Source organism: Salvia splendens, chromosome 9 (genome assembly GCF_004379255.2).
Source record: "Salvia splendens isolate huo1 chromosome 9, SspV2, whole genome shotgun sequence".
In the NCBI taxonomy this organism is placed as follows: Eukaryota; Viridiplantae; Streptophyta; class Magnoliopsida; order Lamiales; family Lamiaceae; genus Salvia; species Salvia splendens.
In genome coordinates this window covers 11,318,129-11,441,650 of record NC_056040.1, presented here as the reverse complement: position 1 = coordinate 11,441,650, position 123,522 = coordinate 11,318,129, and the positions used below count along the sequence as shown (strand labels likewise).

The following is a 123,522-nucleotide window of genomic DNA, read 5'->3' as shown; positions in this document are numbered from 1 at the left end:
AATCAAACATAAAAATCTGAATAATAAAAATAAAAAAATCTATAAAAACAATGAGTACTTAATAGAAGAAATACACAAAAACAAAGTTTTAAAAATAATCTGAATAATAACAAATCAACAAAAAAATCAGAAAGTAATCTGAAATATTGAAAAATCAACAAAAACAAAATTAAAAAAAAAACCGAATAATAAAGAATCTATACAAAACAATGAATTGCTATAAAAGAAATAGTATACAAAAACACAATAAAAAAGTCCAAATCCAAAAAAAACTACAAAAACAATTAGTAGCTATAGAATAATCTACAAAAACAAAATCAAAATAAAATATGAATAATAAAGAATCAACAAAAAAAAATCGAAAATAAAAATCTGAATAATAAAAAATCTATTAGAACAATGAGTAGCTATAGAAGAAATCCACATAAACAAAATTTAAAAAAAATCTGAATAATAAAATACAACAAAAACAAAATCTAAAAGTAATCTGAAATATTGAAAATCAACAAAAAATAAATAAATAAATAAAACCTGAATAATACAAAAATCTATAAAAACAATGAATTGCTGTAAAAGTAATATACAAAAACACAATAAAAAATCCAAATCCAAAAAAAAACTACAAAAACAATTAGTAGCTATAGAATAAATCTACAAAAATAAAATGGAAAAAAATCTGAATAATAAGGAATCTAAAAAACAAAATCGAACATAAAAATCTGAATAATAAAAAATCAAAAAAAAAGTAGCTATGAAAGAAATCCAAAAAAATCTGAATAATAAAACATCAACAAATAATCTGAAATAATAAAAAATGAACAAAAACAAAATTAAAAAAAAAACTGAATAATAAAGAATCTAACAAAACAATGAATTGCTATGAATTGTATTAAAAAACACAATAAAAAAGTCTAAATGCAAAATAAAACTACAAAAACAATGAGAAGCTATAGAAGAAATCTACAAAAACAAAATAAAAAATAATCTGAACAATAGTAAAAAAATCAACAACAAAAAAACCGCACAATGACTATAGCACCATCTACTACTACTAAAGTCAATAATGCAGTGACTACCACACATTCGCAATAGCTCAAGTAAGAAAAATTAGACAAAATTTATAATTGTGATGTTATATCAATTCAGATCTATCATTGTTTCACTTATTTCTTATTCAAATAAGAAAACTCGATGAACACAAGAAGTAAAAAAATCAGTGAGGCAATCCAAATATAATTTGTTCAAAAGAAAGCTACAGAGGATTGTAAAGACACCAGACAAACCAAAATGAAGTGAGTTTTTGTGAAGTTTATAATAAAGTGAAGTTAAATTTTTGAAATCAACATTTATAACCAACCAAATTCTGCAGTGAAACATGAATAAAGACAATAGAAGAAAAATAAGCAGACGAAGATAGAAAATTGTGAGAAGTGCTTACCTTCAAAACACCCAACTGCAGCTGCAAGCAAGTAGAATAACTTCTTAGTCACATATTACATCTGTTTTCAAAGAAACAATAAATAAAGAGAAATAGATGAATATGTAATTCGTTTTGATTTTTAAGTTTGCAAAGTTTAAATTAAAAAATAGTAATTGTTATTTTAGTCATTCTGTCATGTAAAAGTGGAGCTTCTGTCATCTGGAAGAAATTTGAAAATAAAGTAGGAAAAGAGGGAAAGAAATCACAGATTGCATCTCTTTGAACAAAATATCGAGAAAAATACAAAGATATTCAAAATTCATAGATTAAACTTCAAGATTCCACGAGCAGAACGGTGGGGCATAGGAAACCGACATCCAAATAAAAAGCAGAGAAAACATAAGAAAGGAGGCGGCAAAGAGAGTTAAAAAGATGTTGTGTATAGTTTCTTCTCTTGACTGGTTTAGAAGAGGGGAAGCAGACAATTTGAGATTGAGAGGAACTACCTATTTCCAGAGAAAATAACGCTATTTGGAGGCGATCGGTCCCGGGACAGAGCAGTGGTGTAGACTCCGATGGCAGAGAAGGGAGACAGAGACGTTAGGGTTGCTCAATTGGAAGATGAGAGATAGAGAAGGGAGAGAGAGAGGTTGCTCAATTTGAAGATGAGAGATAGGGAAGGGAGAGAGACCAGACCGTTAGGGTTGCTCAATTTGAAGATGAGATATATATAAGGCAGAGAGACGTTGAGTTGCTTAAATGTAACGCGTAATTAAATGAAATACGGATTTGTTTGGATATCCCGATTCTAATCATTTGGGTATACGCGTAAAATAAGAACAAATTAAAATATTTATTGTTATCATATGAAGTCCTTCATTGCCTGAGGAAGTTTTGCACTATACTTTTATTCAAAATTTATTCTTTGTACCTACTTTATTAAGATATGTATAAACAGAAACGCCCTTTTAAAAGGAAGTAATAATTCGAGCACATCAATCATTCAAATCTTACACTTACATATCTAAAAATTGAGGGACACACACACTATATAAGTGTGTGATAATAATCTCCTTTATTTAAGTTGGTACAATAAATTATCTACAATGATGCAACATTTTAAAGAGGGTTATATGAAACCAAGAATCTAAGACTGAGAGTATCCACATCCGTGCTCTTTGATGTGAGCCCGGCCCCACGTTTACTCTATGCTCTTAGGCAAGAGCACAATACCCACATCCGTACTCTTCCGCAAGGACGAACACAAGGGTCCCATCATCCCATTATTCAATATAAATAAAAACATTTCCACAAAATTAAAATACATTAAAAATACCCGAAATAATATTATAAATTACAAAAAAATTAAAAATTACATAATTAAACTCCTAAAAATTAAAAATTACATAATTTAAGCATAAAAATGCCCTCGGGGAAGATTATTCATCATCCAGCACTACCCTCAACGTTCTTTGGAGACCCCGTATCATCGCCACATGCGATCGAAGTTGCTCGGGGGTCATAGTTGACCTATCGGCCAAATTGAGTTGGGCCAAAATCCCCCACAAAATGTGGAAGTTGGGGTATTTATAGATGAAAATGTGTATTTTTGGGGAAAAAAATTTGAAAAATAAATTAAAAGTGGATAGAAAACGGATATAATTTTTTGGGAAGTGGGAAAATAATTTTTTTATTTTTAATCGGATTTTTTAATTAAAATCTGATTTTTTTTAAAAAAAAAATTTAATTGCCAACGGCTATGCCGTTGGCCAACATGAAGCTGCCACATTCGCTGCTTGCTGGCACGGACGTGCTCGATGCATCGAGCAGCGTCGTGCCGCGCCGTTGAGACGGACGGAGTTGTGCTCGCCGCCGTGGATGCTATGAGAGTCTTGTTATATTCGTACTTCTATTCAAACCAAGTATAGATATACTTGGTCACTAAATAAATAAGGAAACTGTAGATAGAATCAATTTCAAAGTGTGAAACTATAACAAAATTTACATTATTGGACAGAGAATTTCCAGATTTGAGGGGGGAAAATTATACCCCACATCCATGTTGACTAAATCTCAGGTTTCCAGAAAGAAGCAAAATTATTTGTATTGTTCCAACAAAGTGTTGCCAAAAAATAAAACCAAGGCAATCGCTGCAGAATCTACAATAGAAAATTCAAACCTGAAAACTCACTTTTTATTAGCAGTTGCCTAGGCTTTAACATCAGGGAGACCAAGCTTCGAGAGAACAAGGCAGTACGAGTCCCGTCTGAGATATTTCAACAGCTTCTCCTTTGAACCAATGCTAGAAGGCCCCGTGTAGAATGCTTATCCTAGAACACGTGATCATATTCCAGGAAACATCAGACCACCATACTAGAACCGTGATGCTAACCTTTTTATGTAAAACAGTTGACAGATGTTTAATCTTTGTTGTCAATTGAGCCACTGAAAAAGAACGAGGGTCGTTTTAGTTTTAGGAGTATAATTCTTTCAATAAAAATGAAGCAGTAAATGTTACAAGAAGATTCTAATACAAGGAATAATTAAGGACTTGAGCAAGTCATCACCTCCACCTTAGAGCCTTATAACTATGAAAAGTAACTTTCAATCATTTCGTGAAATGGAATTTTTTGATTGAGAAAACAAATAAGTGTTGCATGAAATATGAAGCATATTCCATGCAGTGATGGTTTGGCGAATTTTTGATGGTGATGAATGCAGGAAAATGCAGATTACGACACAGAGATTTACGTGGTTCGATTTACTGAGGTAAATCTACGTCCACGGGAAGAAATGAGTGCAGAGTTGTATTGCTTGATCTGTTTTCTACAGCTTACAATACAAACTTGCTATATGATCTTTTATGTCTAGAGAGCTTAACCTCTGTCTATCAGATCTAAGTTCTATTTATATATTGAACTAAGATCGTGGCTTGCATCACCACCCTAAGTCGTGGATGTCGTGTAGGTCATGGCCTAAGATCGTGGATGTAGCGTAGGTCATGGCCTACGATCGTGGCCTGAGTTGACACCACGTGGTAGTGGGTGTGTTGGAAGTTGTGGAAATCCTGTATGGGTCCACTAACTCCTTGTTCGGTCGAATACTGAGACCGAACTGCTTTGGTTGCCGATCTGAGAGTAGAGCTTGACGCCGACCTGAGAGCAGAGCTTGATTGGTTGGCTTTTACCGAGCTGTAGGCTGAGGCCGAACTCTTTGGTAATGAATGCAGAACTCACTCTTCCTTGGGCTTTGGGCTGATGGGCCGAACTGCTGAACTATTGCCGAGCAGCTTTAGCCGATCTGAGAGTAGAGCTTGACTGGTCGGCTTTTACCGAGCTGTAGGCTGGGGCCGAACTCTTTGGTAATGCCGAACTGATACTCTTCCTTGGGCTTTGGGCTGATGGGCCGTCACTGCTGTTGGGCTTGTTTAGTTCGTACTCCATCACTACCCCCCCCGAAAAGCGAAGTGAATCACTTCGGCGAAGCGAGTCACTTCGGCATTCTGGATAAAGGTACGGGGGAGGCTGACGTCAGGGGACGTGCCTTGCGCGTGACTGCATTAAATGCGACAGTAAAATCCGGCCGTTGAATCCTGAAAAGGTAGGATTCGAAACGGTGCGATGATTTTGAAATCTTCTCCGAATCTGATAAATACGTCCTTTCTTCATCAGTTGAACACTTTTTGCTATTGCTTCTTCTGCAATCTCTCTCTTTTGCGTAAAAAATTTCCTTCCGCTTTCAAGAATTTCTTCAGAATTTCTTCAGATTTTGCAAAGAGTAAGAACCATGTCTTCTTCTTCTTCTTCTTCTGAGTTAGGTAGCGGTAGGAAAGGGGGCAAGGGGTCTTCTAGCCGGAAAAAGTCCGGGGAGAAGACTGTAGAATACTTTCACAGCGTCTTGAGTAAGGACACCGTGATATCTCTACACGAAAAATATCTTCTTCCCGGGGGGAAGGCGGTGGTTCCCGACGATGATCATAGGGCTAACGACCCGCCGGAGGGTTATGCCACCGTTTACGAAGCCTGCTTAGAATGCGGGCTTCGTTTCCCTCTTCCCCCACCTTTTGTAGAGCTTCTTGATTTTTTTCAACTCCCTTTAGGTCAGGTGACTCCGAATTCTTGGAGGCACTTGTCGGCTTTTGCTGCCGAACTGCGTAGGCTAGATAAGGATCTGTCTCTGAGGGCAATCCTTAATTTTTTCCAGTTTAAGAGGAAGGGATCTTGGTTTTACCTGATCCCTTTACAGCCTTTTAGGGCCTTCTGCAAAACCAAATGGCCGAAATGGCAAAACCGCTTCTTTTTTTATAATAGGACAGCGGCTCCGGGCTTTCCCTGGAGAGGGCCGAAGTCCGTGATTCCTCATCCTCGGTTAGAACCGTTGGCCGAGCTCGAGGGCGAGCTCAATAAGATTCCTATGATTAGGAAACAGTACTCGGAAACTGAGCTCGTCAAGGGCGACCTCGTGTTCAATATCTCGTCTTCGGACGAAGAAACTGAGGGTGAGGATTTCTTTTTTATGCTTTACTGCTTTAGCGGCGAAAACTAACCTTGCTTTCTTGCTTTTTGGCAGTGTACATGCTGAATAAGATGAGCCGCAAATCCTCCGAGCTTAAGGAGCCGGAGAAAGAGAAGGCTACCAGCTCGGCGCCTGATGCCGAGAAGAATCCGAAGAGGCAAAAGACCTCTTCGGATCCAAAGAAGCCGGAGTCGACTTCGGCAAGTAGGAAGGGGAAGACCCAGAAGCCCCCGAGAGCGCCAGAGAAAGACGTGGTCTTGGCGCCTCCTTCGGAACATATCTGTGAGCCCTTTTTATGGCCCACGGACTTCGCCGAGGTGAACTCTCTTCTTGATTTTCTGGCCTTGCTTTTTTCCTGTATTTTTTGTGGCCCCTCTGTTGACTTTTTGTTTTTTTCCATTTTCAGAGGAACGATATGCTCTCCAAGCTCGTCGCCGTCGAACTCTCCAAAGCGTCCAACGACTATGCTGAGATGCAGAGGAAGTTGGCGGCTGCTTGTCACCGGGCCGAGCAGGCTGAGGCAAACTTTGAGAAGGCCAGAGCTGCTAGGATTTCGGCCCAGGATGAAGCTCAGTTTGCCAAAAACCAGCTCGTCATCCAGCGAGAGCAGACGAAACGGAGGGATGCTGCTGCCGTGGTTGCCCAAGGGGAGGTTCTCCGTGCTTTCGCGGAGAAACTCTTTCTGAGCAACCAATTTTCAGCCTTTGTCGGTGATCTGCTGAAACTGATGACCGATAAAGCCGAGCAGGGTCCCGAAGTCATCCTGCCGCTGTACGGCCGAGAGATAGCAGCTCGGCTTCAGAGTCTTCCGGTGCTTGAGGAGCTTGCTTCGTCCTCGGTCCTGCTTTCTGCAGACCAAGTTCGTAGTTGCCGAGCTGACCGCGATGAGAACATGGAGGCTATCTTTGCCTCCATAGGGTCAGTTTCACCCGCTCCAATTTTCCATGGAGAGGGTGAGACCGAGCAGCATGAGCGGCAGACCGGCGATGAGCAGGCCGAGCAGGAGGCGCAGCAGATCGGCTACGGTGGCGCCGAGCAGGCTGGGGAGAGCAGGGAGGCCGAGGCTGAAGCTGAAGCAGACAAGGAGAAGGAAGCTGAACCTCACCGAGAAGGCGGAGACGAAGCTAGCGGAGTATGATTTCATCTTCCTTCTCTTAGTTTAGTTTCTTCCTTCTTGTAAAACGGCCTTGAAGCCCTTGTGTAGAAAAATTTTTTTCTTATGAATGAAAAAATTCTTCTTTCTGCTCTTGTGTCTTCGTATAGCCTTTCGTACTCTCTTACTCCTGTTGTGGTTTACTACCTGCTCGATAAGCTGAAATGCCGAACTGACGTAGCTGCTTTGTATTCTTAACTCTCAAGGAGCTGGAGGTACTTCACTGGAAGCGGCTGTACTCTTCGGCTTTAGACGAAGCTGAGAAAAGAGCTATAGCTGACCAGATGAAGAATGACGAACTCTTGGCTCGTTCAATGAAGCTGGAGGCCGATAATAAGGACTTAGAGTCCGAAAAGAAGGATCTGGAGGCCGAGCTGAACACTGCCGTCGCTGAGAGGACTGCGTATGAGGATTTCATCTGCAGGCGTGGGGGAATGACCATCTCTGAAGTTCAGGAACGAGTTGACGAACTGTGGGAGGAATATCATGTACTCCGGAGGAACAATGCGCTGGAGAGCTCGGCTTGCCAACAAGTCGTGAAGTCATTGCGGCGCTGGGCTTCTCGGTACGACATCATTCTTTCCCGGCGTCCCTCAATCGAGAGATTCCTTAGGCATTTCCCGTCAACAGATGGTCACACTCCAGCTCAAACCCCTGATTCACTTGCTCAAAACCTTACTCCAAGTCAGCAACGAACTCAGGAACAGCCGGAAACGTCAAGACAAGGACGGACTGAAGTTCGTAGAGGAGCTGTGATTATGAGTGAGCAAGATCAACAAATGCTTCGTGAAGAGACTCTTCGCCGCCGAGGTGCTAGAGCTTCCCGGGCTCAGGGAAGAGGTGGTAGGTCGATTAGAGCATCTCGTCGACCTGCTTATTCTTCAGCTGCCGAGAACGCCCGAACTCGGCTTCACGAGGATTTTGTGAATAGGTGGCTCAACTTTAGCAACCCCGGACAGTAGAATAGTCCTTTGTAATAGCGTAACGCCATTTTGTAGGGTAGCGGAGTTGTATGCCGAACAAGATTTGAAAAATGAAATTTTGTTTTCGCTTCTAACACTGTATTTACAGCTTAGCGAAAAAATTTCATCGTACTTGTCCTCGGTCTTATGAAGTAAACTTCTTTGACCGGACTTGGTCCTTGGTCTTATGAAGTAAACTTCTTTGACCGGACTTGGTCCTTGGTCTGATGAAATAAACATCTTTGACCGGATTCGTCTTTGGTCTGATGAAATAAACATCTTTGACCGGACTCGTCTTTGGTCTGATGAAATAAACATCTTTGACCGGACTCGTCTTTGGTCTGATGAAATAAACATCTTTGACCGGACTCGTCTTTGGTCTGATGAAATAAACATCTTTGACCGGACTCGTCTTTGGTCTGATGAAATAAACATCTTTGACCGGACTCGTCTTTGGTCTGATGAAATAAACATCTTTGACCGGACTAAGCTTGTGTCCTAATTTGGCGAGTTTTATCGCTCGGATCGGACTTTCCGTTGTCCTAATTTGGGGATCGGACTTTCCCTTGTCCTAATTCGGCGAGTTTTATCGCGTGGATCGGACTTTCCCTTGTCCTAATTCAGGCAAGTTTTATCGCGTGAATCGGACTTTTGTTGCAGTTCGTTTCAGACGAAGTGCTTGATTCTTAAGCTGAATTGTGGTCTTGTATCCTCTTTAGAAGCTTGGACTTCACAATCGTTGGCTTATTGCAGTTCGTTTCAGACGAACTGCTTGTTTAAGCTGAATTGTGGTCTTGTATCCTCTTTAGAAGCTTTGACTCACAATCGTTGGCTTGTATATGTTCTAAGAAGGGGATCAGCCTTCGAAGAACAAGATACCTCAGTAACATTTGTAAGAGACGACACGCACAGAGACAGACAAAACACACAGACAAAACGCACAGAGACAAACAAAGACCAAGCAAACCAAAGAAAGCACATAGAGACAAAAACGCACATAGCCTTAGGACCGAACTAGACACAAGACTGACAGACCGGACTGTCTCTTACAAATGGAACTTTTTGAGGTTGGAAACGTACCATGTTCGGGGTACTTGTGCTCCTGACACGTGAGTCAATTTGTAAGACCCTTTGCCGAGGACTTCTGACACCCGATATGGACCTTCCCATGTGGGTTCGAGTTCGCCCAGCTTTTCTGCTCGGCTTACTTCGTTGTTTCTCAAGACGAGATCTCCCACTTGAAATTGCAGCTTTTTCACCCTTTGGTTATAATACCGGGCTACTTGCTCCTTGTACTTGGCTGCTTTTATGCAGGCCAATTCTCTTCTTTCTTCGGCCAGATCTAGTTCGGCTCTCAGTCCGTCCTCATTCAGTTCTGCTGAGAAATTAAGAGTTCGGGGACTGGGTATGCCGATTTCAACCGGAATCACGGCTTCAGTGCCGTACACCATCGAGTTCGGCTCCGGTGTGACTTCGGTCATTTCGCCTGCCTCTGACTCCGGCTGCTGTGATTGCTACGCTTGATGGTGCCGAGCTGATTGCTCGGCACTTTTAAGCGCAATCTGCAAACTCTTGCTCTTTTTTGATCACCTCGGATGACCGCTATCCCTCCTTTAGTGGAGAAGGTGTTCGGCGAGGATGCCTCTGATCGCTATGACCGGGCTTCTTTTTGTCTTCTCTAGATGAGCTGTCTAAAGACCGTTTTCGACGGTCTGCCTCATCGGCACGAGAAAACTGGTCCGCAATGTCCCACATCTGTTGAGCTGTTTGCGGACTGCATTCCACGAGCTTTCTGTAGAGAGCTCCGGGCAGGATTCCATTTTGGAATGCCGAAATGACAAGTAGATCATTGAGATCATCTACTTGTAGGCATTCCTTGTGGAATCTCGTCATGAAGTCGCTGATCTTTTCGTCGCGACCTTGACGTATAGAAAGCAGCTGAGCCGAAGTGATTCGGGCTTCCGCTTTCTGAAAGAACCTCCTGTGGAAAGCATCCATTAGATCTCGGTAAGATCTAATGCTGCCTTGGGGGAGGCTATCGAACCACCTTCTTGCGTTCCCGATAAGCAGCTCGGGAAACAGCTTGCACATGTGGACCTCATTGAGACCCTGGTTCGCCATGTTATACTGATAGCGTCCCAGGAAGTCATGAGGATTCACCGACCCGTCATAAGTCATCGACGGAGTTCGGTAGTTCTGTGGAAGGGGAGTTCGGGTGATATCGTCCGAGAACGGAGTCTTCAATGCTCCGTACATGGCAAACCCGACATCTCTTCGGTATGGAGGAGATGGAGATCTCCTGTGATTCCGGTACCGAGGAGGAACAGGAACATGTCGGGGTTGAGGATTCTTCTTCCTGGAAGACACGGCACTACTGCGGTAGTGACTTTCATGTCTGGATGAGGAAGGAGAATCCACCGTTTTCGTCTTCGGCTCTTGGCTCTTTTGCAGGAAGGCTAAGAACTCATCCTGCTTCTCAGCCAAGAACAGCTTGACAGCCTCATTCAAATCAGGCTGCTGGGAAGACTCGGTGTGTGGACCTTTTGAGCGGCTGGTTCCTTCATCATGAAAACTGGAAGGAGATGTCTCCCGAGGCTGTTTTCCGGACCTGCGGGCTGGACTAGCTTCCTCATGGTTTTCACGAACGGTATTACGGGTAGTATGTGATCTGGTATGCATTTTTTTTTTTTTGGGTGGAAAAAGGGTCAAAAATTCGCTTTATCACAAATTTGGTTCTCTGTTTCCCACAGACGGCGCCAGTGATGGTTTGGCGAATTTTTGATGGTGATGAATGCAGGAAAATGCAGATTACGACACAGAGATTTACGTGGTTCGATTTACTGAGGTAAATCTACGTCCACGGGAAGAAATGAGTGCAGAGTTGTATTGCTTGATCTGTTTTCTACAGCTTACAATACAAACTTGCTATATGATCTTTTATGTCTAGAGAGCTTAACCTCTGTCTATCAGATCTAAGTTCTATTTATATATTGAACTAAGATCGTGGCTTGCATCACCACCCTAAGTCGTGGATGTCGTGTAGGTCATGGCCTAAGATCGTGGATGTAGCGTAGGTCATGGCCTACGATCGTGGCCTGAGTTGACACCACGTGGTAGTGGGTGTGTTGGAAGTTGTGGAAATCCTGTATGGGTCCACTAACTCCTTGTTCGGTCGAATACTGAGACCGAACTGCTTTGGTTGCCGATCTGAGAGTAGAGCTTGACGCCGACCTGAGAGCAGAGCTTGATTGGTTGGCTTTTACCGAGCTGTAGGCTGAGGCCGAACTCTTTGGTAATGAATGCAGAACTCACTCTTCCTTGGGCTTTGGGCTGATGGGCCGAACTGCTGAACTATTGCCGAGCAGCTTTAGCCGATCTGAGAGTAGAGCTTGACTGGTCGGCTTTTACCGAGCTGTAGGCTGGGGCCGAACTCTTTGGTAATGCCGAACTGATACTCTTCCTTGGGCTTTGGGCTGATGGGCCGTCACTGCTGTTGGGCTTGTTTAGTTCGTACTCCATCACATGCGAATAAGAGTTCAAACAGCTTTACCTTGAACACGATTCATCTCTTACTTTTTCAATCTCCAACTTCAGTTTCTCAGCAGATGACATGTTGTCAGGATGAAAATACTGTGCGTCCCATGAAAAAATTAGTATTAGTATCACACAGCTTAGACGAGGCAGTGCTAAAACTTACGCCCAAACTGGAAGAGTGATTACAAAGAGTAACCTTGCAATTGTGAGCATATCTTTCTTTAAGGAGACTATAGGTTTAAGGGACAACAAGCATATGGTTGCAACCATGCAAAACATTATACTCCATCCGTCCCAAGATAAGCGACTCAAATTCCTTTTTGGGACGTCCTAAGATAAGTGAGCCATTTCTTTTTTTGGCATTCTCTCTTACCTTTTCTCCCTCTTACTTTATTCACTTTCCACTTTACTAACAAAACCCCATTTTCTTAAAAATATAAGAAAAGTTTTAGCTTCTTATCTTGGGACGGAGGGAGTATAAGAAAATTGATCATTGATCGAATGCTTATTAAAAATCTACTTTTTGTAAAGCCATTCTCATTGTAGCCCATGATGCTAGGCATTTATGACAAACACTTGTTTAAATTCCAATACATAATTTGAAGTGACAAACTACTATGCGATAGTGGTCATTGTCATTTTCAATAAAATAACCTCTTTGTGAAATACATGCACTTGTGTAACTGAATAAAATGCCAGACACCAAAATATAGTAATGACAACAAGCAGAATAAGAGTATTAAATAAATTACACTCGTGCTAGGACTAAAATATTTTGAAACATTGATTTAATATTATAATTAAATTAAATTAAATTAAAAATAATATTATTTTATGAAAATTATAAATAAAAAATATATATAATAAATACAAATCAATATTGAAATATTATAAACATGAAACTATTAGTCATAAAATATAATGTTGTAATGTTAAATCACCATAGATAAAAATCTAACACAATAACGAATAAAACAAAAGAGTAACAATCAAACAAATCATTTTTGTATTCCTTCACTTATGATAGATTTTATAGCAATTATATGACATTTTTGTTAATTTTCCCCAAAAACTCTTTTTTTATATAGAGTGAACTACATAAAAAGTCACCGACGTTTCCAAAAGTTTCGCTCTAGACCCCTAACAAAAAAAAATATCCCCAGAAGTGCCTAACCTTCAACCTAATCACGAATGAGATATTTGTAGTCATTTTTCGGACCAAAAGGCCCTTTTGCCTTGAAGGGCATTTAAGACAATTCCATTCCCTGTCGCAGCAGTTATGCTCTGCGTTGATAATTTACTTTTGCAGACAACAGTGGTCAACTCAATGTTGATGTGCACAGACTACCGTGTCCTTTGTCTATAGTTAAGAGTGTAGTGTGAAATAATTTCTCATCTTCCTTCTCTCTCTTCACTTCCTTCTCGCAAAAAGGGTTCAACAAGGGATTCATTCGTCGTTTGAACTTTACCATATAACCATCAGTTGTAAGAGCCCAATTTATGTAATTTATTCTGCCGCACTGAAATTCCTCCGTGGGTTGGTGATTTTTATTGGGTTGTTATTGCAACGAAATTTGGGTGTATTCAAATTAGGGTTTATGGTTGTTTGGCTGGGTGGAGGTTTGTTTTTGGGATTTTATTTGTCTGTGAGATGGCGATGTTTGTTGTAGTCCGATCAATTTTGGCTTATTTTGTTGCTGAATGTGGCTGGATTTCGTAGCTGACGCTGTGCGTTTTTAATTTAGGGGTTATGTGTGGGGTTATGTTTGGTCGGCTGGCTGTGGGGTCCATTTTTATTTGTGAAATTACTTTCATAAATAATGACATATAAATTAACTTGAATATGTTTGGGTTTGAATTTCCAATTCAGGTCGCTCTTGCAATGTCTTCTTCAAGTACAGAATCGTTCGGTTCAAGTTTCAATTGGGATTTGCCTAGTCTACCGGTTGTTCTCTGTAGTCACGATGTCGCGGCCGAGCTGGTAACGTCTAGGACGTCGGCTAATCCAGGTCGACGTTACTATCGGTGTCCATTCTGGAAGGAAAACGATTGCAGATTCTTCCGTTGGTTTGATGCTGGTCTATCGCCAAGCCAAGACACTTACTTTCAACGAATGAAGCTCGAACGAGACAGGTTTGAAGAAAATCTCCGATCGAAGAGTATTGTGCATGGTGATCTTGAAGCCAAATTTCGCATCAAAAGTGATGAATGTGCAGATCTGAAGGCAAAATTGACCATGAAGACTGACGAGTGTGCAGGTCTTACTTCAGAACTTCTTAGAACAAAAAAAACGTCCCGAATGCTGAAAATTGTAATCTTATTTTTGTGCTTTGTAATTTTTTTCTTAATTTAATGGTACCACTTTTTTTTCAAGCGATGAGGGGGAATTTTGGTAATAAGAATTTGAAGTTCCGCTGGCGAAATCTGGTTCGAGAATATGGTTTTTGGAACACTGTCGTATGAACGAACACCTTGCAGTTTTTAGTTTATAATCACTTCCGAAGTACGCATCTTCTGTTGAAATAACACCCGACTTACAGAACTTTGTGTGATGTAGGTTATGGGCACTTGTGATACAGAATACACCAAAGTCATACCAAAAGTTTTCCAAAAAAACAGGCATTGAGTTTGACAAAAGCATAGTTAAAATACGCTATTGTTTACGACACACAAAATGCATAGTTAATACAAGTGTCTTCTAATGATGATCCCTACCGATCACCGAAGGTTATATCCGAATAATGTTTGACAAAAAGGGTTCGCATTCACCATTGTCTACGAGACACAAAAAATAAACCAACACAATTGCCTCCTGGCTAAGTCCCATACTACGCAAGCGCGGGTATTCAATCACGATCCCCTCGACGGCCACAACGTTGAGGATGCGTCCTGGTCCGACGAGTGCTAGTGCTTGGAGGAAGATTGTTATTTTCCTACAAATATCACAAAAAATTGTGATTGTTAACTGGATTTTATGGAAAGTAAAAGTGCAACAAGGGTGTTGAAAACTACCTGGCTCGACCGTGTAGACCGACGAGTGCTGGGACGTGAATCAGTGGGATTAGTCTACAAAAAACAACCCCGGTCAAATTGAGTTTCAATGTTTATCAAAACGAAAGGTGATGGTGGTCATTACCTCCTGGCTTGACCGCGTAGCCCGACGAGTGTTGGGCCTTGGAACAGTGGGTGGCTCACTAGGATCACTGGGCTGTGAACTTGAACTCTGTCCAACTTCGGTCCGGGCATCTATACGAGGATCATTAGTGCATGTTCTTCTGTTATGCCCATCTTGTCCACACCGACGACACCTGAGTATAAAGGTTCGGCGCAAAGACTCAGAACCATTTGCATGCTGACGAACCTGTGGATCTTCACGCCTCAATTTTTTTGGCCTTCCACGTTGCCACTTTGTTCTAGGAGGTGCCAGTTCAAATCCAACTTCTGAGTTCTTCGACCAATTATCCATCCCGTTGATTGGGTAGAGGACATTCTCGTACAATAGCGTCATGGTGGACCGCAAATAATAGCGGTAGACATAGTCAGATACATCCTTACCATTCTTGTTGATTGTAGCGATGGCGTGAGTGCATGAGATTCCATTCAGCTGCCAAAGTCTGCAAGAACAAGTAAATTCCCGCATGTTTACTACGTACTGACCTGACGGTCCAGAGAGTTGGTAAGAATCTTGTCCGTTCCATGTGGGTCTCCATGAAGAAGCCCTCGCCAAATACTTATCAACAATCTCTTTGATAACAGGCGGCAGGGCATGATCATACGTCTTGATCCACTGGCCCCTGATCTGTATCCTCTCCATTTGACTTGTCCTGATCTCATCCAACATGGTGACAATGTCCAACTCACGAGCAATTGCTATCTTCGAATTAAAGGTCTCGCAGATATTATTGAGGATAACATCACAGCAAACATGCGGAGAGAAATAAGCCTTCACCCATTTTTCCTTGGGAGCTACGCCGAGTAGGTATTGAGGTGCTTGTGGATATATAATCCGCAGTGCATTCATCCTCTCAACATATTCCGCCAGCTCCCACAAAATCTCCTTAAAATTCTCTCCGATGAAACGCTTCTTAAAGTTGTTGTATATGTGCTGCACACAGAAGCGATGCTCGCTCTGTGGAAACTCCTCAAGGATTACCTTTGCAAGACCCTATTAAATTCACCACAAATTATTACATGTACACAACAACTGACACAGAATACAACAATATTATAATCACACTCCGAATACAACAATATTTTAAAAATCACAATTGAAGTATGTCAAAAGAAATCACAAACAACATATACACCTTTTAATAAAATCACATTACACATACCTTTTGCTGGTCAGACATGAAGACAAATCTGGGGGCATTTTCATGTATGAGGAGGTCCTCTACCAGATAGCCTAAAAACCATTTCCACTGTTCGTAGCTTTCGGCCTCAGTCACCGCCCATGCAATAGGCCACCAACCATTATTTGGATCAATTCCTATGGCCGTCATAAGTTGGCCTCTGTACATACCACGCAAGAAACATGAATCCAAGAAGATAATCGGACGACAAAAACGCATCAACGGCCCGAGACAAGTATAAAACCTCAAGAATCACGGGCCCACAACTTCGGGATCCCTGAAGTTCTCGTAGTGAATGTGCACACTAGAGTCAGCGTGTGTCCATTCCAGTTCAGCTTTGTAATCGAAAAGTCTATGATACTGGAGTCCCGCCTTGCCAAAAATACCTTCCAATGCACTGTCTCTTGCTCGGTACGCCTTCATCCTGCCAACTCGGAGTCCGAACTCCTCATCCACACACTGCCTTATGGCTGCCAATGGGATATGGGGATTCAATTTTATCTTCTCCATGTATCGCTCAGCTAGCCATTTTGACGTCAGCCATCTCTGATCCAACACTTGAGAGCATGTGTGTGCATGGTCTCTATGCATATTCAGTACAACAAAATCGGTATCGTTGTGGGCTTCGACCCGTCTTGCATATACATACCATTCACAAGACTTTCCTCTACAAATAGCACGAAGTCTTTTGCCATCATTTTGCTTCACATGTACAGGGCGTCTCGTCATTATTGCGTACTGTCGAATAACCTTGAAAAAAAATTCTCTATCCTTAAAAAAATCACCAGTCTTCCAATTTGGTAAATCATTTGTCAGCTTAAATGGGGTGTACTTGATACCCTTTCTACTTAAACCTTCCAAATCCTCTAGGTCCTCGAGATCTTGCAGCTCATCGACCGTCTCTTGCTCGAACAGAGGGTTTGAGTCTGCCGAGTTCCTTTTCTCAACAACAGGGGAGTACTTTCGCCTTTTCTTGGACCCGCCGCTGCCTTGGCCAGACCCTTCTGCTTCACCCGATGGCTCCTCAATCCCGTCTTGTCCCGCCACCTCCTCCGGCTGTTGTTCCCGACGTAACGACTCGTAATACGAGGTAAACATTTGTTCATTACGACACATGTTGGCCAACGAGATAAAGTGGTCGACATCATTATCATCATCTTCGTCGTTACTGCCCTCGTTATGAAGATGGCATCCGTCGGGAACATAATCGGCTGACGGACAAAAAACACCTTCATCAGCCTATTGGGGTACATCTCCCACCACCGGTACGGGTTCTGCACACGCTGCTTCAGCTGGAGCTGGCTCTTTCACTTGGGTGTGAGCTTCGTGCATGAACAATTCATGAGTAATGTCCTCAATGATCGGAAAGAAATCATTATCTACCCGTATGTCTGGCTGTGGCTGACTACCATCATCCAATACCGGTCGGTACACATCTTCTTGTACAAATGCTCCTTGCCCGACCGAAGATGGTTGGTGAACTACAGATTCAGACTCAGTCGCCTGTTCAGCGACATCGACAATCGGATTGGAATGGTCAACGGATGAAGCTGTAGCTACATCCTGCAAAATGCAGTACCACAAATGCAAGACTAAATTACAAACAAGAACTAAATCACAAATTAGGTACTAAATCAATATGAAAATCACACCAATTCATTACCTCTGCTACTTGTGCATGGGAATCGACAATCGGATTGGAATGGTCAACAGATGAAGCTGTAGCTACATCCTACAAAATGCAGTACCACAAATGCAGGACTGAATTACAAACAAGAACTAAATCACAAATAATGTACTAAATCAATATGTAAATCACACAAGTCGTTACCTCTTGTACGTGTGCATGAGAGTCTCCACCTCCAGCTTCTGCTTCTCCAACATAGTCAACTACACATATTTTTTCTGCTACAAATTCCACGTCATGTATTGATACTTCTCCAAAGTCAGAGACCGGAGCTTCAGGGGACACGGCTTCAAATGCTTTCGCCAAATTTTGCCTGGCTACCACCTCAGCCCTCTTCATCTGAGCACGATCATCTTCTAAACTTTTCGTAAGATATTCCTCGAACTCAACATCCCTATCATACCAGCCAATCATTAAAGGCTCCTGTCGTTGCCCTTCAAACTGAGACCATTGCTTCCTCTTCGGTCTAGGCTTTTGCCTTGGCACATTCGGCGTGGCTTCTTCAATCTCTTCAATAATGACTCCTGGGGGTTTAGACGCCTTGAAACTAAGAAGCTATTGCGCTTCTTCCTTCATTTTTTTCAGTATGGCTTGAGCCCGGGTTATCTCCACAACGTAGATGTGAACTAACTTTGTCGTTGTAGACGCTACTTTGAGGAAATCCTTCGGATGTGTTTCCTCAACAATGGGCAACAACGGGCCTCCGATTAAAACCCCTGCGCAGTCATGACTGTACTTTGGATCACAGTAGTAGAACTCACATATCATCTTCCTATCATACTTCAACCTTAATATCATGCTCGATAGGTCTATAAGCTGGAATTTGTCTATGTTACAGAAATCGAAGTATGTCAAATGCCCACCAACATACTTTTTCGCATCATTCGTAGAGAAGAATGAACCTCCATGATGGAAAGCAACTGAAAACTGTCCAGGTGCATCCCCTAGGAAGGAAGACAATAAACGCACATTTAAAACTCAAACCAAACAGTAAACCAAAATTCACAACAAAATCAATTTATGGAGCCTCAATCACAAAATCAATATCCGGCTGATCAAATATATATTCACAAAAAATTAATTTCGTACACCCTAAATCACAAACCGAGGATTAAAGGTTAACTTACTATATTCATCCTCTGGGACGAAAAAATCGAGCTCGGGATCTCGGATATCCCAGGTTTCTTCTTTCACATCAATGACCACAGGTGGATGTCTCGGTGGTGGTCGGTGTGGTGGCGATCGCGGGGGTATTGGTTCCCTTTTACGGCGAGAGTTTCGTGATGTAGAAGCACCTGAGGACCCAGCTCGCTTCCTCTTAGGAGCCATTCATGCAATGGAGAGCAGGGAGAATGAAGAAATGAAAACAATGGTTTGCAGTTTTAAGGCGGTAAACTCCCCTTTTTGTTATAACTTTAGGCGGGAGTGAAAATAAGCCGGAAATAATGCTGATTAGAGCCGGAAACTGTATGCAATTTTTGAAACTTGTTTTGTTAAATCACGTAGGAAGTCTTTAACACGTGTTGCAATTGTATGGGTAGTCCACTGACGCAGACATCATTGCAGAGCGGCCACTGCAGATTGATTGCGCTTTGACTGAAATGCCCTTTTAGGGCTGAAGGGTATTTTCGTCTGAAAAAACCCCATTCGTGATTAGGTTGAAGGTTAGGCACTTCTGGGGATATTTTTTTTTGTTAGGGGTCTAGAGCGAAACTTTTGGAAACGCCAGGGACTTTTTATGTAGTTCACTCTTTTAAATATGTATATCTGTAAAACACGTGCGATACACATATATCATAATCTCAATATAGAGTAATGTAAGTAAAATGTTAAAACCAATTAAGCAATTCAAGTTCAAACGATTAGTACCGTATTCAAAATTATACTCCCTCTGGCCCGGACTACTTGCACTTATTTCCTTTCTGGGCGTCCCAAGTTATTTGCACTCTTTCCATTTTTAGTAAAAATTATCACCTACAGCCGCAATTGTTGACTTTGCTATACACTCATTCCTTAATCTCCGTGCCGAAAAGGAAAGGTGCGAGTAGTCCGGGACGGAGGGAGTATTAAAAAAAGCAAAAACACATGATTAAACATTTTGGATAAAAAGGACATTCATATTTTAACAATGCATAAGTAAAATTTAATGCCTACATAACATCGATATGAAATAATTGATATACAATTTATATTGTTCAAAATATTGAAGCAAAGATCATAGAAAAATAAATAATAAGCTTCCCAATAAATAAAAAATTAATATAATCTACCTTTATATTTTATCAAATTTCAAAAATCTAATCTACTAAATTAAACAAATAAAATTCATCCCATAAATCCACAAAAAAATGTTATATAATATACGTCTCATTAAAAAAATATAATCATGTAAACTCTTATCATAAATAATTAGGGCAAGTAATTAGAAAGTGTATTACTAATAAACAATTTATTAGGTATAGTTTAGAATTTATTTAGGTTAAAACGTTCGTCTGGCTTCTCTTCTCATTTGCCCTTCATCTTTACCGGTTATCATCTTTTGCACTTTTCTCATTCTGCGCCGGCGCCATCTTTTCCATCAACCAATTTGCCTCCATCTACATGTGACAATTTCAAACAAAAGTCAACTACATAGCCTATATTGCAATTTCCAAAAGTATTTAGTATTAAAGGCTTAATTTCTAACAAAAATCAATTATATAACCTTGGAGATGCTTTTAGCCATCAGAAAAAATCACTCGTCGTGCCTTTTCTTATGAACTGAAGAAAATCTCCGTTTGTCGTTGTCAATCGCCATCATATCTTATTCTTTCCTTTCTCACTACCTGTCTGCTCTCTCGATGTAGCTGCCACACACATACCAAACACAAACAAAAAATATACATTTTGATTAATGATGTATCAGCTACATATAATTCATCTTTTCAATTAATAAAATACTCCATCAATTACACATAAATCATCCCTAGCACAAAAAACAGCACTTTGAATCCAAATTTGAGCAAGCCCAACATAAAAGATTTCAATCTTTACAACAAAATCAAGAAAATACCAAGAGCCACAAATTATTAAAAAACAAAAGTTTGCACCCAATTTAGCAATCCTACCTAAAAAAGATTCAACTAAGCAGCCTCATCAGCAACACAAAAAAGCACAGCAGCTGCGCTCTCACAAACGTGCGTCTTTGGCGTCCTCATACTTCATTACTCCCACCAAACTACAACAATTAAAATCCCTCAACACACACACACAAATCAAGAATGATGATATATATTTATAGAATATTTTGTAACCTTTGACATTCTTTTCTGAATAACCTTTAATGAGCAATGTCATTTATGCAAAATTAAAATAAATGGATCATAATTTATTTAACCTTTCAAATAATTATATTTTATAACGGCAACTTTTAGAGGTAAGCACTAAGCACTAACTAAAGCGTTATATATTCCAAATTAAAATTAGGCAGCACAATTGAATGCAAAACCTAACAAAAACTTTTGGACATTTCAACAATTAACATTGAACAATAAAGTCAACATTATTCCCAAAGTAGTAAAAACCCATCATCCAAAACTCACAAATATTAAAAATTTAACCCAAAACTCATGAATATTCAAAATATGGCCAAAACTCGTCTTTTATATATGTATAGATTTTTGGAACTACGGTAAATATTAGAGCATCCACAACCGTGCTCTTGCCAGCGAGCACGCGAGCACGGTTGTGGGCCCGGCGCCACTATTCCTGTCTGCTCTCTGGCAAGAGCACAACACCCACAGCTGTGCTCTTCCACAAGGACGAGCACAATTCAATTAAACAAAAACATTTCCATAATATTAAAATTCATTAAAAAAACACAATAAATATTACAAATTACAAATAAAATAAAAAAGACATAATTAAAATCCTAAAAATTAAAATTACATAATTAAAATACTAAAAATTAAAAATTACATAATTAAACTCCTAAAAATAAAAAATTACATAATTAAACTCCTAAAAATTAAAAATTACATAATTATTGGCTAATATTACCCGTGGAAGACTACTGATCCGGTGGCACTAACCCCAATTGTTTTTGGAGACCCAATATCATGGCCTCGTGCGTTTGAAGTTGCGTGGGGGTCATAGTTGACCTATCGGCCATATTGAGTTGGCCTAAGAGCATCCACAGCGAGTTGTTCGGGGGTGGAAGTGGCGCATAGGGAGCGGGTTCGGGAGCGGGTTCTGCGCGACGGCGGTTGGCCGCCGCCTTCTTCCTTCCTTGCGGTCGGTGTTGGGAACCGCTCGGTCCGGCGTCGGGGCTACCCATGTTAGCTCCGGCGAGTTGGCTAGCCACTTCTTCGGAGCCGGCGTCGGATAGGGATACCGACCTTGACCGTTTGGAGGAGCCGCTAGAGGAGGATGTTACGCCTCCCATATACTTCGGGTGCGTCCGCGTATCCTGCCAAACATTGAGGTACTTGAACGACTTGCAGTTCATGGATTGATAGGTGCTCAGCGCGGCAGTGATGATGTCGACCTCGCTCCGGCCGCTCCCGACATTCCGTTGTTCTTGGAGGAAATAGCCATTGAACTTGCCAATTTCATCGTTGGCTCGGCCGATGGCGTTCCGCACCATACTCTCATTGCGCTCGATCGTTCCTGGCGGTCGGTTTTCATTGTACCGGCGAGTGACGCGCCACCAAAAGTGCTCGCCAGATTGGTTCGTGCCAACCACCGCATCTTCGGAGATTTCCAAGTACGCCTTGAACAATTTATCCATCTCCGCCGGAGTGTCCACCCGTTTCGCCCTTCGGAGGCACCTTGATCGTCGATTGGGTATGGCCGGTAGCCACCCGGAATGCCCGAACTTTGGGTTTGAGGAGGGGCCGAATATTCCGTTTCTGGACTAGGAAACGGTTGTGAACCGAACCATTCGGGATTCCAACCGTGAGAGGGCGGGTGGTCATCACCTTGGCCGGACATTGTTATGTTGTAGGGTGGAAGAAAGATTGAGAATGGATATGAGAGAATGAAGATGAGAATGGATATGGGAGAATGAATATGAGAATTGTGTAGTTTGATGTGAATTTTTTGGTGTGAAAGTGGGGGGTATTTAGAGCATCCACAATGGCGCCTAGCGCACCGCCTAGCCGAGCGCCGGCGCTAGGCGAACCATTGGAGGATTCGAAAACCGCCGAGCTGTTTTCCGGAAATCAATTTCACCTAACGCTAGGCGGTCAAAAACCGCTGGGCTATGCGATGGGCGATCCGCTCGGCTCCATTGCAGCGCCCGGATCGCCCAGCGCATAGCCCATCGGATTTTTTATTTTTTATTTTTAATTTTCGAAACACTATATATACGCGATTTGCACTTCATTTTCATTCGCACCACTTGTATTAACGAGTACTCTCTCTATCTTAATTTCTGTACAAGATCAACACCGAGAAATGGATCTGAACAACGAGCCTAGTTCAGGGACGAGCGGTTCTCAAACTCCCCCAATCCCCGTTGGAGGCGGATGGAATCAGATGCCCGGGTACTACAACATGTACCCGTGGCAGCAGATGCTATCCGGGATGCCGACCGGAGGGAGCCCGCCGGGGGGGTTCCCGGCGATGCGGGGTTGGGCACCCAATATGCCGATGATGCCGGGGTGGGCACCCAATATGCAGATGATACCCGGGGGAGGTTCGGCGACGCAGGGGATGCCGGGGGCGTATCGGCGACGCAGGTGACGCGGGGGGACGTCTATCTCCCCAGTTTTGATTTTTTGACTGCTTCATCGCACACATCGACCCCAACGGATGCGCAGTTCACGCCGAGCGGTTTTGATGATTTTGCGTTGTCGGATTTGGGGTTTGATAGTCTCTGAGTTCCGGAAACTCCCGTTCAAACGGGGGGAGCAGTGCAGGGTAGTGGCGCCCCAAAGAAGAAGGGCAAGGGAAAGAAGGTCGGGGAGTCGTCGCAGCCGGGTGGGGATGACCCCACGGTACGGAGAAGGTGGACGGACGAGGAGAATGTTGCGCTGTCAAAGGCGTGTGTGAGTGTTTGCGACGATCCTCTTGTTTCTAATAACCAGAGGATCGTCAACGTGTGGGGCAAGGTAGCAGCAGCATACCAGCTATTTTGCCCGGAGGGGAGGCCACACAACGGGGAGGATTGCCGGAAGGCGTGGAACCGAATCAGGGCTGCCGTCTCCCGATTTTGGGGTTTGTACGCCAACGCCCTCCGCATGCAGAGTAGAGGCGTGGAACCGAATCAGGGCTGCCGTTTCCAGTATATGTCTCGTAAATTAAAATTCCGTATATTGTGTTATTAGTGATGTGGCTATTGATGTGGCTGGGTTATTTATGATATGGCTAAACTATGGCTGGGCTATTTCTGATGTGGCAGGAGGATTTTTAGTATTGATGATGTGGCAGGAGGAGTTTGTGGCTAGGCTATGGATGAGCTATTGCTGGGCTATAACCACTGTGGATGCTCTTATAGATGAAAGTGTGTATTTTTGGGGGGAAAAAAATAAAAAAAAAAAATAAAAAGTGGTAAAAAGCGGTAATAAACGGATATATTTTTTTTTGTAAGTGAATTTTTTTAATTGATTTTTTTAATTAAAAACCGATTTTTAATAAAAAAAATATTCAAAGGCAACGGCTATGCCGTTGCCCAATCGCCGTTCGCCACGTGTCCTGCTCGCTGGCACGGCGCGAGCGCAGCGGCGGCGAGCCTCGTCCTTGCCTGCGGCGCGGACGGACGCGGGCGCCACCGTTGTGCATGCTCTTAAGCCCAAATGTCCTATCAACCCGACCAGTATAATTAAAACTAGGAGAAACTGTTGTTACTAGTACACTGGTCAACCCTGAGATTAAATGTCCTGAGTTCGAGTTAAGATTTTGACGTCATCTTTAAATTTATGTTAATTTATCAATAAAAAATGGAGCATCTAAAAACACACCTACACTACTTATCTGTACTTAATCTTATTCAATGTTATACAGTTATTCCACATTCTGGTGTGATCAATTATTCAAGATAGGAATAACTTTGGATTTACTATAGATTGTAGACATCAGTCCACATTTTTAAAAGAAAGGATTTGTTTCTTCGATTTATATATTATTTTCTATATAATTTAGTAATCGATAATAATAAAAGTGAAATAAAAAAAAATTATTGTCACAATTGGAAAATAATGATTTCAAGCTAGACCTCACGCGACGGCCACCCTCCACATCTGGATCCATTGTGGTCACCCACGATGATATTTTGACTGATTAGGAGTGTTGATAGGGTAATTATTTATCATTGTGTATGGATCCACCTCTATATCCATGGACCATGATTAGGATAAAGTGTGGGAAACTAATTGGTGGTGATTATAGAAAAGTTGTGAAAATAGCAATGTTTTGAATTAATTAATTTTGTGGATGAAAATTCGTTCAGCAAGGGAAGTGGAAAGATTGTTCAGTTCTAAGTTGGCCATTATCTTTGTGAGGTTGAGTATTTGCTTTTATTTTTCCTACCTAATAGTTGCATGCATTTGTGGATGATAAGTTTTGACGTTGCTACTAGTGTGGACAGATTATTTCTTTATTTATTTTTAGTCAGCCAACAAAAAATAATGGCTATCTGATTAATCAAAGCTGTACTGCATATCAGTTATACATTAATTTATTAGATGCCAATAACCAGCCCCATTTAGATGTGAGTGTCGATCGGTGGATTGCGATATTATTATTATTATTATTATTATTATTATTATTATTATTATTATTATTATTATTATTATTATTATTATTATTATTATTATTATTATTATTATTATTATTATTATTATTATTATTATTATTATTATTATTATTATTATTATTATTATTATTATTATTATTATTATTATTATTATTATTATTATTATACATCCTATGCAAGTTTTGATGTATGCCAACAGAAAATTGATCTTATACCATCAATAGATTATCTATGACTTTATCTAAACAAATATAAATATGCATAACCATGATTTTTTTAAATAATTTCACTCTTGTATGATGAATTAAAATATCTGGAAATCGCGGAGTGGAAATGCGGTCGGGATCCTTTTTCCCACTGTTTTATATCTCACACGGCGCCACATTAATTAGTAATTTTCATATTTTAATGGAGTAATATTTATCTTATAATTTAATATGATTAACTTTTTTAAAAATCATATAGCGTATTTTCAAAATAAAACCAACATAATCATACTATTTTTTTTATCAAAGCGTTCGAAAACTATGGTATATGATTTTGTAAATATCATTATTATTATAAATATTAATCCCGGTGTATTATATAACTATCAATTTTTATTTTATAAATATTATTAAAAGAATGAAATTATTAATAGGACATTAATTGCAGGATTCTAAATTTGTAAAATATAGATTATTCGATGGAAATGATGATTGAAATCTAAATTGTGCATATCCAATTTTTACATTGAAGAGGTGAATCCCTCACCAGTACTGTTACATTTATTAGGTGCTAAAGGTGTTTTTTTTAGTAAAACCATTCTTAGTGTATTGTTTTTTTAGTAAAATCATTCCTAGTGTTAGTCAATAAATTAATAAGATGAAGTGCAACTGATAAGTTAGTAAAACGCTTCCTTTTTAATTAATAGTTTAAAGTTTCAAATTACCACATAGATAAGATAGAATGTCATTATTGATCCTCTTCAAAAAAAAATAGCAAATAAAATTAATAACTCTTGTTCTTTTATATCCTTCCATCCTTCTCACAACTCATTTTAATTCGTTTTAACTTTTAACAGTTGGTAGGTTTTCAACTAAGAGCTATTAATCTTACCAAAAGAAAATAATACTTACTAATACATTGAAAATCAAGGTTACATCTCTTACAATCATACGTAACACATTATTGGAGTCCATTTTGACCATATTACAACAAGCACCAATAAACACGAGTAAAATATAAAAACAACAACATTAACACAAACCATGTATGATACCACGATCATTACTAGCTTATTATTTTACTTTACTTTTTCACACACACACATCTTATGGTTAATTATAACCTAATTTTTCCATATATGCTCCAATTTTAACGAACAATGGAATTATTCATGCAAAACCCTTATCCATGGTTGCCACCCGACCCGGCCCGTGATCCAGCCCTTGACCCGGCAGACGAGCCTGCTTCCGAACCAGCACCACCTGAACCCGATCCAGCTCGTGACCCGGCAGATGAGCCGGCTTCCGAGCCCGCACCTCCACCACCACCTCCACTCGAGCTGGAGCTCGATGAACTCGAGCTCGAACTCGAGCTAGAGCTTCCACCCCCACCGGAGCCAGCCCCGGCTCCGGAGCCACTACCACCGCCTCCCAAACCAATGCCGACCCCAACTCCGAGGCCAACTCCCAAGCCCCCGCCGCCTATGCCCCCCAAGTCCAAGCCGAGATTTTTCCTCGCGACTCGGCTTTGGGAGACCGTTGCGAGTGTCGATATAAGGAGCAAAGCAAGAAGAGCACACGGCTTCAACTTTGCCATACTATTGGTAATTAATTTGAATAACCCAAGATTTAATTTCTAAATTAGAGTGGTTTTAATTTGGGGATGTGTATGAGCCCTTGAGATGCATGTCTATTTATAGATGGAGTTACGTGAATATAGCAAGAAGATTGAGAAGTGGGAAATGAATAAAGAATTGGTTGGGTGGAATTATTGGGAAATAAAGAAGAAGTTGGAATGAAGCAATGGCAAGAATATAAAGTTGGGAGGCATGCAGTGGAATGTTTGTAGGCTGATAGTCATGTGATGGGATAGTCATCAATTTTTAATTAGGACATATTGACATGTGCACTCACCACTATAGATTCCACTAAGGGATAGCTAGAGGTGGAGAGACTATGGGAGTGGAGTTTGATTGCATAATGAGAGAAGAACTATTAGATGGAAGCTTCTGGATTTGAGATAGGTTGATTTCTCTCTTCTATTCTTTTTGTTTATCTTTGTTGCAAGTAAAGTTAGGATGGAAGGTAAGGTGTTAATTAACATATGTAGTAGTAGTAGTAGTATGTTTTAGTTGCAAGTAGAGTTATTGTTAAGATGGAAGGTAGAATGTTTTATTTGCAAGTAGAGTTAAGATGGAAGGTAAGATGTTAATATAAATGATGAACAGTAAAATTTGATGAATTAAGCATAACTAAAATACTTATTTTTACAAAAGTATATTAGTAGCATCATCTTATAATGCGCACCACAGTTGGCGAGTATTCATATTATGAAAATAACTTAAACAATCTTTATTTCTAGATGTATAATATCATCAACTATCAAGCTGTCAATTAAGGTAGATTTAAAGACCTAACTAAATAAAATTGAAACTTAAAGCAATCTTACCGTTCTTAAATATTTAGATTTATGAAAAAGGTTTTAGGATGTGGATGGAGTTCAGGGCATCCCCTTAATAAATCTGCCACAATCACTAAAATACATATCGAATAGCGTCTGTGAGTTCATTCTATTTTTAAAAAAAGATGGCATTCACATAAACATAGGAGTATAATCTTGCAGCACTTAAACAATGCTGGTACTAGTATTATTTTTGGACTTCAAATGAATAATTTCATATGTTTTATGTTAAAATATAAAAATAAAATGTAATTAGTTAGCTTTTAATTAGTTAGTTTAGCATTTTATTAGGCTTTTTATTAGTTAGTTTCAGCTTATATATAAGGCTTTTTAGTGTAAAGTGTAGTTAACTTTTCCAAAATGTAGTCCATTAATGAAAAACTCTCCTTTTCTCTCCTTTCCATCTGTCGACGGTTTCCATCTTCATTTTGCCTTCATTTCTTTCATTCTCCTTCAATGGAGATTTATCAATTTCATTCTCCATTTTTCACATGGTATCAGAGCGCAAATCCACTGCGCGCCTCTGATTACCTCTATCTCTTCCATTTTTTTGAATCTCCACTTCGTTTTCCTTGGAGCTAAGGTTTTTTTTTAGTTTTTTCTATATTCTGAAAATGTAGAATCCAGCAACGATCGAGCGCGAACTTTATACGCGAGTTGCGATGACGAATTTTGTGTACTGATCTAAGCATCGTCCGCCCTCGCCACCACCGATGCTTCGCCGGTGTGTTTCTCTCGGAGTAATCCGTTACTATCATATCAACTCCGAGGCCTCCATTTACTCCTCGTTGTTTCAGAATTACACAATCCGCAAGTCTATGGAGATTTCGCACCGCCGATGTACTCCAGATCGGTGATTTCTATATCCTCTGATCTCAATTGATTTTTTTTAATTCCGATTGTTCATGTTTGGTGTTGTATATTGAAGTATGGAGTTGTATGCTCCGATTTTCTCTATCATTTGTTCATTGGATTTGTATGATCCAGGTTTGTATCTCTCCGATTGTATTCGGTTGAGTGTTTTCGTTTTGAGAATATGTTTTCTCAAATTTGTTGTTGAATCTGAATATGTTTTCAGATTTGTCTCTAGTTTTCCGATTGTATGTCGGATGTTTGTTTTGTTGTTCACCGATTGTTCGGTTGGATTTGTATGTTGGATTGTTCGGTTCGGTTCGTGGATGTTTGGGTGAGGAGGAAAGGATATTTGGTGTTGGTGTGTGTGTTGTTGAATTGGAGATCCTTGTGGAGTGGATTTGGTGGATGATTAGTGATGCTTTGTTCACAAATATGGTTGCAACTGCAAGACCTTTGTGGCTGTTGATGGTTTTGCGTTGGGTGGGGGATTGGAAGTTGCAATTGGTGATTGCAACAATTGGTGAATATTTGGTTGTTGTTATTGTTGAATATTTGGTGACAATTGGTGAATATTTGGTTGGTAATCAAATTTGTTGTTGAGATGATGATTGTTGATGAAGTGATGAAGTTGTTTTCCAAGATGCTTTGGCTGCTACTGAGGCCTATTTCCTCGTCCATAAGTATCAAGTGCTTGTCTAGGAGGTTGATGTTGTTGCAGTTTGGGAGTTGTTGGCTTCTTTTAGCAGAGGGGACTCGCTTCCATTTTGGTTGCCCATATTAAAGGAAGTTCCTATTGTAGTTGGGTTGTGCTCTTTAGAGAGTGGAACAACAATTTACTGCGCAAGTGGCTGGGCTAGAAAGAATTCTATTTCAAGCTTCCCCAGATAAAGATACACTCAATGTTTCCAAGAGATCAGAGGAATAATTGTCTATCCACTTTTGGTAAGGATGAACACCTTCATTGGGATCAACAAGTGTCCGCAACTAAGCTGCTATTTTTGTTTTCTCAAAAGGAGTAGCAAGTTTACCAGGAGCTTTTATCCCATCAACCTTTCCCGAGGCTGTTGCCAACCTGAACAAGGAGATCAATCTCGTGGTTTGCAAATGCTCAAGATGTTTTTCTCTTGACTTGGAGTTAGAATATATAGTAGTTGTTCGTAGTTTTCTTCTTAGTTTGATGTTTTTTTTTCAAGATGGTAGCATTTGTTTGTGCTTCCTTCTTGAGGGGGTGTGTTGAAATATAAAAATAAAATGTAATTAGTTAGCTTTTAATTAGTTAGTTTAGCATTTTATTAGGCTTTTTATTAGTTAGTTTCAACCCCTATATAAGGCTTTTTAGTGTAAAGTGTAGTTAACTTTTCCAAAATGTAGTCCATTAATGAAAAACTCTCATTTTCTCTCCTTTTCATCTGTCGACGGTTTCCATCTTCATTTTGCCTTCATTTCTTTCATTCTCCTTCAACGGAGATTTATCAATTTCATTCTCTATTTTTCACATTTTATGCTAATTGAAAGTTAAAATGAAGTTCTTCAATGTTTACTATATATTGATCGAGTGTAGCATTTGGAAAATAGCAAAATTGAATCATCACACCATCATATACAAGAGCATCTCTTTTTTGTGGTGCCATGCAATAGATTTTTAAGGGCTCGTACGAATAGTATGTTTTTCCGACCATAAATGTATATGAACTATTTTAGTGGATCATCGGATAATATAATAGTACTAATAAATTTATAAGTTTAATATTTATTTATATTGTAAAATCCTCTTTTTACATTAGTTATTTTTAGATACCCTTCATTGGAAATTAACCTTAAACCTAAACTACGCCACGTGCAGATTCGTGATAGGTGTACACAGACCTAAGCAAATTTACCCTTCAATTATATCCATTTTTGTTTCGCTGGTCAAATAAGCCCAATATAAACACGATCGTTTTCTACTTTTTATTCGCTTCATCTAAAAAAACCTTTTATTTCTTCGATTCGTTGTCGATCTGCATCAACGCCTTGAAAATGGATGAGGTAAATCTCTATGCCAATGTATTCGTGTTAGAATGCTCGTTATTTTCTTTAGTTTAAGATAGAATTTGGGGACATGGTTTTGAATCGATCTAGTATGTGTGTAGAATATTCAGATTTCATACCTCCATATTCCTTTGTTCGATTATAATCCATGTTTCGATGAACAATTTCTTCGTGATTGATTTTTAATTTTGTTTTGATTTATGGTTAATTAGAATAATTTGATTATTCCTCATTCATTTGCGCTTTTTTCCCCGTTTTCTGTTTGGTGGTTGTGGTAGATATGTAAAACCTTCTAATACTTTTTTTTTCGCTGAATTTTGGTGTTTGAATTGATTTTGTCAGATTGAACTAAAAACTGCACCTGCTGATTTTCGGTTCCCGACGACCAACCAAACGCGGCATTGTTTCACTCGCTACATTGAGTTCCACAGGTTAAATTACTACTACTATATTATTGTTCAAATGCAATTATCATTTCATTTCTCTCTGTTATGTTTGTGTGATATCGTGATGAGCTTGGCAAGCTGAGTAGTATTCTTAAATGATTAAATCTGTTGCTTGAAAACTAGTAGGCAGATAACATGATAAGCATTGCTACTTTTAATTGTATGTGATATATCTATGTTGGTAGGGAAGGTCAGGATTGCCATGCCTCCATCTATTGCTTTGGTCTGATGTGTACATCTTTTTATAGTAGTATATTTTTATTTTTAGTGTTTCGTTTGGTGGAATCTTACACAACTGGTCGAGTCTTAGAAGCAATTTCCTTCTCTAATCCATTTTTGTTTGTTGCATAAACACTAGAACATGAAACTTTTCAGAATTGTGTTTGAGAATGGTTAAATCAGCTTGCTACATCAATCCGTTAGAGACAAAAGGGAAAGTATAATTTTATTTCATAACTGAAGTAGGACGCTGCAGTTCCCTCATGTTATCAAATGATATATTCTGGACTCACACTCACTATTTCAGGTGTTTTTTAGCACAAATGCCAACTTTTATACCAGTATGTGAGGCCAATGTAGTTTAAAGTTGATCCTAATTTCTTCCTACAATGATACCAAATGGGCAAACCTTCCCCTCAAACTAGTTTGGATAAACTACTAAACCTTGATCAATTCTAGTTTATGAAACAAAACTAGAGCTCTTTTTAGTTGGGGTTTTTGACAGGTATGGATGCCCTGAGTTTAAATATTCTAATCTTGCAAGTTTACTACATGGCTATACGTACAAAATTATGGAATTGAAAACGAATGACCCACTGACTACATGGTTGGGCTAATTAAGTTCATATGATGAAGCTATTGGTTTATAATGTAATTCGTTCAAGGAACTTATTTCATTATCCGTGGCTAGTCTAGTTAATTTTTTATATTTTATCATCAGGTGTGTGGCTGCTAAGGGCGAAGAAGATGGTGATTGTAACAAATTTGCCAAATACTATCGCTCCCTTTGCCCTGGTGAATGGGTGAGATGATATGCTATCTCTTTCATTGGGATCACTTTATTTTTGATACAGGCTTAAATGACACATGTTTCTCTCATCAGTATATGGAGTTAATATATGAGTTTAAATCATAGAACACTACTATTTCCCTTTGGTGCATATGTTTTTTAATTTAATGATATCATGTTTAGGGTACCTGGTAGTCTAATTCTCCTTGGATGTAGGATGAGGTGATATTTCCAGTCTTGTTGCATCTTGACCTGAAATGTCATATGTAGATTTGTCAATAAATAGTATGACCATGGGCATACATTTTACTTATATATGATTGAATTCACCTACCATACACAACCTGCTTTCTTTAACCATATAAATCTTTACTTCTCTTATGATATGTTGAGGCTGCAGATATGATCTTTTATAAGTTTATTCAGAGTGTGTCTTATGTATTAATCTTTGATTTTTGTTTATATGGCAGGTCGACAAGTGGAACGAGCAGAGGGATAATGGGACATTCCCCGGACCTCTATAATTCAAATACCTTGTTAGCGTTTCTGGCGTATTCTCTTTGAATTTTTTGTTATCCTGCATCGGTTGGAAGCTAGTAATCTAGATATTTCGAAAACAGAGAATAATTCATTTGCAAAAAATCTTCAGCTTTACCATTCAAAATAAGAAGTTACTGAACGTAAGTGATACTTTCTGATTGTTCAGTTGAGCAATTTTTATATGCGTTGCGTATTGATATGAAGACATTTATTTCCCCAGTTCTCTGCAAATCAAATCTCATTTTCAATCGCAGTCCAAAATTGATATGGTATTGATATTTTTTGAAGCAAGATATTAATATTAATTTAAAATCATGGAATCATACAGTATTGTATAATCTAATTTAAATAAGTATTAAAACAATTGATTCCCAATGTGCTTTCAATCGTAAAAGTAAATCATCGCTTTCTCAAGTCTTATTTCCCAACAACAATATCTCAAGTCTTTCATTCCAATTTCACTGCAAACATTAACTTTCTAAAATAATTACCCAGAAACCACGCAAACAATATTGTCTAACTAAACCAAACATCTAATTAAACCAATAAATATAGTACTCCTCTCCTCTCAAAATCGAAGAATAATTCCTCAATTATGAGACAAAAGGGGCTGCTCCAAGTCGACACTAGTGATGGCCTCATATTGCCCATTAACATTATTTTGGTGCTTTTTAGTAGTAGTGTCTTCTTCCTTGATTTCTTCATAGTCTTTTGCTTTGCCCCCCATAGCACCACCACATACAATCCAATTTATCACCGCCAATCCACCAGTCAGGCTGTGTCACCAAGGAAACAAAAATAAGTTCAAACAAATGCAAAAAGTAATTAAAAATATAGTGAAGCTGTACCTTCCGATGTACAAACTCTTCATGCATGAAAATGAAGGCAAAGACTGTACTGTACAAAGAGGATTGAACATGGCTGAAAAAAGAGGCCCTCTCATGCCTATGCACCATGCTTGACCTAAGAATGTCAATGCCGACGCCACACCCTGTATAAGTATATGTATAACTATAACACTTACAGACAGAAATGACTAATTACTGCGTAGTTCAAATCAGGCTCGACGATGAATGTCAAGATGGCGGATTGGACGGCTGCGATTAAGCACATCCATGCCGTTAATGAGAGATTATCTGGATAGTGAGCTGTTACATACACCTGCAAGATAACCCATAGTTGTGCTTGCAAGAACAGATCAACCATCTGTTTTCTTCTCCAATTGAATTTTTTTGGCAACAACTCCATGTTTATTAATTTTGGACCTTTTAGCACTGCCATTACAACAGCGCCACTTACACATAGACCTGTTGTTCCCAAATTCTTACACAAACTTCTCACGTTTCGAAGATTCACTTTTTCCATCCCATATATAATATATACATGTAAATATAATCGTCAATATACTAGTAAGATTTAACATGGATTAAATAAGTGGAAATGATGATACCCTAAGAAATAAGCTATAGTAAAGGTAATGGCAGGAACCGCATTGCCCAAAGCGCTAGCGGCTGAGGATGAGGATAAGTACAATCCCTCGTAGTATAGGTTCTGGCTAAATGTTACACTGCCAAATAACAAATGGAATGAATTAGTGCTTTGGATTTCAAGTTTCTTGAGATTTTTTATGTGAGCTAACCCAATGAAAGACAGCAAGGATATCAAGAAGAAGCTCTTCCAGGTCATAGCACACGCATTTGTTCCAACCAAATTCAAATTGTTCAATAATAGTAGCTATGTAATAAGAAGAAAGATAAAATTGATGATGCATACCTTGAGAAAAAAGCAAAAGGAGCAATAAGCAAGAAAACAGTAAATTGTCTGTAAACAACAAAAACTCTTGAGCTAAAATTTTGCAAAAGAGCTTCTCTTCCGGTTAGAGCAACTCCTGCATGTCAAGAGGAAATGGGAAACGGCTAGTTAACTAGCCAAATACCAAATACCAAGTACCAACTACTTAGTAATTGCTACTACATTTAATAGGTAGTATTTACCTAGACACAATTAATTAGTGGGAGTTCCTAAGAGTTGTAATATCCCTATAAAAGGGAATGTTCTACATCAAACATAATACAACAAAAAGGAAATAACAACATCTTCCTCTTCTCTACAAATTCCAGCCACCATGAATCTTCTATCCCTCGCCTTTCTCGATTACCATATTTAAGATGGTATCAGAGCAGGTTGTGAGAGTGTGGGACTCAGAAAAATCTCATCACCGTCCCTAGAATACCTTCCCCGACCTTTTGTTTTAAACCTGCAAAATCAAAGAAGAAACCATGTCAGAATCTGACACAGAAGCCACAAATACAAACCAACCAATTATGAATTTCCCATGAGAGTTTGCTGCCCAGCTCGCCGAGTTTCTTAGGCAGATCAATTCACCACCTAGAAACCAAGAACAACCACCACCTCCTCCCTCAAACCAACCAGAATCATTGGGGGAGGTCCATGTCCAAAGTAAACTCAATGGGGACAATTATCCTCTGTGGAAAACGCTGATGGAACGAGCCATAGGAGGAAGGGGTCTATTGTCTCACATAAATGGAGTAACCGACCCCACTCCAGCCACTCATCCTAGTTATCCAAAATGGCAGCAAAGAGACCGTTGTTGCTTCAACTGGATAATTAACAACATTGAAGCCAGCCTCATCAATGAAGTATCGCAATACGCGACGGCCCGAGACCTGTGGGAGGGTCTGGCCATCACGTATGAAAGTGGAGCCGATCCATTTCGAGTCTCGGATCTGCACAGACAAGCATACAACATGAAGCAAGGAAACATGAGCCTCGAATCTCTGTGGAATAAATTTCAAAGTCTCTGGATCTCTATAGACGAGAGAGATCCGAACCCAATGGATACACCACAGCAATAGAGAAATACAACAAGATCATACAGAGACATAGACTATATCAGTTTCTATGGGCTCTAGATGACAGATACGATACCATAAAAAGAGAAATCTTAAACAAAGATCCAATACCCACAGTGAGGAATGCATATGGGATGGTGAGACGTGAATCTGCAAATGAACGAGTTCTCAAACCCGCAGGCGACCCACAGGAGACACGAATCGGCGTCGGACTAGCAGCAATCGACCAGAGCAGACCACCGCCGCCGCCCAAATTCCACCAAAACATTGATAAAAGTAAATTAACATGCAGCCACTGTGGTGGGAAGAAACATACCGCCGAAACGTGCTTCCATCTCCATGGATTTCCCGATTGGTGGGAAGACATGAAGAAATCGCGACAGAACCGAAATTGGAATGGTGGAGGCAGGGCGACGGCGGCAGCAGCGATTGGCGACCGAGCTAACAACGCTGTCAACACGGCGGGCAGCACCGACAAGCCAAAACCGACGGGGAACAATCGTCCAACAAGCAGCGACGGCGAAAACGAATCAAGGGCAACCGCATCCGTCTCCCTCGCCAGGGCGTGGTCAAAAGGTAACCAAGTACCAGTGACCATCGTCGGCGATGCATCGGCCGGAGAGGAATCGAAAAAGGATCTGGCAGAGTCTAGGGTTGGAAAGGGAGTGGAGGCGGCGGAATTTAGGGTTCTTAAGGGAATTTATACCCCTGATTTCCCAAAATTCGAAACCCCCCATCACTCTTCTAAACTCCAACCCCCCATCACTCTTCTAAATCCCACTGGAGATCCCATCCCTCAAAACCTACCTAAAAGTATCCCAGAATGAACTTCTGATATTTCTGAAAACCACCCCAAAACTTACATAAAATACCAACATAGCCCCAACAGCCTCAAACACTTACAAATGAGCCCCAACTCTTTTCCAAAGTCCAAAATTGACCCAACAAAATCCTACGATCCACTTTTTTTTATCCCGATATACCGTGTCACAATTCCTTTATAGCCTTAGCCTTTACCTCATCCACCACTGTTGAAAAGAAAGAGAATCAATGGATTTTTGATTGTGGTGCTACCGATACAATCTCTTTCGATCCAACAGATTTCATTCACATATCTAAACCTACCAAAACTTATGTCCAAAAGGCCGGAGGGGATTTGGCTCGAGTAGAGGGGGCGGGCACTATTGACATTTCTCCAACCCTCTGACTCTCTAATTGCCTCCTCGTTCCAACTTTCTCCAATAAACTATTGTCCGCCAGTCACGTGACAAAAGAGTTAAACTGCAAGTTACTGATTCAACCTCGTTTTTGTATGCTACAGGATACCAAGACGGGGACAATAGTTGGGCGTGGCACTGAACGAAGTGGACTGTACTATGTGGATGAGATAGCTCAACAAAGCACGACATTACTGATACAAGGAGCAACTTCAAGGAAGACTTGGCTTTTAGATCATCGGTTAGGATACCCTTCTATAGGATATATGAAAATGATGTTTCCTAAGCTAGCATCTAGTATGCACTCTTTTGATTACGAAACCTGTCACCTGGCCAAGAGCCATCGTCACTTCTTTAAGCTCAATAATACCCGTGTGTCTACCCCGTTTTCCTTAATTCATTCTGATGTGTGGGATCCTGCTCCAATCAATGGGGGTCAGGGCCTCCGATATTTTCTCCTATTTATTGATGATTTTTCCCGTATGACTTGGTATATTTCTTAAAACATAAATTTGAGGTTTTCAACAAATTCATCCAATTCTACAGTGTGGTCCAAACTCAATATAAACAAAATATCCAGGTTTTACGTTCTGACAATGGGGGAGAATATATAAATGGCAACATAAAAAATTTCTTTGTGTAAAAAGGCCTTATTCATCAAACTTCTTGTGCCTATACACCTGAGCAGAATGGGGTAGCGGATCGGAAAAATAGTTATATCCTCGAATTCACCAGAGCCCTCCTCATCGAATCCAAAATACCCACACTTTTTTGGCCAGAAGCTATAGCCACATCTGTGTATCTTATGAACCGTCTCCCAACAGGAATTCTCAATTTTAAAACTCCCATAGATACCTTTATCAACCATAAAGCCATAGAAAAACCAACCCATCTCACCCTTGAACCCAAAGTCTTTGGTTGCACGGTGTCTGTCCACATTCCCAAACATGAACGTACCAAATTCTCTCCTTGTGCCGTTAAATGTGTTTTCCTTGGGTATGGGGTTAATCAGAAAGGGTACCGGTGTTACGACCCTGTGTCTAAGCATATGTTTACAACCATGAACTGTGACTTTGTGGAAACCGAATACTACTACAGCCAATCTAGCGGTCAGGGGGAGAGTCAAACGCATAATCCGAATAGTGACCTACTAAATTGGCTGTATATCCCAACAGAATCAACCTATCAGCCTGAAACTTTACAAGGGGGAGACGAATCAAGTGCAGAATCCAATCCGGTCACAGAAACAACAGAAGGAGAAACTCATACCAACGAGCTATCACAATCCACTAGTCAGACCATGGAGTTCGAGGACATCGCCCAACCATCAACCTCGCCTGCAAATCCTGAGGTAAACGATTCTGAAACCAACACAGTTCCATTGGAAATCACTAACATTGACAGGATAAGCCGGGAAGAAGATACCAGGAGCAGAAACGATAGTAACAAGCAGTATGAACTACCACACAGAAGTAAAAGGGGAATTCCTCCCAAGAGATACTCTTCGGACTGGAAAGGGAGAAAAACAAAATATTCAGTAGCAAACATCGCCCAAGGACACCTCATAGAAATGGCCCGAGCATTCGAGGTAGCCCTATATGAAGAAGAAGAAATCCCCCAGTCTTTCCAAGAAGCAGTCAAGCACAAACATTGGAGGGAAGCCATGAAGAAGGAGGTTGATGCTCTGATCAAGAATGGAACATGGGAAAAGTGTACTCTTCCAGAAGGAAAAAACTCGGATGTAGGTGGGGTTTCACCATCAAAAGACGAGCAGATGGATCAATCGAGAGATACAAGGCGCGATTGATGGCTAAAGGATACACTCAAGTATATGGGATAGACTACGATGAAACTTTCTTCCCAGTTGCCAAGCTTGACACCATCCGAGCATTGTTGTCAGTTACAGCTTGTAAGGATTGGTCACTACATCAGTTTAATGTGACTAATGCCTTCTTCCATGGAGAATTAGAAAAGGACAAGGAAGTCTATATGACAGTTCCACCAGGAATTGATGGCGAGTTTGGTCCTGGACATGTGTGCAGACTGAAGAAGACTTTATACGGCTTAAAACAATCCTCGAGGATATGATTTGGAAGGTTTTGCCAAGCAATGATCAAGCATGGATTCAAACAGAGTCTTTCTGATCATACACTCTTCACAAAAAGGAGAGGGGATAAGATAACCTGCCTTATCATCTATGTTGACGATATGATTATCACAGGAGATGATACAGAAGGAATCAATAACCTCAAGACCAATCTGTTCAAAGAATTTGACATGAAAGATCTCGGCCCTCTGAAGTACTTCTTGGGAATCGAAGTATTGAGATCAAGGCATGAAATATTTTTAAGACAGAGAAAATCTACTGGCAGAAACTGGCCTTTTAGACTGCAAGCCGGCCGATACACCAATGATACCAAACCATGGTATTAAAATTGTTGAAGGAGCTGAATCTGCAGATCGAGAGAAATATCAAAGGCTGGTAGGAAAATTGCTTTATCTCTCACATACCAGACCAGACATTGTTTATGCAGTTGGAGTTGTTAGTCAATTCATGCACCAACCCCAAGAAGAACATATGAATGCAGCCTTACGAATTGTAAGGTACCTCAAGGGCACATCAAACTTTGGAATATTCTTAAAGAGAAGGAAGGACCTCGAAGTAGATGGTTATACAGATGCTGATTGGGCAAGTAATCCAGTCGATAGAAAATTTTGCAAAAGAGCTTCTCTTCCGGTTAGAGCAACTCCTGCATAGAGAAATTGACATCCTACCATAACTATGATGGGCTTATAATTCTCCAAACCCATTTTTGTTATGTCCTAAGTCCTAACTGATAATGCAACTCACCACCATCATTCATTGACCATGAAGGAGGAGCAACCGATCCAGCATTCCAGCTATTATATACTTACGAGTATTACTAATAAATTCAACTAATTAATTAATTAAGAGACACAGAATTAACCTTTAGTATATATCATCCTGGGTAAGGAATTCAGGAATAAGTAGTATATTCTACTATGCTAACCAACACAACACCTGGTGATGTGATGTTTTGCAGTTAGTACATTTAATTATAAAATGAAAGTATTTACAATTTCAAAAATGATTGACAAAAAATGGAACCTTCGTCGTCTTGGTAGCTGACATTTGTATATAGGAGTATCATTTTTGGTGAGGAATTAGTACTATATTTCAGTTACAACTCTTTATAACACGTTCACACCCAATTTTTTTAGTGTGAATTGTATTGAAAAATAAAAAAGTTGAGATTGTTTTCTTTTTTTCTTGTACTCTGACACATTTTTTTAGGATGTTTTATTTGATACATTTCTTAAATAAAAATATAAAACAACACTATGTCAACAATAAAATAATACTATATAAAATCTCATGCTGAATAAAAAATATTCTATTTAAAATGGAATGAAAGAGTAGATACTTAATTTTGATGAACATACCAAAATGAGAATATAAGAGCATTTTGTTTGAGTAATGATAAATTTTAGTTACTCCATAAAATATCAATAATTTAGGTGTACTTATACTTCTTATGAAAATCTTATTTTATCATCCACTAATATATACTCCATCCATAAAAAATAGTTCTATTTTACCATTTTGAGATACCCACAAATATATTACCATTTCTAAAAACAAAAAGTTTTTCTCTCATATTTTTCCAACTTTTTCTCCTTCTCACCCCCAACGCTTAATTAGTACTACTAAAAACAGTCCTAATAAAGTAACAAAATGAACTTTGATTAAATTGAATTCGTCTTTATTTTTAAATACTACAGTTACTGAGCTGGCAAGTTAATCGTTTCTGCCTAACACAGACACTATTAGTGACGACTACGCATTGTTTTGTCGTCTCTAATCTAATGAGCTTCTAATTACTTCAATTTTATGACTAAATATATTAATTAAGTGATTAACTTTTTTTTTGCGAGCAAGCGGCGCGGCAAGATCAAAAACGAATAACATAGATACCGGCCTACTACTAATCTTGAAGAATGTTAGTGATTACTATGTTCCAATTTCAAGCCTTTCATCCCAATTTCACTGCATAATAACTTTGTAAAATAATTAATCAGAACCACGCAAACAAATTTGTCGTCTAACTATGAAAGTATTGTCCATTTATTAGTTATTATGTTCCAATTAGAACATATTGAAAAAAGTAATAGTATTAAAAAAATAACACGAGTACACTAGTGATCATCACTATCTTTCTTGTGTATAATAATTTTGTCTAGATATCATTCTAGAATGAATTGGTATTATTATCACAGAGCATCTAATTATTAAAACCAATAAAATTATAGTAGCAAGATTTACTCAATTATCAGACAAAAGGGGCTGTTCCAAGTCAACACTAGTGATGGCCTCATTTTGACCATTGGCATGATTTTGGTGCTTTTTAGTATCTTCTTCCTTGATTAGTTCATGGTCTTTTGCTTTGCCCCATAGCACCACATATAATCCAATTATCACCGCCAATCCACCAGTCAGGCTGTGTCACCAAGGAAACAAATGAATCCAATAAGCACAAGCAAAAATTAATAATTAAAAAAAAGTAAATAAAATAGTATAGTGAAGTTGTACCTTCCCATGTACAACTCTTCATGCATGAAAATGCAGGCAAAGATTGTGACTATGAGTGTACAAAGAGGATTGAACATGGCTGAAAAAAGGGGCCCTCTCCTGCCTATGCACCATGCTTGACCAAAAAATGTCAATGCTGACACCACACCCTATATAGTAGTACATCCAAAATTAGATGGATTATTAATTACTACTTTCAATTGCTAAATAAAAATACTATACACTTACTGCGTAGAAGCAGGTAAAGAGTTGGAAAGAGGAGGTGAGTTTCCACGTGTTCAAATCAGGCTCGATGATGAATGTGAAGATGGCGGATTGGACGGCTGCGATTAAGCACATCCATGCCGTTAATGAGAGATTATCTGGATAGTAAGATGTTACATGCACCTGCAAGATGAGCCAAAGGGACCAGCAAGTTGTGCTTGCAAGAAGAAATAGGCAGCCTATCAACCATCTGTCTTCTTCTCCAATTAGGTGTAACACAATTGAATTTCTTGGCAACAATTCCATGTTCAATAATTTTGAACCTTTTAATACTGCCATTATAACAGCGCCACTTACACATAGACATGCTCCCATAATCTTCCCCAAACTTCTCACGTTTCCAAGATCTACTTTTTCCAACCTATATATACATATAAATAATATGCTAAGATTTAAGATTAAAAAAGTTTAAATTGTATTTTTGTTTATTATTATTATTATTATTATATGCATACCCCAAGAAATAAGCTATAGTAAAGGTTATGGCAGGAACCAAATTGCCCAAAGCGCTAGCTGCTGAGGATGAAGCTAAGTACAATCCCTCGAAATATACATTCTGGTTAATTGTCACACTGCCAAATACCAAAAGAAGGAAAAAATGAATTAGTCGTATTGATTTGTAGTTTCTTGAATCAAAATATAAGTATTTTATACTACAACATTGAAAGATAATACTAGTATACAAACTTGTTAATGGTGAGGTACTAACCTGATGGCTGGGCGAATTTTTGATGGTAGTAAATGCAGGTAATAAATATAGATCACGACACAAGGAATTACGTGGTTCGATTTACTGAGGTAAATCTACGTCCACGGGAAGAAAGGAGGGCAAGATTGTATTGCTTGATCTGGTTTACCAGCTTACAAATACAGACTTGCTATATGATATTTGATGTCTAGCGAGCTCTCTTTCTTCTTCCTCCTAGTCTATCTGATCTAAGTTCTATTTATACATTGAACTAAGATCGTGGCTTGCATCACCACTAACTAGGTCGTGGCTTACATCATCACTAATTAGGTCGTGGCTTACATCATCACTAATTAGATCGTGGATGTCGTGGAGGTCATGAGATCCTACATGGGTCCACCACTAAATAGATCGTGGATGTCGTGGAGGTCATGAGATCCTACATGGGTCCACCACTAAATAGATCGTGTAGTGGAGGTCGTGGAGGTTCTGCATGAGTCCACTATCTCCCAGTTCGGTTGAAAACTGAGACCGAACTGCTGAACTATTGCCGAGCAGCTATTGCCGATCTGAGAGTAGAGCTTGATTGGTCGGCTTTTACCGAGCTGTAGGCTGGGGCCGAACTCTTTGGTAATGCCGAACTGATACTCTTCCTTGGGCTTTGGGCTGATGGGCCGATCTGAGAGTAGAGCTTGATTGGTCGGCTTTTACCGAGCTGTAGGCTGGGGCCGAACTCTTTGGTAATGCCGAACTGATACTCTTCCTTGGGCTTGTTTAGTACGTACCCCATCACTACCCCCCCCCGAAAAGCGAAGTGAATCACTTCGGCGAAGCGAGTCACTTCGGCATTCTGGATAAAGGTACGGGGAAGGCTGACGTCAGGGGACGTGCCTTGCGCGTGACTGCATTAAATGCGACAGTAAAATCCGGCCGTTGAATCCTGAAAAGGTGGGATTCGAAACGGTGCGATGATTTTGAAATCTTCTCCGAATCTGATAAATACGTCCTTTCTTCATCATTTGAACACTTTTGCTATTGCTTCTTCTGCATTCTCTCTCTTTCGCGTAAAAATTTCCTTCCGCTTTCAAGAATTTCTTCAGAATTTCTTCAGACTTTCAAAGAGTAAGAACTATGTCTTCTTCTTCTTCTTCTGAGTCAGGTAGCGGTAGGAAAGGGGATAAGGGGTCTTCTAGCCGGAAAGAATCCGGGGAGAAGACCGTAGAGTATTTTCACAGCATCTTGAGTAAGGATACTGTGATATCCCTACACGAAAAATATTTTTTTCCTGGGGGGAAGGTTGCGATTCCCGACGACCTTCATAGGGCTGACTCGCCGCCGGAGGGTTATGCCACCGTTTATGAAGCCGGCTTGGAATGCGGGCTTCGTTTCCCTCTTCTCCCTGCCTTTGTAGAGCTGCTTGATTTTTTTCAACTCCCTTTAGGTCAGGTGACTCCGAACTCTTGGAGGCACTTATCGGCCTTTGCTGCCGAACTGCGTAGGCTAGATAAGGATCTGTCTCTGAGGGCAATCCTTAATTTCTTCCAGTTTAAGAGAAAAGGATCTTGGTTTTACTTGATCCATTTACAGCCTTTTAGGGCCTTCTGCAAAACCAAGTGGCCAAAGTGGCAACATCGCTTCTTTTTTTATAATAGGACAGCGGCTCCGGGCTTTCCCTGGAGAGGGCCGAAGTCCGTGATTCCTCATCCTCGGTTAGAACCGTTGAACGAGCTCGAGGGCGAGCTCAATAAGATTCCTATGATTAGGAAGCAGTACCTGGAGTCTGAGCTCGTCAAGGGCGACTTCGTGTTCGACTCCTCGTCTTCGGACGAAGAGACTGAGGGTGAGGACTTCTTTTTTGTGCCTTACTGCTTTTGTGGCGAAAACTAACCTTGCTTTCTTGCTTTTTGGCAGTGAACTTGCTAAATAAGATTAGCCGCAAATCCTCCGAGCTTAAGGAGCCGGAGAAAGAGAAGGCTACCAGCTCGGCGCCTGATGCCGAGAAGAATCCGAAGAGGCAAAAGACCTCTTCTTCGGATCCAAAAAAGCCGGAGTCGACTTCGGCAAATAGGAAGGGGAAGACCCAGAAGCCCCCAAGAGCGCCGGAGAGAGACATCGTCTTGGCGCCCCCTTCGGAGCATGTCTGTGAGCCTTTTGCATGGCCAACGGACTTTGCCGAGGTAACTTCTCTTCTTGATTCTTTGGCTTTGCTTCTTTCCTATGCTTTTTTTGGTGGCCCCTGTTGACTCTTTCCTTTTTCCATTTTCAGAGGAATAGCATGCTCAGCAAGCTCGTCGCAGTCGAACTCTCTAAAGCGTCCAGCGACTATGCTGAGATGCAGAGGAAGTTGGCGGCTGCTCGTCACCAGGCCGAACAGGCTAAGGCAGACTTTGAGAAGGCCAGAGCTGCTAGGATCTCGGCCCAGGATGAAGCCCAGTTTGCCAAAAACCAGCTCGTCATCCAGCGAGAGCAGACGAAACGGAGGGATGCTGCCGCCGTGGTTGCCCAAGGGGAGGTTCTCCGTGCTTTCGCGGAGAAACTCTTTCTGAGCAATCAATTTTCGGCCTTTGTCGGTGATCTGCTGAAACTGATGACCGATAATGCCGAGCAGGGGCCCGAAGTCGTCCTGCCGCTGTACGGCCGAGAGATAGCAGCTCGTCTCCAGAGTCTGCCGCTCCTTGAGGAGCTTGCTTCGTCCTCGGTCCTGCTTTCTGCTGACCGAGTTCGTAGTTGCCGAGCTGACCGGGACGAGAATATGGAGGCTATCTTTGCCTCCTTAGGGCAAGTTTCACCCGCTCCAATTTTCCACGGAGAGGGTGAAACCGAGCAGCTTGATCAGCAGACCGGAGACAGGCAGGCCGAGCAAGAGGTGCTGCTGATCGGTGATGGGGGCACCGAGCAGGCTGGAGGGAGCAGGGAGGCCGAGGCTGAAGCTGAGGCAGACAAGGAGAAGGAAGCTGAACTTCACCGAGGAGCCGGAGACGAAGCTGGCGGAGTATGATTTCGTCTCCCTTCTCTTAGTTTAGTTTCTTCCTTGTTGTAAAATGGCCTTGAAGCCCTCCTTGTGTAAAAAAATTTTTTTTTCTTATGAATGAAAAAATTCTTCTTTCTGCACTTGTGTCTTCGTATAGCTTTTCGTACTCTCTTTTACTCCTGTTGTGGTTTACTACCTGCTCAGTAAAATGAAATGCCGAACTGACATAGCGGCTTTGTATTCTTAACTCTTAAGGAGCTGGAGGTACTTCACTGGAAACGGCTGTACTCTTCCGCTTTAGACGAAGCTGAGAAAAAAGCCATAGCTGACCAGATGAAGAATGACGAACTCTTGGCTTGTTTAGTGAAGCTGGAGGCCGACAATAAGGACTTAGAGTCCGAAAAGAAAGGTCTGGAGGCCGAACTGAATACTGCCGTCGCTGAGAGGACTGCGTATGAGGATTTCATCTGCAGGCGCGGGGGAATGACCATCTCTGAAGTTCAGGAACGAGTTGATGAACTGTGGGAGGAATATCATGTACTCCGGAGGAACAATGCGCTGGAGAGCTCGGCTTGCCAACAAGTCGTGAAATCATTGCGGCGCTGGGCTTCTCGGTACGACATCATTCTTTCCCGGCGTCCCTCAATCGAGAGATTCCTTAGGCATTTCCCGCCAACAGATGGTCGCACTCCAGCTCAAACCCCTGATTCACTTGCTCAAAACCCTACTCCAAGTCAGCAACGAACTCAGGAACAGCCGGAAACGTCAAGACGAGAACGGACTCAGGAGCAACCGGAAACGTCAAGACAAGGACGGACTGAAGTTCGTAGAGGAGCTGTGATTATGAGTGAGCAAGATCAACAAATGCTTCGTGAAGAGACTCTTCGCCGCCGAGGTGCTAGAGCTTCCCGGGCTCAGGGAAGAGGCGGTAGGTCGATTAGAGCATCTCGTCGACCTGCTTATTCTTCAGCTGCCGAGAACGCCCGAACTCGGCCTCACGAGGATTTTTTGAATAGGTGGCTCAACTTTAGCAACCGTGGACAGTAGAATAGTCCTTTGTAATAGCGTAACGCCTTCTCGTAGGGCAGCGGAGTTGTATGCCGAACAAGATTTGATAAATGAAATTTTCATTTCGCTTCTATCACTGCGTATTTACAGCTCAGCGAAAAAATTTCATCGTGCTTGTCCTCGGTCTTATGAAGTAAAGTTCTTTGACCGGACTCGTCCTCGGTCTTATGAAGTAAGCTTCTTTGACCGGACTCGTCTTTGGTCTTATGAAGTAAGCTTCTTTGACCGGACTCGTCTTTGGTCTTATGAAGTAAACTGGTCCTCGGTCTTATGAAATAAACTTCTTTGACCGGACTCGTCTTTGGTCTTATGAAGTAAACTTCTTTGACCGGACTCGTCTTTGGTCTTATGAAGTAAATTTCTTTGACCGGACTAAGCTTGTGTCCTAATTTGGCGAGTTTTATCGCTCGGATCGGACTTTCCCTTGTCCTAATTTGGGGATCGGACTTTCCCTTGTCCTAATTCGGCGAGTTTTATCGCGTGGATCGGACTTTCCTTTGTCCTAATTCGGCGAGTTTTATCGCGTGGATCGGACTTTCCCTTTGTTGCAGTTCGTTTCAGACGAACTGCTTGTTTCTTAAGCTGAATTGTGGTCTTGTATCCTCCTTAGAAGCTTGGACACACAATCGTTGGCTTATATATGTTCTAAAAAGGGGATCAGCCTTCGAAGAACAAGATACCTCAGTAACATTTGTAAGAGACGACACGCACATAGACAGACAAAACGCACATAGACAAACAAAACGCACATAGACAAACATGAAAAACAAGTAAAAAACAAAGAAAACACATACCCCTAGGACCGAACTAGACACAAGACTGACTGACCGGACTGTCTCTTACAAATGGAACTTCTTGAGGTTGGAAATGTACCATGTTCGGGGTACTTGTTCTCCTGACATGTGAGTCAATTTGTAAGACCCTTTGCCGAGGACTTCTGACACCCGATATGGACCTTCCCATGTGGGTTCGAGTTTGCCCAGCTTTTCTGCTCGGCTTACTTCGTTGTTTCTCAAGACGAGATCTCCCACTTGAAATTGTAGCTTTTTCACCCTTTGGTTATAATACCGGGCTACTTGCTCCTTGTACTTGGCTGCTTTTATGCAGGCCAATTCTCTTCTTTCTTCGGCCAGATCTAGTTCGGCTCTCAGTCCGTCATCATTCATTTCTGAGGAGAAATTTAGAGTTCGGGGACTGGGTACGCCGATCTCAACCGGAATCACGGCTTCAGTGCCGTACACCATCGAGTTCGGCTCCGGTGTGACTTCGGTCATTTCGCCTGCCTCTGACTCCGGCTGCTGTGATTGCTATGCTTGATGGTGCCGATCTGTTTGCTCGGCACTTTTAAGCGCAATCTGCAAACACTCGCTCTTTTTTGATCACCTCGGATGACCGCTATCCCTCCTTTAGTGGGGAAGGAGTTCGGCGAGGAAGCCTCTGATCGCTATGATCGGGCTTCTTTTTGTCTTCTCTAGATGAGCTGTCTAAAGACCGTTTTCGACGGTCTGCCTCATCGGCACGAGAAAACTGGTCCGTAATGTCCCACATCTCTTGAGCTGTTTGCGGACTGCATTCCACGAGCTTTCTGTAGAGAGCTCCGGGCAGGATTCCATTTTGGAATGCCGAAATGACAAGTAGATCATTGAGATCATCTACTTGTAGGCATTCCTTGTGGAACCTCGTCATAAAGTCGCTGATCTTTTCGTCGCGACCTTGACGTGTAGAAAGCAGCTGAGCCGAAGTGATTCGGGCTTCCGCTTTCTGAAAGAACCTCCTGTGGAAAGCATCCATTAGATCTCGGTAAGATCTAATGCTGCCTTTGGGGAGGCTATCGAACCACCTTCTTGCGTTCCCGATAAGCAGCTCGGGAAACAGCTTGCACATATGGACCTCATTGAGACCCTGGTTCGCCATGTTATACTGATAGCGTCCCAGGAAGTCATGAGGATTCACTAACCCGTCATAAGTCATCGACGGAGTTCGGTAGTTCTGTGGCAAGGGAGTTCGGGTGATATCGTCCGAGAACGGAGTCTTCAATGCTCCGTACATGGCGAACCCGACATCTCTTCGGTATGGAGGAGATGGAGTTCTCCTGTGATTCCGGTACCGAGGAGGAACAGGAACATGTCGGGGTTGAGGATTCTTCTTCCTGGAAGACACGGCACTACTGCGGTAGTGACTTTCATGTCTGGATGAGGAGGGAGAATCCACCGTTTTCGTCTCCGGCTTTTGGCCCTTTTGCAGGAAAATTAAGAACTCTTCCTGCTTCTCGGCCAAAAACAACTTGACAGCCTCGTTCAAATCGGGCTGCTGGGAAGACTCGGGGCGATGAGTCTTTGAGCGGCTTGTTCCTTCTCCGTGAGAACTGGAAGTAGATTTCTCCCGAGGCTGTTTTCCAGACCTGCGGGCTGGACTAGCTTCCTCAGGGTTATCACGAACGGTATTATGGGTGTTATGTGATCTGGTATGCATTTTTTTTTTTTTTTTTGGGGTGGAAAAAGGGTCAAAAATTCGCTTTATCACAAATTTGGTTCTCTGTTTCCCACAGACGGCGCCAGTGATGGCTGGGCGAATTTTTGATGGTAGTAAATGCAGGTAATAAATATAGATCACGACACAAGGAATTACGTGGTTCGATTTACTGAGGTAAATCTACGTCCACGGGAAGAAAGGAGGGCAAGATTGTATTGCTTGATCTGGTTTACCAGCTTACAAATACAGACTTGCTATATGATATTTGATGTCTAGCGAGCTCTCTTTCTTCTTCCTCCTAGTCTATCTGATCTAAGTTCTATTTATACATTGAACTAAGATCGTGGCTTGCATCACCACTAACTAGGTCGTGGCTTACATCATCACTAATTAGGTCGTGGCTTACATCATCACTAATTAGATCGTGGATGTCGTGGAGGTCATGAGATCCTACATGGGTCCACCACTAAATAGATCGTGGATGTCGTGGAGGTCATGAGATCCTACATGGGTCCACCACTAAATAGATCGTGTAGTGGAGGTCGTGGAGGTTCTGCATGAGTCCACTATCTCCCAGTTCGGTTGAAAACTGAGACCGAACTGCTGAACTATTGCCGAGCAGCTATTGCCGATCTGAGAGTAGAGCTTGATTGGTCGGCTTTTACCGAGCTGTAGGCTGGGGCCGAACTCTTTGGTAATGCCGAACTGATACTCTTCCTTGGGCTTTGGGCTGATGGGCCGATCTGAGAGTAGAGCTTGATTGGTCGGCTTTTACCGAGCTGTAGGCTGGGGCCGAACTCTTTGGTAATGCCGAACTGATACTCTTCCTTGGGCTTGTTTAGTACGTACCCCATCATAACCCAATCAAAGACAGCAAAGATATCAAGAAGAAGCTCTTCCAGTTCATAGCACGCGCATTTGTTCCTCGCCTGTGCGCCAACGAAATTCAAATGAATTTATATTTTTCAATAATTAAGAAAATTGATGATAGCATAGCATACCTTGAGAAAAAGGCAAAAGGAGCAATTAGCAAGAAAGCAGTGAATTGTCTGTAAACAACAAAAACTCGAGAGCTAAAATCCTGCAAAAGAGCTGCTCTTCCACTAAGAGTAACTCCTGCATACAGAAATTGACATCCTACCATAACTATTATGGGCTTATAATTCTCCAAACCCATTTTTGTTATGTCCTATATTTTCCTAATAATATCAACCACTCACCATCATTTATATATAGTAGAGGAGCAATGGATCCATCCAGCTATATAAATATTAATAAATTTATTTATTTAATTAATTAAGAGAGACAGAACCGTGGTCGTCTTGGTCTCTGACATTTGTATGATTGCATATATATAATCCTAGGTGAGAGTAATTGAGGATCTTCTACAATGCAAATCAACACAACACCTCCTGATGTGCTGTTTTTGTACAATTTTTTTTTTGTAAAATTATACTCCATGTAGTTAGTAAATTTATTTATAAACTGAAAGCATTCATAAATTAAGAATGATTGACAAAAAAGCTAAAAATTCAAACAAATAGAACATAGTAGTAGTAGTAGTAGGGAGTATATCTTAATTACTTCATTTGCCAATGAAAAATATATAGTGTTGCTATAAATAGAATTGAATAGAAAAGAAGTAAAAGACAAGGTGTGTGGGATGCATCATAGAGGCTGACTCGATTTCATGTGCATCCATAGATATTCAAGGAAAAGCTCCATCACAATCGCCGCTGTGACAGATATTTGTGACTCATCTCTCAATTATACTATTTTTACATACATCTACATATAAAAGGATGATAAGTTTAATTATAATTGAGTGTCAAAAGCAGGTCCAAGTTCATAAGAATTAAACGTGACAAGGCCGGATGAAGTCTTATTTTTCCCACATAAAAGATGGAATAAGAAAGTAATATTGTGAAATTTTTATATCTGTGAATTTTTATATCTTAGATTAAACAATATAGTAGTACATGTCTTCTTCTAATGCTTATAGCAACATAATCCAAAACTAAGACTAAATCTACATCCTTAAATTTTGAAATGAGTGGATAAGATTAAAGCTCATAAATTTCAATAAATAGTAGAAAAAATATCAACAAAAGGATAATATCGTCATTATGTTATCATATGATAATTTTCGTGAGTATTTTTTTTATATCAACATAGTATATTACAAATATCAATAACATGACATGAGAATATCAACACAAGTACAAGAAAATATCAACACAGTTTTATTGATATTTTACCTACACTATATTAAGATTTTGCATACACATTGAGATTTTTTTTTGCATTTGTTGATAAAATCTGCTTATCAACATGTACGAAAATCGAAATATAATTTATCAAATTTCATCACCGAACATCATCGGAACATATGCAATTGAAATCTTGTTGGAATCCTTATAAAATTATCTTTAATTTGATATATTTTTTGTGAAAAAATAATTTAAATCGAGAGAGTTACGTAAATTTAAAGTTTTGAGATGAATTTGATGAGAGAAAATTGATATTAATACCCTTTAAATTTATTTAATATTTTTTTTAATTTAAAATATAATCCATGTGATATTATTTTAACCAGTAGACCTTCTAATCTAATAGTTAAGATTTAGTCTTAATTTATGATTGTTAATTAGTTAGCAATGGATCACTCTCCATATTACAATATACGGGTTTTATTTCCTTTGTCAAATCAAATTAAATTTTGACGTCGAACTCATATGGTTGCAAGTTGCAACTAGTAATCTTGTTTCTTTTCTTTACATCTGCGAGTTGAATTGGCTGAAACAATTTTCTGGCTGTCATCCACATTGAATACATAATAGTAGTAGTAGATCTAGGATTTTTTTAGGTATAATAAAATACTAATTGAAATATTACTAGGAGTACCATTTAGAACACTAAGTTAATTGACATTGACAATTCAACAATATTCCATGATTTTTAGGAATGTTATTTTCTAATATTAATACTCCTTAATTTGTCCATAATAATTTGCACAAGATTCTATCTGCAGGTAATTTAAAATGATTAATTTCCATGGATATTTATTCATTATACTGCACAATACCAAGCTAGGCTGGATTACGGATAAGAAGCATGGAGAGTTGAAGACTTCATTAATGGCAAAACCCAATAACTGACTACATATAACTTTCTTTCCCACAATGGCAGACAAGGAGCGGCCATGGCGGGCCGGGGTAGGTACTGGCTCCCGCACTGCCGAGCCCCTGCTGGAGCGGTGGCTTAGCTTGTGCTAGATCAGTCACCGGCGTAGGCAATAGAGACGCGTGCATCAAAAAAAATTAACATATTATTGGAATTCAAAATAATTAGAAAAACCATTCATTGCGTCAACAAACAAATTATTTTAATTACTTCAATATTTTCTCATGTTGTATTTCAACATAAGCACCATTTATAAGTGAATGGTACATTTTGTATATTGTTGTGTTTTAGTTACTTTGATGCTTGGACCACATGATTTGGTATGAATCAATATTTGATTGCAGTAGCAAAGTCAACCAAAAATAACTATATGCCTCGTTCAATGTGGTAATTATGATAGGTGACAAGTCATATAAAAAAAATGCTTTATTGATCTTGTTATGTTTAGCATTTAAGGTAAATGAAAAAGAACGGTAAGGAACAATGGTTTTTCTTCATCCTTTATTAAGTACGCTTTGTATTATATTAAGTTACTTTATTTACTACTTCCTTCATCCGCGAATAGAAATCTCATTTCTATCCGTCACGAGTTTTAAGAAATGTTAAGAAAAGTTGATAGAAGAAAGTTAGTGGAATATGGGTTCCACTTTTATATATACTATATATATATAGGGGTGCATTATAATGATAACCCTAATTTCCGTAATAACCCTATAACCAAATCTGGACCACACATTTTTAAAATCACGCGGTTGATATTCAAACTTAAATTTACTTCATAAAAAAAAGCGCGGGGTAAATATGTCATTTCACTCATGATAAAATTTACGTATCCAAATTTCGCTCATTTAATTTCTGAATTTCGCTCATTTTATCATTTTATCAGTCAGTCAAAAGTGTCATTTTATCAACTCAGAGTATCATTCTATCCGGGAAAACTATCATTCTATGCAATAAACCTAACATATATCATTTTATCAGTCAGTCAAGAGTATCATTTTATCAACTCAGAGTATCATTCAATCCGGCAAAACTATTATTTTTTCAGTTTTATGTCATTTTGTCACGTTAAAGTATCATTTTATCAGCTTATATGCAATTTCATCAGCTAAACTATCATTTTTATAAGGTTACTGTCATTTTATCCGCTTAGATTATCATTTTATCAGGTAAAAGTATCATTTTATTAAATAAAAATGTCATTTTATACACCAAAAATACCTATCATTCTATCTGCTGAAAGTATCATTCTACCCGGCAAAACTATCATTCTATCGGCTGAAAGTATCATTCTAACCGGTAAAACTATCATTTTATCAGTTTTTTATGTCATTTTGTCACGTTAAAGTATCATTTTATCAGCTTATATGCAATTTCTTCAGCTAAACTATCATTTTTATAAGGTTACTGTCATTTTATCCGCTTAGATTATCATTTTATCAGGTAAAAGTATCATTTTATTAAACAAAAATGTCATTTTATACACCAAAAATACCTATCATTCTATCGGCTGAAAGTATCATTCTACCCAGCTAAACTATCATTCTATCGGCTGAAAGTATCATTCTAACCGGCAAAACTATCATTTTATGCAGTAAACCTAACATTTATAAGCTAAAAGTATCATTTTATCAACTCAGAGTATCATTCTATCTGGAAAAACTATCATTTTTATAAGGTTTCTGTAATTTTATCCGCTTAGATTATCCATTTATCAGGTAAAAGTATCATTTTATTAAAAAAAATGTCATTTTATACACCAAAAATACCTATCATTCTATCGGCTGAAAGTATCATTCTACCCGGCAAAACTATCATTCTATCGGCTGAAAGTATCATTCTATCCGGCAAAACTATCATTTTATGCAGTAAACCTAACATTTATAAGCTAAAAGTATCATTTTATCAACTCAGAGTATCATTCTATCCGGCAAAACTATCATTCTATGCAATAAACCTATCATTTTATCATTTTATCAGTCAGTCAAAAGTATCATTTTATCAACTCAGAGTATCATTCTATCCTGCAAAACTATCATTCTATGCAATAAACCTATCATTTTATCATTTTATCAGTCAGTCAAAAGTATCATTTTATCAACTCAGAGTATCATTCTATCCGGCAAAACTATCATTCTATGCAATAAACCTATCATTTTATCATTTTATCAGTCAGTCAAAAGTATCATTTTATCAACTCAGAGTATCATTCTATCCGGCAAAACTATCATTCTATGCAATAAACCTATCATTTTATCATTTTATCAATCAGTTAAAAGTATCATTTTATCAACTCAGAGTATCATTCTATCCGGCAAAACTATCATTCTATGCAATAAACCTATCATTTTATCATTTTACGTGATATTTGGCGAAATTCAGAAATTAAATGAGGGAAATGACAGTTTTACCCCGTGCTTTTTTTATGAAGTAAATCTAAGTTTGAATCTCAAAACTATCATTCTATGCAATAAACCTATCATTTTATCATTTTACGTGATATTTGGCAAAATTCAGAAATTAAATGAGAGAAATGACAGTTTTACCCCCGCGCTTTTTTTTATGAAGTAAATCTAAGTTTGAATCTCAACCGCATGATTAGAAATATGTGTGATCCAGATTTGGTTATAGGGTTATTACGATATTTAGGGGTTATCATATGATCACGACTCTATATATATATATATATATATATATATATATATATATATATATATATAAGTTTTAAATGATTTGTGAGTGGAGTGAGTTAGTGGAATGTGAAACTTCTTTACCATTTATAGTAATTATAAACCGGGACTCCTATTCGCGGACGAACCAAAATAGAAAAATGAGACTCCTATTCGCGGACCGAGGGAATAAAACATTAGCATAGCACATGTGCAATACACCAATAAAATAGTTCAATTATTAAAGTACTAATAAAGAATTGAACTTTGCTCTAAAAAGAAACAAAAGTCAGAGAAGATCTCACCTAAAGTAAACTTATTTTACTAGTAAGTATAAAGTTATGGTCATAAATTAAACACTAATTATCAAGTTTTAATTATGACATAGACCGCGTTTGAGCATTAAATGTATTCTTACCGAAAGCTGGAACATTTGGGGCTGCACATGAGTTTGTAATTTAATATCTCATTTAATATTTGAGGGAACATCATTTTAGGTCCATGAACTTTGCCAAAGTATCATTTTAGGTCCGTAAACTTTGAAAATCTTATTTTAGGTCCGTGAACTTTGAGTTAGTATCATTTTAGGTCCTTTTTACTATTTCCAAGTTTTTTTGGACGAAAATACCCTCAATACCTTAAAATATATATATTTTTAATAAATTTATCATATACTCATATTTTTTATAAATATCTTTACAATATATTTTTATCAAATTTTCTAAATATAATTTGACCTTAAATATTATCACTTAATTTTGTGACATGCAAGTAAAATTGCTTCTTCAATTTTTTATATTAATTTTTTTAAAAATTGAATAAAGTACTTTTCTTTAATAATAAAAAAATTGAATAAAGATCTTTTTATAAATATATTTACAATATATTTTTGACAAATTTTCTAAATATAATTTGACCTTCAATATTATAATTTAATTTTGTGACATGCAAGAAAAGATCTTTATTCAATTTTTTATTATTAGAGAAAAGTTATTTATTCGATTTTAAAAAAATTAATATAAAAAATTGAAGAAGCAATTTTACTTGCATGTCACAAAATTAAGTGATAATATTTAAGGTCAAATTATATTTAGAAAATTTGACAAAAATATATTGTAAAGATATTTATAAAAAAATATGAGTATATGATAAATTTATTAAAAATATATATATTTTAAGGTATTGAGGGTATTTTCGTCCAAAAAACTTGGAAATAGTAAAAAGGACCTAAAATGAAACTAACTCAAAGTTCACGGACCTAAAATAAGATTTTCAAAGTTCACGGACCTAAAATGATACTTTGGCAAAGTTCATAGACTTAAAATGATGTTCCCTCTTAATATTTTCATCATACAGTACATTTGTTAAAAGGACACATCTTGGTCATCCTTACGCGTTTATTTTTAAAAATCGGATCATTTATTATTTAATACTCTGTATAGTATAATATAATTAGCAGTAGGAAAAAGTTATTACATAAAATATTTTTATTACTACATTGAACTATATTAATTTTAAGTATATATATTGTGGACAACCATTTTTCTCATATAAGGAGAGAGAAAACAACCCATGGACTAGCTGTCTGACTACTGTTGAGAAATTAAATGTTCAAGAAAAAGCAAAAAAAAAAAATCTTAGAAAAATGAATATATAGTATAATCAAATTACTCCGGTATAATAGGGCAGTGGGCCGCTCACACAACTTTTTTTTAATACTATGAATTTAACGTACTTTAACTCTCAAATATAGTAAAAGTTTATTAAGTTATACAAGTAATATTGTTAAATAAATCTAGCATATTTCACATTTTAAATTTTATTTTATTCAAAAAAATTACCTTATGTAAACCACCATATTATTACTACTAGTACTATTTAGCATCACTCATATTATCATATACTACCGTGGAGGGAAATGCTCAAACAAGATGTTCAAAAATCATAGCCCAACCAACATATCAAATCTCTATAGGTATAAAAATAGTTATAATGTAGTCGTTTACATAAGATTTATTTGGTTAACTATTTCGATAAAAACCATTTAAGAATAATAGCGTGAGACTAATGCAATGATTTTAAATACTTGCATAAAATAGTTTATGATGATAGTATATAATATAAGGGCTGTTTTAGTAAATTCATTTACCGCCGAATGTTTCTCTCCTTCTCACCTCACCCAACCTATCTTAGACTCTCACTATATCTCTTTCGAAAATGAATTAGCGTCATCAACTATTTGAAATGTATTTTAGCGCAACTATTAGTATATTTTAACACAAATGAAACATGAATATGGTAGTTATTTTGAAGTTTGATTCATTGTGTGCTGAAAGTATGCTCAGATATTTACATATTCCATTTTCTATGTAAATTTATTGGTGCGAAAGTATACAATTAAGATTAAATTTGAATACTAAAAATGCCCTATAATTTGATAGTATTTTTTTTATATAGAATCAAAATGCTCAAATTATCGAGACTAGTGAGCAAAGGTTCAACACAACACCAAACAAGACTCTTTAATTTGATATATAGCAAAAGAATATTATAATTCAAAGAATGATACTACTATTTACTAAAGTGTTGAGATATTTTATGTGAGATGAACTAGACACATTCAAATTTCACAGGGCTGGCAATTTTTGACACGACACGAACCGGCACGAAAATAATGGGTTTGGGTCAGAGCTTATTGGGTTCGTGTCCTTATCGGGTCGACCCGTTAAGGACACGAAAATTTCGTGTCGTGTTCGTGTCGTCTTCGTGTCGGGTTCGTGTTATCCGTTAACAATACGTGTTCGTGTCGTGTCCATGTCGTGTTCGTGTTATCCGTTAACAAATAATATTTTAATATTATTAATTCTTATTATTTTCATTTTTAATAGGTTTAACCGTTATCAGGTCGTGTTGTTATCGAGTCGTTATCATGTCATCTCGTGTACGTGTTGTTATCGTGACGTGTTGACCCGAATTGGTTCGTGTCGTTAATGGGTTCGTGTCGTGTTCGTGTCGTGTTCGTGTCTGAGGGTTTCGTGTCGTGTTCGTGTTCGTGTTTGAGGTTTTCTTAACGGGTCGTGTTCGTGTTTGTTGTTATCGTGTTCGTGTCGTTATCGTGTCGACACGATAACGACCCGACACGCACGATTTGCCACCCCTAAAATTTCATATTAAAAATCGAACCAAACCATCAGTACGATATATTTCAACATAATAATAAATCATACTTGGGCACAACACAAATTTCATAAATGCGCTCAACCTCTCTAAGAGCATCTCCAATGCCGGCGTCAAAATCGCGACGCCGATTTTTCGCCGACGCCGGTTCTGACGCCGAACCATTGGAACCGGCGTCGGCGAAATCGGCGTCAAAATCGGCGTGGCCATGCCGATTCGCACGATGACGCCTGTTCCGACGCCGATCCTCACGGTGCCATTGTAGGCCCCCTATTCGGCGTCAAACCGGCGTCAGGTTTTAAAAATTTTTTATTTTTTTTTTCGAAAACACCTACTGGAACTGCTACGTTGTGCTCAACGAGTCGGAGAAATTCCGGGCAGGCGTCGACGCTGGCTGGCCGAAGAGGCAGAAACTGAACTATACCGGAGATTATAGCGGCAGCAGCGGTGGTTCGACAGACCTCCCCGAGACAGCCCAGGAGGTCCCGACTCCTCGTTCGTTCGGTCGCCGACCTCGCCCGGTTGGCCAAAGGCGGGCGCATCAGGTTGCGAGGGGGGGCACCCCGAGTTCCCAGGGGGTCCATTCGACATCCCCCCTCGGCAGGTTTACCGAGGAGCTCAAATTCTTCGCGCGCCAACAAACACGCGCTCAAATGGTGAAGACCTTAGCCGACTTTCAAGCGGCGGTGGACCCCGAGGTGAAGGATTTTATTCGTGTATTGCTCCAGAGCCAGCGTGAAGAATTTGAGGCGATGAGGAGGGACACCGGCGGGAATAGCCGCGGCGTAGGTGGCGACGGAGGCGGCGGCGACGACGGTGAAGAAGCGCTGGGCGACGACGGAGACGAGGACGGCGGCGAGGAGTGATTTTGTTTTACTTTTTTAAATTAATGTACTTTTTAATTTTTGTACTCTTTTTAAAACTATTGTACTTTTTTTTAAAAATTAATGTACTTTTTAAGTTTTAATATTATTATTCGAATTTTCCGTATTTGTCTCGTAAATTAAATTCCGTATGTTGATACGAGTGTAAATTAAATTATATAATTGTTATTAGTGATGTGGATAGGTAGTGTGAAGGCTATGTGAGGGCTATTTGATGTCCAGCTGATGTGGCAGGAGAATTGTAGTGCTGATGATGTGGCAGTGTGAAGACTATGTGAGGGCTATTTGACGTCCAGTCTTACCGGAGATGCTCTAAGATAAGTAGTAGAAAAAAAGCTAGATTTCGACTAGAGCGTTGCTATAACCAGATTTAAGACAATACGCAGCAGGACCATGTGCCGTGTTTGGGCTATGATCAAATCAAGCTAGTGTGCTAGGTAGCTCAATACATATATTTCAGTCCAACTGTGTAATAAATAGCCACACACATGACATAGATATATAATAATTTAAATTGGTATTAAATGTATTGATACATGTCCATCTATATTTTTCATATAAATCACCAAGCACTAGACAGCCAAACCTAACTCTCCTCAACTACCTACCCATTCTTACCCTAGTTAGTAAAGTAGTCCATAAATTCACTGCAACATCAAGAATTTCTTTGCGTGTTGAAATTCTTGATCTCTAATCAAGATTGATAACCGCTAAGGACAATGATTGATAGAGACAAATAATTAGGAGTCCTTTTAACTCTAACGAATAGTGATTGTCTTAATTAATTACTTATTTAATTCCCTAATCCTCAGCTGCAAAAAAATCTTTATATAACTTGCTCACTGTAGAGGAATAAATGCTTCTCTATATACATACTATTTCTCCTCTCCACTTTCAAAAATTCTTCTTTCTTTTCTCAAAGCATTCTTTAAAGATTTTATGTTAGTTTTTTAGACAACATTCTTAAAGAGATGGCTGCACCTTTCTATGCTTGGCCATGGGAGTTCTTGGGCAGTTACAAGGTAGGGAGTAGTACTAATTTTCTTTGGATTTTTCTGCTGGGATTTCATGATAAACTATTAAGCACTCATTTGTCCTCTTTTGGGGTGTTTTTTGTAACTGCAGTATGCTCTTTATGTGATTTTTGTTGCAAAAGACATGTACACAAGATTCCAACAAGATAGGATCAAAGATTCTTGGATTCTTGATACCTTAAAAGATTCTTGGATTCTTCACATCCTCATCTTGTCCATGCTTAGGCTTATTATGTACCAATCATGGACTTCTTACAGCAACATGCTGTTTCTGACTCGAAATAGCCGTATTATAAAGAAGGGAGTTGATTTCAAGCAGATTGACAAAGAATGGCACTGGTCAGCCCCCCTCTTCAAGATACCTCTTTTTTTGTTTCAAGATGCCTCTTTTCTATATCAAGATACCTCTTTTTTACCCAAGTTTTAATTTTTTGTATTAACCAGGGATAATTTTATTTTACTACAAGCTATGGTAGCAAATTTGGTGCTATCCATGTTTCCAACAATAGGAGAACATCATGTTAGTAACAAAAGTGGGTTCATAACAACCACACTATTTCACATAGCAATTTCAGAGCCAGTTTTCTACACCATACACAAATGCTTCCATGGAGACTATCTCTTCTCTCACTACCACTCTCTCCACCACTCTTCTGCTGTGCCACAAGCCTACACTGGTAAATCTTTGTGGTAAAATGTAGATTTTTTTAACCCAAATTTGTTCATTTCAAGAATTGTATAATACTACTTACTAATTAACATGATGTTTGTTATAGCTGGACATGCCACATTCTTGGAGCATCTGCTGCTGATGACGGTGATCGGGATACCGATAATCGGGACATTCTTGGTTGGATATGGATCTCTGAGTTTGATATATTGCTATGTTTTAACTTTTGATTTGCTGAGATGTTTAGGCCATTCAAATGTGGAAATCATTCCTTATCAGATCTTTGAAGCCATCCCATTTCTCAAATATATCATCCTTACTCCAACGTAAGACTATACTTCCAATTTAATTCCTCCAGTTTGAATTTTGTTTTAGAGGACAATTTGCATACTATTCTCTTTTGGTTTTATCTTCTAATCTAGAGGTTAAGGCTTTGGTGTTAAGATAACAGAGTTTAGTGTCATTTTCTTGTTGGGGCAAGTGGTTAAATGCATTTAATGAAGGAGCCTCAGCTAATCTTTTTGTAGAAACCAATGTCAGTGATTCCCTTTTGCTCTCATTTTCAATTGGTTAGACTCCAATAAATGTCATAAAGTTTCCACACTTTTTCAATAATATAGGGAGGGTAGATGTATTTACTTATTTTGGTGTTTTCCCTTTTCAATTTACATGTAAAATTTTAACAACAAACTGCAGGTATCACAGCCTCCATCATGCTGAGATGGACACAAACTATTGCCTCTTCATGCCACTATTTGATGCATTAGGCAACACCTTGAACAGAAAATCATGGAAAATGCACAAGAGAAACTGTCTGAATTCAGGGAAAAATGGGAGGGTGCCCGATTTCGTGTTCCTAGCACACGTAGTGGACGTGTCTTCCTCTCTGCACGCCCCCTTCGTGAACAGATCAGCAGCATCCATGCCTTACTACACAAGATTCTATACAATCCCATTCCTGCCTGTAGCATTCTTGGTGATGCTTGCAATGTGGGTCAAGTCTAGAACATTCTTGATCTCCTTCTACAACATCCGCGGCCGCCTCCACCAGACCTGGGCTGTACCGCGCTTTGGCTTCCAGGTTTACTCTCCAAACAATATGATCAACTTATGTAATGTGTTTGATTTTGATCCAATTGTTATGGATGCAGTATTTCTTACCGTTTGCTGCGAAAGGGATCAATAAGCACATCGAAGAGGCGATTCTCAGAGCAGACAGATTGGGAGTTAAAGTGATAAGCCTTGCTGCCTTGAATAAGGTCCTCAAAATCTCAACTAGTTCCATGATGTAATAGCGGTAAGGTAACATTGATTAGAATTTAATATGCAGAATGAGGCTTTGAATGGGGGCGGGACATTGTTTGTGAACAAGCATCCGAACCTCAGGGTGCGAGTGGTTCATGGGAATACGCTAACAGCAGGCGTGATCCTGAATGAGATCCCCGAGCATGTGTGTGAGGTTTTCTTGACAGGAGCCACTTCTAAGCTGGGGAGAGCCATTGCTCTTTACCTCTGCAGGAAGAAGGTCCGAGTTCTGGTAAGGGCGTTCCATTACAATTTACAAATATAGATTCATAACATAACATTAACATTTCCTTGCTAGATGCTAACTCTATCGACCGAGAGATTCAAGAACATTCAGGAAGAGGCGCCGGCCGACTGCACAAAATTCCTAGTCCAGATCACAAAGTACCAAGCTGCACAGAACTGCAAGGTTACATAAAATGATTTTATGATTAGGAATGGGATTTAGGAGATAAATAATTGTATAAATGCAGACATGGATAGTAGGGAAGTGGATAACGCCAAGGGAGCAAATGTTCGCGCCGAGTGGGACCCACTTCCATCAGTTTGTGGTCCCACCGATCCTCCAGTTCCGGAGAGACTGCACCTACGGTGATCTGGCGGCCATGAAGATGCCCGACGACGTGCAAGGCTTTGGATCATGCGAGGTACTACTACTAATAGTTCAAACAATTTTTTTAAAGTGGCGGCGGAATTTGACTGACTGACTGAGTGTAGTATACGATGGAGAGAGGAGTGGTTCATGCTTGTCATGCGGGCGGAGTGGTGCATGCGTTGGAAGGGTGGGCCCACCATGAGGTTGGAGCCATCGATGTCAACAGAATTGATTTGGTGTGGAAAACTGCCATCAAACACGGACTCAAGCCTGTTTCAGCTCTTTCAGTTTAGGACCCACCCACCACACTATCTTATCTATTTTTATTTTTATTTTTATTTTTATTTTTATTTTTATTTTTATTTTGTATTACTTCCATCGCAATTACGTTCAACTGTATTCACCCATTCATATTCATATATTGGATTGGAATATTATCTTGCTCAATCATCCAGGAATTAGGTTTATTTACTGGATTGTAGGTTGTTGCAACCCAATAAGTACTTTTTATTACTACTACACTAGACTTTTACAATCATTCGAAAATCTAATCAGGATCTCTGGATTTCTGATTGAAATCCAGTTTTTTATATTTCTAATAATTCAAACATACTAGTATCACATTTCATAATTTCATCAATTCAAGATTTCAATCTACATGTATCTTTAAACATTAATGCGATATTAGTTTTAACATGCTTTAACATCATTTCGTCACAATTCTCAGTAACAAAATTGTCTATATATCAGTTTAAATCAATACTGCCGTTTTCGTTTTCCGTTTTGAACCGCAACCGTCATCTCAAGCTAGCATTATTCAATTGAATTTCACAAATATCATTGATTTTTTTAGTTCACTATCACTATGTATTTGTCTATGCATGTGAAGTTGTATATTCTTATTTCTTGGAAAGCCATGCCATGATTTTGCCATGAGGTGTTGATATTGTGCAAAATATATAACACTGGAAATAATGATACCAGTAAATTTTACTATCAAAAAAGAAGTTGGAAAGGAAGGAATCATTGAAATATATGTCAAGCTTTCAGATTTGAGTAGTACATGTTTGCTTGTGCACAATAAGTTAAATATACCAAACCTTTCCATATTTGTCAGGCCGATTGACCACCATTTTTTTCAAAAATAATTTGTTACAAGATAATTAAAATTACTGAGGACTTTGTTCGTGCGTTATATTATAAATTATAGTAGTATTATTATACTTCATTCGCTTTTAAAAACAGAGACTTTTGGGACAACGCGAGTTTTTATGCTAAACTAGTAAAATACTATGAGAGAAAAAAAGAAAAGAATAATGAAATAGTGTCAGTGGATAGTGAACCTAAATCTAACTGTTTAGATCCGGTCTTAGTTAAATTCTACGCAAAGGTAATTCCACATTTCCACTAGTATAAAGAGCTCCTATATATGTCCAAGTCCAACACTCTGTGTGTCTCTAACGCACATTAGTTTGACAATCACAGCTCACTAGGCCTAATAGAATTTCAAAATGTGCATGTGATTACTTCTCAAAATCAATGCCCTTATAAATTATAATATACCTATATTTATATATGTGGGGCCGCTATTTCATCCTCCTGTTCTTCCCCATGTTTCACGTATCCTGCCATTTTACGTAAAATTATTAATTATTTTGTGGCAATCCTTAATTTGACTCATTCTACGTAATAAAAGTCTAAAAAGTGGTTGGATTAGTACATCGTCAATATCTAATTTCATGATTTCATCCCATCCGTACGACGTTTCATTTAATTCGTTACTAATGGCCACTGGTGATTTATTAGTACATGTATATATATTGATAAACTAAAAATAAGAGAGGATAATAACCATATCACAAGAGGGTTACATACTTACACTTAGATCATTGAAATTAATCACAAGATATTCATGATCCATTCTTCAGTCCACTGTCACTTCAACGGAACTGTACCTTTTAACGAGTTTAAATATTTTTAAACTTGTGTCATGAAGTTAATGAATTAATCAATCTGTTTAGTTAAAATATTAACTACTAATCTTCACGCTGTGCAATAGTATTATTGAACTTTAACGCTTGATTTTGTTGTTGCTGTTTCTGCAGCTCCTAATCTCTATCTAGCTAGATTTATAGTACTATTATTCTTTAGATCATCCACAAATTCCGATCCATTCCAAAGGGACGTGCACGAGGTGTTGCAAACGTTTCGTCCCCCGCCCTCCTCCTCGACCAATTAGAATCCAGCGTGAAGCCCACTCGTGGGTGTCGTCTTGCGATTACTCCACCCACAAACGCACTCAATCTAATCGAACACATTTGTTTTGAGTTAATTGCTAACCAAAGAAAGTATAAGCATATTCCACCAAATTCTTGTTCCACTATAATATCATGCATTTTCATTTACATGTTGCCATAATTTGTTGCAGACATTTTGGTAGTTATTGGCGCTTTCAATATCTACCCTATCTCATAGGTAAGCTGTAAATACAGTCATGACGATCGGCTTTGATAAGCTTACAAAATTTTGTTCTCTTTTATATATATTCCAGTCGTATCACAAACATTTGTTAGGTTCACATTGCATCATGGGATGAATAGACTTATTAATAATCGCTGTCCTATAATAAATCCCAAATATAATTTGAATATATATTTCCTTTTTAGGGTTTTTGATAGGCGGGCCATCAACTTCCATGTGCTTCCATGTGCTGTGTCTTTCTCGCTCTGCCCCACCACCACCTCTTCTTTCTTCACATAAATAGGCTTCATGCAAGTTCTCCTCCTTCTCATTCCTCTCTTTAACTGGTTTCTAGTCAACAAAAGCAAGGTTGGTGATTCATATTTCTTTCCCATCATCATGTACAAAATGTTCATCATTTTTTCATTTTTCTCAGATTTGAGCATAGACCATTAGCTACGTTTTTTATTTTCTTGAAACCCGTTAAGCAAATCTCCCATTTTATAATCCAATCTTGATTCGAGGAAGTGAAGAACATTAGCTGCGTTAAACTAAATTTTCTTGAAACCCTTTATGCGAATTTCCCATTTTCTTGAAACAAATATCAATCTTGATTTATGCATGGTTTTTTTAGTGGGAGTATTTTTTATTTCTTGAAACCCTATAAGCAAATCTCCCATTTCCTTGAATAAAAATTCAATCTTGATGTGAGCAAGTGAATAGCGTTGGCCACTTTTCAAAATTTTCTTGAAATCAAATCTCCCATTTTCTTGAAGATAAATAAAAATTCAATCTTTTTGTACGCAGAATGCAGAAGTCATTGTCATCATCATTAATGGTGAAGCAAGAATTCTTCACCAAATGGAAAAAGGGACTGAAAATATACAGCGCCTTCAACAAGGAGATGACGATCATGGAAAGGAAGAGGGCGATCAAGCTCTCCGCTGACGTGGCGATAGCCGCCACCCGAAGCTCCACCACGCAGTGGAGCAGGGCCGTCGTGGCCGACGTCTCTTCTTTCGCCGCCGGCGCCGCAAGAATCGCGGCGGAGGAGATCCTGGGGCGGAAACTGTCGACGGAGAGGAGGACGGCCCTCTCCAGCAAGAAGATCATGAGGAGGAGGAGGCGCAAGGCAGCGGCGCGGGGAGCTGTGAGTTCCAGCGCCGCCGCGGTTGCAAAGAAAGTGGCTTGGAATCGGAGGCGCGTGCTTAAAAGGCTGATACCTGGTTGGAAGAAATTGGATGAGATTTCTTTGATTAAAGAAACCCTAGATTATATTGCTTCTTTGCAAGTGCAGGTTGATGTAATGAGACATCTTGCAAATGCTGCTGAGACCTTGCATCATCAACAAATCTTGTTCTAATAATAATAAAATATATAGTACTGTTTGTTATCTATTTCCAGTTTCTTGTTTTTTTAGAATAGATTATGACGAAGAAAAGATCATGTAACTCTTTGGAAAGAGAGCAATATTTAGTTTATAGAATTAAGTTCAGAAGTTGGGGTGTAGAGTCGAGTTCTATTTCAAAATTTTAGTGTATGAGATTTCTTGAGCAAGGGTACAGCACGACTTACTATAATTGGTAGTTAAAATGCACTATTTCATATAATCTGAGAAAAATGCTCCACGTCAAAAAATATACTTGTTAGGTATCGGTGGTGCACACCTGAACTCCACACTAGTATGATATTGTCTAAGCCCTCACGGTTTTACTTCTGGGATACTCCCCAAAAAGCCTCATACTAATGGAGTTGGAGTAGCCCATTTATATGCTTGCAACTCTTGTTCATTCTCCAATGGGGGAATTGTTTGCCCTCACAATACTAGTATGAAAATTAAAGTAAAGGAAATGTCAATTATTGTATGAAATGTAGAAATTCAAGAAAATCTACGAGAAATATGTGGAAAGGTGTGACTAAAAGAGGTATTTGATGATGCATCTGTCCTTTCGGTTGCTGTAACCACCAACGAGTTCATGAAGCATGCTGATGATGAGATTGAGGACATGTTCTTTAGTCTTTCGTCTGCCAAGACCGAACCTTTGGCCTTTTGGTTGTTCGTAATCGTTATTGGCTTATATATAGACGTGAGCTTTGAAAGAGAAAAATAGATTCCAAAAAAGCAGTCTCTCTCTCTCAAAAACGCTTGTCTCTCGTGTTCACACGTCACTTAGCATTTTTAGGAGCATAGTTTGCTTGATTCTTGGAATTCCGTCAAGTTATAGTTAGAGTACTACTTGTATGAGATTTTTTTCATATTTCCAACCAAATATTCGTGAGAAGTCATCACGAAAGTACCTATGAAGGTGTATAAGTGAGAAGTATCTGTAAGAGCGATTCCAATAGAAGAAAGAGAAAAAATTGGAAAAGAACAATTGAGGACAAGAGTATTTTAAACAATTTGACAAAAGAAACATATTTTACTAAAGATACAACTTACAAGCTAGGTAATTTTAAATTTTCACACGATACAAGATAGGGCATTATAAATTTTAACATACAACTTGTACGGTTTGTTTTACCATAAGCCCATATTTTTTTTCATGCTTTAGGCAATCTCCAACAATTTACACCAAGCTCAAACCCATTTTTCCAGTTCCGTCACATCAAACAGTAATTCTACTCCAACCATTTATACCAAACTCAAAACTCAAAAGAATATTCCATATTCACCTACTTTTTTACTTTTTCAATTTTAACTACATATTTATTTAAATTACACATTCACCCCATAACATTTTGTCAATAATTTTCCAAATATAATTAAATAATTTGATATAATTATTTATAATATATATATATATATATATATTAAATATATTATGCATTCAATAAAATATACACTAACTTCAAATTATAATACATCAAACGTACTATAATAACATTCAAGCATAAACCAAAATACATTCAAAGACATCATGATTATACATAACTTAAAATACATTCAAAGAAATCATGATTATATAAAACATAGGACAACACATAAAAAGTAGCTAAAATTCAAGATTGCGTATTTGAGAAATTTTCCCACAAATGATCAACTAATGCATTTCGAAGTTCTCTTGAAATCGAACATCTTCATTTGTCGTCATCTCAACTTCTGGTTGTGGTGCGTGTCTAGCAACTTCGATTGGAGAACTCAGGTCACGCTCATCTTCAACTATCATGTTATGCAAAATTATACATGCAATCATTATGTCACGCAACACTTCTTTATCCCAATACCGCACTGGTCCTGCTACAATTGAGCAACGTGATTGGAGAACACCAAATGCACGTTCTACATCTTTTCTACATGCCTCTTGCCTCATAGCAAAATATTTTGTCTTTGGGGTACGAGGCTCATGAATTGTTTGCACAATAGTAGACCATTTTGGGTATATTCCATCAGCTAGGTAAACTGAAGAAAAAGCAGCCTGATAACTCGGAATCAATTATTGCTACTCTAGAAAAACAAAATGAGCTATATACTGCAGGCATGAAACAAGCAAACGATAATATGTTTATGTTTTTGAAACAACAATAGAATAGCCATGATCTCAAAACTGTGAAGGAAGAAAATAAAATCATGGCTATGGACTTGAGCTCCATAGTCGATCCTGATAGTCGTGCTTATTTTCAAGCCGAGAGAAGACGCATTTTACAAAAAAGAGCTCAGCAACAAGAACAACCAAATGACTATGCAACTAGAACATATCCTCCGTACTTCGATAATATAGGAGGTTCTGGTTCTGGTTTACCGGATTATTAGATTATGTTTTTCATTTTGTTATTGTAATATGTTTTTTTTTTTCTTTTCTTTTTTTTTTTTTTTTTTTTTTAAAAAGGAGGATCGACGATGGTTCCCCATCTACCCTCCGATGTGACTCGGACCCCCGACCTAACAGTTGGAGGTGAAGCGTCTTACCCCGTAGGTGCGCTTCGTTGTCATTCTGGGCCCACAGGCCCAAGGAGAAATTAATCCCCAAATCTGCACTTCCTAGGATTCGAACCTGCGACCTCCTAGGAAGTGAAAGCTCCCTGATATCAACTCCCAAGCCACTAGAGCAGCTTGGTTGGATTTGTTATTGTAATATGTTGTTTGTCTTTATTTTAGTTTTATGCCGTTGTAACATAATTTCCATTTGTAGGACGTGTTATGTAATATGAGTACTTTTATTACTAAATATTGTACTATTATTTAATTTGTTATATTATAATATTAAATACTAATATTACAATTCATACTCAATAAAATAACTAATACTCAATAAATTATTCAATAAATTATATTAAACATAATTTCACAAATCACACAAAAAAATAATTAATGCTAATAATTTGTATAAAATAAACTAAATATCAATTAACCTTTTCAACTAAATATTGATAAAACCGTATTAAAACATATAAATACTATGCACCATTACATTGATACATATAATAGTAATTAATTAGCCTAATTCTCAAATAAATACTCCACATATGTTTAATTGGAGGTGGTTTAATTAGCCCATGTCATTAAATATAATCTATACCTAATTTTCTCTCTCTCTGTCTCTCTCTCTCCCAGCGCCGCATCGTCTTCTTCCCCTTCTCTGGTTTTTCATTTCTCTTCTCTGCATCTCTGCTTTTCCTTCACATCTTCTTCAACCATCTACAACTCTCCACAATTGTTGCTTCCATTCGAAAATACAAAGGATGAGGGAGCTAATTGCAAATTTCAGGTACTTCAAAAAGTGAGATGCAGTAGCTACAGTGCTACTGCATCTTTGGAGTGATACTGTTCAAAAACGCAAAAATGGGACGATTTGAGATGCGTTTTAGAGTATGATTGGAGGTGTTTTTCACTGGAAATTTGCATTTTGCAGCATGGTTGGAGATGGCCTTACACCGATTAAAAAATCTAAATCCAGCATCCTATATAGTAAAATATGCAGAAAATTATGAATACATAAAAGAAATAAGTTGCGAGTCTCTAGTAGTACTAGGATAACATCACACTATCACACCAAATAAAATAGCACACTTGGGAGATGGCACGAGAATTTAGAAGATGTTGTTTTGTTTGTTAATTGATGAGAAAAAATATAATTTTATAATTAATATGAGAGGAAACTTTTTTTAAAAGAGAAAATATGACATCTTTTATAGGACAAATTAAAAAAGAAAGTGCGCCATCTACTATGAGACGGAGGTAGTATTTGACTGTTTGCTGGCAGGTTTGGTTTAGGGTTATGTTTTAAACCAAATCGCGTCTACTTCAGAGTACCAACTGGACTAGACTAAGTGAAAGGAGATGTCGGTTTTGAAACAAATAAACATAACAATACAAGATGATTAACCAGACTTTAGAAAAGGTACGCTATTTCTAATTGAAACAATGTCAAATAGCATTAGTACAAGATAAAATGATTTGAGCTCAAAATAAAAATCAGCTAACAAAAGCAATCGAATATATGGAAGCAACGGAGAGTAAAGAAGCAACAATGTGCTTTTCAACGTTTGCCGCCACCACCTCCGATCTTGGGTCCCTTGGGAGCTGCTCCCTTGGGTACGCTGGTCTTGCCCGAAGCCTTTTGCTTCGACAAAATTTCAGACTTCTTCGCCTTTTTCTCATCTTTGGTTTTCTTAATCCTCTCCTTGATTTCACTGATAACCAAAAACATTCAATTACAAACCATCTTAACCTGCTCCTACTCAGTAATACTATAAACTATCCTTATTTAGAAATTAAGGTTGCATACCGTAGAGCAGCTTCACGGGCAGCATCACGAACTTCTGGCTTCTCAGAACGTTTCTTCTGAATGACTTCTAAGGTAGCACCAACAATGGACCTTGAGTAAGGCTTCTTGGTGGCACGGCGCCTCTTCTTGACAGCTTCAGCAGCGGCGTCCTGTGTCAATCATGGAACCATTTAAAACTCTAATGTGTTGAATGACAGATAAATAACAAAATAAACCAGTGTCATCAAGTGTTGCTTACCTTCTTGTGTTGCTTACGGTACATAGCAGTCCATGTAAGCTTAGCAGGCCTCAGGCGGTTGTGGAAGTACCTCTTGCATTTAGAGTTAACGAATAGAAAAACCTACAACACCAACAAACTCATTAGTTTAACCACGCATCAGCACAGAATTAAAAGGCAACTGCTGGCAATGCAGATAACCCACCTGAGAATCAGAGCGGATGAACCTGATACCCCTTCCAGGATAGATCTTGGCACCACTAAAACGGCAAAGCTCGGTCCTGATCAATACAACAGGATTACCACATGAACATATAGCAAATTCAATATTTGCAATACAGTAAAAACGTACATAGAAATGACAAACCAAATTAGAGAATCAAACACAAGCCAGGTGTTGTCAAAGTTATAATCAAATCCATATATGCCAATTGAGTGAAAATTTTCAATCACATTTGAAAATCAGAGGTAAATTCTAGAACAGATGGGGACTAAAATAAAACAAATACAGAAAATCCAACCCAGCAATCGGCTTCCTGGAGTATTTACAGTGCTAATCAAATCGAAACAACGTACTGATGGATAGAACAAACAAATCGACCAGGATAAAAGGGGATTTTTCCTAATACGAGTAAGATCTAGAACAGAAAATCAACGGAAATGAAAATATAAATCGCACAGATCCTAAACCGCGAACCTTCAAATCTACATCGCAAATTGATACTGAAACATAACTAACAGAAAAATCCAAGCGCAACAAATATCTACAGGTTCAATACTTCTCAGATATAATAATCAATGCTAAGAGATTCCGACTTACTTGAGAACCATGGCTGCAGAATAACGGTGAGCTAGAGCCGCGCAGTGATGTTGTTTTCTGGAGTTGCAGAAACCCTAACTCGTTATAAGGAGCTGCATCAACTGAAAGCCAAAGGCGTGGGGTTTTTAAGCCCATTTCATATTCATCATAATTAAGCCCAATAACCTATACACAATATCACTATGTTTTTTTACTCTGATAAATTAGTAGTAGTATAATAATTACTATAGCTATAAAAATAATTACTATGAATTTCATGCGCGGGAATTCATCTATGTCTAAAATTCCAAATCTTTTACATAACTATATTAATGAGTGCGCATGATATAGATTTTGTAAATAACTCTGAAAGTGTGTCGCAATAACAAATCATGATTATAATAGATAAAAATTATTATAATTGTAAATTTTGTTATAATGATATTAAGACTAGCTTAGGTGTATAAAACTTGTGGGTTTGAAAAGTTCATGCTTGGAAATGAATTTTAAATATCTAACAGACACATTCGTAATGAATTTAAAGTTCATGCTTGTTTTCATTGTATATTGTTAATATAGTAACTACTCAAAGGGATTAAGTTTTTAAAAAACTATTCCCTCCGTTCCATATTAATAGAATCATTTTTTTTATTTTGAAAAAATTCCAACATAATTGAGTCATTTTCATTTTTGACAAAAAGTAATCATCTCTCTTACTTTATTCTCTCTTAATCTTTCTTACTTTATGTTGAGAAATAAACACATGCAATCACGAATATGAAAGAGAATGAACACAATAAATTGTTTACCCAGTTCGATACAATGTGTATCTACGTCTGGGGGCGATGCCAAGCCAGGGATTTCACTATAAAATTTCAGAATAAGCATAATTTAACAATGAGGGAGCACCTCTATTTATAAGCAACTAAAGAGCCCTAATTCTAGTCAAACTAGGAAACATATATCACAAGGAAAAAATACTTCAAGGAAACAAATCCTAAACATGGTAGGAGATAAATTAGGCTCCATAATTAACAATCTCCCACTTGGAGACTAACAACTCCTAAACAACCATTTCCTCGTGATCTCATCCCTTCATCCGCTTAGCATCGCCTAACTTTCTCTTCAAGTTCCAAGGCCAATTGAAGCTATGCATAGCTTCAATTTCTCTAAGGTCACCACCTTAGTAAACATGTCTGCAGGATTCTCACTCCCAAGTATCTTCACAAGTTGCAGGATTTTCATCTCCACTAGGTGTCGGATGTAATGATACTTCAACTCCACATGCTTTGTCCTAGAATGAAACGCCGGATTCTTCGCCAAGAAAATAGCACTCTGACTATCACTGTAGAGTATGCTACTCTTGTTCTCTTTCCCAAGTTCATCTAAGAAACTCTGCAACCACACCATCTCCTTGCTTGCCTCTGTCGCAGCTACATATTCAGCCTCCGTAGTAGACAAAGCAACGGTCTTCTGCAACTTAGAAGTCCATGAAATAGCAGTACCACCATAAGTAAATACATACCCGGTTCTGCTTTTCTCCCATCAAGATCATTGGACGCCAAGTCTGCATCCACATAACCTGCCAGCTCGACATTCTTGCCATTGAAACATAAGACAATTTCTGTAGTACCTCTCAAGTATCGAAGGATCCATTTAACTGCTTCCCAATGTTGCTTGCCCGGATCACCCATGAACCGGCTCACTACTCCCACTGCTTGTGCAATATCAGGCCTCGTACACACCATTGCATACATAATACTGCCAATTGCTGAAGCATAAGGAACTTTCTTCATTTCAGCACGTTCGTCTTTTGTACTCGGCGACTCCTTCTTTGACAGCTTAAGGTGACTGCCTAAAGGCACACTTACTGGCTTCGAATTATCCATGTTGAATCTTTCTAAAACCTTACCAATGTAAGTAGCTTGCGAAAGATACAATTTTCCTGCCGCCTTGTCACGCTCGATTCTCATGCCCAAAATTTGATTAGCCTCTCCAAGATCTTTCATGGAGAATCGTTCAGACAATTGCCTTTTCAACTTATCCATCTCCTTTTGATCACCTCCTCCGATCAACATATCATCAACATATAATAACAGGATAAGATAGCTCTTGTCAAACCTCTTGTAGTAACAACAATGGTCAGCGTAGCATCTTTTATAGCCAATCTCCATCATGAATCCATCAAACTTCTTGTACCACTGCTTTGGAGCTTGCTTTAAACCATACAAGCTCTTCTTCAACTTGCACACAAGATTTTCCATTTCTTTTACTACGAATCCTTCAGGCTGTGTCATGTACAACTCATCCTCCAAATCACCATGAAGGAATGTCGTCTTTACATCCATCTGATGTAACAATAGATTTTCTGCAACTACCATACTCAACACTAAACGAATAGTAGTTAGTTTCACAACATGAGTGAACACATCTGTATAATCAATACCGTATCGTTGCTCAAATCCCTTGACAACCAGCCTAGCAGTAGTATTTACATAGTAGTATTTACATACAAACTGCAGTAGCAGTTTCAGCAAAAGACACAAAAAGAGACATGCATTAATAAAGCATACTAATTCCCAAACACACCTGTCCTGTAAACCTTCCTTACGGTATTCATCAATGAGGCATAGAACATAGCCAAGTCGAGCATTGGCTGGCATCCCCATAAACACTTCGAGGCGCTGAGGTTTGTCGCCTAAAATGTTGCACCAAAGGTAGCGCTGGGGAAAAGTTAGGCCCTCCACCGTCCCAAGCTTTTCAAAGACGTCCTGCCTTGCTTTCCCTATGTCAAAGTCATAGCCAATTCGTGCAGAAATCATCTCCAGACGCGCGTTTGTTTCGGCATGAAGGTTCCCCAGGAACTCCATGAGAACTACATCACTTGACTCCTTCTTGCGGCTGCCAGAACTTGTTTTGTTGATCGACGCTTCTTTGCCGCCATTGCCCGAGCTAGTATCGTTCACATCAGTGTTACCAGCCACGGGACTATTTGGATCAATAAAGTCTTCAAACGAAGGGTAGTAATCGTTCTCATTGCATTGACTACCACCGGCCAGTTGGGAACGCATTTGAGTTGCGGCAGCCTCTAAATCCTCTGACCCTCTTCCAGATGCTCGGTCTTTGCCGAAGATTAACTTCCAGGTTTCCCAAAGAGGCCACGACTTCGAGCGCATATGCTTGGCGTCTTTATCAGCCTAGGTGGTTGACAATTAAATTAGTAGCAGAAGTAGAGGATGTGGGATATATATGAAAGAAATAGCAATGACAGATGCCTAAAAAATCTCCATATCGAAACAATTTGGTCCCATTGATCATCGGTGCAATCTATCTTATAATCACCATCTAGACTAAACCCAACCCCACTTCTCGCCAAAATGTTTCGCAAACATCCGTAACTCTTCTTCCAAGATGAGATTTTAGATGTTATGTGAGGGGTACCTTTCAAGTCGCTATTGGGAAACTCTGCACGGATTACATCTTCATATTTAGTTTGATACCCAGCCCGGAAACCATTGTCGGATTTCCAGCCCCGTGCCACAAGTTCGAGCAACGTTGCCGCGAGTATTTCTTCTTCCCTTTGGGTCCACATTCGACGAGAACGGTCCCCTTTGCGAAACTTCTGTCGGGAGGAGCCAACAAGCACTGATAAAAACCAACAAAACACACAAAATTCAGACATTGGAATACATATTCTACTCGAATGCCTTGCAAAACAGCTGATTCAATGTCTGTAAACTGTAAAACCGACTGTCAGATCCCAGACTACTTGAACGATTGCTCCATGGTCGTTTCCCTTTTGCCTTATCACCTACAATTCGCACACGTAGAGGAAGTCAGTTTTTGCATACTTTTGAAAGCTGGACATCACAAAGAAAGTTGTATACATTATGGAACTCTCGATAAATAATGTAGTATATCATATACTCCCTCCGTCCCGCACTACTAGCACATTTCCTTTTGGGCACGGAGATTAAGGAATGAGTGATAGACAAAGTCAACAATTACGGCTATAGGTATAAATTGTTACTAAAAATGGAAAGAGTGCAAATAACTTGGGAAGCCCAGAAATGAAATAAGTGCAAGTAGTGCGGGCCGGAGGGAGTACAAAATAGATAGATACACAAAATCTCATCGTTTAACCAAAAATAAACATCGAGCTCTCGATAAATCACCACGTCGCCCAAATATGTATCAATCGAACCTAATGCTAAAAGAAGATTTGTGGGTTTTAGGAATCAGACCCAAATGCACACAACAATCATCAACCAAAACATGAGCCAATACAACGATTCAATTGAAGACCTTTTCAATAATATGGTCAAGCGCTGGATTGTGTGGTTCCTACCTCTGTTCAGCAAGAGGCTCGGTTCCATGTCTTCTTCTGGGTGAATGAATTCGTGACTATCTTCAAATGGGTGAGTGAATAAGCGTCTGCATTCCCCAATTTTATTTCATCCGAAATAATTCAAATCAGTACAATTGCCTCGCGGTAATACTTGGCGGGATGTGTCGTAATTGCCAAAAATTTTGAAAGGGCATTTTTGTCTATTTGTAAATCTGCATTATTCAACTAATTAATAAAAATCCGAAATATGGAGTGGACGGCCGAATTCTTGGAACTAAAACACATGAAATGACTCTCTCATCCCTAGGCCCCACAGTTTTTAGTCATTTAAAATTATGGATCAGAATTTATCATGCTCTTCCCATATCTAGGACCTTGAACATGCCCTAAAACTTGTCATAGTAATTTGTGTGTACAATTATTTACAAATCGACACAGGTCAGGTCAAGTAGCAGTTTTGGAAAATCCAAATCGCCAACTGCTCGAGATTAACTTTATTTGAATTAGGAAACTTAGTTGCACATTGGCGCTGATGAAGTTCGATTCTTCCAAAGTCAACTAAAAATAATTAATTTCCTGAATAGTTAAATAACCATCATTAACTCCTGATTGCAATTCCACATTTCGTAGTAATTTCAATTTAAAATCTTGAAGATTCAGCTTTCTCTCAACAAAAAAGTATGAAAAAATGGGTGTTGAAATCAAAGAAAGCAGAATCAGCCCCGGAATTCTGCTAACCATCATAGTAATCGCAGTCATCTTCTTCATCTCCGGATTGCTCCACCTCCTCGTGAGATTCTTGCTGCGGAGAAACTCCGGCGAATCCGAGAGCTTTACCGCGGTTGAAGGCCAGCTCCAGCAGCTCTTCCACCTCCACGACTCCGGCCTCGATCAATCCTTCATCGACACTCTCCCCGTTTTCAATTACAACGCGATCATCGGCGTGAGGGATCCGTTTGACTGCGCCGTCTGCTTGTCGGAATTCGAGGCTGAAGACACGCTGAGGCTGCTCCCGAAATGCAGCCACGCTTTTCACGTGGACTGTATTGGCACGTGGCTGCTGTCTCACTCGACCTGCCCTATTTGCAGGGCGAGTTTGGAACAGGAATTTGGCATCTGCTGCTCTCCTGTGGTTAGGGTTCTTGAATCGGAGAATGTTGGTTTCTGGGGTACAAGATAGCAAAACCAGACGTAATACAACCCAAAAGAAGGAATACAAAAGAGGAAACTGAACTAGAATGAGATTACAAATGCAAAAACGAAACAGTAACCGTGAATAATGTTTAAGCCGAGTCGAGGAGGCCTCTTCCCGCAAGACGAGATACGCCCCGGTAGTGCTCTTCAGTTTGGCGTGTCGTCCCCAAAGGTAAAACGACTACGTCTCTTTTGATGCAGCACCGCAATCAGCAGAGCTCCGGCGAACTGGATGGAGGAGAGAGCAGAGCTTCGACAGAAAGACAATGCAGAGAGGGAGAGAGCTTATGCTGTAATGCTTGTGAATGATGTAGTCGCTAATGCAGTGGAATGACTAGCCTATTTATAGGCCGAGCCACCATGCAGGGTCAACCAAGCCATGAAGGCTCATCATGGCAGATCCGTAACCGCCGACGGTTACGAGCGTGTGGCAGGAGTGTGCCATCCGTGTGTGGAGCGTGTGGATTTCTCACGTGGCAGCCGTGACTGTGCCTCGCTTGACGACGTGTCAAGCCACTTGGATTGCTGACTCGGCGGTGGTCTAAAAAGAATAGTTTGGGCCAAGCACCAAGCCCAAAGACCACCCAAAGACCAATTGCCAAGATCGAGATCGGGCCCGGGCCCGAGGCCCGCGACCGCGACCGCGACAGCGGGCTCGGGCGGGCGGGCGGCGGCGGTGCGCGCGTGTGCGCGCGTGTGGGCTCTTTCACCCATCTTGATCCACTATAATTATTAAGTAACATAAAGTCACTTAATTTATACACATTAAAAGATGTGTTAATCCTCCAATGTGGGATAATTAACACTAGTTAATTATTCCCTAAGCTCCAACTCCAAGCTTTAATTAAAAGCTAATTATGTCCAACTTTAATCCACTATTTCTCACTAACCGGAAATCGGATTTGAGAAAGTGAATATACTACATTTATCTACGTAAAATGTAGATCGATGGTATGTCATTTAATTTCACAAAATTAAATGTCTCGTCACATTTATTATTTGGTCAAAATCCATTGACCGGGCATATTTTAATCCATGATTTTTTACAATCCCCCACATGAGTGGAAATAGCCGAATGCATATGCATGCAGACACAAGCTCAACCCTCACGAGGTATATAAGCATAAGGATAGGTAGTCGTTGGCTTTGAACCCTCCATAGTCGACACCATCGGATACACAGGCGGCTTAGTAGCGTGATGCTTTGAACTAATCCCCCACGGCGTGCACCGAGACAATGGTGTTAACGCTTAAACACCTCAACCTCATCCGTTCTCACGTTTTGTGTCCATTGCGGTCTTGGACACCACTTTGGATTCATAAGTGCGTTTTATGAAGCGACCACACTTCGCACTTATATAGGTGACTCTTACTCAAGTACCTTGCCATACTTGGTCTCTTTGAGAACTCCATCTCTTTGAGATTCTTAAGAACCATTAGAAGTCATAGACTTGGCCTTTACCACTATGCAAGTTCTCCAACACTCTATTGCTCTCTAGGGAATAGATATAGTTGAGTGTTTCTCATGAACTCTCATAGCTTAGTTGTCCCTTTGAACCAAGTTCTTGGGATCTCCAGTCATCATGGTTGGGTTACCACTATGATAATTCTTTAGTTTGTGGATTTCAAACCCATTCCCTCTAGCAACTTATTCATTTGATCAGGTTTAACCCTTTGGTTAGCGGATCCGCTAGATTATCTATTGACTTCACATAGTCAATTGTAATCACGCCAGTTGTGATCAAATGTCTCACGGTGTTATGTCGTCGACGTATATGTCGAGACTTACCGTTATAGAAACCATTGTTTGCCCTTCCAATAGCCGCTTGGCTATCGCAGTGGATTAGCACTGGTGGCACTGGCTTAGACCAACATAGAATATCTTCAAGGAAGTTCTTAAGCCACTCGGCTTCCTCACCCGCCTTATCTAAGGCAATGAACTCCGATTCCATTGTTGATCGGGCTATACATGTCTGTTTTGTGGATTTCCACGATACAGCACCACCCCCAATAGTAAAGACGTATCCACTTATTGAAAGTGAGACTCTATTATCGGATATCCAATTGGCATCACAGTACCCTTCAAGTACCGGAGGTATCTCGAGAAGTGTAGCCCAAGATTTTGAGTATGTTTTAAATATCTCAAAACCCTCACAAGAGCTCTCCAATGCTCTTTGCTTGGATTGCTCGTGTAACGACTCAACTTGTTCACGACACAAGCAATGTCGGGTCGAGTGCAATTAGTTAAATACATAATGCACCCGATGACCTGTGCATACTCTTCTTGTGCAACGGGCTCGCCTTTGTTTTTGCTCAAGTGAACGTCGAGTTCAATTGGAGTCTTAACCGGCGCGCCATCATAGGCTTTGAATTTATTCAATATCTTCTCAACATAATGTGATTGTGTTAAGATGATTCCATCATTCGTCCTTAGAATCTTCATTCCAAGAATTACATCGGCTAGACCCATGTCTTTCATGTCAAGTTTCTCTTTAACATGGCCTTTGTATCGTTAATTACTTGAGTGTTGCTACCCAAGATTAACATATCATCAACGTATAGACACACTATAACATGACCGTTATTAGTGCTCTTGATGTAGACACATTTGTCGCACTCGTTGATTTTAAACCCGTTTGATAACATCACATTATCAAACTTCAAGTGCCATTGCAATGGCGCTTGTTTCAATCCATATAGGGACTTTACGAGCTTGCATACCTTTTTCTCTTGTCCAGGTACTACAAACTCTTCGGGTTGTTTCATATAGATTTCATCTTCTAGTTCACCATTTAGAAACGCGGTCTTTACATCCATTTGATGAATCTCAAGATTGTGCAATGCAGCAATAGCGAGAAGCACTCGTATAGATGTAATCCTTGTTACAGGTGAATAGGTATCGAAGAAGTCATGTCCTTCCTTTTGTTTAAAACCCTTTACTACTAGTCGGGCTTTAAATTTATCCACTGTTCTATCGGCCTTAAATTTCCTTTTAAGTACCCATTTGCAACCTAGAAGTTTCGCACCTTCAGGTAGATCTACCAACACCCAAGTGTGGCTACATATTCGCCTCCTCTATCGCTTCGAATCATTTTGATTTTACAACCAAGTTGATTCTCAACCTCGTTCTTATAATTTTTGAACGCTTCTATTGCTTCATCTTTACTTCTTAAAAGATAAATGTAGCAATACCTTGTGCAATCATCTATGAAAGTGATAAAGTACTTTTTACCACCTCTAGTTTGCACCATCTTTAAATCACATACATCCGTGTGAATTAATTCAAGGGGTTTTGTGCTTCGTTCAAAAACGGCAACTTAGTCATTTTTGCTTCAAGACAAATTTCACATTTATCTTGATTATCTACTTCATTAGCCTTTAGTAAATCTAAATTCACTAATCTTTTAATGGCTTTTGAATTTACATGTCCCAATCTACAATGCCACAAATTTGAAGACTCGGTCAAATAAGAGGAAGTAGATGCTTTATTATTATTAGCCAATGGCTTTGGAACACGCAGTGTTGCTACACTAAGCCTGAAAAGTCCGTCGGTTACATAACCTTTTCCGAGGGACTTCCCAAACTTATACAATGCAAACCTATCGGATTCAAATACAATTTTAAAACTCTTATTCACTAGTATTGATCCTGAAACTAGGTTCTTCCGGATGTCCGGAACGTGCAGCGCATCCTTCAAGGTGATTGAGACGCCAGACGTCATCTTGAGGATTACATCACCAACTCCGAGGACTTCAGACGAGGCTTGATTCTCCATGTTTATCTTTCTCCCTTCAACGTTGTTGTAGGTGGAGAACATACTCCTATCTGCGCAAACATGTGCAGTAGCGCCGGTATCAATATACCAGCCACCCTTGTTGTTGTTAACAAGGTTGACCTCTTCAGTGACCACAGCAATGAGGTCGTTTTTATCCCAGTCCTTGAACTCCTTCTCAACGACGTGGGCAGCCGGCTTCTTCTTCTTGCTGCGGCAGTCCTTTGCAAAGTGGCCTTGTTTGCCACATTTGTAGCAGTCGCCTTCAAACTTCTTTGAAGGCTGTTTTCCCTTCCCTTTGTCACTTGGACGGTTTGGGCGAGGGCGTTTGTTGGAGGGACCGCCCCGCTTCAACAGATTGGCTTTGGCTTCAAGTGGGGTGAAGCCCTTAGCCTTTTGATCACTTTTGCGCACATCGGCCTCAATGCGCAACTTCACGATCAAGTCTTCAAGGGTCATCTGCTTTCGTTTGTGCTTGAGATAACTCTTGAAGTCCTTCCAACTGGGAGGAAGTTTGTCAATGATCGTGCACCTTAGGAACTTATCGGGCAAGGTCATCCCTTCAGCCACTAAGGAGTGGATGATCATTTGGAGCTCTTGGACTTGCTCCATGTTGGGTCGAGAGTCGACCATCTTGTAGTCCATAAACTTGGACGCTACAACCTGTTCAGTCCCTGCAGCATTATCTATGCTATATTTCTTTTCTAGGCTTTCCCACATTTGTTTAGATGTGGTTACATTGGAGTATACATTGTACAAACTATCATCTAAAGCACTTAGAATGAAATTTTTACAAAGGTAATCTCCTTTCCTCCAAGCTTCATAATCTGCCATGACTTCGAGCCTAGTCTCTTGGTCGCTTGGTGCGGGCGGCTCGTTTTCAGTGAGAAAGTTGGCGACGCCCAATGTTGTCAAGTAGAACAACATCTTTTGATACCACCTCTTGAAGTCTGACCCTCCAAACTTGGGTGGTTTCTCGGCAGGTGGCATCATTCTTGGTGCCAAAGGTGCCGCAGTTGGTCCTTGGAAGGAACCAATTCTGTTGCCCCCGAAGGAGCCAACAACGTGGTTGGGCATAGGGCCCCCACCATTCATGTTAGGCATAGAGCCCGCCATGAACGTACTATCCCCGAAGGGACTAGCACTCGCATGAGACCCGAAGGCCCCAGCATTCGTGTGAGGCCCGAATGCCCCAACACTCGATCCATTAAAGGATCCGAAGGAACCACTAAAAGTGGAACCAACCGATCCACTCGAGGTGGATCCACCAGTGAGCCCAAGGGGGTTAACGAACTCCCAAGGGGTTGTTGATGAAGAGGGATAGCGTCCGGGAGTGGGCATCATCGTCGGAATCGACGACGTATTGACCGGTCCAGTGGTCGCCATGGTGGAAGGAATGGCGGCGGTGGTGGCGGCAGCAGTGGTGTTAGATTCCGTCGACATCTCCAGCAAAGGTGTTTTAAGTTTCGAAATTATTAAGTTTAGTTTAAAAGGTCCAAATCCCTTCAAAGGCAAGTTATCTCGTCATGCGATTGTTGGTTTGTGGGGTACAAGATAGCAAAACCGGGCGTAATACAACCCAAAAGAAGGAATATAAAAGAGGAAATTGAACTAGAATGAGATTACAAATGCAAAAACGAAATAGTAACCGTGAATAATGTTTAAGCCGAGTCGAGGAGGCCTCTTCCCGCAAGACGAGATGCGCCCCGGTAGTGCTCTTCGGTTTGGCGTGTCGTCCCCAAAGGTAAAACAGCTACGTCTCTTTTGATGCAGCACCGCAATCAGCAGAGCTCCGGCGAACTGGATGGAGGAGAGGGCAGAGCTTCAACAGAAAGACAATGCAGAGAGGGAGAGAGCTTATGTTGTAATGCTTGTGAATGATGTAGTCGCTAATGCAGTGGAATGGCTAGCCTATTTATAGGCCGAGCCACCATGCAGGGTCAACCAAGCCATGAAGGCTCATCATGGCAGATCCGTAACCGCCGACGGTTACGAGCGTGTGGCAGGAGTGTGCCATCCGTGTGTGGAGCGTGTGGATTTCTCACGTGGCAGCCGTGACTGTGCCTCGCTTGACGACGTGTCAAGCCACTTGGATTGCTGACTCGGCGGTGGTCTAAAAAGAATAGTTTGGGCCAAACACCAAGCCCAAAGACCACCCAAAGACCAATTGCCAAGATCGAGATCGGGCCCGGGCCCGAGGCCCGCGACCGCGACCGCGGGCTCGGGCGGGCGGGCGGCGGCGCGCGCGTGTGGGCTCTTTCACCCATCTTGGTCCACTATAATTATTAAGTAACATAAAGTCACTTAATTTATACACATTAAAAGATGTGTTAATCCTCCAATGTGGGATAATTAACACTAGTTAATTATTCCCTAAGCTCCAACTCCAAGCTTTAATTAAAAGCTAATTATGCCCAACTTTAATCCACTATTTCTCACTCACCGGAAATCGGATTTGAGAAAGTGAATATACTACATTTATCTACGTAAAATGAAGATCGACGATATGTCATTTAATTTCACAAAATTAAATGTCTCGTCACATTTATTATTTGGTCAAAATCCATTGACCGGGCATATTTTAATCCATGATTTTTTACAGAGAATTCGGTGGAAATTGATTTAGAGAGACAGGTTGATGATGATGGTGAGAAGACTGGGGAAAATGGGGAGAGAGTTGATGGCGGCGGCGGTGAGGGAGGGAGGGGCGGAGGCGAGGAGGTGCTTCTCGATGGGGTCGATTTCTTATGTGATGAAAGAGGATTCGTTGCTTAAAGTTGCTATTTCGAGTCATGGGAATAAGCGGGATTTGAAGAAGCGTGGTTTGGGTCATTATTCAAGGAGAGAGTTTAACGGTTTTGATGCGTTTAAGGTTGTTGGAGCTCAGAGCGGCGGCAATGGCAATGGCAATGGCAATGGCGATGGCGGCAGCTTGTGTAAAAGAGAGAGTTTTTCTTTGTCGAAGATTTGGTTGAGAGAAAAGGGTGGTGATGCCGCGATGGATGATACGAGAAGGGCGTTTTCGTTCCGGTGGCTGAGCCACCGGAGCGCGGCGGTTGAAGGAGGAGCGGACGCTGAGAATGGCGGCGGCGGAGGGGTGGATTTTGATGAGGAAATTGGGATGCAAAGAGATTGAAAATTTACTATTTTTAAATTTTGTTATGCATTTTCTTTGGAGTAGAAGAAAATAAGATATTCATAATTAGAGATATACAGAGATATTTTACTCTTTTTTTTTGCCTTCATAAGGCTATCCACAATGGCGCCTAGCGCACCGCCTAGCCGAGCGCCGGCGCTAGGCGAACCATTGCAGCTTCCGAAAACCGCCGAGCGGTTTTTCGGAATTAAAAATCGACTAGCGCTAGGCGGTCGACGGGCGCTGGGCGATCCGCTCGGCGCCATTGCAGCGTCGGGATCGCCCAGCGCATCGCCCAGCGGTTTTTTGTTTTTTTTTTTAAATTTTCGAGACACTATATATACGCGATTTGCACTTCATTTTCATTCGCACCACTTGTATTAACGAGTACTCTCTCTATCTTAATTTCTATACAAGATCAACACCGAGAAATGAGTAAAGCGGGTGATGGTAGTGGAGGTAGTGGGGGGGACGCTGAGGAGTACGAACGTCGAATGGCCGAAGCGTTTGAGGCATATACCAACCGCGAGATAGACCAATGGATGCAAAGAGCCTTGCAGCCGGCGGTACCTCGGCCAGTTGTCCATCGCCGACAAGCGATTGATCGTGATCACGTAGCTGCACATCAGCGCCTATACGAAGACTACTTCGCAGAGGAGCCGCGGTTCAACGCCAACATTTTCAGGCGACGTTTTAGGATGAGCAGAGCCATGTCTATGCGTATTGTTAACGCCTTGGAGCAGCGATATCTGTATTTCCGCTTCAGGCACGATGCTGCTGGTAAACCCGGCCACACACCAATTCAAAAGTGCACTGCGGCAATCCGGCAGTTGGCTTACGGAGGAGCGGCAGACATGTGGGACGAGTACCTCCACATCGGTGAGACGACTTCCCTGGAATGTTTGAAGTATTTCTGTCAAGCCGTGATTGAAGTATTCGGTGATCAGTATCTCCGAAAGCCTACCCGCGAAGATTGCCGGGATCTGCTGAGGATGCATGGGGAGCAACATGGGTTCCCGGGAATGTTAGGCAGCATAGATTGTATGCATTGGGAGTGGAGGAACTGTCCCGTTGCCTGGAAGGGGTTCTACACGACCGGCTACAAGGGAAAGAATCCCACGATGATCCTCGAGGCCGTAGCTGATTACCGGCTGTGGATTTGGCATGCGTATTTTGGGATAGCCGGTTCAAACAACGACCTAAACGTCCTCAACTTGTCGCCCCTATTCAACGAGCAGTGCCAGGGCGTCGGTCCGGCCATTAGTTTTGTCGCCAACGGCAACCGGCATGATATGGGCTACTACTTGGCGGATGGGATATACCCTAGGTGGCCCATCTTTGTGAAGACGATCCGATGCCCGGAGATGAGAAGAAGGCCTACTTTGCGGCACGGCAGGAGTCCGCGCGCAAGGACGTGGAGCGCGCATTTGGTGTGCTCCTGGCTCGATGGGCGGCGGTTAGGGGTCCAACGCGTTTGTGGCACGTCGACTGCATTGCTGATATAATGTACGCCTGTATTATCATGCACAACATGATTGTCGAAGATGAAGGTGTACAACTGACGGATTGGGCCAACGACGATAATGAAGCCGGTCCAAGCCACAGCGTGGCCGTCCCCAACGCACGGAGTGGGGTACCTCACGATGAAGCCGGCCTCCTCCAAGCACATGCCGACATGCGCCAAACGGAAGCTCATATTCGACTCCAAAAGGATTTAATTGAAGAGTTATGGGCACGGAGGACTGCTCGGAGTTAGTTTTTTTTATTTATATAATTTTGTAAAATGTACTTTTTTTTAATGTAATTTTTATTATTAATGTACTTTTTTAAAATTTTAGTACTTTTTTAAATTTATTGTACTTTTTTTTAAATTAAAATAGTATTATTAATGTTTCCCGTATATGTCTCGTAAATTAAATTCCGTATATTGTGTTATTAGTGATGTGGCTATTGATGTGGTTGGGCTATTTATGATATGACTAGGCTATGGCTGAGCTATTTCTGATGTGGCAGGAGGATTTTTAGTATTGATGATGTGGCAGGAGGAGTTTGTGGCTGGATATGACTGGGCTATTGCTGGGCTATCACCACTGTGGATACCCTAATTACTCCATTTGTTTACCTAGTGAAGCAAAGGAATTCGAACGAAAATGGAGTACAAGTTAATTTCACTGAATTTTGGGACGATTCACTTTAATTAATATTTGTGTAACAATTTTGATGTTTTCCGGTGTTAAATTAAATGAATTTTCAAGCCTCGCATTACTTGCGGCGATTTAATTTTTATTAAATAAGTGGAGTTGTTGCGACTTGCGAGTGAGCTTAGATTGCTATATAGGCTTAATTTAGTTTTTTCAGCAAACCAAAGGCTTAATTTAGTTGGTTTCAAATCAAAATTTTGAGTAGAAAATCAAGGGTGTACATAACTGGTTTATTATATAATTGGAGACAAATATTAATTTTTGGATCGTTTAGTATTTATGTACTTTATGAATAATTAGACTCATTAAATAGAGTGTCTCCTAGGGAAGAAGTAAATAGAGGTATTACACAATTTTCACATTTTTTCTCATTTTGAAGAGGTATTGATGGAGAGATAAAATCTTATAAGTACCATATTTGTCTTCTTTTCATGAAAATTCATTCTTCAAGGGGAGGTATTTAAGAAGGTATATTGCACTTTATATTTTTAATGCATTTTGTACTATTATTTTATTTTTTAAAAATGATTTATCTTTCTATGTACCTTTTTCCGTTGTAATGTATTATTGTTTGGAAGGGTATATTTCACTTTTTGAGAAGGTAAATAGATGATATATCTCTTTTATTTACCTTGCCCCTCCTCCCTCTAGCCGCCTTCGCCGCATTTCTCCCTTGCGGCCGACGGCGCCCACGGGAGGACCCCCCGGCATCGTCTGCTGGGGCCTCAATCTCCTGCGAGGCAAACTCTTGTGGGGCGCTGCCCGAACCGCCCTCACTAGACGAGTATTGGCCACCCGCCGTGTGCTTCGTGCACTTCGAGGTTGAGCCCGAGCTGGACCAGACACCGCCGGCCCACCTTTCCTCGTCTTTGACGACCTCCCAAACATCGACATATTTGAATTGTTTGCCGGTGTTGTCGAACTAGACTCGCAAAGCCGACCTCATAAAGTCGGCTCCCGTGGCTCCGCTTTGGTAATGAGCCGCTTCATTTTTGTGGATGGCGCAGAATCTTTTGACATCTCTGTCGACTCGGTCAAAGTGAGCCCGGAGCATCTTATATGTGCGGCGGCGGGACCCCTTCGACTTAATCTCGTGGTAGGCCTCGGTGACCTTTTCTCAGAAGCACTTCCAGGGTTGTTGATTCCCGACGATGGGATCGTACGAGATGTTGATCTAGGCGTTGTACACCGCCAGCGTTTTTTGGGGCCGTGCGGATGCCGGCCTAGATCCTCCTTCTCCTCGTCCGCCTCCACCTTCGCACTAGAGCTTCCACCGCCTCAGCCTCCTCCACTGCATCGGCCTTTTTCCTGAGTGGGATCAACGGAATAATCCTCCCGAATCTGGGATAATCCCTGCGAATACCTCGGGGCGGAGGAACGGGCGTATGCATCTACATCAAAATGGGGTGGTTGGTACCCCCGGCGTCGACGAACCATGTGCCTGGCGTCGACGAACCGGAACCACCACTGAGGACATTGTACATGCCCCCAGTCGCCGAACGCATTGATGTCGAACCCGCATGAGCCGCCACCGCCAGAGTTTACGTCGCCGGATATTTTGTGATGAGAGGTTAGATGAAAATTGGAGAGGAAATGAAGATGATTTGGGAAGAATAGATGTGTATTTGTATGTGAAATGAGGATGAATTAACAGTATTTATAGAGTAAAAAAAATTGAAAAACGGTAATATTACCGTTTTTCAATTTTTTTTTATTTTTTTAATTTAATTCGAATTTTTTTTAAAAAATGAATTATTGCGTCAACGTGACGATGCCACTCGCGGGCCGGCGAGTGGGCGTCACGCATGGTGCTGGAGCGCGCCACGTTGCCTCGGCGCGTGGCGAGACGTCTCGCCATTCGTCACGGCGGAACGGAACGCGGAACAGGCTGGGGATGAGACGGGGCGCTGCAACACGTCACGCCGCCGTCTCGTCTGACGGAATACGGGCCACCCATGTGACGCGTTGCGAGTGGCTTAATTATATAACCATAGGAATAATACTATGGAATCACCAAAAAATTCTTTCCTAGTGACGTGAGATAACAAAATTGAGATAAATTGGTGGCGCAAATTGTCCTCTCCCTCTCTCTGCCAAATCCAAATCACTTTTCCCCAAAAGAATTGTAAAAAAAAAGAATATCACATCGTTCACCCCTTCATCTCAAAATCACCACTACATCCGATTCAAAGAACAAAATCACCAAAGGAAATTTACACGATGCCCCAACCAAACCAGCCGCCGCCTCGTGTGCTGAGCCGGAGCCAGAGGAAGCTCCTCCTCTTCTTCCTCAAATGCGTAATCATGGCAGTCGTCATGTCCCTCTTCCTCTTCTTCCTGGGTTTCGCGGCAATCGTCCTCCTCAACTTCCTCTTCATGTCCAACACCTTCACCCGCCGCCGCTGCACCCGCCTCCTCCGCCCCGCCCCCGCCGACCCCGAGCCCTTGCCCGATTTCGACGCGTTTCTCCCCGGCGTCGCGTATCGCGTCGCCGATTCGCCGAATTCGTCGGATTGCGCGATTTGTTTGGAGTCATTCCTGGAAGGGGAGAGCTGCAGGGAAATCCCAATTTGCAGGCACTTGTTTCATTCGAATTGCGTGGATAGGTGGATTGGGAGGAAACCGAATTGCCCCGTGTGCCGGACCCGGGTCGACTTGGATCCGCCTGGCGGAGACCGGTGGAAGAATGTTTGGGCGGTTAATTTAGAGGAGGGCGCTTCTTATTGATGAATTAGAATGTGTGTAAGTTTTTTGCAAGGTGGTAACTTTTTTGTTTCTTTTGAGCTTAATGTATATATTACCTATCTTTGAAGATGATCTGATGTGGTTGAAGTTTTTTTTTTGTACATTTCTTTTCTGGTTTTTGGTGGTTATATATATGTCTATGAGCATAGTCACATTGATGTGAAGAATTGTGAGTTTGTTAGAAGGGTTGCATTAGAGCAGTGAAGAATGTAATATTGGCTTGTTAGAGTTGATATTCTTGAAATTTACTGCTAGTTAGGACTTTAAAATATTGGCTGATTAAGCTTTCTTTAAAATATTTGTTAGAGCAGTATGTGGCTGCTGGCCTTCATATAATTTTGGGTGGGTATGAAGTCGTGTATTTATCGTAGGAGAAAAACTCCCAAAGCCCGAGCCGAAGGAGATAAATAGAATTAGAGACTGTTTGCTTTGGAGGATAGTTTGAGTTTAGTATTCCATTTCAAGGATCCAAGTTTTATAACTTATCAAAGTTTGTGGTGGATTAGCCTGGATCATTTCTATTTTACGATTAGACATTGGAAATGATCTGACTTGGTTCTTGCAAAGCAAGTTTTCTTGGTTTCTGCCTTTTGCTCATCACTTTCTATGTAGTGCCAGGAACATAGATCTAAACAAGTTTTGTTGATATAGAGAAATGGACAGGGCTCTTATTGCTAGCTTTGAACGGCTGCTGTTTTTGTTGTTCATCGATCTTCATCATCTTCCCATCTGTTGTCCATTTTCATCTTGTATGGAAGTATCTGTAGGTTGTGCATTTTGGTAAATTTTCTATGGTTTTTACTTTTTAGTTGGTGCAAGTGGTAATATTCCTATGCAGATAATCATATATAGTTGAAGATGTTTGGTCCTTTTATTTGACATTTGCTTATGGGAATTCTTTTATACTAGGGTGAATTTGTCAATATGAACTGTCTTGTAAATTGGCTGCCATTTTCTTCAGTGTTAAACTACTGTAGACAAATGAAGCAAAGGGAAATCAAACAATACGGAGTAGAGTACTACTCTTTGCTCGGCTTCCAACACAAATAGTAACAGATAAATGTTGATATTTATAATTGAGCTCATTGTAATTTGTAATTACATTCCCATATTTGGACTTTCAATTATTTTCAATAATTTTTTTGGTTAACAGAAAAAAGGGTCGAGCCGGCATGCCGCGAGAATAAGTTTCAATAATATCCAAACCCTTCGATTTGGAGTAAATTCATCACTTCTATACTTTTTTTTGCTGTAGTTTGGAGCCAGAAAATCATTTATGTCGAAACTCAGAATTGACTTTGAAGCTTACTGTTTTATCCTCTCACATTTTCAATTGGTAGAAGAAGGTCAATGATTAGATTGGTGGTGGAAAGGGAGGAAAACATACAATGGACTTTAAAGCATTCAATTAATCTTGGATTTAGCATCGAAAAGTGAAAACATGTCAAATTCTTTCCTCCAAACAAAAGTTTAAATATCGGCAAAAAATTGGAAGATCTCTTTCTAAATTACTACTACTACTACTCGTTCCTTTCTTTAAAAATAAAAAAAATTATTAATTTTTGTTTTAGTATGTTGCTTAAAATTTAAAACTTTTTATTTTGGCAATTTTTTTATCCACCACTCTCTCTCTCTCTCTCTCTCCAATCGTGCACCAAAATTCAAAAGTTTCTATTTCTAAATTATGGAATAGTACTTTATTTTACTAAAAAAATGGATAATGTACTACTAAAATAATGGATAATGTATCCCTAAAAAGAATCGAATGCAAAAGAGAAATGTGCCCAAAAAAGAGAAGAAATTTGATGGAAAAGCGTTTGGGTGGACAGAAGATCCCAACGTCGTCATCTCATTCAATTCATTAACACAATCCTTCAACTCCACACACACACACACCGAAAATCGAATCCAACGATGTTACTTGCAACGACGCCGTTTGCCAATGGGAGCCTCCCCTTCTCAGCACGCCGATCATCTTCCGCTAATTCTCATTCCTCTACTGCTTTCGAGTACGTCCAAGCTCTCCTACCTTTTACTCTTCCTTTCCCGCTCTGAATCTCTGTTCTATTCGATGCCCATGAGAGGATTCGTATATCTTCTGTAGATTGTGGAGAATTACATCTTCAAGGTTTCCAATTTTTGTATGTGGATTATGATTTTTACGGAGTATAATTTATCACTTATTTGCATAACTGAATCTACTTCGCCAGTTAATTAGTCAATGTGTGGTTGTTTTATTAGTTGATTGGTAACCCCCAAATCTCCAATTTCTTGGAATTATATATTAGTACTACTTGATTGGTATCCCCTTATCCTCAATTTCACTTGCTTTGCATGATTTGATGGGGTAGTAGTCTGCCATTTGAACTTTTGTTTTTTTATCATCGTCAAAGATTCATTAAAAATAAAATTGTATAGAGGGTTTTAAGCTTTTGTAGAGTGTTCCTTTTTCTGAGGATAGGCGATTCGAGTAGTGATATTTAGGTGTTTTAATTAGCTAACTTCTCTCTTCTAGGTGGGAACTGCAAAGAAAGCAAAATGAGGGATTGTTTCCTCGAAGAATAACGGGGCAAGCTATCCGTGTCTTGGCAAATCCAAATGTATGCACCACACCAGGCTTTTGCATTTTTGGTTTGAATTTGCTCTAAGATGTTTTGAGGTATGTTATTAGTGATGCGACCAATGTATAAGTCTCGCAGTTGCACTCAATTCATGACTACCCGTTGCTTGTTGTCTCATGCTTACCTTATCCTTGTTTTAGCACACATGTAATTTTATAGTATATCCTTTATAGACCTGATACCGAGCAAGTATAATGTTCTCGGTAGGTAAGAAACTAAGCGTGGAAAGCAGCCTAAGTTAACTAAAATTCGAACACAAATCCTAGTTAAATATATACATCAATATGTAGAACTCAAGAAACATGAAGTGATACTAATATATTGATTTACATAAGATTACAAAATGATTCATAATCACCTGATATCACACTCAATTAATTTTGGATGTCTAGTATTACACCGAATTTGGTATAGCTCGATTCATTACTTGAAATTTAGTGCAAAAGTGGAGTAAGGTTGGAGGAGAAATGTTGGTGAAGTTTTCAAAAAAAAGTGTATTGATATGTGTTGGAGTCGCACTCAACGCATTAGCAACAGTTTATACTTCTTTTCATTCCATATTTGTGATTTTCATCTTAATTATTTCTAAAATATAGAATTGAGGCGTTTTGTGGCTGCCCATAGTTTTACTATCTTACAAGAGCTGATTGACTGCCAAGGTTTAATTTTTTTTCTTACTACTATATATTTTCATGTGCATGAAAGCAAGGCACATTATAGATATTTGGATAACAGATGTGCTGGAATTATAAGTTTATGGTAATGAAAATTGGTTTAGAACACACCTTTGAATGAAATAGCTATGTTGATTCCACACCGTAGTATTGTCTAGTCCATTGAGTTGCCATCTAGCATCTTTGTGACCGCCCTTTCAGTTGATGCTTTCTTTATTAACAAAATCATCTTCCACTTTTGGCTGATATACAGGCATCTTCAGAGAAAGGAAAATCTAAAAAAAGAAGTAATAATGGTCGATCCTTCAGAAGCAAAGAGATTAGCAGCCAAACAGATGGAACTAATCAAAGCAAAAGAAGAATTCAAAGTGAGTAAAATTCTAGTATTTTAATAGAAATTTCTTGTTCCTTGCAATTATCGAGTGATGAAAAGTGGGCATGGCCCTGAAAGTTCTTTTGAGCATTCTTAAATTCAAGATTCCTTTCAATTCAAATCTATGATCGATAAACATGTGAGTTATAGTTGTTTTAAATTTTCAGTAAATTCTAGAAATTCTACTTTGTTCTTGCTGATTGAATATTAGTGGAATACCATCTTCTAAACATTTAAGGAACACATAAAGACACGAATCATTTCAACTAATTTCTACCTATGAATGTATGAGTCACAAGAACTTGTTTAGAAGATTCGTTTTGGAATTTATTGCATGCTAGACTTTATTTTAAACATACCAATATTAGTTCTAAAAAATCAGGTAATTAATCTAATTTATAAAGTACTGCTTTCACAGAGAAGGCGACAAATTGAAGCTATTAATGGTGCATGGGCAATGATTGGTCTTACGGTAGGATTAGTCATCGAAGGTCAGACGGGGAAAAGCATTCTAGCTCAGGTAACTCTTTTACTGGTATTGCTATCCAATTTTAGTTGAAAATAGTTGTCTACTTTCTGTTGTCTGCTTTGTCACTGGACTTCGATTTTGATTACAGTTAGCCGGATACTGGGACGCTATCGTTGGGTTCATTGTCAGATAGGTTTCAGTAACAAGATTTTTTTTACTGCTGATACATTACCCTCGTGGATCGTTTCATTGGAATTATGCAGATTTATACACCAAGCTTTTCTGCTCCCACTTTTTATAGTTGCTCTGAATTAGATGAAATGATTGTTTCAGATCCTTGAAGAGTTGATAAATTCTGGAAATGGATGCAAACTTTTGAGAAAAGATTGAATAAATCTTTTTGTTGTTTTGAGTTAAAAGATTGAAATAAAAATAACCATTATCAATTGTTTAAGTGAGCCTTATTGTAGCTCACTAGTAACTTGTAGTACAACTATATGGATTAATATTGCACTCTCGGTTCATTGCCGCCAAATTATGAATAATTCGAGCAACTTTATAATTAGCTATTTCCTTGTGTTCAAAATATCTAATATTCATTAATGAATTAAACTTATTAGTATACTAGAATTAAATTCCTACTAGTTAGAGTTTACTTACAATGACACTTTTGTCTTAAACCTCTTTAAGGGATATAATCGACTTCAACTTCGATCTCTCTCTTACTTTATCCTTTCATCTATTTTTTTCTCAATCATACTTTATTCTTTCTTCATTTTACTAAAAATTACTACCTAAAAGTTTGTGTCCAAAAGAAATATGTCGCATGTAATTGGACGGAGGGAGTATAATACTTCTAGACATTAATCATCATTGTCCAATATGTCAGATTTTTTTGGATTAGAAAAGATCTTATTTGTTGACAAGTTAAAAGTATATATGTTCACCGTAATACACAAATATAAAAAATGATCATTTTCGAAATCTCATCTACAAGAATGACTCGTCTCATTTTGATCATTTAAGTAGTATATCATGATAGGTCATTCATCATTCCAAGATGAGAAGACTTTATGCAATTTTTTTAGTTAAAAGAGGATCAGATCCCTCGTTTACTCATGTGATGACTCGAACCCTCGATCTATTGGTTAAAGAAAAAATGTCTTACCAACTGAGCTACGTTTCATTGTCATGAGAAGACTTTATGCATGACACTGCAACTGTCATGATAGTTAGTGTTCTTTCCATTTATGTTGTGAAAGTACTACTTATCATTTCTGGAAGGAGGTTGGATAAGGGAACCTTAATTATTGACTTAATCACCATTTACCCTATAATGCTGAACAATTGAGCTGTTTTTTTCAATTATAATAATAGACTGTATTTGCTCGCAACATAATCTTTAAATTAGCAAAGACAAACCATGAGATAATAATATTTCATTCTTAAATAATCCATTCTCTCTGTCCATGAAAATAATCATATTTTGCATTTTAGAATATATGTCCATAAAAAATAATCTCATTTCAATGAAAACTTTTTATTATACTTTATCCAATTTTTCTCCTCTGTACATTTTTTCTTTCTCTCTCCTACTTTATTTACTTTTACTTTCATCTCTTTTACTTTACCAATTTCTCGTTAAACACGTGTGTCATCCACAAATATGCCTATTTTTTTGGTGGATGGAGTATTAAAATAGTCTTTTATGTATACAACTCCAACAATATTTCTATGATCTTATGTAGCGTTAATATAACATTTAGTGTATTAAGCTTTTAGGTATTGGAGATATTGTTTGGGGGTAAATTGAATGTTTATGGGTATTATATGGGATTAAATTGGGTGTGTTTATGGGTATTAGAAGTTGTTATTCATTTTGGGCTTGAAAATATCAAGAACTCAAATCTGATGTGTTAAAGCCTAAGTGCCTAACCGTGATGCCATGTATGAATTGAAATAAAATGAAATCGAAACAAGAAATAAATAAAATCATGACTGCCATATAAAGGGAATTAAATAGTTCTTTATTCCTTTTCTATAGTCGTCACTTTCAAATATTCTTTATTCCCATTTGAATACTCATCCGCAGGAATTTGTTTCTCAATTTTCAAGGAGATAATGATAAGCTTCAAATGAATAAGTTGGAGGGGATAAATATTTAAGAATAAAGAACTATTTTGGTCCTGAACATGCGGTCGGAATACGAAATTGATCAAAAACATTCTTTTTGAAAATTGAGTCCTAAACAAAGGAAATCGTCGTCGGATCGATCCTTTTTTTACGGTTCTGACAAAAACTAACAATCAACGGACGATTAGTGAAATTTTGACTAAATTAGAATATTAATCCATAACTAATTAAAATAAAATATAAAATAAGAGATGAGAGAGAGATGGGATGGGAGAGAAGAAGAGAGATACATGTGAATTTTATTTTATTTTATTTTTTTATTTTCTATTTTATTTTATTTAATTTAATCATGAATTAATATTCTAATTTAGTCAAAATTTCACTAATCGTTCATTCGTTGACCTTTAGTTTTTGACGGAACCGTAAAAAAGGACCAATGCGACGACGATTTCATTTGTTTAGGACTCAATTTTTAAAAAGTAAATATTTTAGCCGAACTTCATATTTAAGTCATATGTTTAGGACCAAAATAATACTTAACTCAATATTTAACACAGCCCAAATCTCAATTTTCTCACATTTTGAAAACACCCACTTAACATGACCTACAAGCGAAGAAAATTATGGCGTTTGCATACATATAAATAGTCTTCAAATTTATCTACTTATAATAGTAGTAGTATTAAAAACTGAACAATAGTAGTAGTAAATTTAGTATTGATACTAGTAGTATTTTACAAAAAATTCTGAAATTAAACACTTATGTTAGAATAAAGCCTTTTCAAATTAAAATAGTCAGTTATTCTGAGATAGGAGCATACAACTTTGGATATGTATATGACCAACGAAATTAAATCTATTGTTCCGATATATACTAGTACTTAGCTAAATTATACTCCATGTAATTATATATAGAATCATAGCATATCTATAAAGCCAAAAGTGGTGGATATGCATTGAAATGAATGTTAGGCCACTAAATCAATTTACTTCCAAGAGATGACTAATAAAGAGATTTTTTTGCCCTTTTCGGTTGTTACTTTATTATTAAAACGTCTACTAATTTTCACGTCTCTTCCAACTCTATGAAACTAGAAATGATTAATCTTTCAATCATAATCTATCTATAGTGGGAAATGTTTTCAACTTTAGGACTTCAAGTATATGAATGATGTTTAAATTTAGTATAGTAACTAAATTGAGTCTAGGTGTTGCAAAGTAATTCAAATATTAAGCCTTCCAAATATGAATGGCAGCAGATATAATTAAAGATCTAAACCTAATTAATAATCATCACCAACTAAATTAATTCAAATAACCAATTTTCATTTTTGGTGAAGTGAAGTATATAATCCTTTTATTTTTCTCATATGTTTAGGGTTCATAGGCAGAAATTTAGTGTAACAAAATTAGTTGAAATTTCAACGGTTAGATATTAAATAAATGGATGTATAAACGTTTTAAATATCACAAATGTTGGTGGTTTTATTAGTAAACAAAATGAAAATAAAAACAAAAAGAAATTGCAGAAAATATCTGCGTGGCTAAGTCCAAATCCACAAAAAGATATGTGTAGGGGTCAAGAGTCGCTTTCGAAAGTAGATTAGGTTTATCCACAGCAGTATGAAAGGACAATATATCGTTGTCGTTGTAAAGTGTATTTGATGCCGATGCTCTAGATTATGCCATTTTGTGTCTTCCATTTCCTTTTATTTAATGACAACTTCTTGTAAATTTCCTTTTCTAATTTTTATCCTCCTCACCAAAAAAAAATAGTATTCCCTTTATAGTCATTTCCATTTAAATCATAACTCTTACCCATTGCTATTAAACGTCACACTTTGATCTGGCATGAATTTTAGGAATTATCATAAAAAGTGAGTTGAAAAAGTTAGTTTTATAATAAAATGCGAATGTGAATGAATTAGTTTAGTGTGAGATTTATTATTAAAAGTAGTAAAATGTAAATGTGACAAGTAACGACGGGCGGAAACAGTATATCAGAATTTACTTTTATAGCACGACGAAACGTCAGCATTCTACTCAAATCTCATATTATACCACATCATCTTTAGTTTATATCACAATTTTTTATTTTATTTCATCTTTGTTTGATTATTCCTAGTTTTTATTTTCTTTTAATTTTTATTAATTTGTAAAATAATTAATAAATAACTAAAATTATACTACTATTATTAAAGATAAAATAAACTGCAATGATAGATGTGCTATTGCATGACAATTTCTAAATGAGATCTAACTGGAGGCCACCATGAATGTAAATGCACTAATGTGTTTCTTTATTATAGAAAATCAGATACAGTAATTCTCACAAAAACTTGCGGAAGGTCACATAATAGTAAGATGAATTAAAATCGAGATCTGCAAACTCATTTTAATGGTGAATTGCTACTTCCTTAGTCTAAAAAAATAGATAAACTTATATATAGCATGATTTTAATTTACAATGGTGAAATAAGAGTGAGATTGAAAAAAGTAACAAAGAGAAAATGGAAAAGGTAGTGGAAGTAGTGATAGTGGATTGTGGCGTCACATTATTAGTAGTGTGTAATGGGTTAAAAACTTTTCATATTTAGACTTTCTCTAATTTTAAGGGACGATCCAAAATAGCAAAACTAGTCAATTTTTTTGGGGACAAATGAAGTATGAAACTTGGAATATAGAGCTTGTGAGTTTCTATGAAAAAAAATTGTGCAATGTCATCTGATGTTGAGATGAGTTAAGGTTAATTTGAATTCAAATTCGTATACAAATTATAATATGATCTTAATTTGTAATTACAAAGGTATGGGTGTATAGGGTTCCACACCTCCTTAGTATAAAACACAACACAAATCATTGTTTTTGGATCTTTAGACTGAATGATTGTAATAAGATACATTATTAGACTAAGATGCTATATTATTAGCTAAGTTACATTATTAGATGACACGTGACATTAATTTAACTGTTAGATTTCAAGATTTAATAGACTAATAAGTGTTTTGTTTTTGAATAATATTTACCACATGAAAATGAATACATCCAAGGTACTATATTCAAATATGATCCCCAAATATTCATGATATGATTAAATATTTCAAAAGATTTTGAAACTGGTATTATGACATACATGTGGTTTTGGAATGACGAATGGCCAAGTTAGATCAATTTGAAGGTGAAAAGTAATTATCCAAGTTGGGTAAGGGACCATGTGTTAAGATCATATCTATGGTAGCTACCAATTCCAATAAAAATGAAACACCAAAAGTTACACATTTCCTTTTCCCATTTCTCTCTTACTCCATATATATAAATACTACTACAACTAAAAAGCAACCCCAAAAAACCATTACAACGACTCATCTGTCTCGGCTCTTTTAAATAGATCTCCATTCAATGACTCTAGCTGCAATATAATTGGTCGAATTGTGTGTTGTAGTTTTCAATTTCCATAAAAGAACATTACATCGAATATGTCATATAGTATATGTATTTTAATAAAATATCACATCCAGACTTAGTGTTCCAATTTATTGGCGGACGACAATAAATCAGAAAAGAAAACACGGAATACTTATTTGTTGGGTCATGTTAGGTTGAGATTTTTTAGCTTAATTGAGAATTGAGATACATTTTCAGCCACTCATCCACAACATTTTCGAAATGTCAACTGTAAGTAGATTATGTCTACTCGGGGGTATTATCGTCAATAGCCTGCACATCAAATGTCAATAGCATTCAGATCAAATATCAACAACTTATAGTTGACATGAATTGTATATGTAGTTGACATTATATGTGTAGTTGACAAAAAAAAATTAAAAAATTTTAAGAAAAAATTTTAATTAAAAAAATATTTATTGAATAGAATGTACCATGAAATTACCATTCTGCCCTTTCATAATTAATTAATCTAAAAATATTTTCCATGTGACAAATTCCAGATCACTCATTTAATAAAAAAGAGTGGCTAATAATGCATCTCAATTCTCAATTAGGCTAGTTTTTAGAATTTTAAGTTATTTGTTTGTTACCAATTTTGCAGTCAACTCGGGTGGGGCCAAATAATGCATTCTGTGAGGAGTAGTTCAAAATATACGTATTTGTAATGGTTTGGGTTCACATAATCCATTTTGCTTCCACATATAAAACAGTAAATTTCATCTTATCCGAATGAAAAATAAAATTAAAAGCGTTAACAATCATTACAAAGTAAACAATTCAGGTCACGGTACATACACGTATAGTACAAATTTTAATAATATTAGAGGTAATAATAATACTCCTGAAAAATATGAACTCTTTTCTTTTTTGCCCGTCTCTAAAAAGTATAAATTTTTTAATTTTAAAAATTCATTTATATGTAACTCATTCTCCATCACTAACAATAATTTATAAACTTTTTCTTTCTATATTTCTCTTACTTTATGTATTAAAATCTGTGTAAAATAAAAATAATTATAATTATCGTTATTTGGTTGAACCACACAGGATACTAGTACTACTACTACATCGATCTTAATTTGTAATGGTTATTATTATTATTATCGAGTAAATTAAGTGTATTTGATTTAATACTATTGCACGGGAATATGAAAAGGCTAATTATTATACTCCCTTAGTTCGGCATTAGGAGTCCCGGTTGACCATTTTCATCTGTCCGGCATTAGGAGTTCCGGTTAGACATTTCCATAAAAAGTGAAATAAAAATATTATAAAATAAAACACTAAAAAACACAAGTAAAAACACATCCAAATAATAATGCAAATGGGTCCCACACTCCAGTTATTACACACTCAAACATTTCTTAAAACTCGCACCTAACTCAACCGGGACTAGAGGTCCCCAAACCGAACCGAACCGGCCGAACCGGCCCGGAACCGTCACCGGAGGTTCCGAACCGGAACCGGAACCGTCGGCGACGGTTCGAACCGTGACCGGAACCGCCGGTTCCCCCGGGCCGGTTCAGGTTCCAAATTTTGGCAAACCGTAACCGGCGGTTCCGAACCGCCGGTTTCGTCGGGACCGCCGGTTCCGAACCGGCGGTTCGGCGGTTCCGGCAACTTTTATAAACATTACTTATTCTTTATATATATATTTTATAATAAATTAATATTGAATAGTTTAATGATTTTAAATTCTAGTTGTCATTTTATTTTATTTTTGTCTAAAATAATATTTATTTGTACAATTTTATTAAATACAAATCAGTCTATTTACACAAAAAAATAACTATAACTTATCATTTAATGTTTTACTTTTTGTTGATATTGACTATGAAAATGTCTATTTTTCATTATTGTCACAAAATTTAAGATTCTTCTATTACATAAAATGATTCCAATGGCATTCAAAATCAAAATAAAAATAATTATGATATAATTTTAAAATAGTTCTAACATCACCAAATTATTTCTCACATACTTTAACCTTAAAATGGTCTTAGATGTACAACGTTTTTGCAAGTTTGGGTACATAACATTGCAAGTATTAAATACATATGGCGGTATGATATATAAAACTATACTTTGCAAGTTTGGGTACATAAAATACTTTTAGTAGATTGGGACAATCAAGTAGTACAACCCGACCAAGACTACTTCCCCAGCGAAGAAGAGTAGGCCAATTCCTCTTATCAAGCCAAATAGGTAAGCAAGGTAAGAGAACTACTTGGACTTTGATTCCAAAATGCAATTGAGCATTGAGGATACGTAGGCATCTCAACTTAAATTTTAAATTTAAGTTGTGCTCGAGTCATTTTCATTTATTTCTTTTTTCTCCCATTTGTTTCGAATATGTAATTTGTAAATTGTGATCAAGACTTTAAATCTTTTGTAATTTTTAATCTTTAAATTGTAATTTGTAAATTTTAAGTTGTAATTTGTATCAATAAAATTGCATTTGTACATCGCATCATTATAATTTTATTTATGCAAGTATATTTACATTTTTTACTTAAATTACATTTACAATGTTAATAAAAAAAATAAAAATTCTATGAACCGCCGAACCGGACGAACAGGCCCGGAACCGGCCCGGAACCGGATAGGAACCGGCGGTTCCGGCGGTTGAGATGAACCGCCGGTTCACGGTTCAGGAACCGGAACCGTCGGACCTAGGACGGGCCGGTTCAGGTTCACGATTTTTTTGAACCGAAACCGGCGGTTCCGAACCGTGAACCGCCGGTTCCCGAACCGTGGTGACGTCTAACCGGGACTTCTAATACCGGACGGAGGGGTATTGAAAAGAGCATGTTCCCCCATCATAAGTAAAAAATTAATTTTGTGGATAAACTGGGCTCCACTTTTCCCATCTACTAATATAAGCTGTGGGTTCCACGTGACAGTTTAACAAGTCTAATCCGTCCAGCAACCACTAATTCTTTTCTAAAACGGTCAACTCCACGCCTCTAAGTGACGTGGCACATTTTAATTGGTTGGATGTTTTTTGACAGATTTAATTTCTTCTATACAACTATAGTCTTACCTACTTATTAAGGATAATTGTTAAAATTGTACTCCCTCCGTCCCCGAATAAGAGTCGCTAATTTCCTTTTTGGGCCGCCCCCCATTAAGAGTCGCTCTTCATTTTTACCATAAATGGTACTATGTCCCACATTCCACTAACCCACTCCACTCACATTTTATTATAAAACCAATATAAAAAAGTGAGTCTCACATTCCATTAACTTTTTCAACCAATTTTTCTTTACATTTCTTAAAACTCGTGCCCGGTCAAACAACGACTCCTATTAGGGGACGGAGGGAGTATCTATCTGGAAATCTGGGGTGTTTGCTTAAAATAGGGGAATAAGCCAAGATGTCAAGGATAAGAGTTGTTATGAACTTAAGATAATATGGGAGATAAGGTACAAAATCCAAAATACTCCTCCATCTCATTAAAACAAGAGTATAAACCCATAATATGCTTAAAAATAACATAAAATGCTTTGGTTTTAACTCAAACAAAATTCTATTAAATTGCTCAAAAATAATATTGCTGAACTACGGAGACAATTTTTGTTCTAAAAAGTGAACCAACTCAACAATAATGAAATAATTCAAAAAGAATACGACTCAGCTATAAAGGAATAGAGGGGGAGTATATAATAAAAAAACAGGAAACTTATAATGCATAGTGTGATATTTTATTCTATTGAAATTTTAGTTTTCCATTGATACTTTTAGATATTACTAGGAGTAGTATATAAAGAATAGGATTTGTTTTCTAACTGGTCAATTCAAACTTGAATAAGAAGAAAATGTGTACTACAATTTTATGCATGATTTCCATTATTTTTGTTATTCTATATTGTGTTAAGGTTTTTTATGTAACTTATTTTTAACGTGAATTGTGTGTTTCTACTTTTACTACAATTTTATACTACTACTCCTACAGTCCTACTTACTACTAAAGAAATAAAATGTTTCCGAAAAATATCGTAACTCAAAGTCTCAAATACTCAATATTTATGATAAATATATACTACTATACAATACGAAGTTCCCATAGAATTAAGAAATTTGAACTTGTGCTTTACAAATTTTTTTTGAAATGTTATAAAATACACGTAAATATTACTTTTTCCTTTCACAACTGAACATTATTTTATTTTATTCTATCTTAAATAATTTAGTAATTATAATCTTCATTATATGCGGTCATACTAATTACTCCCTCACTCCTACAATCATTGTCACTCTTTTCTATTTCGGTTCGTCTCACAATAATTATTGTGGAACGGAGGGAGTATTATAAAACTTAATTAAGAGTTTGTCGCTCAAATTTAAATGGTGGAGAAAATTAATTCCGAGACGTAAATGAGTTATCGCGCCACCCAAATCATGACTGTCAATCACGAGAGGATATTTGTCGACATAGTAAAGGAGATATCCACGGCTCCACATGCGCCACGTTTATCATTTACATATCAGCAGATGGGGAGGTATAATAGGGCCCACAACTATTAATTATTTTCCGATAATTCTTCCATTTATTTGGGTGATGAAAAATGATGAAACATATAGTCATGATTTGGAAATGATTATACGAAGAAGACTCTTTTCAAAGATGGGGATACACAATTTGTCGTAAATTAAACCATATTTTGAAATCAAGATTTTGTGAAACAAAGAGTATGTATTTCATTGCAACAAAAATTTTTATTCTGATATGGCTTAGGGTTTCATTTTTCTGGAGAAACTCGTAAATTTTAATTTAATATACGTATGTACTAATCAACCAAATGATGACAATTTATTCATGGGTATTGAATGGCATTTTTACACCGTTGGAACTTATATATATAATTCTCAATTAATTTGTCTATCAATGCTATTGAATTTATTATTTATTATTAAATACTCTAATGGAACTATATAATTGTGATTTTGAAAATAACTTCAACATAATTTCCGATAGATCTTGTTAAACAATAATATCCTGAGCACAATTTTGTGATGCACAAGTCACAATACATATATATCTATTTAATACAAAATTTAGCAATATCCATCCTCTCGAAAAAATGAGAAGCTTAAAGGCCGATGTACAAAATTCGATTTGTACACAGAATACTATGTGTATTTATATGTATTATAACGCTTTACGATAAAAGGGGATAAAAAACTAACGAAAATGGGATAAGGATAGAGAAAAAAATATATTCTTCCTTTTAAACAAAAATGTATAGTAATTAAATATATTGTGGCTACCTTGAAAACCTAGCTTAAATTGGCTAAATTAGTGATCATACATTTGACAAAATACTGCGAAATAGTACTATTTAGGTTAATGAAAAGAAATTGTAAGTTTTAAAATACATTATAGCTTAATTGGAGCTTTGGTCAAATCTCGATTGATTCCATATTAACAAGTGAAACACTAAATCACCATTTAAAATCATCCCTTTTAAAATTTTCCAATGACCTGCTACTTAAATAAATTTCATTGACATAGCATACACGTGTATCAATTAAGATGATATGTGTGTACCAGCTATTAATTATTTAATTCACTAAATATGATCCCTTTCTTAAAGAATTTAAAAATGAAATACTATAAAATAAAAAAATTTCAATTTATCTTAATTATTTCATCTATTCCAACCAACAATATCAACATAAAAGGTGAACTGAAAAAATAGAAATAAAATGGAAAACAAAGAAAAAACTTGTTTTAATAATGCAACGTTGTATTTTAATGTAACCATAAGACGTTGTTTTGTCCATGTGAATATTTTAAACTCACACATCACTGTCGATTTCATTAAAATTAAGGAATATGGGTGTTTGCAAAGAAAAAATTGTAATTTATTTTTTTATTCTAAAAAAAAGTAAGTGATTAATTAAAATTGGATTGAAATTTGTGATTTATTTAGCAAATTTATATAATAATCAATGATAGATTATGATTTATGGATGATAGATTGGCAGAATATCTCCATGAAATATGACCGTGGATAAGAATTACAAAAATATAGTACTCCGTACTCCATAATTTGATATTATGAATATTAATTAATACTGGTTTCCATAAACATTTTGCAGAAGCTACTTTAATACAATAAAAGTTTAATTCTAATTTCATGATAATATAGCTGTTGTACATCCCAATATATGATATAGAATAAAACGTTATTCATACGTCTACAATTGAAATATTATATCATTAATAAGCACACCTAATTTGTTTGAATAATTAAGCTTGCCAAACTAAAATATAGGCTCGTGTAAATAATGAGCTCTTTATATTACTATCATGTGATTCATTTTCCTATTCCAATTTCAGATTTTTTTTTTGGTGTGATTAATAAGTGTGGTAATTTATTAATACATTAATTATAATATGCTTGATGTTTCACGTTTTCAATTTATTTAACCCTTAGAGTTATTATTATTATTATTATTATTATTATTATTATTATTATTATTATTATTATCTAATAACATTCGCAATAACTCTTGGATATCTCACATTAATTCTCTAGTGATCCATTGACATAATCTATTCCATTTCTTTTATTATTTCCCGAAGTAACTATATAAATAATTATATACGCATTAAGTATTAAATAATCAACAATGATATTGAATAATTAACTAATTAAAAACTGATTTAAATCTTGATTAAGGAATATCGGTAAACTTGATTGGATATAATTAACCCTCATTTCATGAACTTATAGATAATATATTGCTTGTTCATATATGGTATAGTTAACCCATGACATTTTTAATACATATACATTTGATCGTATTATATGTCAGATCAGGGACCAACAATATTAATGTATATCACCTCTAATTAAGAACTTAAAAACAACTTATAACTGTTGATTTTTTTGTGGTCTATTAATAAACTAACAGGAGTACTATTATAAAAATATACTGTAGTACATTCTTACAGTGAGAAAATTAATTATTGATTATCTATTTAGAGCATCCGCAATGGCGGACTTCCGCGCGGAATTCCCACGGACGTCCCGGAATTCCATCGCTGACGTCTACCATTAGGCATACCCGCCACGGATACGGAATTCGCCTGAGGACGTCGTAGGTCCGCGGCGTTAAGCGGAATTCCGCGAGGACGTCCGCTATTGCGTCGACTCCCGCAGAATTCCGCTCGGACGTCCGCTTTATTTCATTTTTTTTGTAATGTCTATATATACCGCTCGTTGAACTTCATTTCATTTCGCACCACTTGTTTTAATAAGTTTCTCTCTCTACATTTCTTTTATATAATAGTAATGGTTTGTGTAATGTACTTTTCTTTTTATTGAAATGTAGTTTTTAATTATTGAAATGTATTTTTTTTAATTTGGTGTAATGTACTTTTTTAATGGAATTTCCCCCTATTTTCGTCGAAATTTTAATTACGTAAATTGTTTAATTCCGAAATTGTTTAATTTGTGAATTTGTGATTTTTTTTTATTGTGGGAAGTCCGTCGGGAATTCCGCAGGGGAAGTCGGCCGCTGTGCAATGGGAAGTCCGTATGATATGGCAGTACAGTGGGAAGTCTTTATGACGTGGCAGAAGGTGTTTTTGGGAAGTCCGCGGGGAAGTCCGCCGGGACATCCGCACCACTGCGGATGCCCTTAGTCAAAATATATATGAACCAAATTGATTTATACTCCCGTACTACATTTTCTAATTTCTGCAGTATGGCGAAGGTTCGGGTTCTTACTATAATTATCAATATATAAGCATTTAATTACACAGATACGATCCGATTAATTTTCTTTAAACATTCAATAGCCACCTTATCCATTCACTAATTAGTCATTAAAGCTTAATTATCAATATATAAGCATTTAATTATACAGATACGATCCGATTAATTTTCTTTAAACATTCAATAGCCACCTTATCCATTCACTAATTAGTCATTAAAGCTACCCCAGCCATAATTCTTATCATTAATACCCACTATTTCAACTGTGATTTTTCACTAACCCTATTTATTGAACTTGACATCTTCCAGCTACCCCATTGTCCAAGTATATTATTCGACATAATGAAAATAAGTGCATTGATTTTCTACAAATAATATAAAAAAAAATCACCTAAAACAACATCACAATTCACAGATTCACAATACTACTAAAAATTGAATCCAATTGTTGTTTGTAAATTATATTAGGAGTACTAAATAGCAGCGTAGAAATGATGTTTTTGTTTAAAACATCATATTCTCTTTAAAACGACATTAATTATTGTATGCGAGTACATTCAATAATTTCAATATCATATTTTTACAAAATATTAATAAAAGACGCACATTGCACATGTGACGAAATAAGTAGACAATAAAATCAAACCTAAAATTGGACCCATAGACTAGTTCTATAATTTTTTATTAAAAATTGATCAACTCCCTTTATTTCTCGAAATAAAAATATACACATATGTCAATCGCTCCAAATTTCAAGATTTATTTAACCATCTGTCAAAGACGCTCAGTTTGAACAACACAAATTCTTTGATTAGATAGGAAAGGAGATATACATAGAGAAAATCATGGAAAGAAAAGTTCATATGATTTGACTAATGACCAAAATATTCAATTAATTATAATGCATCATATGGTTTATGACCATATAAACCAAAAACAAAACCCAAAATAATTGTGTTTTACGGTAACACCATAGGTATCTGCACGCCTCCATAAAAATATTTTTCAAATTAATTTCAACAATGAAGCAATATACTTATAAATTAAAATCTGAATCTATTTAAAAGGTGATTAATAACTTCGTAGCCGTTTAATAGCGAATCGCGACCTTTTAATATTTACTCCATCTTTATAAAAAAATTGATTAATAAGGAAGAAATCGAGTGGAAATGACCAAACTACCCCATCACCATAATACTACTATATCGACAAGTCGGTCGGTCGTTCGTTCTTATCCTAAATCCTAAATATACATACCATTCCACCTTCCTTATGCGATATACTAATAAATAAATAACATAACCATAATAATTTCTACTTTCCGCATTTGAAAATTTCCTTGCAAATCCGCAATCCTTAGCCGCATCCAACACCATTAACAATGTCGCAATTCACGTTTCTGTATCCGTGAAAACTCCCACCTGTAACGTAACGCACACACAACGCACAGTGGTGATCTTCTTCAACTGAATCGCACTGTTCTGTTTCCGTTTCTTTTTTTTCCTCTCCAAAGCTTCCTTTTTTTTTATTTCTGTTTCTGCTGATCCAAGAAAGCCCAAGATTCGATTTTTAATTGTATCTGGTTAGCGTTGAAGGAAATTTGTCATTATGCTGTCGAGATCCTGCTTCAATCTGTTGAATCTCGACGATTTCTCGAGCGATCGCACCCGAATCCCGAGAGTCATCTCCGTGCCCGGAATCATCTCCGATTTCGAGGATGCCAGCAATGCCGAGATCGCAGAATCCGATGTCGTTTCATCCGTCACTCAAGAGAGGCGAATAGTGGTCTCCAACCAGCTCCCTTTAAATGCCTACAGAGATTCATCATCGAAGAAATGGCGCTTCGATTGGGACAGCGACGCCCTCGTCTCGCAGCTCATCGACGGATTCCCGCCCGAAACCGACGTCGTTTTCGTGGGGTGTTTGGGGGTGGATGTGGATCCGTTGGAGCAGGATGAGGTGGCCCAGTTCTTGCTAGAGAACTTCAAATGCGTGCCCACTTTCTTGAGCTCGGATTTGATCAACAAATTCTACCATGGTTTCTGCAAGCACTATCTCTGGCCGTTGTTCCATTACATGCTGCCTATGACGCTCAATCATGGGGTGAGGTTTGATAAGGACACGTGGCAGGCTTATGTTTCTGCTAACAAGGTTTTCGCTGACAGGATCATGGAGGTTATCAATCCTGACGAGGATTATGTGTGGATACATGATTACCATCTCATGATTCTACCTACTTTCTTGAGGAAGAGGTATCATAGAGTCAAGCTTGGGTTTTTCTTGCATAGTCCGTTTCCTTCTTCCGAGATATATAGGACATTGCCTGTGAGGGAGGAGATTCTGAGGGCCCTTTTGAATTGTGATCTTATTGGCTTTCATACGTTTGATTATGCTAGGCATTTCTTGTCTTGTTGTAGTAGGATGTTGGGGTTGGATTATCAGTCCAAGAGGGGTTACATTGGGTTGGATTACTATGGTAGAACTGTCACTATCAAGATTTTGCCAGTTGGGATTCATATGGGGCAGATTAGGTCTTTAATGGCATTGCCGGATACAGCTGAGAAGGTGAGGGAGTTGAGGAGGGAATACGAGGGAAAGACAGTGTTGTTAGGCGTGGATGATTTGGACATGTTTAAAGGTATTGGTTTGAAGTTTATGGCCTTTGGTTTGCTGCTAGGGGAGAATCCTCATTATAGAGGGAATGTGGTGTTGGTGCAGATTGTGAATTCACCTAGGAGCCGTGGGAGCGATATTCAAGAAGTAAGTGATGAGATTACTAAAGTTGCAAGTGAGATCAATGGGAGGTATGGTAGCAAAGGGTATGATCCAATTGTTTGTGTGAATGGTCCCGTCTCTTTCCAAGACAAGGTGGCATACTATGCGATTTCTGAGTGTGTCGTGGTAAATGCCGTGAGAGATGGGATGAATTTGGTGCCTTACAAGTACACAGTGGCCAGACAGAGCTGCCCTGATCTGGACAAGGCATTAGGGCTACAAGATTGCACTAAACCGAAGAAGAGTGTGATCATTGTGTCTGAATTCATAGGATGCTCGCCTTCTCTCAGTGGGGCAATCCGTGTGAACCCTTGGGATGTTAATAGCGTGGCTGAAGCAATGGTGTTGGGGTTGACGATGAAGGATGGTGAGAAGGAGCTTCGCCACGAGAAGCATTATAAGTACGTTGCATCCCATGATGTTGCGTATTGGGCCAGAAGCTTTGATCAGGATCTTGAGAGAGCTTGTGCTGAGCATTATAGGAAGAGGTGTTGGGGCATTGGGTTTGGGTTGAACTCGAGAGTTGTGGCGCTGGGGCCTCATTTTAGGAAGCTGTCATTGGAGCACATTGTGTCGGCTTACAACAATACAAAAAGCAGCAGGCTCATCCTGCTGGACTACGACGGGACAATGATGCCACAGGATAGAGTTGACAAATCCCCAAGCCCAGAGGTTATATCAGTCTTGAATAGTTTGTGTAATGATCCTAAAAACATAGTGTTCATTGTTAGTGGGAGAGGGAGAGATTCTTTAGGGAAGTGGTTTTCACAATGTGAGAATCTCGGGCTGTCTGCTGAGCATGGTTACTTCACCAGGTAAGATTCTCCTCTCGTTTATGATGTGGCCTTGTTGGTATAAGTATAACTCCTCTTGAATAACATTGCACCCGTGTGTGGTGGTAGGTGGAAGAGGAATTCCCCGTGGGAATCCTGCGGGATTGCAGCTGACTTGAGCTGGAAAAACATAGCCCTTCCTGTGATGGAGCACTACACAGAGGCAACAGATGGTTCATCCATAGAGCAGAAGGAGAGCGCGTTGGTTTGGCATCATCAAGAAGCTGATCCTGACTTTGGATTGTGGCAAGCTAAAGAGCTCCACGATCACTTAGAGAGTGTGCTTGCTAATGATCCCGTCCTTGTCAAAAGTGGCCAGCAGATTATAGAGGTCAAACCGCAGGTATATGGATGATCGATCTAGTGTTTGTTGTGTGTTCAATGCTTGAATTCCCTAATGCACTTTAGCTTTTGTTGTGTATAGGTAAGGTCAGCATTGCTTGCAGCCTCTTTAGTGTGTGTATTTCTTGAATTTCCTATTTCTGAGAGAGAGTGTGTGTGTGTGTGTGGTGGTGCAGGGGGTGAGCAAAGGTGTGGTGGTGAAGAATCTGATGGAGACCATGAGAAATAGAGGGAAGGCAGCCGAGTTTGTTCTGTGCATAGGCGATGACAGATCGGATGAGGACATGTTTGAGGCCATCGCGGCCGGGCAGTCCATGCCTGATGCAAGCGAGGTCTTCGCCTGCACTGTTGGGCAGAAACCCAGCATGGCCAAGTACTATCTAGACGACACGTTCCAAGTCATCAAGATGCTGCAGGGCCTCTCGGCTGCCTCTGCGTCTCACCATCCCTCCTCCGCAAAATCAAGCCTTGGAACAGCGCCATGAACCCGAGCACAGACTCAACATTCATCCTTGTACAGATGGTTATAGCACATGTAGTTAGTACGACGTCGCTCTTCTCATTTACATATACACACTTGAAATGTGACAAAAGAGTAGATGTTGGTTGATCCACATGTTTTTATTTAGACCTCAGTTGATAATACCAAGTTCCCTTCAATTCTTTTCCACATTTTTAGTGCTTCTCCCTCTTCTTTCTTGCATTTTGCTTGTCGTTTTGGCTTACATTAACAACTTACGAGTTTATAAAATTAAAATATCTTTACAATTCATGTCACTACAATAAACAAAATCAAATGCTCAAGTAACAAAATAACGACAGAGCTCAAAGAAAGATACATATGATATGAAGAAAGAAAAATGTATTTCTGTACGATGCAATTTTAATCTTAAAAATTACTAGTCGCAGAGCTCAAAGAAAGATACACATGATATAAAGAATGAAAAATGTATTTCTGTGCGATGCAATTTTAATCAACATTCGCAATTATTTTAAAAATTACTAGTACTACTAGTATAATTTTATTAAGGTACTAGTATTAGTGTCTCATGAGATGTACGTTACATTGTATTTTCTTTGAAAATATTTATAATATTACATTATTATGTATTAAACAATAGAACAAAATACTCCCTATTTATTAAAATTAGCATACGGTGGAATTAAGGAGGGAGTAGCATCAAATCTTTGTTAATATTGTGATGATACGTTGATGAATTTGCAATGATATTGTGATTCTGTGTAGATGAAATTGTGTTATATATTGTGAATTGATGACATTATTTTTACATATACAATTGATTATATTGCGATATTGTATTGTTGCATTGACATTGATTATATTATAAAATATGGTTGATAATATTGTATTTTATTTTGATAACACTGTGTTGTTGTGTAGATAATATCGTCAATATGCAAAATAAGTATTATTACTAAGATAAGGTTTCTCCTAATCTATCAGATAGACGGAACTGTTGTCACTATTTGTTGTTTGTTATAGATGTTTTATATCTACTATACTATAACTATAGAATATGAGACTTGATCATTTGTTCATTTTATTTTAAACCCATCTCTATATTAACATAGTGGTAGAAAAAAGTACTACTATAATCCGACAATCCTAGAACACCCGCTTTGGTGGTTGCTATTTGCGTAACACTTTTCTAAATTTGTGTACCACTTGATTATGGATTTACAGACGTAGTAAAATTTAAATATCGAAATTATTGTAGTAAAATTTAAATATTGCGCAGTTATTGTAAACTTCAGTTTGGGCCGTAGTGAGAAATTCTGCTAAATTTGGACTAAAAAAAAGGCCCACAAATCATTTTAGTAAACCGCCCAAGAAATGAACAGCTCAGCCTGTCTAAAGCTCACAGCCGCGTGACTGTATCAGATTTCTTCTCCTTTGTTTGTGACCTGGTTTTTAACTCTTCCTAAAACCCTTGCCTTTCCCTCTCCTCTCTCCCTCTGAAGCTCACACAGATTCCATCGCAATCGGCGTCGCCGCATCTGGTCGCTCCTAGTCGGCGATCCAGTCTTCCACTGTGAGAAGCTTTTTCTATTGATTTCATCGGCGCTTCTTCTATGTTAATTAATCCCTTACTTTGCGCTACTGAAAATATCGGAAAATCTGAAATGTCAATTTTTGTTTCTCTCCATTTGTCGTTTTTAAAAGCAATTGACATGCGATATCTGAAATATGGCTTGCCTGCTCTCGTTCCTGTCGACTTTTTTTTATGATTCTGTGACTCTGTTTATTGAGCATTGATGTATATATATGGAAGGACTATGTGTTCATAAATAACTTTTTTTTGGTATTTGTATGAAATGTTTTGCAGAATTGCACTTGAGCATTTGGTTTGTGTGAGGAAGAGGCAATGGGCAACGGTCCAGCTCCCTTTCAGAAATTGGCAAACATGGACTTTTGAAAGATACAAAATTTCGGATATTTTATGCTTTAGCTGTTGCGTTAGAGTAAAACTGTTTGATGCTTTAACTGTTGCGTTAATCTTAGGATAGTATTGAGATCTATTTTGAGTCCATGTGTATTTAATGCCATTTTCTTGAATGTTTAGTTGGGTATGTGCTTTACGGCGAAAGGTCTCTCTCCTTTATATTTGTTGTGTGATGAGTGGACCGAGTGATTGAATTCTGCAGTGGCTTAAGTATATGTTAGCGTTAACTAGTTGTATGTTTTTGCTCCTGTAAAATCCAGAATAACAGGCGATATAATGGATTCTGAGCCAATCTTTAGCTTGTCTATAGAATTAAGCATATTTGCATTCCATTCTACCTATTGTAGTTACTAAAGGAAGTCCTCTTTGCAGTCCATTTTCAATAGAGGTCAAGCTGTGATAACTTTCGAATCAGATTTATATTACAAGCCCACGAAAGCTGATTCAGTAGCAACTAAAAAAACCCTGAGACATATTTTGCAACAAGAATTTAAAGTTTATAACAATCGTTCGTTGCAAGGTGCTTCGTTGCGAGGTGCTATTGTAGCAATTTCAGTCGTGATCACGTGGCTGCACATCAGCGCCTATACGAAGACTACTTCGCACAGGAGTCGCGGTTCAACGCTAACCTTTTCATTGAATTAAATATATTAATTAGTAAATTATTCTCATCCAACAGTTTTAATTTTAAAAGTAATCTCAATTAAATTAGTGTTTGATTAAATAAATTTTAATTGTGGTTAAGATCTATGTTACAGAATAGATAGATCAAGATGAATGATGTGCTTACATATTTTATATGAGCTCTCTATGTGAGCACCATTCTCGTTTGATGTATGTGTTAGTGTTTTAATTTATATATTTTGTTTGATTCTAGTATATTAAGGGAGCTTCTACAAAATGTTTATGGAAACCAGTATTAATTAATATTCATAATATCAAATTATGGAGTACGGAGTACTATATTTTTGTAATTCTTATCCACGGTCATATTTCATGGAGATATTCTGCCAATCTATCATCCATAAATCATAATCTATCATTGATTATAATACTATATAAATTTGCTAAATGAATCACAAATTTCAATCCAATTTTAATTAATCACTTACTTTTTTTAGAATAAAAAAATAAATTACAAATTTTTTCTTTGCAAAACACCCATATTCCTTAATTTAAATGAAATCGACAGTGATGTGTGAGTTTAAAATATTCACATCGACAAAACGACGTCTTATGGTTACATTAAAATACAACGTTGCATTATTAAAATAATTTTTTCTTTGTTTTCCATTTTATTTCTATTTTTTCAGTTCACCTTTTATGTTGATATTGTTGGTTGGAATAGATGAAATAATTAAGATAAATTGAAATTTTTTTATTTTATAGTATTTCATTTTTAAATTCTTTAAGAAAGGGATCATATTTAGTGAAATAAATAATTAATAGCTGGTACACACATATCATCTTAATTGATACACGTGTATGCTATGTCAATGAAATTTATTCCAGTAGCAGGTCATTGGAAAATTTTAAAAGGGATGATTTTAAACGGTGATTTAGTGTTTCACTTGTTAATATGGAATCAATCGAGATTTGACCAAAGCTCCAATCCCTCTTCATTAAGCTATAATGTATTTTAAAACTTACAATCTCTTTTCATTAACCTAAATAGTACTATTTCGCAGTATTTTGTCAAATGTATGATCACTAATTTAACCAATTTAAGCGAGGTTTTCAAGGTAGCCACAATATATTTAATTACTATACATTTTTGTTTAGAAGGAAGAATATATTTTTTTTCTCTATCCTTATCCCATTTTCGTTAGCTTTTTATCCCCTTTTATCGTAAAGCGTTATAATACAGATAAATACACATAGTATTTTGTGTACGAATCGAATTTCATACATCGGCCTTTAAGCTTCTCATTTTTTCGAGAGGATGGATATTGCTAAATTTTGGTATTAAATAGATATATATGTATTGTGACTTGTGCATCACAAAATTGTGCTCAGGATATTATTGTTTAACAAGATCTATCGGAAATTATGTTGAACTTATATTGAAAATCACAATTATATAGTTCCATTAGAGTATTTAATAATAAATAATAAATTCACTAGCATTGATAGACAAATTAGTTGAGAATTATATATATAAGTTCCAACGGTTTAAAAATGTCATTCAATACCCATGAATAAAGTGTCATCATTTGGTTGATTAGTACATACGTATATTAAATTAAAATTTACGAGTTTCTCCAGAAAAATGAAACCCTAAACCCTATCAGAATAAAAAATTTTGTTGCAATGAAATACATACTCTTTGTTTCACAAAATCTTGATTTCAAATTTACGACAAATTGTGTATCCCCATCTTTGAAAAGAGTCTTCTTCGTAGAATCATTTCCAAATCATGACCATATGTTTCATCATTTTTCATCACCCAAATAAATGGAAGAATTATCGGAAAATAATTAATAGTTGTGGGCCCTATTATACCTCGCCATCTGCTGATATGTAAATGATAAACGTGGCGCACGTGGAACCGTGGATATCTCCATTACTATGTCGACAAATATCCTCTCGTGATTGACGGTCATGATTTGGGTGGCGCGATAACTCATTTACGTCTCGGAATTAATTTTCTCCTCCATTTAAATTTGAGCGACAAACTCTTAATTAAGTTTTATAATACTCCCTCCATCCCACAATAATTATTGTGAGACGGACTGAAATGAAAAAAAGAGGGACAATTATTGAGGGACGAAAAGAGTAATTAGTATGCCCGCATATAATGAAGATTATAATTACTAAATTATTTAAGATAGAATAAAATAAAATAATGTTCAGTTGTGAAAGGAAAAAGTAATATTTACGTGTATTTTATAACATTTCAAAATTTATTATTATTTTTTTTGGGTAAAGCACAGATTCAAATTTCTTAATTCTATGGGAACTTCGTATCGTATAGTAGTATATTTTTATCATAAATATTGAGTATTTGAGACTTTGAGTTACGATATTTTTCGGAAACATTTTATTTCTTTAGTAGTAAGTAGGACTGTAGAAATAGTAGTATAAAATTGTAGTAAAAGTAGAAACACTCAATTCACGTTAAAAATAAGTTACATAAAAAACGTTTAACTCAATATAGAATAACAAAAATACACTACGGCATTTAAAATAAGTTACATAAAATGATGCTTGGCATTTAAAGATAAAAGAATTTTTAAAATTAGAAACTTTAAGTATTCTTATTAGTAGTAATATAAATTAAGAGGCGGATCATTTAGCGCCACAAATAAACTACCAAATCGAGAATCCCGTAATTAAATCAGCTCAGAAGGAAATCGATACCGGAGCGGTTACGGCGGCGCAGCCATTGGCGATGTAGGCGTTCTTTTCTTTTTCTGTAGTTACGGCGGCGCAGCCATTGTGATTTAGATGCTTTACTTATTCATTTTTCTTTTTCTTTGTGGAATTATTCGAATCTCGTCGCCGGAGTTTCTCCATTTCACTCCCTGCGGCTTCCCGGTCTTCTCATCCATCGTGAGACCACTCCGCAGCCCTCTGCGCCGCCGCGTCGCAGCCATTTTCTTGAGCGCCATGCCGTCGGGATTCGACGCGAAGCTTGGCTTCTCCGGCTCGGACGGGATTTGGATTTGACGGCGGCGGAGGGATTGAACATGGAGCCGCGGGGGTCTGTATGAAGCTGCCAATGGAATTATGTTTTTTCTTTTTTCTGATTTTATTTTTTCATAATGCAGTTTCTACTTGATCGTTACCCCGGCCGCGCAGCTATCGGCGAGGTAAGAATCAAATCGACCTTTCTTTTCATTTTCTTTTTTTCCTTTTCTGTAGTTAATCAATCGTTAGATGCTCATAATGATTTAAATGCTTTTTTATTAATTTTTTCTTTTTATTGCAGCCATCTTTTCATTTTCATTTTTCTGTGGTTACCGTAGTTAACAACTTCGCATTGTTATTTAGATGTTTCGATTAATCCTTGGACATGATTTAGGTGCCTTCATTAATTGCTCGAAATGATTTCCATGCTTTTTATTAATTTTATCTTCATCTTTTCATTTTCATTTTTCTGTGGTTACCGGAGTTAACTACTTCGCATTGTTATTTAGATGTTTAGATGCTCAAAATGATTTTATCTTTTCTTCTTATAGGTTGAAACGATGGACCTCGTTCAACTGGCTCAGAAGTATAGAGAAGCTGAGGAGCAAGTAAATCAATGCAGCCGAATTATCAATGACCACGAAAGGGGACTTGCTGAGGCGAAAATGACTTACAAATTTTCAGTAACGGCACAGCTGGCTGCAATGAAAAACTTGACGAAAAAGCGCAGGCAGATTACTGAATCAGGTAGGGTGTCCGTTACGAATCAAGATGAAGTAGATCAGGTATTCATTAGCATTAGAGACCATGGGATGAGATGCAGAGTTGTGTGCGACTCGCAAGATCTGAAGGTGTACACAACAAATAAGGGACTTAACTGCAGAACACTCAATGAAGAAGCGGCTGAAATTGCTACAATAGCACCTGACAACGAAGCACCTCGCAACGAACGATTGTTATAAAATTTAAATTCTTGTTGCAAAATATGTCTCAGGGTTTTTTTTGTTGCTACTGAATCAGCTTTCGTGGGCTTGTAATATAAATCTGATTCGAAAGTTATCACAGCTTGACCTCTATTGAAAATGGACCGCAAAGAGGACTTCCTTTAGTAACTACAATAGGTAGAATGGAATGCAAATATGCTTAATTCTATATACAAGCTAAAGATTGGCTCAGAATCCAGTATATCGCCTGTTATTCTGGATTTTACAGGAGCAAAAACCTACAACTTCAAGATTGAAACTAGTTAACGCTAACATATACTTAAGCCAATGCAGAATTCAATCACTCGGTCCACTCATCACACAACAAATATAAAGGAGAGAGATATGTATTAATCAGACAACTACGGCTACACATAAACAAACATATCTTAGAACATATCTTATACTCCCTCCGTCCCGCACTACTCGCACTTATTTCCTTTTTGGGCGTCCCAAGTTACTTGCACTCTTTCCATTTTTAGTAAAAAAATTTACCTACAGTCGTCATTTTTGACTTTCCTATACACTCATTCCTTAATCTCCGAGCCAAAAAGGAAATGAGCGAGTAGCCCGGGACGGAGGGAGTACTATCGTAAGTAAAATGGTGTTCCTAAAAGTTCACACTTTTATGAATTGAGAAACCCTCCTGAACCTTGATTGGTCTTGTCAGTGTAAGGATGTTAAATATACCTTTTAGGATTTCTTGAACGAATTTTTGTCATTCACATTAGTGGATGTTAGTGTAGTCAATGTAGAGCCTGCTGATTGTATAGACTTGTTGTCCAATCCCTCGACAGAAAGCTTCAGATTCACTCTGTTGCCTCCAAAGTTCACAACCTGAACAAGGTCCCATGTGCAAGGCGAATAAAATAGGAGATGAAATATTGTTGCACAATTTTGAGTAGGGGAAATTGCTCTTACCTTTACTCTGACGTAGCTCCTGCCGCTGTCTGCATCAGTCCACGAAATGGCAGATGCGGTGAGGGAGGAGGAAGGCGATTGCAGCTGGAATCAAGAAGGGTGGCGCCATTTGAAGCCTTGAACAAGTGCTGCATCCAGTAGGTAGGCGTGCCATAGACCTTTGAAGAGTCGAAAACTATTGCATCTGGATTGAACCTCTGATCGTTGACATTCACAAACAACGTCACTGCAAGAGAAAGACAGTTGCACGAGTCTTAATCAGTTGAGACCAGCAGGCAGAGGCGGGTGAAGAAGAGTTGTGTCAGTACCTGTTTCTCTCTAGTCCTATGAGAAAACCGGCCTCAGCTAGTGCTTTCAGCAGATTTCCCCTGCCAGCCTCACCTCCTGCGACAGCGTACTCGCTCACAAAAGCCTGAAATATGGTTGAGAACACGTGTGAGAAACCTTTGCAGATAACGAATCAGACAGTTAAGAGATGCCTCAAACACCTTTGGCCCATTTCTCGAGGTGTGATCGAAGCTGTGAGTCATCGAAAACATGGAGTTTGCATTTGTGCAGGCCTTCACCGTGGCCAAAAAAAGGATCAGATTATTGTATAAAGGTTATCATTACAGTGATTGAATTTTTCCTCACATGGTAATCATACAAATCTGCTGGATGGTCCAACGTCATGATTATCTTTCCTTCAAGCAATTCCTTCAGTTGAGAAACAAAAAAAATGAGTACCAATGGAAAGAGAACAACACTTAAAATCCCAATGGGGAGAATATTTGCTTATTGCCTTACTGGCCAATTATACAACAAATATCCAATTTCTGGAAACGAATTCATCCAAAATTATCACCATCATTTCAATGTTTGTAAAAAACGGGTATTGTTTCCCGGTCAATAAAAATCGTTAAGCGCCTCAAGCTCAATGCCTATTTGTTCAAACATCAAACCTCATAATGTTAAAAATCAGGGCTTGAGAGCTACGGAGAGGCCACATTTTGGAGCTGTGTTGATGGCCTTGGTATCATACTCTGCTGAAAACGTTACTAGTGACTTATGCCTCCATTCCCGTTGGCTTGGATATAGCAATCTTACCATCATCGGAGAATCTTGTCTTCATTGACGTGAGACTATCAATCTTATGGACGCTTCCCAGGCTGAAGCTATTCTGGAAACTGGATAATCTGTGTGTCATCTCAGCAGCAACTTCTGTTCCCGTCAAAGGGTTAACCACGTGTGCATAAGAAGCCTTCACAGTTTGTCCCTTTGTCAATCCTTGTAAACAAGAAAAGGTACATAGAGAAATCAGTACCAACTAGTAATATTTTTGTAGAATAAATACAAAGGGATTCAAAATATGAATTGTAGACTTTCGTAGAACTGTTGCATACAATAAAACAGCAGCAGAAAAGTCTTGTTTGTTGAATCTTATTCCAGCATTGAATTTGGTAAAAAATGACGAAGAGGTATCAAATCCAACTTCACCGCCAATAGCAATATCTTTGGAAAATATTGCTGCAGAAACCTCCAGTTGAGGACTCGGGTTCAAGCCAATACTAGAATTAATGGCAGCATGATGATGAAGGTAATGCACATCGAGCTGAAATTCAACAATATATGAGCTCACTATATATCCAAAAGATATTAGCAAAGATGCTAAACATTTGAACATTAAAACATTATTGCATTGTATAAACAGAAGATGTCGAACAAGTTGCAACAATGTTGCTAAAGATTGAAAAAAAGAACAAGACATATGATTGTGCAATTCCCAATAAATAGAATTAATTTCAGCATTTTGAAGTTAAGATAAGATGGTTCATCAGAAGTTTAGAAGTCGGTCATCATTGCACTTTAGAAAGCACTCCATTCAAAGAACAAACTTAGTTTTACCCAATTTCTTACCCCATTACAAATAATTCATTATTTGGTTTTAAATGAGATCTCTTCATAAAAAACATATTATAAACTTCGAAACTACAGAAAAGAAAATTGAAAAGAAAACCCAACAGGCATCCTAACTGCCTCTGAACTATAGTGGACAATAAAAAAGCACCAAGAATATAAAATCTGGGTACCTTCCCAGACTTGTGATCAGGAACATTAAAGCTAACTGCTGCTTTTGTCCCAGGCACTACATCATAAGTCACTTTGGTAGAAACCTGTAAGTACATGCAATAGAGAATCAAGTTTAAAAAATTATTCTATATTAAATCATTACTTCTCCACAATATATCATCAACAAAAAATTGCCTAAATGGTATTCAGTCAGCAATAAGAGCAAATATATCTTCTTACATTAGATTATGTATCAACTTTGACATCAACAATAGTTTTTCCACTTCTGTACTGTGTGCTTATATCACCAACAAATATTTGACCCTTCTTCACTCCAGTAGCTGTAAATCCCTGTGGGAGGAGGAATAATGTTTAATATACTTAATACTGCTTAGCAGTTCATAGGACTTTGCATTTGGAGGTATAGTGTCCTCACAACGTATATAAGAAACATTCTGCACAAGGATCAAATTGAAATTTCAACACAGAAAACATGTTCCCCAAATAGATTAATCTTTGGCAGCTCGTATACTTTGGACCACAGTTTTCATGTGAAGTTAGTACAAGGATTCACGTAATCGAAAAGCAGAGTCATTTCTAGCTAGGTCCCAATGACAGTTGCTCATAAAAGGAGAATCTTTAAACTTAACAATTGATATTAGTATAAAAAGCTAAAAATGTAGAAAATCACATTGAATAATCGCTTTGACAGCCATGTGTATCATAATAAGTGCAAATAAGATATGATAAGGAATTGGTAGAAAAAGTTACTATAATACCATTCCAGTAGAGCTTGGTATGGCGACGGAGAACTTCTGATCATAGTTGTAATCTCTGGTCAAGAGATCTGTAAACAAAAACAAACACAGTTATGCAAGACTGCATGACACAGGTCTTTAAGAATAAAGATATAAGAGCAATTAATACATGACAAGCTATATATATCAAAATACAATACTACTTAGTACTTAAGGAAATTAGTATCTTCAACTTTTTGTTCACCAAATGATTGTTCTTGATCAAATAGCATAAAATTTCTTGCAGCATGACAGCGTCAGCTTGACTTAACAAGCAGTATATTGTATAACAGGCATAAAAGGAAAAATTAGACAGTGCCAAGATCTCATCATTGCCTCATCACATCGACGGGCCATGTTTAGGAACAGATTATGTAGCAAAATATTGAGATTTGGAGTTTTCACTTAATATACCAAATTTATCGCTGTGTGACATGGAACCATATTATAAACAGATAAAGACAACAGATATTTCAGAATTTTATAATGTATTCAATCATTGTAAGGACCTTTCGCCGTAAAGCACATACCCAACTAAACATTCAAGAAAATGGCATTAAATACACATGGACTCAAAATAGATCTCAATACTATCCTAAGATTAACGCAACAGTTAAAGCATCAAACAGTTTTACTCTAACGCAACAGCTAAAGCATAAAATATCCGAAATTTTGTATCTTTCAAAAGTCCATGTTTGCCAATTTCTGAAAGGGAGCTGGACCGTTGCCCATTGCCTCTTCCTCACACAAACCAAATGCTCAAGTGCAATTCTGCAAAACATTTCATACAAATACCAAAAAAAAGTTATTTATGAACACATAGTCCTTCCATATATATACATCAATGCTCAATAAACAGAGTCACAGAATCATAAAAAAAAGTCGACAGGAACGAGAGCAGGCAAGCCATATTTCAGATATCGCATGTCAATTGCTTTTAAAAACGACAAATGGAGAGAAACAAAAATTGACATTTCAGATTTTCCGATATTTTCAGTAGCGCAAAGTAAGGGATTAATTAACATAGAAGAAGCGCCGATGAAATCAATAGAAAAAGCTTCTCACAGTGGAAGACTGGATCGCCGACTAGGAGCGACCAGATGCGGCGACGCCGATTGCGATGGAATCTGTGTGAGCTTCAGAGGGAGAGAGGAGAGGGAAAGGCAAGGGTTTTAGGAAGAGTTAAAAACCAGGTCACAAACAAAGGAGAAGAAATCTGATACAGTCACGCGGCTGTGAGCTTTAGACAGGCTGAGCTGTTCATTTCTTGGGCGGTTTACTAAAATGATTTGTGGGCCTTTTTTTTAGTCCAAATTTAGCAGAATTTCTCACTACGGCCCAAACTGAAGTTTACAATAACTGCGCAATATTTAAATTTTACTACAATAATTTCGATATTTAAATTTTACTACGTCTGTAAATCCATAATCAAGTGGTACACAAATTTAGAAAAGTGTTACGCAAATAGCAACCACCAAAGCGGGTGTTCTAGGATTGTCGGATTATAGTAGTACTTTTTTCTACCACTATGTTAATATAGAGATGGGTTTAAAATAAAACGAACAAATTATCAAGTCTCATATTCTATAGTTATAGCATAATAGATATAAAATATCTATAACAAACAACAAATAGTGATAATAAGTTCTATCTATCATATATATTAGGAGAAACCTTATCTTAGTAATAATACTTATTTTGCATATTGACGATATTATCTACACAACAACACAGTGTTATCAAAATAAAATACAATATTATCAACCATATTTTATAATATAATCAATGTCAATGCAACAATACAATATCGCAATATAATCAATTGTATATGTAAAAATAATGTCATCAATTCACAATATATAACACAATTTCATCTACACAGAATCACAATATCATTGCAAATTCATCAACGTATCATCACAATATTAACAAAGATTTGATGCTACTCCCTCCTTAATTCCACCGTATGCTAATTTTAATAAATAGGGAGTATTTTGTTCTATTGTTTAATACATAATAATGTAATATTATAAATATTTTCAAAGAAAATACAATGTAACGTACATCTCATGAGACACTAATACTAGTACCTTAA

The 123,522-nt window shown here is 38.2% G+C and overlaps 13 protein-coding genes, 1 long non-coding RNA gene and 1 pseudogene across 16 annotated transcripts; 9 read left to right on the top strand and 6 right to left on the bottom strand.

Moving 5' to 3' along the window:
* Positions 1–14,681: 14,681 nt before the first annotated feature.
* LOC121749146 lies at positions 14,682–17,052 on the bottom strand. The gene is made up of 3 exons (XM_042143744.1): positions 16,193–17,052; positions 15,919–16,096; positions 14,682–15,749 (listed from the first exon to the last, which is right to left on the bottom strand). The coding sequence occupies exons 1-3, from the start codon at positions 17,050–17,052 to the stop codon at positions 14,682–14,684; spliced, it is 2,106 nt and encodes a 701-aa protein (XP_041999678.1).
* A 9,400-nt stretch (positions 17,053–26,452) lies between these two features.
* Positions 26,453–27,313, bottom strand: LOC121746463 (putative glycine-rich cell wall structural protein 1). Its single transcript, XM_042140301.1, has one exon. The coding sequence runs from the start codon at positions 27,159–27,161 to the stop codon at positions 26,748–26,750; it is 414 nt and encodes a 137-aa protein (XP_041996235.1). The 5' UTR covers positions 27,162–27,313; the 3' UTR covers positions 26,453–26,747.
* A 3,483-nt stretch (positions 27,314–30,796) lies between these two features.
* On the top strand, positions 30,797–33,071 carry LOC121746795 (cytochrome c oxidase subunit 6b-2-like). Its single transcript, XM_042140727.1, has 4 exons — positions 30,797–30,908; positions 31,254–31,342; positions 32,298–32,379; positions 32,837–33,071. Exons 1-4 carry the CDS (start codon positions 30,900–30,902, stop codon positions 32,888–32,890), a joined length of 234 nt encoding a protein of 77 aa, XP_041996661.1. The 5' UTR covers positions 30,797–30,899; the 3' UTR covers positions 32,891–33,071.
* Positions 33,072–33,495: 424 nt separating this feature from the next.
* Positions 33,496–39,807, bottom strand: LOC121749145 (WAT1-related protein At4g30420-like). Its single transcript, XM_042143743.1, has 7 exons — positions 39,753–39,807; positions 34,674–34,800; positions 34,546–34,605; positions 34,355–34,473; positions 33,951–34,270; positions 33,755–33,897; positions 33,496–33,682 (listed from the first exon to the last, which is right to left on the bottom strand). Exons 1-7 carry the CDS (start codon positions 39,805–39,807, stop codon positions 33,496–33,498), a joined length of 1,011 nt encoding a protein of 336 aa, XP_041999677.1.
* A 1,534-nt stretch (positions 39,808–41,341) lies between these two features.
* LOC121749144 (WAT1-related protein At4g30420-like) lies at positions 41,342–50,248 on the bottom strand. Its single transcript, XM_042143742.1, has 6 exons — positions 50,073–50,248; positions 49,932–50,000; positions 42,328–42,444; positions 41,837–42,233; positions 41,609–41,757; positions 41,342–41,516 (listed from the first exon to the last, which is right to left on the bottom strand). Exons 1-6 carry the CDS (start codon positions 50,246–50,248, stop codon positions 41,342–41,344), a joined length of 1,083 nt encoding a protein of 360 aa, XP_041999676.1.
* Positions 50,249–59,821: 9,573 nt separating this feature from the next.
* On the top strand, positions 59,822–63,035 carry LOC121748435 (very-long-chain aldehyde decarbonylase CER3-like). 2 transcript variants are annotated; one of them, XM_042142795.1, is made up of 10 exons: positions 59,822–60,006; positions 60,110–60,357; positions 60,463–60,695; positions 60,795–61,014; positions 61,385–61,769; positions 61,840–61,947; positions 62,019–62,225; positions 62,292–62,402; positions 62,467–62,640; positions 62,723–63,035. In XM_042142795.1, exons 1-10 carry the CDS (start codon positions 59,956–59,958, stop codon positions 62,879–62,881), a joined length of 1,896 nt encoding a protein of 631 aa, XP_041998729.1. In that variant the 5' UTR covers positions 59,822–59,955; the 3' UTR covers positions 62,882–63,035. The 2 variants fall into 2 exon arrangements, with proteins under 2 accessions (XP_041998729.1, XP_041998728.1); XM_042142794.1 differs by having other exon boundaries at positions 59,825–60,006; positions 62,711–63,035.
* A 2,243-nt stretch (positions 63,036–65,278) lies between these two features.
* LOC121747103 (transcription factor IBH1-like 1) lies at positions 65,279–66,546 on the top strand. Its single transcript, XM_042141088.1, has 2 exons — positions 65,279–65,417; positions 65,856–66,546. Exon 2 carries the CDS (start codon positions 65,857–65,859, stop codon positions 66,409–66,411), a length of 555 nt encoding a protein of 184 aa, XP_041997022.1. The 5' UTR covers positions 65,279–65,417; position 65,856; the 3' UTR covers positions 66,412–66,546.
* A 3,831-nt stretch (positions 66,547–70,377) lies between these two features.
* On the bottom strand, positions 70,378–71,947 carry LOC121746843 (60S ribosomal protein L24). The gene is made up of 5 exons (XM_042140783.1): positions 71,812–71,947; positions 71,197–71,272; positions 71,013–71,114; positions 70,775–70,923; positions 70,378–70,679 (listed from the first exon to the last, which is right to left on the bottom strand). Exons 1-5 carry the CDS (start codon positions 71,820–71,822, stop codon positions 70,526–70,528), a joined length of 492 nt encoding a protein of 163 aa, XP_041996717.1. The 5' UTR covers positions 71,823–71,947; the 3' UTR covers positions 70,378–70,525.
* Positions 71,948–76,826: 4,879 nt separating this feature from the next.
* Positions 76,827–77,318, top strand: LOC121749143 (RING-H2 finger protein ATL13-like). Its single transcript, XM_042143740.1, has one exon. It carries the CDS (start codon positions 76,827–76,829, stop codon positions 77,316–77,318), a length of 492 nt encoding a protein of 163 aa, XP_041999674.1.
* Positions 77,319–88,497: 11,179 nt separating this feature from the next.
* On the top strand, positions 88,498–89,337 carry LOC121746902 (RING-H2 finger protein ATL56-like). Its single transcript, XM_042140857.1, has one exon. The coding sequence runs from the start codon at positions 88,661–88,663 to the stop codon at positions 89,165–89,167; it is 507 nt and encodes a 168-aa protein (XP_041996791.1). The 5' UTR covers positions 88,498–88,660; the 3' UTR covers positions 89,168–89,337.
* Positions 89,338–90,835: 1,498 nt separating this feature from the next.
* On the top strand, positions 90,836–93,741 carry LOC121747181. Of its 2 annotated transcripts, none has more exons than XM_042141177.1 (5): positions 90,836–91,194; positions 91,701–91,844; positions 92,734–92,848; positions 93,258–93,373; positions 93,471–93,741. In XM_042141177.1, the coding sequence occupies exons 2-5, from the start codon at positions 91,788–91,790 to the stop codon at positions 93,513–93,515; spliced, it is 333 nt and encodes a 110-aa protein (XP_041997111.1). In that variant the 5' UTR covers positions 90,836–91,194; positions 91,701–91,787; the 3' UTR covers positions 93,516–93,741. The 2 variants fall into 2 exon arrangements, with proteins under 2 accessions (XP_041997111.1, XP_041997112.1); XM_042141178.1 differs by having other exon boundaries at positions 90,871–91,194; positions 91,701–91,785; positions 93,272–93,373.
* A 14,153-nt stretch (positions 93,742–107,894) lies between these two features.
* On the top strand, positions 107,895–111,254 carry LOC121748862 (probable alpha,alpha-trehalose-phosphate synthase [UDP-forming] 11). The gene is made up of 3 exons (XM_042143412.1): positions 107,895–110,222; positions 110,310–110,583; positions 110,759–111,254. Exons 1-3 carry the CDS (start codon positions 108,241–108,243, stop codon positions 111,065–111,067), a joined length of 2,565 nt encoding a protein of 854 aa, XP_041999346.1. The 5' UTR covers positions 107,895–108,240; the 3' UTR covers positions 111,068–111,254.
* A 1,215-nt stretch (positions 111,255–112,469) lies between these two features.
* On the top strand, positions 112,470–113,339 carry LOC121748863. The gene is made up of 2 exons (XR_006039535.1): positions 112,470–112,636; positions 112,931–113,339. It is a non-coding gene; the product is annotated as an uncharacterized LOC121748863 (long non-coding RNA).
* A 2,899-nt stretch (positions 113,340–116,238) lies between these two features.
* Positions 116,239–117,639, top strand: LOC121749142. Its single transcript, XM_042143739.1, has 2 exons — positions 116,239–116,859; positions 117,229–117,639. The coding sequence occupies exons 1-2, from the start codon at positions 116,812–116,814 to the stop codon at positions 117,637–117,639; spliced, it is 459 nt and encodes a 152-aa protein (XP_041999673.1). The 5' UTR covers positions 116,239–116,811.
* Positions 117,640–118,293: 654 nt separating this feature from the next.
* On the bottom strand, positions 118,294–121,490 carry LOC121749141 (annotated as a pseudogene).
* Positions 121,491–123,522: the final 2,032 nt, after the last annotated feature.

Coding starts and splice junctions, on each gene's coding strand:
- LOC121748435 (XM_042142794.1), top strand. CDS start 59,956: ATGGCTGCACCTTTCTATGCTTGGCCATGGGAGTTCTTGGGCAGTTAC. Junction 60,358..60,462: donor ATTGACAAAGAATGGCACTG/GTCAGCCCCCCT, acceptor TGTATTAACCAG/GGATAATTTTATTTTACTAC. Junction 62,403..62,466: donor AAGCTGCACAGAACTGCAAG/GTTACATAAAAT, acceptor GTATAAATGCAG/ACATGGATAGTAGGGAAGTG.
- LOC121746843 (XM_042140783.1), bottom strand. Junction 70,924..71,012: donor ACCGTAAGCAACACAAGAAG/GTAAGCAACACT, acceptor TGATTGACACAG/GACGCCGCTGCTGAAGCTGT. Junction 70,680..70,774: donor GCCCGTGAAGCTGCTCTACG/GTATGCAACCTT, acceptor TTTGGTTATCAG/TGAAATCAAGGAGAGGATTA.
- LOC121746902 (XM_042140857.1), top strand. CDS start 88,661: ATGCCCCAACCAAACCAGCCGCCGCCTCGTGTGCTGAGCCGGAGCCAG.
- LOC121747103 (XM_042141088.1), top strand. CDS start 65,857: ATGCAGAAGTCATTGTCATCATCATTAATGGTGAAGCAAGAATTCTTC.
- LOC121749145 (XM_042143743.1), bottom strand. CDS start 39,807: ATGGGTTTGGAGAATTATAAGCCCATCATAGTTATGGTAGGATGTCAA. Junction 34,271..34,354: donor TATAGCTTATTTCTTAGGGT/ATCATCATTTCC, acceptor TTATATATGGGA/TGGAAAAAGTGAATCTTCGA. Junction 33,898..33,950: donor AGCCTGATTTGAACTACGCA/GTAATTAGTCAT, acceptor ATACTTATACAG/GGTGTGGCGTCGGCATTGAC.
- LOC121746463 (XM_042140301.1), bottom strand. CDS start 27,161: ATGGCAAAGTTGAAGCCGTGTGCTCTTCTTGCTTTGCTCCTTATATCG.
- LOC121749144 (XM_042143742.1), bottom strand. CDS start 50,248: ATGGGTTTGGAGAATTATAAGCCCATAATAGTTATGGTAGGATGTCAA. Junction 42,445..49,931: donor TCTTTGCTGTCTTTGATTGG/GTTATGATGGGG, acceptor GGTATTTGGCAG/TGTGACAATTAACCAGAATG. Junction 41,758..41,836: donor TCTTTACCTGCTTCTACGCA/GTAAGTGTATAG, acceptor ACTACTATATAG/GGTGTGGTGTCAGCATTGAC.
- LOC121749142 (XM_042143739.1), top strand. CDS start 116,812: ATGCAGTTTCTACTTGATCGTTACCCCGGCCGCGCAGCTATCGGCGAG. Junction 116,860..117,228: donor GCCGCGCAGCTATCGGCGAG/GTAAGAATCAAA, acceptor TTCTTCTTATAG/GTTGAAACGATGGACCTCGT.
- LOC121749143 (XM_042143740.1), top strand. CDS start 76,827: ATGGGTGTTGAAATCAAAGAAAGCAGAATCAGCCCCGGAATTCTGCTA.
- LOC121748862 (XM_042143412.1), top strand. CDS start 108,241: ATGCTGTCGAGATCCTGCTTCAATCTGTTGAATCTCGACGATTTCTCG. Junction 110,223..110,309: donor GAGCATGGTTACTTCACCAG/GTAAGATTCTCC, acceptor GTGTGGTGGTAG/GTGGAAGAGGAATTCCCCGT. Junction 110,584..110,758: donor TTATAGAGGTCAAACCGCAG/GTATATGGATGA, acceptor GTGGTGGTGCAG/GGGGTGAGCAAAGGTGTGGT.
- LOC121749146 (XM_042143744.1), bottom strand. CDS start 17,052: ATGTGTCGTAATGAACAAATGTTTACCTCGTATTACGAGTCGTTACGT. Junction 16,097..16,192: donor GATCCCGAAGTTGTGGGCCC/GTGATTCTTGAG, acceptor TGGTATGTACAG/AGGCCAACTTATGACGGCCA. Junction 15,750..15,918: donor TCATGTCTGACCAGCAAAAG/GTATGTGTAATG, acceptor TGAATTTAATAG/GGTCTTGCAAAGGTAATCCT.
- LOC121746795 (XM_042140727.1), top strand. Junction 31,343..32,297: donor CGCTACATTGAGTTCCACAG/GTTAAATTACTA, acceptor TTTTATCATCAG/GTGTGTGGCTGCTAAGGGCG. Junction 32,380..32,836: donor CCCTTTGCCCTGGTGAATGG/GTGAGATGATAT, acceptor TTTATATGGCAG/GTCGACAAGTGGAACGAGCA.
- LOC121747181 (XM_042141177.1), top strand. CDS start 91,788: ATGCACCACACCAGGCTTTTGCATTTTTGGTTTGAATTTGCTCTAAGA. Junction 91,845..92,733: donor TTGCTCTAAGATGTTTTGAG/GTATGTTATTAG, acceptor GCTGATATACAG/GCATCTTCAGAGAAAGGAAA. Junction 92,849..93,257: donor AAGCAAAAGAAGAATTCAAA/GTGAGTAAAATT, acceptor TAATTTATAAAG/TACTGCTTTCACAGAGAAGG.